Raw genomic sequence first — 144,179 nt, 5'->3', positions numbered from 1 at the left:
TGTTGAGTCAAAACTTTACACCAGTGAGGAAATGTGGAATAAGTTGGAAGCACGTTTTTGGAAATCGATATTACATCTCCCGAATTGCACACCTTTACCAATCTTGCGATTCGAACTAGGCTTGAATCAGTGGCTTGTAGAGTTAAGTGGCGAATGTGTTGATTTTTCTGCAAGTGTTTGTTGGGCTTAGAAAATAACAATATTTTGAGTACCGTTGGACATCAGCTGTCTTCATCAATGCATGATTTCCCTTTGGCATGGCCATCTTGTGTAGTGGACACTATGGCCGAAGCAGATATAAAGGTCACACTTTTGTTAGAAAACCCATTACGTGCTAAAATCTAGTTCTATAGATGGGAATGGATAAAAAATAGAGAATCCTGTTTAAAATACATGGACTTTAATCCGCAGAACTTTGGTAATAAACATCTGGGTCAATTGGCAGGTTACTTATTGAAATGTCCATCTTCCAACATACAGAATACATTTTTATGAGTCAGGTTGAATCTTTACCTAACAAGAGAGGTCCTTGCTAGGCGTAAAATGATTCCAGACAATATGAACTTTTGTCGCTATTGTGAACTTCCACATGAAAGGGAGACACTCCAGCATCTGGTAGTATCCTGTGACAAATTAATGGGACCACAAGTAACATTTTTCGCTAAACTGTTAAACCTGAATTATGAAGCAGATGAGAAGGAGATATGGAGTTTACTAATCTCCAATATGAAGTTTTCTGTCATAAAAGCCATAGTACATTATTTAGACGCAATTCTTCCATCTGATATCAAGTTGTAATGCAAACATATGACTAACTTGTAAAGCTGAAAGATTAATTGATTGTTTAGGATGGAAAAAATTGCTTGTAACCTTGTCCTTTAATTTGATATCTCTTGTTTTAACATGTTGCTACTTTTTTTTTTAACTTTGGTCATTTTAATATGTATATGTGTATGAAATGTTGACAATTTGTTTGAATTTCTTTTTGAAAAGTTGACTTGTTCAGCTCTGCCCTCGCTGCACTGATTTGGTTCACCCACCCCAAATGCTGACATCACTAGACGCTCAGGATAAGCTCCACCTATTTCAATGACATTAGTGGTCAGCACAGCAGAACGTACCCTGTCATCACCAACGTCATAACGTTATCTAACGCAGAACCAGGAACTTAAACACACACATCCACAACAAACGCAAAACATGTGTTTCTTTTTACAAAAATGATAGAAACATTTTATTTTGACGAAAAAAGCAATAGCCCGGAGCGTAACAAGGGGTTTTCATTTTGACACAACGCTGAAAATAGTTAATTAAGTCCACAAAAAACTTGGTTAACTTTTTCGAACACAGCTCATAGCTAGCAAACTTCACATCATTCAAATTTTTGGTGTAAATTCAACACTTTCACATCCGCACATTTCAAGAACCTATTGTCTGCTACGTTGTTCCTTGTTACTACAACTGCGAAAGGACAGATTGCTGTCTGGCAATTGTCCCAGATGACCATTATCACATATGCGTTGTTGATGATTATTGTCCAAATACTGTTGAAGAAGCTGTTGGCTGGTAGGCTATACCGATAACATGTACACATCAGGATCATATAAATATGTAAAATCGGGAATGCAAAAACATTTCACTACCCACATTGTAATTCAAAACACACAGTACATCATTATGTTAGCTATACATTTAAGTTACAATTACCACGTACAATGTCCATTCTTTGCGTCAAATTGAACATTCATCCATCACAATGCACAGCATGTAGCAGACAGCACACTTTCCACCCACACTTGCATACATATTATCTAAAATATTGCTTACATTGTGTTTTGAGATTCAATTCTTCGATATGGCGGAGGACCAACCACTTGAAAAGACAGTTTTCTGAAATAATAAATTACTTTACGCCGAAAGCTTTCAAGGTAGTGAATCTTATCATTTCATTGTGGTTTTGGTCCTTCAAATTCTTAGTGTTGTGTATTGAAGGACACATAATAATGGGACCCTTCATCTAGCATTCATAGTGTGCCCTAGTCAGTTTAGTATTTGGTAACATGCCACAAAAATGTACAGTATTAGTGGAGATCAGTGTACTGAAAAACAACAAAATATTTAAAGTAAACCACCTATTAAAATGTTTACTTCCATGTTAACAGTAACAACGCGCGTGTTCCCACTATATTAACATTTTCTTTCAAAGATGACCTGAGGCACAGTGCGCACAGGCATGGTTTCCCTATACAGCATAGTGATCTGCCCTCAGCTCTCTGCTTGAAGTGTTTGCCCAGTTGGTGCAAGAGGATTGAAGGTATCATGAAGGAGAGCAGTTTATCAGAGAGAGAGCTGCAGGTAGTGTGTTCCCACACCCCAGACTGCCTTGTGGATGATGCAAAGGGTCTTGAATTTGATCCTTGAAGCAACCACACATGCAACAGAGTTTGTCCAGCAGAACGGATTGGTCCTGAAGGAATAATAGTGAGAGAGAGAGAGGTACTGGGATTACGGAAGAGTGTAGAGGCACAAACAATGGGGGTCAAGTTGTATTCTGAAGTGAACAAGGAGTAGTTTGGTGGCAGAAGTCACAGGAGAGGGTGTGCAGTCATCCCATTCAGAAAGGAAGACAGACAGTGGCCTGGTATGCACATAGTGGCAATGATGAGAGAGAGTCAGAGAGACAACCAGCTTGCAGACAAGACTTAAAATGGAGGAATAGCATGGGTATGAGAGAGTTAGGGACCAACACAGGGGAGATCATGGCTACTCCACCACCAGATCGGTTGGCCCAAGGCTTGGAGATGATCTTGTACACATCATTGAGGAGGGAGTCAAAAGCAGTGACAGAGCTGGCATTGAACCACGTCTCGGTGAGAGCCAGGACATCAGGATCAAAGTCTTCAAGAAGGAGGCAGAAGTCCATAGAGAACTGCTCGCTTTTGTGTAGATATATTCCTGCAATCATATGGATTTCTGCATTGATGCAGGTGTGCCTGGTTGTCCTCTAGATGTGGGCCTCCACAAAGATGTAAATGTGCAAAGGCCACAGGTGTATGTTCATAATGCACATTGGCAATATATATAACTTTACCTGTTATTTGATTGCTGGGTAATACTGTGGCACATACACCTTTGTTCTATTGCAATCTACAGCCACTTATCATGGTTAATAATTTCCAGCGTTTACAGACTACATTTACCTTATTGATTTATTTATTGGTTATTTGTGAAGTGCCTACATTAATAAATGGTGTTTCAAGTCACCACAAGACCAACAAAGGGTGGGGGACAGGGAAGAAAACAACAATGATAAGTCATTCATGACGCGCCTGTACACAGATGTATCTAGGCGTAAAAAGACAAGGAAGGGGAAGACAAAGTGGAACAGAACAAACAATCTTACGAGGCCTTGTGTCATTCAGATCATGCAAGTGCCAGTGGGATTGAAGCAAGCTTGAATAAGTGCTGCTGGGGTGGCCGGCTCTAAGTAAGTGCAAGTAGACAGGGACCGTAGGGTTGAAGATACAGTCCACAGTGCGCGGTGTGCCCGGAGGCAGTGCATGGGGTTATGGATCATGAGGGAGCATGGTCCCAATAAGGTTCAGAGGGTGGCCAAGTAATCAGTTAGAGCAGCAGAACTAGAACATCAGCAGGGGGAGAGGGAGAGAAAGCAAAAGCATAAAGGAAGGTGTTCAGTTGCTTCCAGATCCTCAGGTGTTCCTGCTCAAGTTTAAGAGAGGCAGGGAGGCTATTCCAGAGGGAGGCACAAGCCGGAGAGAGAGATCACTCCACCACCCCCAATCCCTGCCTGGAGAAGTTTCTGACTCCCAGAGAGTTGGAGGTGGATGAGCAGATTGCTCGAGAAAGAAAGTGCTTAAGAAGGAGAGTTGGATGTAGTGTGGTCCCCGGCCCCAGAAAGCCTTGTGGACAATGCAGAAGGTCTCAAACTTAATCCTGGCAGCAAACAGGAGCCAGTGGAGAGATTTCATGACTGGAGAGATATGATCCATTGGCTTGGGGCCAAGGACAAGCCTTACAGTCCGCTTCTGGATAAGTTGCAGAGGGTGAAGAGTAGACGGAGGAAGATTTAGAAAGAGGCTTTTGCAATAGTCCAGCCAGAATCAGAAGATGAAGAGGCCAGCATGGTGTGCACAGAAAAACCTGGAGAGGCCAGCATGGCATGCAAAGAAAAACCTGATGGGGGAAATAACTGGATAGGAGAAGTGCTCCCCCCAGATTGGCCTAGGGCAATTGAGGCACTGGAGGCTAGGCTAGAAGCCCTATTCCAACTATGTGCAAAAATGGCAATACATCAAAAAACAGTGAAGGAGGATATGGTAGAAATCTCCCACCTATTAAAAAGCTGGGTCGACCCGATATGGTCGGGAGGGATTAAGCAGGTGCCTGTCCCCCCCCGAAATCTCTACCTCATCTCCCAGACCCCTAGACCTACCCGCAGATCAGGCTTTTGTAATGGCAGAGACGGACAGCGGGATGCTAGAAGCTCTTTGTGCTGAAATATCGATAATGAATGTACCTGACTCTCCTCCAAGAAAATATTGAAGGATCACATCAACAATAGGCCCGGGAAAACAGCTAGCAAAAATACAGAAGAAGATCCTAGAGAAGGGAGACAAAGCCCCCCATTTAAAGCAAAAGAGCCCAATAAAGCCAAACATTAATAAAAAGGCGACAAACATGTCTCAAGACAAAGACCCTAAACAAATACAAACAACGGCCCCACTGTATGATTGGATACACAATCCACAAACTACCCCCGGTGAAATCGCCTATTAGGGTGAACAAGGGGGATGAAAGTCCCACGCAGCAGATGAAGATGCTTGACCTCGGGTTCCAAAATGAAGTAGTTTGCTGCAAATGCAAAAGAAACCAGGCATAACATTGCAAGCTGAGGAAAATGCAAAGCTGATGGAACAGAAATATTCACCAGTTGTTGGGGCAGGCATATCAGAAATTGAACTCCCGGAGTCAAGTGCCACCTGGGAAGGGAGAATAAACCAGCTCAAAGCAAGAACCTCATCTAAAAATAATAAAATAAAAGATCCTCTCTGGTGTAAGGACTTACTACATCTGAAGTTGGTGGAAAGAAATCCTACTGCAAACAGCCCATTCCTGAATGGGAAGTGGTTGCTGGAACTCCTCTATATGGTTCCTGATCTAGAATTGATATCCACCAAAGACATCACAAAAATCGAGCTCCCAGATATAAATTCTACTGAGAACTGGGTGATAATGTCATGTACTTCATCGATGGTGGTGGATACGATATGCCAAAATCAAGAGACACTAAACCAACTGGGATTTGAAACTCTGTTCTTCTTCCCGGCCGAGCGCCAATTAAACACACAGGCGACAAACAAGAAGCACACTGACAAATGGGCAACGGCCATCAAGGACAGAAGACTGGAGGGCAAATAGGAAGAGATCCAGCCCACAGCAGAGTGACAAAAGAAATCACAAGGCCTCTTCCAAGGAATGACCCTAACATCATGGAACTCTAGAGGCCATGGGTCCTTCCTAAGAAATTTTGAGACATTGTCACTATTGAACCAAATGTCCGGCCCCTCTTTGCAAGAAACCTGCCTCTGTGAGCCTTAGGTAATGGATGGATATACGATAATACACAACTTGGCTGCTCGACTGAGCTCAGGACGACCAAAAGGGGGCCTCTGTATAGGAGCCAAAACTTGGCTCGATCTAGAGGAATATCTGGAAGGACCACAAAATCTGAATTTCCTAGCTGCCAACATAATTAATCCTAACAAGAACTCCCCTCCTATCCTGATTACTACCTTATATGACCCTCCTGGAGGAGACAAGACCTCAGAGATAAACGTCACACTGGTCACAACCTTGCGAGCATGTTTAACCACTAATAAAGACGGATTAGTGATAATTACCGGGGACTTTAACGCTGACTGTGGACCCACGGAAAAGGCAATCCCCTGGGGTAAGCAGGAAGGCGCTATTAACCACAGATTGAAGGGCTTTCAGAGAGCTAAAGCTTGGTTATGAACAATGGCCAAATTCGATCTTTCACCTATTCATACAGGAAATAGTGTAAAAGATACGACATGGACTAATGGCATCATTTCTTCCAGGATTGATTTTATATTTGTAAACAAACAAGAGAGTCTGAACTTGGTGAAATTGGATCTGATAGACACTAAGGCCAGTGACCATGTAATGCTAAACTGCAAACTTCATGATTACACCTGCAGTCCCAAAACTCACATGAGAGTGAGCGTGTCCATCAACCCAGGGGGAAATCATGTACATTGATCCCGAAAGACCACACTTAGATAGAATACACTACTATGGTATGACTTGAAGCAATGAGAAGGGGAGAAATGACAAGACATCATTACTGAAATACATGACCGGGTAGAAGCAGAGACTGCAGCACTAAAGAAAGGGGCGTACAATAAAATATGCAGTCCTGGTCAGTATTTTGATCCTGTTATAGCAAAAAAAAGAAAGAAAAGAATTTGGCTATCAGAAAGCTGGGCGGAAAGTTTGGAGCCCACCCTACTGCCCTAAAAGAGCTGATAAAAACTATAAGGAACAACTACAATTCATCGCTTCGTAATCATAGAGAATCCATCAAGGATGGAGGGTGGAAGTACCTGAATAAATTAATAAGAACGAGTGATTCTAAGAAATGTTGGTACTGGATAGGAAAAGCCCAGCAAACCATAGGGGTACAAAAAGAAACGTTAACTGTAACTGAAGCCAACTGGATAGAGTTCATCAAAGGTTCCTTTGATGGCCCAGAAGGTCAGACCTGACACCTCTAAAGCAAAAAAATTCAAAAGTCTGGGAGATGGTGAAAATAACAGACCTAGTGACAAGAATCAAGAAACTAAAATCCTCAAGCGCCACGGGCCCCGACGGGTTAAACAATATGATTCTGAAAAGTGACCCGGAACTATGGGCCAGTATTCTAAGACAACTGTTCAAACAGATCTGTAAATCTGGGGTGATTACGGACACATGTAAAGAGGCCATCCTAATCCCAGTGTTCAAAAAAGGCGACAGGGACAGGCCTGAAAATTATCGCCTTCTAGCTATGCTAGATTGCAGCAGCAAGGTATTTGCCAACATCCTGCTAGAACTACTTACGGCTTGGACCACAGAAAAGGGCATCTTAACATACCATGAAACGGGGTTCAGAAAGTGTTGTTCAACATCTCATCCCATCTGGACCCTGTTGACCCTGATATCCGATCTGGATGTGAAACCTGGGATGGCACTGTATGCATGTTTCGTGGACTACACAGCCACATTTGACAGCGTAAACTGGGACAAACTATGGTCCATGCTCGAAAAGTGGGAAATAGAGCCTTCCTTGCTATATTTCATAAAAGCCCTCTACGGTGACACAACGGTGAGAATTAGGTTGTCCCAGAAAGGGGCCCTCTCAGAAAGTATCCCGACCCAGAGGGGGCTGAAACAAGGATGTGCACTGACCCCTTTGTTCTTCAACCTATACCTTTCCATGTTGGAGAGAAGACTGGGGGCAGTCCACAACACTCCACCTCAATATGGCAACAAGGGATTGAAGTGTATTGCATATGCTGACGACATAGTGATTCTTGATAGAACTAAAGTCGGACTACAAAACTCTCTGGCGACACTAAATTCATTCTCACAAGAATTGTCTCTGAAGCCCAACATCAGTAAAACTAAGATCATGATATTTGGAAATTCCATCACCGCCAGAAAGAACAAAAACTGCTGGTTGGGAGGAGAAAGAATCGATACCACCAGTAGCTATCGATACCTGGGAATTAACATCACAACTAAATCCATGGCAACCTCAATTTTAGAGGCTGCAACCAAAAATGTATGGTGGAAATGGCTAGCTTAAAAGACAACCATTGACAGACAAGGCGGAAGGAACATAGAAGCCACACTCCTAGCCTATAAAACATCAATAATCCCAACAATCATCTAACCTCTATAAGCCTTCCCTTGGAAATGGGTTGCGCCTATCAAGAAGTTAGAAGGCAAGATCTTGCGTTCGATGTTGAGTCTCCCCCACCGGCAACCCCGTGCAGGCCATTAGACTGGAATTGGGCCTTGCCTCTATAGGCATGCGCCTCATGTAACTTCTGGGCCAAGATAAAGTTAGACTTAGCAGGGCCTGACAGTCTACTGGCGCTTAACACCCAGCAAGCAAGGAGATATGAATCCATAAATGGTTTAGTGAGCTTGGGACTTGAAGTACAAGCTATCTGCACAAAATAGACCTAACGCAAATACCAAAGACTTGGTTAGATTATAATCTGGCCAAAATTCCTGAAAAGGCTAGGTCCTAAGACATAGATTCCACATGAACCCACCCTGGAACCCTGAGCAAATTCAGAGAATATGCCAAACAGGCCTTCGACAGAAGCAATCCATGTCTCTACCTAACCAGGAAGCGATATCCAAGAATGACTAGGTTCATCTTGTCATTAAGACTACAAACCATTAAGGTACTGTAAAATACGGGTGCTTGGAGGGGCATACCTTGAGAACAAAGGAGGAGCAGACATCTCGAGATGACTAGACACCTCCTAACCCAATGCGAAGAACTGGAGGCAGAATACAAACTAGTTTATGCTAATCACTGTAACCCCAATCTGGACCAGTTCTGGCGTGAGCTGTTCACTGCCAAGTCGTCAATCTTAAACCACGTGGCGTTCCACGTATGGGAGTTAATTGCCAAAAAATTACCGACAGTAGCGGAAGAAAATACACAGTGACTCTAGGATTGAGGCATTGGGGAAAACCCATGCATTAAGAATTGTATTTTAATATGTATATTTTAAGTTGATTAGATGGAAATGTAAAATGTGATGACAAATTTGATAATTGATTTTTATTTATGTCAGTGTGAAACATATGCTAGTCATCTACTAACACACTATAAAGGAATAAAATAAAAATAGTCAAGGCTAGAGATAACTAGACTTCTTGAGACAGCGATCTTCAAGGTGAAAGTGAGAAAAGGAAGAATACCTCTGAGGACGTGCAACTGGCAGTGGCACTTCTAGAGACATCAGTGATATGAGGAGAGAAGGAGAGGGTGGTGTGGAAGATGACACAAAGGTTTTTTGCCTCACCTGAAGATACGTGTATAGGCCCTAAGGTGGGTGACTGGGTTGAAAGACAGAATGCAGGAGCAGGGGTCCCAATGAGGAGGATCTCAGTCTTATTGTCATTAAGGCAGAGATTGATGAAAACATACCATTCCTGAATCGCAGATAGACAGTCAAGAATAAGCAAGAGAGGAAAATCAACAAAGCTATTACTCGGACTGAAGCTCAGGATAGAAACACTCTCCTACAAGGTCATCAAAAGACGGAAAATAGAAATCTAATACATACGCTTAGATATTCAAGCCAGAGTTTCCAAATAAAAAGAATAATCTACAAAAATTGGGAACTAATCAAATCCAATGAAACTCTTTCACATCTATTTCCAGATCCACCAATGATGGCATATAAACGTGAAAAAAAATTCAGAGATCAACTAATAAGAGCTGAAAGAGTGAAACCGACATCACAGAGGACATTAAGCAAACCAAAAGCTGGCACCTTTGCCTGTCTACACTGTGAACACTGTAACAATCTGATCAAAGGTGACCATATCCGCCATCCACAGACAGGCAAAAAGATCTTTCTAAAGAACTTTGCAACATGTGATACAAAAAATTGTTATCTATGCCATACGCTGCCCCTGTGGTAAATATTATGTTGGAAAGACAAACAAGAGAGCCAAAGATAGATGGACGGAACACAAATCCTGTATCAGGACAAAAAACACTAATTCACCGGTCTTCAGACACTTTCGAGATATGAGACATAACGTCTCCCAAATGAGATTAGCAATACTGGAAGTTATACGCCCACTCAGCCGGGGAGGTAACTTACCCAAACTGCTAGCACAAAGGGAATTGTTTTGGATAAACAAACTTGATGCGATGACCCCTTTGGGTCTAAATGAAGAATATTACTTAGGACCGTTCCTGTAGACATACATCTAAGAGTCATAAGTGCCATTTCTTAACTCCTGTTCGTTTCCTTTATGTTTTTATGATCGAAAATAGTTAGTAATCTAAACCATATGATGGTAGTTGGATACTATTATCAAAAATCTAGACACAATTGTACACCCGACGATCATGGGTTAGATGACTAATATTTTACTTTGCTACTAAAGTATGCCTTGTATTTCATGCTTTTACTGTACATTATGGTGGTTAGATACTTCTATTATGTTGTTAAAATACGCTTTAGACTCCATGCCTTTAACATATATAACAACGCTATTGCTCTATAGCTACCTCGAACATCAGAAGCCGACCTTAATTGCAAAAATGTCCATTCTTGCATTAAGCCAAGTTAGACCATATTAGCCTCTTCTTCACTAACAGGCGCTTTTTATTTTCTTACAAATACATCTATTCCCGGTTTTTCTAAAAATCGAATTTTTTTAAATGAATCTCGGTCTTTTACTTTAAATCCTAAAATACATCATATTACAACCTCAGTATGCCAAGGTCCTCGTTTTTACGCACAGTAACCACGTTGTTATTATGTACGTCACTTATGGTGGCACAGCCATTTACTTGTACAAATGTCAACCCTATGGCCACAGAAACTACAATTTTTCCATCACTCTACATTTTGTATTACTTTCCGTCACTATGCGCGCGCAACCGCGAGTGACGTCATCAACTTTGGCCCCACACGCGCATGCGCGAGTGACATTGCGCATGCGCGAGTGACGTCATGCAGACCACTTTTACATATATAAACACACTTGCGGTAGATGCGGTCGGAAAGCAGCGCTTCCTGACCGCATCTACGCTACTGGACCATTTCAATACTCCTAATTGGTAAGTCTATACAGGGGTTACCTCTTTATGCCCATGTTCTTAACCAGTTCCTCAGATTCTAATATGCACATCCTCCCCTAGGAGACAAGAATCAGCTAATATTCAGTACAGATGTCACTTCAGTAAAGAAACTACTTGGGAACCCCTTTCCCTCACCTGTAAGAGAGCCACTTCTTCAGACCTTTAGAAGAGGTGTGAGTTTCTCCAAGAATGCTTACATCGTGTATATCCACAATGGTCATAGATTAGGCAGTTGCTAAAAACACCACATCTAATTTGAGTATTATGTTACTGGTCACACAGTGTGTTTAAACCGCCATTTTTTAGCACAACCATGCCCATACTAAAACTTCTTCCTGATACCAATAAGTGTCTATTACCAAAATTATTTCACAGTCCAGTATCATCAGACATCCAAGGACACTAGGGACTTGTTGTCTATTTCTTGACTATTCTTGCTAAAAATTCACTTGTTTTTTTTAAAAGAAAAAAACAGAATTTGGATAAAAATCTTTTATTTGAATAAAACATGTCATAACAACATTCTTTTGAATTTAGCATGACACACATGTAATTCCCTTTCTATATATGTTCTTTATAGATGCTTGTGAAAGTTATGTTGAAAGTTTAAGCCCCTGATGAAGAGAATATGAATCTCGAAACGCGTTGGGCCATCACAGAAAAAAATCAATAAAAAGGAGAAGACCCTGGTATTCTCAAAAAGCAAAATGATCTATTGAATTTCTTTTTGAACTGTTGTCAACATTTTGAATCACTAGAGATTTTCAAAACTTTGTTTAACTCAACTAGGCTTTATGCCATCTAGAAAGTGTGCAGGGGACGCAGTTTTCCATAATTTGGATTTCTTTTTGTTCTCTATTGTATTCCGGCCCAGATACCAAGGCTGAGTCCTTCTCCCCTGCACCTTGAATCCTACTAAAACACACCCTATGTATTAGAATATTTACATAGAATTGCTATTTGAATACTGGTGTGCAAGTGTACTTCTGTGTTTTGAGATGGTCAAAACTTACAGCATCATGGCTGGGCTGGCTGAATGCCATACAAATGGTGGTGCTCCCCAAACTTCTCTACCAATACCAAATGCTCCCAATTGCCGTCCCAAGGACTCATTTCACAGAGGTAAAAGCAGCGCTCCTCAGATTTCTATGGGAAGGGAAAAAACAGCGCATAGCATTCAGTGCCTTGATTGAGCCAAAAGTGTAGGGAGGGTTGAGACTACCATATATGTACACATATTACCGGACAGCCCAGTTTAGAGACATAGTGCTGCATCTGAGGAGAGACAGGCAGAACCAGTGGGTGGCCATTGAAATCTACCAAATGAGACCAGCGACACAAGAGAGTGGCTATCGGCCGCTTTGCAATGGGGACCCTCATGAGGTTATGGTGGAACAAGGTGGAAATGAAAGGGCTCACCACCTGGCCGTCTCCCATGAGCTGCATATGGGCGCCCCCGATCAGAGACAGCATCCATGATCTCACGCAATTTCAGGGTTGGTATGAGGCAGGACTGGTGGGACAAATGATAAAACCACATGGATGTGTAGCAATTCAAGACCTGGAGGCAGGCCTACAAATTGGCCCCCTAGAAGTGTTCAAATTTCTACAATTAAAGGGATCACTGACAGCCCCCAAATGGAAAGGGAACCTCAGGAGGGAACTCACCCCCTAGGAAATGATACTAAGTGAATCAGTCCGTACCAAGGGCCTCATCTCAAGGCTTTATGCTACCATCATAGATGCAAGAGGAAAGAAGATGCAGGGGATGAGAACAAGATGGGAGAGAGACATGGGCCCAATGCTCACAGACGGTCTATGGTCGCAAATATGCCTATCAGCACATAAAACCTTGACCTCAGCACAATATAAATTGCATGGAATAAAGCTGCTACACAGGGGGCAATTTAACCCCAAATGGCTTTCTAAAATGTTTGAGCAAACAAGCCCCCTGTGTTGGAGACGATGCAGCGCCCCAGCTGATTGATGGCACATGTGGTGGGCATTCTGGAAGGAGGTCTTAGCCTGGATTAGAAAATTAGATGGAATTCACCATGACTGTGACCCATGACTGTGACCCCAGGCTGGCCTTATTCGGCCTAGAACAACAAGAGGATCATTGGATCATTAGAAAAGGGTACCCCATATGACCCATGTTCTGTTGTTGGCGGTAAGGGCGTGCATCACGATAAACTGGAAAGCCAATACCCTCCCAACGGAATCAACATGGGCCCGGGAATCCAGGGAACTCTATGAAATGGAGAATATAACTGGTGTTCTCCCTGACATCAGCAGGAGCAGGGATATGGAGTGGGCCCCCTTCCTGGAGGCCTACACCGAAGAGAAAAGGAGCCTGTACCACAATCACCGTAATGGAAGAGACTCGAGTCACCCCGCAGACTGACTTTTGTCACCCGTTTGCACCAACAGGGTGGAGAGGAGTTTAAAGGGGGGAATTGGGGTTAGTTTTGTACTTTAATAAAACATTATGAGCTGATGCTAACACTGATGGTTTGTTATACTTTAAGAAGATGCTCAATAAAAACAAATACAAAAAAGGTTGGTATTGACAAAGAAGTCTACATGTTAACATTATACATACAAATAATCAATATGTTTTAGGTGGAACTTGAACAAAGACATATTTTGTGTAGTTGTATCTGAAGGATTATTCTAAAAAATGTACTTGACAGATGAGTGAAGTTGCTGTTGGAATAGTGGTCGATATAGCATCCTGGTCCTATAATCGAAGCAAATAGTCAGAACATTGTAAGTTAGAAAATGTATGTTGGTATTATAAGTTTGTGCAAGTCGCTTGGTCTCACCATTAGGATGTTGGATGTATCTGTGGTTTCCTCCATGGTAATAGTCTGTACTTCCATCTGTGCGGTCTACATAAAGACAGACATGGTAATTTACCAAAAAAGATGACATCGTTTTTAAAAGACACAATGGGAACGTGTGTTTGGTAAGGCTCCCATTGCTCAGAGCTATTTGAGTATCTCACAAAGTAATCAAAAGTTAAAAATGTATAAACCAAAGAAGATTGTGTCAAGAAGGAAAAACATGAAATGAAATATCAATAGAATTATTCCCCACAGACTATTTCCATATGAGTGTTCAATTCAAACACTTATTATACATGCAAACCTTGAAAATGGTAGGATACATTTAAAATGTTTGCATCCACTACTCACCTGGGTCAGTGTGTGCTGAAATTCAATTGGAACTGCATTGTGCAGTAGTTTCTGGAGTACTATGGGGCAATGCCTTTTGGTGCACTATGATTGCACGTACATACCTTCTGAGAAGTGCATTAGCTGACGCAGAATTGATTACCCCTCACATCATTCAAGACATCCTTGGCTCTGCTTTAAATTTCGGGAAATGGAAATTCACAGTTCAAGAGCTGGAATCCAACTGTGGCACAGAAGTGTAGGATGGACCCAAGCTTTACCGGAGTTTGGCAGTTCTGATTGCAATGGCACTCTTGAGATCATCCTCGGTCAGGGTGAACAGATCTGTGATGGTGTCACTAATTGGTTTTCCATCAGTGTCCAAGGGGATGGGCAGACACGTGGTACCCTCTGCCACTCAAATCTCATGGGCCTTTGTGGTGCCTATATCCTTCCCTGCTGGTGGTCTTGCATGCTGCTGTAGCTGGACGAACAATAGCAGGTTGTGGATACCATAATCAATGTCTGCTTGTGGCTGCATGTTGCTTGGATGTGTGTTTGGGTAAGATGTGGGCCTTATACACTCCTCCAAAGTGGATTTGGTGCACCTGTGGCTTGATTTCCATCACCTGTGTACATTTCCCTTCACCTTTTTGGTGAAGGTAACTGCACTGTCTTATTGGCTGAATTACTGTTGATTATCAGTGGTAATTCAGCTGTTTTCCAAATTGTACATCAGTGAAATTACCATTTCTGGTTCTGGTGCTAGCCACAGCACTGATTCCTCTGGATCTCAGTGGTTATTGCACTGGTGGTGATTCCGCCAGTGGTAATTCCACCAGTGGAATTAGGATGGGGTCCGGAATTTGGCTATATGGTAAAAGTGGTAGTAATTCTTTTACTCCACTTTTACCATGTACCGCCAAACTTGTAATGAACCCCAATGTTCTTAAAAGGATATGTTCTTGTGTGCAAAAAGGTAAATTCACCAAACCAGTCTTTACGGCCTTAAAATGGGCCATGGGGTAGATAGCAGTCTATAATACACGTGATTTCATCAATGACCTTTTTGATGTCATCGTTGATGCCCTGTCTTAGCAGTGCATGGTGGTGGCACGAGTTATGGTTGCTTAGCTTACCATAACTGGCAAATTTCTGAGGTTTTTCGGTTTTTCGGTTTTACCTGTAACCATAACGTCCCTGTAACAACGTTTTTCTATTGAATTGCATAGGAAATAGTGCAACTTAACCATAACGTCCCCTTGAATATATATATATATATATATATATCTCTCACTGGCAAAAAATGTTGTTAAAGGAACGTTATGGTTAAGTTGCACTGGCAAAAACCTACGCAATTTAATGGACAAACATTGTTTCAGAGACATTATGGTTACAGGTAAAACCGAAAACCCCCTAAAATCCGCAACAACACCATTGCCAACTTGACCAGGCAACCAGACCAACAGTGCGCATGGGCACTCATTTCGGGGACAGGAGCCAGACTCTCCAACAGCGACAAAGCATAGGGTTGAGCAATGTACACAGTATTTTTTTTGGAAAGGGCAGGCTTACAAACACATCGCTATGTCCCATTGCACATGCATGCATGTTTCCGAACAATGTACGGCTGCTTTCTGGGTGAAAAGTCTCCACAACAATCCGCCCAAAAGGCATATCGTAGAAGTGCCGTGTAATGTGTTTGCCCCTTTTCTGAGCAGCAGAGTGCGGCACATAGGTTTGCCCTGCAAGTAATGGTGCACCACATCCGCTCACCTACAGCGCGTCTGCAACTAGTACCAGCTATTTGACTGTGCCTAGGTAAGCACAGTAGTTGTGAAAATTATGCACGGGCCTTGGTGGCACCCACACCCACAGCTACGATAGTCCCCATTGTCACAAAGTCATTGGTAAATTCCAGAAAAAGGGAGTATATGCATGTGCATGTACCCAAATGAAGCACAAACATTTCTTCTTGCATTTCCAGTTTCTTCTTTGCAGCACGCCGTCATTGCGTACTGTAAAAAGTTCTGCATGCTTCCACCAATGACATTGAAGTGGTCTGCATGTAACAGTATCAGTTGTGTAGAATAGTCCTCTGCGTACACAGCCCGCCTAGATATGTTATTGCACACTCCCTATGGCTCCATAGTCCCATTTCCATCTGCGCCATCCTGAAAATGTCCGGATGTGGCCTTCATGCTGTGTCTAAGCGTGGGGGCATAACATGAAACCAGGGTAGGGAAGTTTGTTATAAGGGGCAGCTCTTAAAAGAGCTTTGCTAGTTTTTGTATTTTAAAGGCTTCTAGAAGAAGACCTTCTTTTCCTTTTTATTTATTTTCTATTTTCTTGTGCGAACATTGTTAAACTAAACTCTTCAACGCATCTTGTAGACTGGCAAACAAAACAGCATTACCAATGGGTGACAAAGAAATGCCATCCGGTTTGAAAAATTCCTCATTTCCACCACTAATGAGGTCATTGTTGCAGAAGAACATCCCATCAGCGGACAAAAAAATATACATACTTCTGTTGATGACACACCTTCTTGCGTCTGGCTCGGAACAACATCCATGATCAGTGGCCCACATTCTTCATGGTGTTATCAATTAGAACAGCACCTTGGCAGTGGGAAAACGCCTCTTCACAAGCTTTAGCAACCTCTTTAGTCGATGGAACAAACCTAAACAAGACATGTAATCCATGTGCATGCCAGCGTAGTGGAGAACGATCACGTTGCCTCTACCAAAACTTGCCAGGTCTTTGCAAAGTGCATCCATGCTGGGGAAACAGCGGTCGCACACACCGTTCCACAATGCGACCACTGCTTACAACCCCAAATTCCAATCAAAGTTTCTTTCCAGGGAATTCTCATGCAGATGTAGTAGAAAGGCATCACCTATAGGCAACACAATAGGTTTCGCCATGTCAACCAGCCCCACTATGCAGAGAATAATGTACAGCAGTTTGAAAATCCCTTCCAGTGAACCACACCCACAGTACCCGATTGGATAATTCCAAAACTCCCATGTTCATTGGACAACAATGTAAAAAGCGCAGATTCTCGCACGTGTGGTTCGAAAAAGTACCGCAAGATCTGCACCCCAGGAAACCAGTACCAGTCCTTCTTCCCTTTCTACTGCCTTTTGTCCAGCACAACCTCATTGGGTACAGGTAAATGGGCACACACGATTCCACCAATTCCGTCGATGACGTTACCATCTAACACTGGCTGTGCTGCACAACACTTCATTGGTACCGTTAGAAAATCAGCCTGCTACTGTACTGTCACTTGCCAGCACGTCCACTACACATTTCGGTAATAGATTGCAAAATGTGTGCATCCACATTCATCCACCTGCGCACCCACTACCACAAATGTAAGGTACCAAAAATGTTTCTGCAATATGCGTATTACTGTGTTATAAGTTCCTCTGCGCTTGGTATCTGCCACTGAGCAGCCATTACGTTCTTTAGAGGCATACTGTTTTTTCCCATCTCCCACCATGAAGTGGCACATTAGTGGTATGTGCTTGCAACGTTCTCATTGACCCATATCATACAGTGTAATATCCACACAGGAATTCCTTGCTTTTCTTCCCACAATGGTACAAAATGTTTTCCCCACTAACCCACCTCCTACATAAAGCATACAAAAATTGCATCAATAGCAGCATTAATTCTATCATACCCAGGGAAAGCAACTTTCCAAAAGATCATTGTCTGTGCAGCTGTACTTCTGGGTAGGCTGCACTATTGCAGGAGGCTCTTTTTAAATGTGCCCCTTTGCACTCTCCGCCCTCTGCAACGCATCCAGAAAATGAGGGTGTGACTTGGGATGGTATCTGTCCTGCGGTGAAATGCCGCCAATAGCTCCCAGTGGCTGCAAGCAGTAAAGGGAGAAGACTATGGCTCACGCGCTTCTATAAAAATGAGATGTGATTTTTCACCTGGGTCTCCCTCTGCAACATGCTCCCTGCCTCCTTGACACTTGAGGGGAACCATCACCGGTTCCAGGAAACATCAAAGTTTTTCTCTGCACGTCTGCTGTTTCTGCTCATCTCCCCAGATAACTGCATGATGTACACTTAATCTGCACTACTTACTTGACGACTCTGTGATGTCGATCCCATGTCACTTCCCTTGCATGTTGGGTCTCTAGTACTGTCTTAGAATTTTTTTTTTTTTAAACTGTTTTTGTCCTGTTTTTGTTATGTACATGCTTGCTTACACATTTTTAGTTTTTTAATGTCTTTTGATGCATTCTTGTTCCCTTCTACTCCTCACACTTGTACGTACTGAACGTCAATACTTCTCTTACAGTTCTACAGGCTTGTTTGCAATGCTGCGTGCAGAGTGGCAAACAAAACAGCATTGCCAATGGAGGGCAGAAAAATTCCATTTCCTTGCACCCAGTAAAAATCTTGCTCCTTAATGCTGTCAAAGTCGATGCTGAACATCCCAACACTGCACATAAAGGCAAACATGATTCTGTTTATAAAACACCTCCTGACCTCTAGCTATGGGCATGTTAGAGCCTAATGTGCAACACGTGCAAAAACATACAGCATGTGCTTGCGAACGCATAGCACCTAACTGTGGTTGTTCCACCAAGAGTGAAATGTTCTGTGCACCCATTATTCGACGGTCACCATCCTCAGAGACAAGCAGAGGCAACTGTACATGGCTGCATTATGGTATGCTGGCTGTCGTCAAGGGATAGGCTCTTGGGTGCATAACCAACGACATACAGCCCTTGGACATGCACCCAATACTGTAGGCCTTACCTATACCCAGCACAACATAATGGCCTCATGAAACAGAACATTTCCCGCATACCACAATCCAGAACCGTAACATATGATGGGTGGTGCAAAAAGCAACTGATATCAACCTCAAGTAGCACCATGTGGCTCCCTAATGTGCAAGGTGGTGGCATAATGGGTACCATATGTTTCCGGAAGCATATCAGGTCACTTGTGCTGTTCAACCACGTCTACAAGGACCTGCACAAACATGTTTTCAATGTCGCCACCAGCGGAGACATGCATACTTAAAAGTGCATGTTGGCGTTATGGTGGCATGCTATTGAGCAAGCCTAGCCTCTTCGGTGACTACAGTCTTTTTGGCATACACCCAACAGTGTTGCCCTTGTCCACATCCAGATCAACACAACAGACTTATGCAGGTGAAAAAGTGGCCAGGTACATCCAGGTCACCCCTAGCCACTGCTAAGCATCCACTACTTCAGCACTTCTCCCACAGGACACACTGGAGGAGTCGGCACTCCATCAGGTCCAAAGTGTAATAATTGCAACCAATCCCCACAACTATAAAAGCAACATCATTTTCTGTGGTAGGGCTGCAGGCATGCAGCCAAGGGGCTACAAACTACCTCACACAGCACACCATAGTACACACTATGTTTACATCGTCATGGGTCATGGAATGCACTCCACTTCAGCAAATGTGCCTGCCTCTGCATACCGCTGTCACACCACATCTTGTATATTGATAGATATCACGTGACGTTCTTCTCACTCCTGCACCCTTTCCATCGCTTCTTCCCACCACGAGACGCCGTACACTATGATTTTCTGATCCTTTGCCACTTCATTGTCTTCCGATACAACATGCCGCCAGCATGGAACACTGTTCACACATCCCGTCACTGCACACTGCAGTGCAAGCAAACTTCTGACCATGCTGTGAACAGGGAAATAGGACGGGGCAGTGGTTCCACATATGACTATTTTGAGTATGCACAGTGTTAAGTACAAAAGGCCCAGCCATGCACAGAGTAGTGTAGACCCTTGCCAAACACACCGCAACACTGTCCTCTGATTTACCATGGCAGCATTTCCCAAAAACTTCGATGCACAGCATGCTTCCCTCCAACCAACCACCGGCCGCGTCCACTGTTCACCGATAGCACGGCGTACCGCAGGCCAATGAGACATCGGTCCACGAAGCGAACGGGGAAATGGGTCGACAGAGAGGACTGAGATAGCACTAATTTTTTGGGATGTACATTTCAGTGTTTTGTAAAATGAATACTGGTCCAATTGAAACCAAACACACAAGAGCACACTTTCTGTCCCAAATTTGGTGAAAATCCGTCCAGCCGTTTGGGCTGTAGCTGTGCAGTTTTTTCCCCATTCAGTCTATGGGAAAAGAAATTGGGACCCCACCTATAACTTTTTACCCCCTGCACGAAACCTCGCCCAACTTTCCTCAAAAATTCAGAGCCGGCCATATACTCTTTTTGCAAAGTTTGGTGAGGATTCACCCAAAGGGGAGAAAAGTTATAAGGCACAGAAAAAGTGTTCTTCCTATGAGTTTAGCAACTTAACCATAACTACACGGCCGCTACAATGGGCCTTGTAATGTCTATATTACAGGGCCTGCAGTAGCGGCCATGTAGTTATGGTTAAGTTGCTAAACCCATAGGAAGAGCACTTTTTGGGCGTCTTATAACTTCGCTCTGCCTGGACGAATCCTCACCAAACTTTGCAAAAATAAGTATAAGGCCCACTCCAAATTATTTTGCAAAGTTTGGTGAGTTTTGGTCGAGGGGGGAAAAGTTATAGTGGGGGTCCCAAAATGTATTTATTCCCATAGACTGAATGGAGAAAATATTTCCGTCACGCCTACTGCCCAAACCACTGGACGGATTTTCACCAAATTTGTGGCAGGAACAGCGGCTTGGTCGCAAAAGCATGCTCTTGTAAATTTGGTGAAAATCTGTCCAGTATTTTTTTTTTTAAATGACCAAAAAGTGGGTCTAAAAAAATTAGTGAAAGCTATGTCCGCTCCGCGGACACACTTCCCTTTTCCCTCCACCGACAGGACACTGATTGGGTAATCAGCTTGCATCATGTCCGTGGACACAAGACGTGTTTGCTGATTGGTTGGGGTAAAGCATGCGGACAGCGCAGCATTGAAGTGAGCATAAATCCAATTTTGGGGAGTGTGTTGGTGTGTGTGTGCTTGGAGAGGGTGGGGGAGTAAGAGATGGGTCAAATGCTGTATTATTTTAGGTGGTAGAAGGCCTTGATGTGCTTGCGGTGTCCGCGGTCACTACGGTTGTCCACGGACATACTAAACACTGGGCGCACTTCTGGCTATTTTACTTTAGTATGATGTTGGTTTTGGGTCGTTAGTAGGGCAATCGGTGAAGAGGGTATATATTGAAGAGTGTATATGTTGGTTGTAATATTTTTTTAGAATGTTAATTGAAGAATTGAAGTGGGTAGGTTTTGTGGTGGATATGTTATGTTTTTGGTTTGTGGTCATTTGGTAGGTATTTGCTTCTATGGGTGCATGGCCGTAGGCCTTCGGCCATGCACCCAAGACTCAAGGCCCTAGCCACAACCACCGCAGCATAACACACCCATTCTACCAAACATTTTGACTGTGGTATGTGGGCTGTCTAGGGGATATGTTTTCAAAAATGTGTGTACTAATTGGCAGTAGTGTAATAGTGTTTATAGGATAGTGAGACAATGTGTGTTCGTTTGTTTGTTGGATTGTGTTCAGAATGTTGGTATTGAATACTCTAGGCATTTTGGGTTGTATTTATTGGCGAGGTGTTCGTTTGCATGGCTGTGTTATGTTGCAGTGTTTGTGAGTCTAATTATTATATACTTACTGTTTCCTTTGTTGAGGCTGTATGTAGAGTTGTGGCCAGGCCATGCAGTCAAGATTGTAGGGTTTGGCAACAAGCACTGCAGCATAAGATACAAAAAAACATTTTGCATTGTGATCTATGGCCAGGTGTTTGCTTGTTATGCTTGTTATGCTGTGAGTCCAATCATTATATACATACTGTTTGACATTTTGTGGTTCTATGCAATTTTTTCATGACATGAGCAATTTTAGTAGACATTCTTTTTCAATCTCTGTGATAAAAGAAAAGATCATATGTTAGTGTAGGTAGTTCATAATGAGTTATTGCATTGCATAATAGACTTTTCTGTATTGTGTCGACCCTCATACTTAGTACTTTAGAAGTACTATAGTTCAAACAAGTATACTGGGCAATGTGCTCAGTTCCTGTGTTTGTTTATTAAATCAATAGGTCTGTGGGAAAAAAATCCATGCTGGATTAAAAAAAAAAAAAACACTTTCTATATTGTGGTACAATATATTTCTTTTATTGTTTTCAGGAGGAGGAAATGAATAGGTGTATGGTTTTTGATTTGGAAGTGGTGGTATTATTGTTGCAATTAGATAGCAGTTGGTGTATTCTATTTATTTATTTCTTTTTCCATTTTAGTGGTATTCATCTATCTGTTGGCTTGTTGCAGATTTGTGGGGCAGTTAGATACCTGTTGGCGTATTCTAACTGTGGGCCTCATCACGACTTTGGCAGTAACCCTTAAAACCGGTGGTAGCGCTATTACTGCCGGATTTAATGGTCCACCAAATCGGGGCTTCGGCAAATTTCGCCCCAGCTCTGAGCTGGGGGGAAATCCGACGAAGATTTGCGCTCATACTGCTGGCGGGAAATCCGCCGGCGGTATGAGCGTGACATTTCCCCATTGAGCCCAATGGGGAATGGGGCATTCCCAATGGGTAATGGGGAATGCCATTACCGCCGAACTCGTGATCCAGCGCTATTAGCGCCGGGGGGTTCGGCGGTAGGGCAGATAGCACCAGCACTAATAGCGCCGGCGTTACCGCCCAAGTCGTGATGAGGCCCTGTGTATTTCTTGTTTCATGGTATTCATCTATATGTTGGCTTGTGGGAAAGTTAGATATGTGTTGGCGTATTCTAACTGTTCATTTGTTGTTTCATTTTAGTGGTATTCATTTATCTGTTTGCTTGTTGCAGAATCGTGGTGCAGTTAGTATACCTGTTGGCATATTCTAACTGTTCATAGTTTTGAAGTTGAAGTTTTGTTTATGTTCATACACAGATTAGTTATTAACTTTTGGTTTTAAGAATGCTAAGTAAGATTTGCTGGTAATCTATGTTTTAGTGTATTGGTAGTATCATTACATTCGAACCATACACAATTCTTTGTTATATATGCAGTGTAGTGACCTGCATTGGTTGTGGCTCCTGCATGGTAGATTATACTTATTTTTGTGAAGGTTTTCTTACCAAGTGATACTTGACCATGTGTGAATCCACTCAGCTTGCAGTTGTTTTTGGTAACATCTGCATTGTAACGTAAAAGCATTACTATTACATATTTACTATGTGTCTGTATTTGTAAGGTGGAATGATTATCGGAATTGCAGGTAGTACATAATCTGCCATGGTTTGCATTTTGTACAAGTTGCTGAAATGGAATGGATTCACAGTTAGGTATGGATACATACACAAAACATTCATTAGGAACTTTCTCTTGTGCGACATGGCTGCAAAGAGTGCATGAATCTTTCCACATGTATGAAATCTGGAAGATTTCATTTATAGGTGTGTTTTTGTTTTCTAGTACATTAGAAATTCTTGTGAATCTTTGTGTGTGTTTATAGTGAATTTGACCATTCCAGCACAGTAGTCCAATTCCCACCTTATTCCAGAAACACTGTAAGTGTTGTCAGGATTGTTTGATGAATTTCTGTGAAGGACTAGCATTTGCAAACACAATTGGTCTGTCCTGTGTAAGTAAATGTTGTCAATAATTGATGGCAATTGGAATATAATGTTGATAGCTACATTTGCGTAGCAATTTACACCAGTTGTATTTGAAAATTTGAATGGACATGACAGTTTTGTGTCCAAGTCATTTGTTTGGAGTGTGCGTTGTTTCTTTGAAGAGGTATTTGAGTTAGTTTGAGCAGTAGATTTTTCTTTGGTTTTGGTCCTTGATGAAGTATCATCTTTTTTAACTTTATTTGAAGGAATTGCTGTGAGATCCTGCATAGTTTGAGTCTGAAGTAGTTTTCTTTTCGAACGTTTTGCTTTTTGCGGAACAGGATATGTTTTTAGATGGGGGTGTAGAGTGAATGCAGTCTATTGTATTCTAGAATGCAAGGAATACCAGCATTTCCTTTACTTGCATCAAAGTTGATCATAAATAGTCCATCAAGTGTACGTAAGCATGATAGTGCTATATAGGACATGCCCACTAAAAAGACTGTGCTACCAATATCTATCAATGCTTTATCTAGGGTAAGACCTATTGAATTGTGAATGGTGACCGCATATGCTAGAGTTAGAGAAATTTGTTCTCTGTGTACATACATATTTTTGAAAAGAAGGAAGCAGGTTGTTGAGCATCCTATCCTTGTAACTTCTGATAGTTTGTCAAAGAGACACACATGGGTATGTTTGAAAGCCATCAACTCTACCAAGTGCTCCATTAACTAGTGCTTGGTCCACGTCAAGGTTACGTTTAAGCATTACTCTGCAGTTTAAAGATAATTAAAATATTTTTTCCAAACCAGCTGTGTTAGAGATAGAGTTTTCCAAGGTGTTTAGCCTTGTTGTGGCTTGGTGACACATGGGTAGTGTCATACCATGTATGTCCAGTTTGTCTGTGGAGCAAATTTGAACTATTGGTTGCATTTCTTTTGTTAACATTGCTTCATTACATTTTGAACAGCTTGCAAGAGTTGTCATCAAGGACATACAATGGACATTTCTGTGTGCTAATTGTTCCATGACATCAGTAGCACATGAGTTATGGCCATAGAGAGCATGGATGTGCCTGATTTTTAATATAGCTTGTGCTTCTTGAGATAGTACACAACTCTAATACTTTTTAAAATGTTGGCGTATGTGAGGTCTGCAGACTGACACATATTTTCAGTTAATTCTCTGTATTGGAAATGTTGGCAAAGGTTGACATTTCCGATGCTGCCAAGAGTTTAACGGCATAGTTTGTGTCCTAAGGTTTTAAAAATAGGTTCACCTTTAACTGGTGTTAATTGAAGAAGATCTCTGGAAACTATAATGTGTTTTCCTCCAAAGAGTTTTTGATTGTCGTTTTCAGTAACTCTTGTAATCTGAGGTGAATGAAGGCTAACATTAGATTGCAAACCATGCTCACCTCATCTATTAACAGCATTTTCATTTTCAAACTCTGCGTAGTTACATTGCAGCTTCTAAGGAAAGTTTGTAATAGTCTAATTTGTGTTGGTGTTCTACTGGAAGGAGTAGTAAGTAATCTGTTTAAAGTGACACTGCCTATGTTGTAGGCAGCTAAACCTGTGGGGGCAGTTACAACAGCTGACAATTTGTTGTTTGACAATTTTTGGAGGATCTTGCTGATGATTTTGAATAAGAACATGTTGCCTGAACCAGCTTGACCACTCACATATAGCAGTATAGGTTTATAGTCTTGGAAGATACAATTTTTACTTTCATGTTGCACACCATGTTGTTACTTCTTGAAAAATGGTACGCTGTTCCTTTTCTAGTTGTGATTTTAGTACAGCAAAGTCTTCTGTAGATTGCTCATACTGACACATGGCGTTTTCTACTTCAGTCATGGCTCATTTTTTGCTATTAGTGACTGTCAAAGTGGTTTAGTTTTTTTTAATTTTATTTATTTGTAAAGCACAGCCAAACCCTCGGGTAACTAGGTGCTAAGAAAGTTTTTCATATCAACAGTGGTTGCATATTGTTGCACAAACAGAATATTTAGCAAAAACCATTATGGTGAATGGTACAATGGACCTTATTACAGAATGGTTCAGGGTAAGGTACAGTGAGTCATAATGTGAACAAGTTACAGTTTGGATGCCATGGTTATGACATATATTAATTCTATTATTGGGTGAAGAGAAGTTCCTTGACTTTGGCTCTAAACAACCAAAATTACGTGTCTGCTCTAATCATCATAGGAAGTGTGTTCGAGTATTTAGCTGCAAATACCGGAAAGCTTGCTCCACCAGCAATGTTCAGGTTAAACTTTGGTATGGTTAGTTGGTGAAGATAGGGTGATCTGGTTGGTCTGATAGAGTGCTGTCTCATAAATTTGTCTGAAAGGTACAGTGGGGCTGTCAAGTATAGGCATTTGTGTGTGATGACTAGTGCACGTAGTTTAATTCTGTCGCAAATGGGGAGCCAGTGAGTTTCCTTTCAGATCGTGGTGATGTGGGCCTTCCAAGGAAGATTGAGAGCGTGTGCGGAGGGCATTGTACTGCAGTATCTGCAGTCTGTTCAGGTTGTGGTTAGAAGAGCTGAGGAAAAGAGTGTTGCAGTAATCTAATTTTGACAATATGAGGGCTCTAGCTAAAGTGAGGAAGCTGTTGGTAGATAGAAAGGGTCTGCAGGCATTTATACGTTTGTTGGTGTAGGCTGTTGCTGAGATGGTGGCATTGATTTGCTTTTTAAGGGAGAGTGTGGAGTCAAGATATACCCCTAGTGTTTTGACTTCCTTCGATACTTTTATGACATTACCGTCGATGGTGAAGGAATGGTACCTAGGGTCCAGTTTGTTGAGGCGGGACTGTGATCCGACAATAAGCAGTTCTGTCTTGTCGTCGTTTAAGCAGAGGCTGTGGGTGGCCATCCATGCTTGTATTTCAAGGTAGATCTCATTCAGTTTAGCAACATCTTCATCATAATTCCCTGTGAGGGCGATGAGGACCTGGGTGTCGTCAGCATAGTTGGTGTATGTGACGCCCAGGTCATCAAAGCAGTTGAAGAGGAGCTTGGTGAATATGTTGTAAAGTGCAGGGGAGATACAAGACTCTTGGGGGACTCCACATTGGATTGGTACAGGGTCTCCAGCAGCGCCGCCCGAAGGGGAACCGACCCTGGTTGTTCTGTCCAATAGGAAAGACCGAATCCAATTGGTAGCATCCTGGGAGAAAGCAGCAGCCGAAGAGAGGTGTTCGGTGAGAATTTGGTGGTCAACTAGGTCGAAGGCTGCAGACAGATCCAACAGGACCAGAATGGCCAACTTGCCCTTGTCTTTGGCTTCGTCCATTTGGATTTTTAGATCCAGGAGGCTGTTTCTGCCCTGTGCCTGGGTCTAAAGCCGGATTGTCGCAGTCCTAGAAGGTTGTTGTCTTCCAAATGTTTTTGGATTTGGAGGTATGCTACTCTCTCTAGTATTTTTAGGAGGAATGGGACAGTGGTGATGGGCCTATAGTTATTGGGAATGTTGGGGTTTAGGTTAGGTTTTTTGAGTAGGGGTAGGATCCAAGCCTCTTTGAGGTTGTTGGGGACTTTTTTGAACGAGGCAATAATCAATGAGGTGATGAAGGGGGCCAGGTCTCTGGCTCTGTCCTTAATGACTGAGGCAAGACATAGGTCACCAAATCAGTTAGAGGATTTTAAACACGCAATTATGTTTATTACTTCATCCTTCATAATAGGAGAGAAGTGGAATAGAAGACAGTCAGGGGGCAGATGGGTATGCTGGTTGTCAGCAAGGTCTTTAGGTGTGGGGCTGGATTTTTTGGATTCTATTTTAGCTTGCAAGAGGGCTATTTTATTTGATAGCGCTTGATAGATATTATTGCACCAGATTTTGTCCTTGATGCAGTCCTCTGTGTGGGGTACGGGCGATTCCAGTTCTCGTAAAATAGAGATGAGCTCTTTGGTACCAGATTTAGCATTGTGTATTCTTGTATTAAAGATTTCTTTTTTGGCATTCATAATAGCAGCTTTATATGGGTCTGCTGATTGGGTGAATTTTTTCTTGGAAGTGATCGATGGTGCTTTTTTGCAGCTGGATTCAGCTGTTCTCTTTAGGTTGCGCAGTGCCTTAAGTTCTGTTGAGAACCATTTGTTCACATGTGCAGTGAGTTTGGGCTTCCTCAATTTGCAAGGCGCTATTAGATTCAGGGCTTGTTCCAGTGTGTTATTGAAAAGTGTGACTAATGTTGTGGGGTTAGTATTGGGAGAGATACCAGTTTTAGATGTAATAGGCTTTATCAAAGGTCTCAGGGTCTCTATGGTAATATGACATTTGTTTCTGGCTAGGGTTTTCGGGCCCTCAATTGTGTGTTCTTGTGTGGTTTTAGGTATAATAAAGGTGATAAGGTGTAGGTCTGACCAGGCACATGGTGTTATGTCGGTAACCAAGATGTTGCAATTAGCTTTGGCGAGTCAGTCTAGTATTCTGCCTTTGGTGTGTGTGGGTTTGTTAATGTGTTGTGTCAACCTAATTGTGTAATAGTTTCACTGATTGATGATGTGTTTGCATCATTCGGGTCCTGTTGGCCGAGATTAAAATCACCTTGTAATGTGATTTGTAAGCTAGGTTTTGTACTGGTTGTTTGTAGATGGGAGATGTCCTCCTCAAAGGAGGTAATAGCCCCTGGTGGTCAGTAGATCATGTGAAAGAGTATACTTTGGGAACTGGGTAGCGGGAGTTTAAACGAGAGTAGTTCCTCAGATGATATGTCTATATTTTTAACTTCTCTGACATTTAAGTTCTTTTTAGCAATGATGGCTAATCCTCTCCCTGTCCCTGTCACTCTGTCTGCTCTGATAATAGTGTAATAGTGTAGTTTCCGAGTACAGCGATAGCGAGAGAGGGTCCAGCAGCAGGGTGTAGCCAAGTTTCAGTTACTGCAAGGAAGTCTATCTTGTTCGATGTGATCGCATCTGATATGTCGGGTGAGTGGGCTACTATGGAATGTGCATTGATGAGGGCTCCATTGATGGTGGTGGTAGCCAGGTCTGCTTATAGCTCAGGCAGTTGTGTGTGTTGTGTAATGGGTCTGAGGTTGTTACATTTGCCCAAGTGGAGGAGTTTGCTTTCCAATTGTTGTGGCACAATGGTTCTTCTGGCTAGTATCTGTTTAGTGCAGATACGCGATCTTAGTCAGAGGTTTCTTGAGTGCAGGGGACAGGCCATGTTGAGATTCAGGATGCTGGGTGGGATTGTGCGGGAACCCAATTTAATGTTTCTCAAGTGTGTGGGGTTGAGTACAAGAGGTGTAGGAGGGGTGGCAAATTTAGCGATCCATTCTCTCGGTGATAGCGGTGCTTAATAGGGGTGGTCGAACCTAAGGTTGGGGTGGGTAGTAAGTTATTCCATGTGTTAGGCGGGAGGTTGGAGGGTGCTATACTATGGAATAGTGGAAGGATAGTGGCCATAGTGAGTGTCACGTGTTTAAGTGAGTCCATGCTGTAAGGATGTACTGGATCAAGTTTTAATAAAGAGGTATAGGCTAATTCGGTAGGCACACAATTTGTAGGGTAGGCTAATTCAATGGGCCCATAATTTGTAGTGGTAGGCTAGTTCAATAGGCACACAGTATGTAGTAGTAGGCTAGTTCGATGAGCACACAAATTGTAATAGTAGGCTAGTTCAATGGGTACACAATTTGTAGTGGTAGGCTAGTTCAATGGGCGCACAATTTGTAGTGGTAGGCTAGTTCAATAGACACACAGTTTGTAGTAGTAGGCTAGTCCAATGGGCACACAATTTGGAGTAGTAGGCTAGTTCAATGGGCACACAATTTGTAGTGGTAGGCTAGTTCAATAGGCACACTGTTTGTAGTAGTAGGCTAGTTCAATAGGCACACAGTTTGTAGTAGTAGGCTAGTTCAATACGCACACAATTTGTAGTGGTAGGCTGGATTCAGGGTGCGCAAATGAGCAGTTATATTAAAACTGAATCTGGGTGGACAGCAAACAATAGTAGTGTACTTCTGAGCGCACAACCTAATATAATCAATACTAGCATATGTCTGGAGTATGTTAAGGCAATAAATATTCTGGTAACAGGAGATTAAGTAAGTGGTAGGAAGTGTACTGCTGAGAGTGTACATCCGGGGCAAGTTGCATGAAGGCGGAACGATCAGCGTGCCCTTGAATGTTTAAATAAATAGTTTGTATGCAAGGTGACTAGGCTATTGTAGATATACAGTAAAGGTAGTACGAATTTCAGAGGCAGCTTGTTTCACAATGACAGCAGAATAACATACCGGCATATTACTGGCGGTGCTGACGGCATTGTTCTAAAGTTTGTACTTCACATACGGATCCATTGTTCTTTCGTCATAAGAGCATCTTAAATGCAATCCATAGATAGAGGGGTAGCAGGCAGGTCTGACAAGGTGGAATGAGTCCTCCAGCACGCAAACAGTCGCAAACAGGGCCTTATCTATCGAGGGCCTTGCCTCGAGAGAGCCGGCGTCCGCCTGCCAGCAGAAATTCTTCGGGAAATAACCGTTACCTAGCAATGGTAAAAACAAGTAGAGTGGCAGCTATCTTATGGGGGTCACACGGTGCGGCTAATGGGTAGGCACCAAAAATATTCGATGGTTGAGGTAGGGAATGCTCACAAGGCATCAGGGATCCTACAGGGTGAATCCAGTGCACGGATGCCCAATTGTGGACACAGCGGCTGCCAGCTGGGGGTTTCAGGCAGCAACCAGTGTCGGGCAATGCTGGGGGGGCTCCTGTCCACTCCTGGCATTCGGGTGCAGTGAGGCCTCCTGGTGCATACAGGGCCTTATCTCTTGAGGGCCTTTCCACGAGAGAGCTGGCTTCCGCCTGCCGGCTGAAATTTTTCAGGAGATAAAGGAACTTGTTGCATAGCAACGGTAACAACAAGTAGAGCGGCAGCCATCTTATCAGGGTCGCACGGTGTAGCTAACGGGTAGGCATGGAAAATATTAGATGGTCGAGTCAGGGAGTGCCCACAACGCAGCAGGGATCCTACAGGGCAAATCCGGTGCACAGATGCCCAATTGTGGACATAGCGGTCTGCTCGGCGTGGATAGTTCTTGGCTTCCTGTTACAGAAGGTTGACAACTTCAGAGTGTCCACATCTAGTTGGACCTGGAGTTCTTCCTCGTGTTTCTCTTCATTTTGCAACATTATTTTGTACTGTGTAATGTTTACCTCTGTAATAGTGCTTCCATTTGCTTAGAAAGCGTCTCCATAGGAGTCATAGGTATCTAGTAAATCTTCTTCTTTTCTCCATGGTTTTTAAAGTTGTAGCAGGGACATGTAATACAGTTCTTTATGGTGAGGAGTTTTTAATGACAATTTGATATGATTAATTAAGCTTCGTTTGGTAAGTTTCACTAAGCTGCCTTCACAATTTTCCACTCTATATCTACCTTTCTTTTCATCTGGTTTAATATTATTGTTGTATGTGAAGTTTTGTGCTATGTGGTATAGACCCATGGTTTCCAGAGTGGTACTCCTGTTTGGGTAGTATGTGTCTAGTAAATTCTTTTGCAAAATGTCTTGGCTGTTGGGATCATTTTTGGCTATTGTTTCTATGTCTTAATATGATTTGAGAACTCTTTTTCTAGATTTAGCTGGACCAAGACTTAGCCACACTATATTTTCAGATTTTCCATACAAGGCAGTACCGGTTAAACAGTCTGCAGCTTCCTAGCAGCCACATTCTCTATGAGAGAGCATTTTTATGCCTATGCTGTACAATTTCTGTGATATTGTTTTGTCAGATGATATATCATGCCTTAGGTCCTGAAGCGCTGTTTTCTGTGCTTTGGTTATTTAGGCTGTGACATATTGTGCAAATGCAGTGGAATTGCCTGCAATGTACTGCATATCTATGTTTGCATTCCAAAGGAAGGACAATGATTGCATTGTAATCATTGATGTATTTTGATTCTTCTGTTCTTTTTATGTAATATGTTTTCTCAGGTGATTTACCTTTGACACTATGGGCCTCATTACAAACCAGGCATTAAGGGTTTAACGGCGCCGTCTGCGCCGTTAACCCTTAACGCCTGATTACCATTTTAACGCCTGCTTTTAGCAGGCGTTAAAATGCAAGGCGCTAACCTGCCTTAGTGCTAATTACGGCACCGTAATTTACGATGCCGTAATTAGCGCCTTCCCCACTCCCATTATGCCCTACGGGGCAAAAATGGGAATGGGGAAGGGTAAATGGGGAATGGGGATTTACCGCCCCACTCACCTTGGAATGGGGCGGTAAATCCACCATCCACCATGGTGTAAACAGAGTTTACACCATGGTGGTAAAGTAGGGAACTTACCGCCTGGGTTGTAATGAGGCGGTATATCTAACTGAAGACATGTAGTTGTTGACTTGACCTGTTGTTGAAACTTGTCTAGGGAAACAAAAGCAGCATTTGGTGTAGTATTTCCCTTTGTTTTTATATTTGCAATGACAATATTTCACACATTTGTGTCTTTGAAATTGTAAAATGTGTGCATCAACGTGATTATGGGGGTCATTACGACCCAGGCGCTAAGTATTTTCAGATTTTAGCAGACAGTATTTAAGCACAGAGTCGGGAAAAAGATTATTTGTGGAGAAATTTGTGTGTGGATTGTTACCTGACATCCAGTCACAAATTATGACTTCTGAGAGCGCAGGACATGCTAAGTCTCAGTCTGAAGTGTTGCATATGGCTCAGTATTATTAAAACCGAGTCAATAATGAGAAGTAAAGGATTGAAAAGAAAAAGGGAGACTTGAAAACTAAGGTGTGTTGCAACAGATTGTTAGAGGACCTAGAGGGGGTAGTACACAGTTTCGGGGAAAGTGTTCCACAAGGTAACGTACCATTGGGTCCTATACACGCGAAACCAATGTGCTTATTGCAGACAAGAGGGTCATTGGCGAGCACAATGCTCGATCCTCCAGCAGAGGTCGAATAATACATATGGTATTATGGGTAGACGATCCAGAGGCCGCCCTGGTGCAGGGGGTCCTGGTAGAAGCCAGTTTTCTCAGGATTCTCAGTCCTTTTCACAAGACAATCGCCCACTGAGTGTGGATAATAGAAATATTTTTGATCATCCTTCTACTGCTTATCTCTCTGAAGATATTCCCTTCGATGATATTTTGTTTCGGTAGGATTGCCCTAAGCAGGGTTTGGAACCTACACCTATTCCCGTTAATCAGAAAGGTCCCTATGTTGAGATGATGGTGGGAAATAGGAAACATCTATTTTTGATAGATACAGGAGCACAGAAGTGTTCCATTGACCATTCACGGGTTCCAGACATTCCACTGTCAGGGCAAACTAATGTTTCTGTAGGGTTTTCTGGTACACCAGTGGTTAGTCCGGTTTCTTTGCTGGTATGAATTTCACTGGGTCCATTCACAGAACATTGTCCATTTCTTTTGACATCAAACTGTGGTGAGAATGTTTTGGGGTTGAATCTGTTGAAGGAATTATATGCGGTAATCATTGTTCTTCGGATGGAGTGCGTTTGACGATTTCACCAGAGCAATTTTCTGTCTCACAGTTTTTGACTAGACCTTTGCCGCCAGAATTTAGTGACGTTCCGGAATGTGTATGGGCAATTGACAACAATGATGTTGGTATTTTACAATATGAGCCTGTTAAAATTGTTTTGAAACCTGGAGTAAAGTTGCCACGTATTCCTCAGTATATGATTTCGATTGATGGTGAGCAAGCTTTGAAGTGTATAGTTTCGGATTTTGTACATCGTGGGGTAATTGAAGTAATTGCAGGTAGTTTGTGCAATAGTCCGATTTTACCGGTGTATAAGAAAGGGGATAATGCAATTCCTTTCTGTTTTATTATCGATTTACGTGCTATCAATAAGATCGTCGCTCCACAATTTCCTATTGTGCCTGATGTGACAACGATATTACCGATGATCCCAGATTCTGCTACTCATTTTAGTGTCGTAGATCTTAAGAATGCCTTCTTCAGCATTCCTATACACAAGGATAGCAGATACCTGTATGCGTTCACCTAGGGGACGCTCGTTTACATTCACCCGTGCGCCACAAGGGTACACGGGAAGTCTGAGCATTTACAGTAGGGCTTTGAAAGAACAGATCGACATACTTGAGTTGCCTACTACTTGTATATTGCTTCAATATGTTGATGGTCTTCTTTTGGCTGCAGATTCAGAAAGTGCTTGTAAAGAAGGCACTGTGTTATTGCTTATTCATCTAGCAAATCATGGATATAAAGCTTCACTGAAAAAGTTTCAATATTGTCGACAGGAGGTCGCCTATTTAGTCTATCTCCTGTCAAAGGAGGGAAGAAGATTGACACCTGAACGAAGTAAAATAATTTCTAGCATGTCTGCCCCAAATATGCAGAAGGAAGTCAGAGCCTTGATAGGAATGGCTTCTTACTGTAGACGTTGAATCCTGAACTTTTCGCTAGTGATCAAACCAATGTTGGCTTTGAGAAAGAAGGGAATTTCTTTGCCATTGCCGTGGAAATTGGAACACCAGAGAGATTTTGATTTGCTCAAGACTTCACTGTGTTCAGCACTGGTTTTGGGCACACCAAATTATGAAAACGCCTTTGAGATGTATGTGCTTGAACGTGATGGATATGCTTTGGCTGTGTTAACACAGGAACATGGGGGGAAGATAGGCTGTGCGGTTACTTTTCCTCCACCCTTGATCCTGTTGCATGCACTTTGCTGAGATGTCTGAGAGCTGTCGCTGCTGCTGCTGCATCTGTAAAACAGAGCGAGGGAATTGTCCTAGGCCATGCTTTAACCTTGTTGGTACCTCACTCTGTAGACGCTCTATTAAACAGAACATAAACACAACATCTCACTTCCACACGATTAACAAGATACAAATTGATCTTGTTAGCATCGCATATCCAAATTAAGAGATGTTGTGTATTGGATCCAGGTGAATTATTAACTCTTCCGCAAGATATCGCTTACAGTGACGAAACGTCACATAACTGCCTTTATACCACAGAACAAGAAACTAAAGGCAGGATTGATTTGAAAGGTACGCCTTTGAACGACCCACAAGTAGAGCTGTTTTGCGATGGCTCTTGTTTCAAACTTCCGGATGGTACATCCACTGCTGCTTATGCCATCACTACACTAAGCACGATTGTGGAAACCAAAAGAATTTCGCATAACTCAGGCCGCAGAGATTATTGCATTGACCCGATCTTGTGAACTTTCCGAACTGATATTCAGTATGCTTTTGGGGCGGTTCACAACTTCGGCAGACTTTGTGCAGAACAAGGTTTCTTGACCGCACATGGAATGAAGATTCAATATGGCACCTTGATAGTTCAGCTATTCTCAGCACATGCACTTCCCACACAGCTAGCAATTCTGAAATGCGCGGCACATCAGAAAATCATAGATGATGTAGGAAAAGGGAACGCTTTTGCTGACCAGATAGCCAAACAGACTGCTACTGATCTGTATTCAGATATGTACACTACAAAGGAAGCCACAAACATCGGTACTATAGATGAGGGAATCGATTCCATAAAGAATATCCAAGCAGATGCCACTCTAGAGGAAACTAAGGAATGGGCTGAGGGCTTGGCGAGGTTGGATGATGATGGGTGTTGGGTGGATAACTTAAAGGGAAAATGGATGTTGCCAGACACGTACATCACTATGATGGTTTCAATGGCTCATGGTCCCACCCACATATGTGCTAGGAAAATTTGCAAAATGTTAGAAACTGTCTGGGTAAATGTTAACATTCCGAAAATTGTGGAGTGTTTGTCCAGAGTTGTATGGTCTGTCTACAACACAATGGGGGGAAGGGTACATCAACATCAAAGGGTAGTTTTGGTCCACCTTCTGTCCCTTTTGAGGTAAGTCACTTTGATTTTATTGAAATGGAGCGTTGCAATAATCTCAAATATGTTCTGGTAGTCATTTGTGCTTTCAGTAAATGGGTTGAAGCCTTCCCTGTAAAAGATGCCACAGCGATGATGACGGCGAAAATCATGCTCAAGGAATATTTTCCTAGGTTTGGTTTGCCGAGGGTCATCTGGTCGGATAATGGTCCACATTTTATCGCTGCTGTTATCCTACAAATATGCGCGGGATTACAGATCGATAAACGGTTCCATTCGGCCAGGGTCATCTGGTCGGATAATGGTCCACATTTTATCGCTGCTGTTATCCTACAAATATGCGCGGGATTACAGATCGATAAACGGTTCCATTCGGCCAGACATTCTCAGAGTGCTGGATTGGTGGAGCGGCACAATGGAATTTTAAAGAACAAACGCGCTAAGACGTGTGCTGGCACCAATTTGAAATGGCTGGACGCCTTACCGCTAGTGTTACTCTATGCGTACCACCCCGCAGACTAGGACTGGGCTCTCCCCATATGAGGTGGTGATGGGGAGGCCAGCTAACATTTGGAATCTTCCTAAAGCTAGTGCTTTGAGGGATATAGAGCATGTACTTCTTTCTGAATATTGTGACCGGTTAACTCAAAATCTGTAATTGATTCATCAACAGGTGCAAGAAGCCCTCCCAGCCAAATACGAGGGGCCAGGTGACAGCATCCGACCTGGTAACTGGGTGCTGACTAAAGCATTTGAGAGAGCATCCTGTCTCGCACCGCGGTGGAGAGGGCCCTATCAGGTCCTATTGGCCACACAGACTGCCGTACGAGTGGAAGGAAAGCGTCATTGGATTCACTCTTCACATGTCAAGAGGATACCTTTCCCTTTGCCACACAACAAAGAAGATAAGGAGAACCTTACTTGCCCTGTTCCCAACGATCAATCAGCATTGAGCAACACCAAGGGTGTTCTGTAGACACTCCCTGAGCCTGTGGGGCCTGGAAATTGCTGCTTTGTCTCCACACTAATCTACAAATCCTTTTGCACCTGAACAGTCTTATTACAAATAAAGTGAGCATAGCAATGAAGCGATGATGGAAATATCTTGAAACATTTACCTTTTGCACCTTTGTCTGGTTCATCTGCAAATTCATCACTTCCATCAGGAAGCAACGACACACTGTTCACAGATCACACTGTACCAGGAATCACAAGGTACAATCTGCGTCCACGGAGCTAGACTTACTGCATGGTTCGGCTGTGCCTACAGGGGAACAACTAAAGGGATTGTCCTTCGCCACATCTTTTGCATCTGAAAGAAAGTAGGTGGCTGGGGATAGGGAAAGACTACAAAAACACGTGATCAGGAGATCACCAGCAAACAGAGTTTTTGCAGAAATCTTTTCGAAAAAGAGAACAGCTTCAAAGGAACAATCCCTGTTATCGCCCCTACTCGTTCGGAACAAACAAGTGACTCTGTGGCCAACAATGACAATGTACGATCAAATACATGCAGTCTCATTGCAGGTCGGGCGGTCCGGCAATAACAGTGGCAGTAAACCCGCCGCCACTGTTAATTCCGGACTGCCCGATCCCGACTCCTGCAGGCGGGAGGTGATGTTCCCGCCAGGTCTGACCTGGTGGGTTTAACACCGCCCGCCTGCAGGCAGACGTGGAAACACCAGCACCATCACGAGATGGTGCCGATGTTTCTACTTCCCCATTTCCATTGAGTCCTATAGGACTCAATGGAAAATGGGATTTACCGAATTCCGCCTCCGGAATTCCCGGGACACCAGGGTCGTAATGCCCTTTTATTTCCAGGAGTCACGGAGGCGGAATGGTAATACGAGTCCGGCGGTAACCAGGCGGTTTTACCGCCGGACTCGTAATGAGGCCCATAGTCTTTTAAAATGTGTTGTTTTCTTGTAATTGCGTTAACCAGTCTCACAGGATTAGCTGCCTTAAGATTTTGGTATATGGAACAAATACGCCCACTTGAAACATTCTTGCCTACTGAGAATGTTCCTAGTGTATCTACACCTTTCGTACACCTGTACACTCTATCTCCTAGAGACTCTCAACATAGACAAAGCTATCATAATAATACATTACTGCTAATAATTAATATAACTCATGCCATTTTGAATAGGACAATCTGATGGGTTTGCTCTCATTTACCGCAAGATGGGGGAAAAGGGTTGGGCTGGTATATTCATCCTTTGCCTTTAACTACTGCATGCTATGCTTCTCCATGGGCATTATTCTTTGGCCGGTGGAATGAAAGTATCTCAGGGAATTTTAATGGGACAAATTTGAACAAATTTGAAAGGCGAATTTTAACGCCTGTGGGATGCTCCCTCTTTGCAAATAGTAGCAAGCTTAATGTTGCTTCTATTAGGCCTTCTGATAGACTGTCCTGACCCATTCAAACTCTGATTTATTTTAAGATGGCTCCTATAGGTAATAGATATGCCACACCACCTTCTTATACTGTTAACCATAGCCTGTTTCTTTCTGCATACAAAGGAATGGTACTCAGTCAATGGGTGATTTCAAGGGTTGCACCAATGTTGCAAACTTGACCAGTGAGGACAGACCTTTGTATGTAGGCGAACATGTCTACTTTGTTTGCGGTAATGAAGCTTTTCCATGGCTACCTAGGGATTGGCAAGGAACTTGTTATTTGGGAATTCTGCTACCAGGGGTGTATGTAGCTAGTACCACTGAAATCTCTAGGGCTCGTCCGAGGCGGGACGAGAGTGGTGATACTCCTCCACAAATTCTGGGTGATGCAGCAAAATCTTTTGTACCATTTTGGGGCAAATTATGAATTCCGAGGACATTAGGAGACTAGTGAGAGTGCTGGAGAAAACCATCAACCGGACCACTGACATACTCTATAACATGACTCTAGAGCAGAAGGCAATCAGATAAGTGGCGCTACAAAACCGGATGGTATTAGACGTCATCTTGGCTGAGCGTGGTGGAGTATGCAAATTAGTGGGGTACGCTTGCTGTGTTTTCGTACCAGATTTCTCCCCGACCATCTTTAAGACAATACAAAATCTGCATGTCCTGAGTTCTGAAGTACACGTTCCCGAGGGAAATTGGGATCTTAGTACTTGGTTCTGGGACTTCTTACGATCTTGGGGATGGAAGCTTCTCTCAGTCTTATTGATAATTCTGGGTATTTTGTTGTTATGCTGTTGCTGTATACAATGTCTTCCTGCCATATGTTCAATGTTAGGGGGATGTTGTGCACAGACTATGGGAACGCCAGGACCAAAGGACCAAAGGTACATGCACCTGGAAGAATAACCAACGAATTTGTGATGAAGGACATTTTCGCCGCAGATCTTATGGCAATTGATATATCTGATGAATGTGATTCATGATGTGATTCATGATGTATTGATATTGAAATGTGGAGTTACTCGTGAACCAACTAATCTGTAGTTTAGCACTTGGCTTAGGCCAAAAGGAGGGTTTGTTAAACGAAAATCATATATTTGCCTCATTTTGATTTATATTGGCCTAAGCCTGGTTGCTCTATGGGGAAAACTGTGTTGCAAAGTTCCGATTTTTGGATCGGCTTCGCCTCCATTTTAGAGTCATCGCCATTTTGATTTCTGTTCATATGATTCTCTGTTCTAAAATGGTGGACTGTGTTTTCAACTTGCAACCAAGCCTCCCGACCTTTGAGTTCTGTTAATGCTGAGGCCGTACGAGAGCCGACTGTTTAGACTGGGTAAAGAGACCTTGTGCTCCGTATGAACTGCCATCTGAGTATTGTCTGCGCACATAAGACTCATCCCTGTGTAAACGTTGGGAAAATACAGAGTAAATCTGAAGCGTGGACACAGGCCAACCTACATTGTAAAGGTATATAGACTAAGGCTTATCGCAGGATCCGAGAATATACATCACAATTGTAACTTGATGGAAATTAAAACTCATGTAATCCTTCTGCATATAATTGTATAAACTGTGAAAACTGCACAAAAGTACGAATGTCTAGATGTCCAGCACTCTCTCTCCTCTCTTTGATGGGCTGGTACTCATTGTAGGGTGTTGAGAGCCAGAGAGCTATCGGTATCTATGTTTCTTTGTAAATTGTGCAGAATAAAAGATCTGTGAATCTTTATAGACCGTGTTTGGTGTATTTCCTTTGTGCTACTCAGCCTCGATATTTCCTTTGCTTTTACACTTCATTAAAATATGGTTCTGTGCTCGTGGTGTGACTCCATTCACCTCCTCAGATGTTTAAGAAGCTATTTTTGTTGATATGCCATTTATTGAGAAGTCTTTTTTGTAATTTAGTAGTTAGTTTTGTAAGTGGTTTCATTCTGTTTAAAACTAAAATAAATAACTTCCTATTGAGAAGGATTTCACCATCCATCTACGAGAGCTTCTAGGATTATTTTTCTATGGTAGGTTTTAAGGGTTGTCCATGATTTCTCTCTTGTTTTTAAAATGTTCTGAAGGACTCTGTGTCAATTATAACAAGGAGGGCACTGATAATAACAGTGTACAGGGTGAAGCCATAACAGGCTAGTGTTGTAACACGGCAGAGGGCAACACACAACTGTATGTGGTTTTCCAAAGAGCAGTGAATAATCCCTCAACCAGAGGTGATCAGTGGTGCACAGTGACCAGGGAAATACAGGGTAGATATAGAATACAGAAGGATAGATGGAAAAACTTACTGTCCCTGCCTGGTCCCTAACGGGAAACGTGTGACGCTTACAAAAATAGGGACATGAGAAGATGGCAAAGAGAAATCATTTTTGAAAAATAGTAACAATTTAAGAATTGTTATACTCCTGTATGTGCCGATTGATTGATTGATTGATTGATTGTTTATTTGTATAGCGCCTATGCACAATGTGCTTCAAAGCATCACTGATATCCTCCTGGTTAAGTATGGGAGAAATAAGTGTTAAAAAGAGTTAAACACCTACTTCTACTTTGGTCCAAGTAGAATTACTTTAATATCCTATAGACTGGTCGAACCATCCTAGGGTAGCTCTGATTTAAGAACTAAAAGCTCAAAAAAAACCTACAGATTGCCAATACAGTGCTATAGCAGGTGTTCCCTATTTGGGGTGAGGTTTTTCAAGACGAAGACAAACAGCCCACAACAACTGTCCAAGAAGTACTATGTATTAGACAGAGTGTGGGACATATAAAAAAAAACATGTATAAGGTTGTTCATGGTATAGGTAGAAATGGTTTTGGCCTCCACCATGTAACAACTACTGTCTACCGGTTTCAGTGGTGTATATTTTAGTGAAACCACTTTCATCAGGACAGTCTTCTTAAAAAAAACAAGGATATTGGCGATTCTCAACATTCAGTCACCAGTTTCTGCCACAGGCTGTATACTTTACCCAGCTTCTCATAGCCATTGCAGGGAAGTTCAAGAGGAGAACCTATGGACAAACAGAAATAATAATCCATACTCACTCCCCAATCACTGCCACAGGCTCAAGTGCTCAGCGACTACAGTATAAGTTAATGTGTCTCTCGGCAGTTCAATGGAATTAAGACCTATCCATTTGTCACACATTTAATAAGAAAGGTTAGCATTTGCAACAGAAACAGAAGTCCGTGTGGCAGACTCTGTGGCAGAACATTTTTTGTAAAACATTTTTTTTGGTATGCTTACTTGCCACTACATCACATTTATAGGTCCAGTGTTAGCAGTAGTGGTAGTTGAAGTCTTGCTAATCACTTTCTGTTGGGCTTTACATTTTGATAGAGGATGTAAAGTTTCTGTACTGGAAGCTTGTTTTGTTTTGCTTAATGACTGTATTAGCTGTTTTGTTTGAACTTTTTGTACACATTCTGCTGGAGATGGATGCTTATTTTGGACACTTTTATTTTGATTTGCTCTACTTCTGTGTTGCTTTCTACAGAGTTGCTGTTTGGTAGGCATTCTTTGGGGTCTGTTGGAGAAAAAAAAAGAAAGTGTGGGTTGGGCTGTTGTGCAGTGTATGTATGCATGCTTTGTGAATGAGTGTCTGAGTATGATGGTAAGTATAATTGTGGAAGTGTGTGATTGTGCAATGGGCAGCTACATCAAGTTTGGAAGGATATTCTTGTATTTGTGTGTTACTATACTGGGCTTTAGATGACAATATAAAGTATGCAACTGGTAAGGGGAAGCACTAATAATACATCTAATGGTAAAGGGTTAATATACTTGTTTCTTCTACAATACTAAAATGCTAGTGTGTTTGAGTAACAGTTAGAACATTATGTTAGTTTTTTACTTACTTTTTTGTATGGAAACAGTAGGTTTCTTCTAAGTCCTTGATCGTACTTCAGACGCTGCTGCTTTTCAGGTGAGTGGTCTTCACTGCAATTGTAAAATAAAGAAGTTATTGAATATGTGTGTTTATAGCACTTTTGTTAATGTAGACATTGTTTTGCACTTTCCTTTGCCATCCTGTATATTTTACTTAGAATCTGTTGGTTGAACATGTTTTACAAATGAGTATAATAGTAAACGTATAGAGCACACCAGGCTTTTTAAGGCTATGTTATTGGATGTTAGGAGATAGAAGAAATAATCATATGCATGTTTTGCTATTTTTAGAGGGTAAATGGCAGATATTGTACAGAAAAGCATGCAATGTATGCATTTGTGAAGGGGTGGGAAATACAGCAGAAGGATTTGATGTAGAGGCAGTGGTGTTGTTTCAGTACGGAGCCTTTCTAATGATATTGTTTGTCTGTGTGCACGAATGAAGATGCATTTACTCATCCTGGCTGTGTGTAATTTTATAACACACTAGAAAGCCTTTTTCCATAATTATATTGTTATTTCTCCCATCTTTTAAAATGAAATGACACTTTTTTAGATAGCTGTGTGTGTAAATAAAATTTGGAGAGCAGACAGGTTTGCAAGTAACACTTCATCATAGCAGATGAGAGAAATTATAGTAAATTCATTTTACATTTTTTACAGGGTAATTGACAGTTACTCTGTTTAAATGCATTAATAGAAGAACTGAACATGTACTGTGTATAAAATATTCATACCTGTAGTCTGCGTTCATGCATGTGGATGTGCATGAATCTGAAAGTAGAAATCTTGGGGAGTTTTAAAGAAGTTGTTGCTGTAGGTCCTTTGACGTCACAGCCCAATTGTACTGAGAGTGATCAATAGTACATGCAAAGTGCTCATCTGTCATGATGGAGTTAGATGTAGAGATCTTGGATGTGATTGTTGGATGGTTGTGTAACTGCTTAACCGTAGCCAATGAGGGAATGGTAAAGAGAGTGAAGTGGAAAGGGTAGAACGGCTGCCCCAGTGTTACACGCTGTGCGGAAACCGAGGCTGTCTGCGGACAGGACATACCACATACGGGACTTCTCAACAGATCTGGCATGGAAATAGGACTGTAGGCATCAGCCAATCAGGTCTTGAGGCTGTGGTTTGTGTTGAACAAGGCTGTGTGTAGTGAAGATGGCAGATTTGCAGAAAGTCAGGGTGTTGGTGGTTGGAGATATGTTTGTACATTCAGGAATGTGGCAAACAATGTTGTGTCACGACCATTACCCCAGACCCCCACTGGAAAGTCCACTTGCCAGGTAGGATCAGTGCTTGGGGCTCCATCAAGGCCTTGAAGGCCTGGCATCCACTCCCAAGACTCTCTTGGGGCCAGTCCTGGCACCTATGGCGACAGGCTAATACACTTTGAAGAACATGTGTAAGGGGACTACTTTTTCATTTGGGCCTGTAGCCAACTTGGGGGCACCCACATAGCTTGGTTCCTGGCAACTAAGCTATGCGGTATAGTGTTTTCGGTGTGGTGACCTAGGGACTACTTTACCTGGACTACTTTGTTGAGGCTATTTAAACCACATCCGAACAAGAAAGCACACTTCGTGTTACTTTGCAGACTGCAATGTGACGCTCACCATGTCCTGTGATACCCACGAGCCTTGGATAAAAAGAACTTGCAGAGGAGACAAAAGGGACATCATTAGCAACATCTTACCTGCAATCTCCATCCTGTTATCCGCTCTCAGCTCCAGTGAACAGCTTCTTCTGGAGTTCGCATACCTTCCGGACTGAAGGCATATTCTGGAAGTGCTAAACCACAAACAGCACAAGAAGCTTACCTGGCTGGTCGCCTCCTGGCCGGCACCGCTCCAGAGTTCTGCACACACTGGAGAAGCACCGCAACCTGTAAGGAAGGAAGAAAATAGGTTAGCAAAAGCAAGACAAGGCAGCGCTGCGCATACTGCTTACTTACCGCATTGTAGCGCACATCACACGCCATCATTACCAGCGAGGCCCAACTAAACCAGTTTGCCACGCTGAAGCTCCACGCACCTTGGGGAGAAAAAGACATTATTAAACAAGAAAGGCATGCACGAATAACAACGGTATACAGAACTACTGCACTAAGACCTACCTGAGAGACATTGAAACGGGCACGCGCCAGTAAAGTAACTTGGCCACACACGCCCACAGAAGACCACGCGCCCCTGCCAAGAAGGCAGGGCAGAGAGCACGCCTAATCCCACAACAAGGTGATGAGAGGGCCCAGAGGGCTGAAGTCACACGGGGTGGTGGGAGGATATTGGCCAATCTTGAACCCAGCCGTCCTGTATTTTCAGGCTGAACATCCTCCATAGACAACACCTGGGTAAACTGGGGAGAAGATACCTGCAACCAACCCGTGCTGAGTGGCGTCCCCGTGGATATCAGGTGAGTGTAAGAGAACATGAAGCCTACAATAACTAATACACCTGGGCGCCATGGAGACATCGGAAATAGACCAATTGTCTAAATTGTTAGGACAATTACGTGCCGAGGTCCATTCTGCCAGGCAAGAGACTAATGCCCTCCACAGGGACTTAGTAGTAACCAAGGATCACACTGAAAAGATCGGCAGGCAGATCTTGCAATCACAGGCAGGACAGACTCCTCTGATCGGAAAAAATCCACCAGCACAAGACCCCACTTTATCATCCGTTTCCCCCACTCCAGTACAAATGATGCTGCCCGGAACCGTTCCCCTGGCACCATCAGAACGGTTCTCAGGCGACCACAGGAAGTATGCAACCTTCATCAATTAATGTTGCCTTCACTTTCTTTGTAGGCCTGGAGCATTTCCAAATGACCAAGCTCGGGTAGCTTTTGTTTTGTTTTACCTGAGTGGTAGCACTGCGGACTGGTCGGTGCCACTGGTAACCCATAATGATCCTTTGTTACATGACTTTGGGGGGTTCCAGAGAGAAATGGAAACACTTTTTGCTCGCCATACCCAAGAACAGGCAGTAGACAACAAACTCTTATCAGTCCGACAGGGGAATCAAGACTTGTTGACATACATTGCCACCTTCAATAGACTGGTTGCTGAAGCTAGGTGGCCTGAAAACAAAAGAACCACGTTATTTCACAGGGGGCCTATGAGGCGAATTAAAGGACGTTCTAGCCCAGGTGGTTGACCCACCCAGAGACTGTACCAAATTAATTAATTTGGTTGTGCATCTAGACCACCGGTTGCAGGATCGAAAAGCAGATCCGTCTAGGGCAGACGCTCGGGCTGTGATGTTCGACCAAGGGACAATGTATTAAGTGTGCCAGAAAACACTGTAGAACCCATGCAAATTGGAGGGATACGACCTCCATTAACAAAACAAGAGCTGGATAAAAGATGACAACAACTTTGTTTGTATTGTGGAAAACCAAGACATTTTCTTAAGGACTTCCCAGTGAAACCCCCAAGGAGAACAGTCGGGGCCACAGAGAAGGATGAGGTTAAGGAGTCAGAAAACTACCAAGCTCGGCAAACGTAGAGGTCAGTTTGTTGAGTGAGAAGAAAGAGCCACTGACTTTGCACTTTGCAATACTAATGATCTTAATTAACCACCAACAGTCGTCTAGGATGCATGCCGTTGAGGCATACATAGACAGTGGAGCGGTTGGGAATTATATTGATCAAGATCTGGCAGCAGAGATGGGGCTTCCTTTATGTTCCAAGTTGACCACGGACAAGGTAAACACTGTGGATGGGACAGAAATTGCTGCTGGACCAGTAACCCAGTGCACAACCGGGGTAACCTTGCTGTGTCAGTATCGATACCGGGAGTCCATTTCGTTTGATCTTATCAAGGCACCTCAGTTCCGGATAATATTAGGGATGCCACTGTTAGTTACTCACAATCCTTCCCTGACAACTGCTGCCCTGCCTGCTATTACCAAGAGCAAAAACCCGACTTCAGTACCCCCATGACTCCCAGAGTGGCAGCATCAACTCTGGGAGTAACTAATACCCTACCAAGTGAATACCACGATTTCCAGGATGTGTTCCAAAAGGACCAAACAAACACATTACCGCCGCACAGGCCCTATGACTGCCAGATTGACCTTGTTCCATGTGCACAAATCCCTTGCGGCAGAATCTATGCACTCTCAGAACGAGAAAACCTCCACCTGCAATCCTATCTAGACCAGTACCTGGCAAACGGATTTATCCGCCTGTCTAAGTCCCCGGCAGCCAGTCCTTTGTTCTTCGTACCAAAGAAAGAAGGGGACTTGGGGACCTGCATCGACTACCGCGCATTAAACCTGATCACCGTGAAGAACCTCTATCCCTTGCTACTCATCCCTGAAATGCTAGATCAAGTCAAAGATGCCCAGATTTATACCAAATTGGACCTTCGAGGAGCGTACCACCTGGTCCGAGTTAGAAGCAGAGATGAGTGGAAAACTGCTTTCGGTACCAAATATGGCTTGTACGAATACCAAGTCATGCCCTTCGGGCTATGCAACGCCCCTGCGGCATTCCAATATTTCATGAATGATGTCTTGAGAGAATGAATTGATGTTTGTGCCTTGGTTTACATAGATTACATCTTAGTGTACTCGGCCTCGAAGCAAGACCTTGTCAAACACGTTTGTTCTGTTCTCGCCAAGCTCAGTCAAAATCACTTATACGCAAAGCTTGAGAAATGCTTCTTTCACGTTACCGAAGCAGAATTCCTTGGTTTTATCCTCACTCCAGGAGGCATCAGAATGGACGTGCACAAGGTAGACGCCATTCTGAAATGACCATCACCGAAGTCTCTCAAAGGGGTTCAAAGCATGCTGGGCTTTGCAAACCTCTACCGCCGTTTCACTCCAGACTTCTCGCAGATTGTACACCCGATCACAGTACTATTACGAAAAAACAACAAAAAGTTTGTTTGGACCGAAGAAGCGGAAAAAGCTTTTCAAGAACTCAAACAAAGGTTCACTTCCGCTCCAATTCTGCGACACCCTCGTCCAGACCTCCCTTATGTCGTAGAAACTGATGTTTCCAGTATGGCAATGGGTGCTGTCCTTTCAAAGAGGGACCCTGAAACTGGCCAGCTACACCCTGTGTCTTTCTGCTCAAAAAGATTCTCACCTCCGGAGATCAATTATGCCATCACCGACAAAGAACTCCTGGCCATTAAATCCACTTTTAAGGCTTGGCAACACTACCTCCTGGGGGCCAGACACACTATTACAGTAATCAAGGACCGCCGAAATCTGCAATATCTAAAAACAGCAAAGGCCCAGTCCTCGTGCCTACTACGGTGGGCCCTTTTCTTCACCAAATATGACTATGTAATCACGTTTCGACCAGGAGTCCATAATGGGAATGCTGATGCCTTATCCCATATGTGCATCGATGAAATGGTGTACACAACTCCAGATCCAGTACCCATTATTCCTGAAGACAAACTCTTGGGTCTCACGGCAGCCTTGACTCAAACAGAACTCCAAAATGAAATTCAACGAGCAATGAATCCTGACACCTTACTTGCATGGCATACTCAGGGAGAACAATACTCCATTAACGACCAATTGCCCTTCTTTAGGGACCGTCTATACGTACCCAAGAAGGAACTACAACAACAAATTATTTCAGGTTATCATGATTCACTGATTGAAGGTCACCCAGGAATCACCAAAACCCTAGCCAAGGTGAAACAGAACTTTTTGGTGGCCTACCTGGCCTAAGAACATCATCCAGTATATTCAGTCCTGCAGAATATGCGCACAAAATAAATCACAAAAACAGAATCCAGCTGGTCTCCTACAACCATTGAACATTCATCCTGCTCCATGGCACACCATTTCCCTTGGCTTCATCACTGACCTGCCTCCCAGTCAAGCATTCAACACCATCCTAGTAGTTGGTGACTTGTTCTCGAAGATGGCACACTACATTCCTCTCAAGGGTCTCCCAGATGCATCCCGGTTAGCGAATGTGTTCCTGGAAGGCATTGTTAAACTACATGGCTTTCCATCAGTTCTTGTCTCCGATCGAGGCAGACAGTTTGTGTCCAACTTCTGGAGGAAGTGTTGTGCAATGGCGCAAATCGCCGTCCGACAATCCACCAGTCACCATCCCCAAACGGATGGCCAAACACAGAGGACCAATCAAACTCTTGAGAAATACTTATGGTGCATGCTGCACCACGAGGAAAGGAATTGGAAGGATTTACTATGGATAGCAGAATATGCGTATAACAATTCCTTGCACTCTAGGACCAGACAAATGCCTTTCTACACCCTTTACGGCAGACACGTACTTTCTCACTAGACCTTCCATACAGCTTGGAAATGCCAGCATTGAAGACTCTTTACACAACCATCTCTCAGGCTTTTAAAAAGGCGAAATAACATCTCACTCACGCCAAGGACAGGCAAAAGAAATTTGCCGATCAACACCGAAGAAGAGCTCCTGACTATCAAGGAGGAGACAATGGATAGCCGCTAGATTTGTACCCATCAAGGGAACCCGGACCTTTCGTCCTCGATATTTGGGACCCTATATCATCAAGGAAATTATCCACCCAGCAGCTGTCAAACCGGAATTAGCACCTAATCTGCAAATCCACCCGGTATTTCATGTCTCACTCTTGAAACCGGTGCAACCCGGTACACGGGTTATGACACCAGCAAAACCCATACGTTTTGATGGAGAACCAGAATTTGAAGTCAAGGAAATCCTGGACTCAAAGTACACTAGGTTATACTATCTTGTCGATTGGATGGGGTATGGACCTCAAGATAGATCCTGGGAGCCCAGCGAGAACATCCATGCATCACGTCTGATCAAGAAGATTCATCAGAACTTTCCAACTAAACCTGGGCCGAGCAGAAGAACTACCATGGGAGGGGCCTTAGGGGGGAGTGCTGTCATGACCCTTATCCCAGACCCCCACTGGCAAGTCCACTTGCCAGGTAGGATCAGGGCTTGGGGCTTCATCAAGGCCTTGAAGGCCTGGCATCCACCCCGAAGACTCTCTTGGGGCCAGTCCTCGCGCCTACGGTGCCATGCTCATACACTTTGAAGAACATGTGTAAGGGGGACTACTTTTTTCATTTGGGCCTGCAGCGAACATGGCACCCACATAGCTTGGTTCCTGGGAACTAATCTATGCGGTATAGTGTTTTGGGTGTGTTGGCCTAGGGACTACTTTTCCTGGACTAGTTTGTTCTTATTTAAACCACACCCGAACAAGAAAGCACGCTTCGCATTACTTTGCAGACTGCAACATGACGCTCACCATGTCCTGTGATACCCACGAGCCTCGGAGAAAAATAACTGCAGAGGAGACAAAAGGGACATCGTTAGCAGCATTTTATCAGCAATCTCCATTCTGTTATCCGCTCTCAGCTCCAGTGAACAGCTTCATCTGGACTCTGCATACCTTCCGGGCAGAAAGACCTGAAAGAGGGAAGGAGAGGACAATATTAGAGAAGGCATATTCTGGCAGTGCTAAACCACAAACAGCACAAGAATCTTACCTGGCTGGTCGCCTCCCGGCAGGCACCGCTCCACAGTTCCGCACACACTGGAGAAGCACCGTGACCTGTAAGGAAGGAAGAAAACACGTTATCGCTTACTTACCGCATTGTAGCGCACATCACGCACCATCATTACCGGCGAGGCCCAACTCAATCAGTTTGGCACGCTGAAGCTCTGCACACCTATGGGAGAAAAAGACATTATTAAACAAGAAAGGCATGCACGAATAACAACACTATACAGAACTGCTGCAATAAGACCTACCTGAGAGAAATTAAAACGGGCACACATTGAAACGGGCCGAGATACTTCACGCAATGAAGTAACTTGGCTGCTCATGCCCACAGAAGACAATGCGCCTCTGCCAAGAAGGCAGGATGGAGAGTACGCCTAATCCCACAACAAGGTGAGGAGAGTGCCCAGAGGGGCTGAAGTCACACGGGGTGGTGGTAGGATATTTACCTCAGTTGGCCAGACTTGAACCCAGCCGTCCTGTATTTTCAGGCTGAACATCCTCCATAGACAGTACCGGGGTAAACTGGGGAGAAGATACCTGCAACCAACCCGGGCTGAGTGGCGTCCCTGTGGATATCAGGTGAGCATAACATTTTGATGTTAAAGGAGTGGAGGTGGTGTGGAGCACTGTGCCTGGTTTCAATGTGCAGGGAATTGTCAAGTTTGTGGAGATATGGGAAGGGTGAACAGTCCACATGTATTTGTTTTGCACTGTGGTGCATTGCACTTGGGCTATGTCAGTGCCCCTACTTTGTTGGAAAATCTGGAAACTTGGTTCAGGCAGTAATGAAAGTATTTCCAAATGCCAAGGTTCTTTTTTCTGGTTTACTACCTAGGGCAATATCAGACAATAGTTCTGTTTTTTGTCCTCAGCAAAATATTGCTAGGTGTGAAATAAACCGAGGCATGTTTGCTTTTATGCTTACATCTGGCATGTTCTTTTGTAATAATGAGAACATTGATTCTGGTACTGTTGTTTATTTTAAAGAAGATGGCATGTCTTTATCTTTTATGGGAAATTCCATGGTCTTTTTTAAGATAAGGGTTGATTTGGAGAAGCTAATGTGAAGAGTTTTGGAGGAAAATATGGAAGAAAAAATTGACAAAGCATCTTAAAGGGGAAATGGGGCACACTATTTAAATTTTCATTCCACATTCTCAAATGTTTCAATTTGTCTGCGGACATTGCGGTTGTCCGTGGACATTGCATATTACATACAGGGATTTTGGGGTTGAGAGGCATGCAAATGAGACTGAGCAGATGAAGCAATTGGTCAATGAGGTTTACTGGGTGTGTTGTGTAAGGAGAGAGTTTGTCAGAAATTCTTTTTCCTGAGAGGCGAGAAGATAGCTATGGCTGTGTGTTTCAGAAACCAGATTGTTTGGATTCATGGATTAATTGGTTGGAGGTGCTTGCAGATCGCTTTGGAGTTGCTGCACATCTTGGATTCCCTCATGCGGAAGTGCACTGGCATGGAGTGCTTGGAATGAAGTTACTGGATTTGGTACCTCTCTTTGCTACTTTGGTGACCCAGTGTCATCCAGACATTATTATTATTCATTGTGGAGGGAACAGTTTAGGCCATGTGTCTGGAATCTCTTTGCAATTTGCAATGAAAGAAAGACTTGGGAAAGTCATGGACATGTATCCAAATTCCCGAGTAATTTTTTCGCGTATTGCGCATAGACAAATGTGGCTGTGTTCTTTTTTGTTTTGGTCCACAAATGGAGAAAGCAGGGCACAATGTTAACAAGGCTGTCTGTGCCTTTTTGAGAGATGTTGGTATGTCCTCTTTTCAGAATGAAAACTCTATGTTTCGTAGTACACACATTTTTCGCAGAGATGGAGCATATTTTACTTATGCCGGCAATCAGATTTTTCTGCAAAATATACAAAATGCATTGCAACCTTTTTTGGAATTACAGCAAACCATTTTGCAGTAGGTATTGACCATTTGAAGTTTTTGAAACAGAAAAAAAACAAAAAGGCACTTTTCAGAGCCACCACTTCCTCCCAGAGAAAAGTGAAATGGTTCTGATAGGGCAGTACCCCAAAAGAATTAAATGTCCACGAACTGTCCGCATATTGTGTGTGGACTTCTAAAAAATGCACAGGGCCCTGCACTATTTATTTGTCACTTCTATTTTTGAACTGTGAAAGGTAGCTTTTTTGGTTTTTGTTGTTTTATATTTTTCTTGGCTTTTTAAACACGGCACACAAGGAAAGGAGGGGAAAGGAGGGTAAGGAAAGGACACCAACCATGGAGATAAGAAAGAGCAGGTGGAGAGAGGAAGATGTAGGGTGGGCCTTTTTAAGATAGTGGGCAGTCCTTCTCGTGCTCCTTGACCGCAGTCTCGAAAGCACTCCGAAGGTTCTCACCCCTGCAGAGTACTGCATCACAGTACATGCACAATATTGTGACCCTCGAAAGGTAAGGGTCAACAGCATCATAAATGGCCTGCGAGGCAGCTGGAGGGATGAGCTGTACCACAGGAGTGTCTCTTGTGGTGGCAGGAGCGGAAGCAAAAGATGCTGCAGAGGAACTCAACCTACTACGTTTATCGTAAGGTACAACCTTACGAAAAGCCCCAACATGGAACAACCTTAGGTGTCGCTTCATTGATGTCGTACCATAGCTATATGAACCAGGCTTGCCATGACTCAGCACCATGCGGCACTGAGTGCAGAGCACCTTGTTCGCATGAGCTTTTAGCAGTCCATCAAGAGTGGTAAATAACCACCACACCCAAGAATCATGATGAGTGCTAATAGTAGGGACTTCCACTACCTCATCCTCTTCATCCTCTTCATCTCTCTCCTCTGCATCCTCACGCCTGTTCCACTCTGCAGGCCCTTGGGGGGGTGGTGGTGGTGGAGGGGGTTGGGGTGGTGCTGAGACAACAGTAGCACCAGTAGCAGACATGGATGCCATCAGGTTAGCTGAAGAAAAAGCAGCAAGAGCAGCAAAAGCAGCAAAAGCAGGTCAATCTGTAGTAGTAGACAGACAGAATGAAAATGAGCTCTGGGTTGTGGCCTATCATAGGGGTGCAGGTGCGCACTTCGTGAACACCTGCGTTGCACACGGACATGTAGAACACCAAGAATGGGCTCAAAAAAGTTCCAAAAAGTAATTAGATCGCCAGGGACATTGTCTGGGACATGTGCAATGGTGACATTTTACTGGAAAATACCTTAGATTGCTCAAAAAAGCACTTTTTAAATGTTCGGGGGATGGACAGTGTCCGCAAATATGGACACACGCTCAGAGTGGGTGCGGTCACATGATGATGTCACGGACACGTTCGCGAATGTGACGGCTGTCAGTAGGACACCAAATGCACGGGGTCGTTGTGCGCATATGTGCGGGTGTTCTACGGACAGTGTTCGGGTTCCCGAACTAATTAAAAGTGCGACACATGTGCGGCGGACAGTTACGGATAGGTGCAATGTTCGTAGGACACAGGGGTGTGGTGCGCATTTGTGCAGTTGTTCTACGAACAGTGTTGAAGTCCCTGAATAAAATAAATGTGCGTCATATTCATTCTGGTTGCGGACATTGCGAACAGGGGGGTGTTCTTAGGACACCTTAAATTGAATAGTTAAGGACATGCGGACGGATTTAGTGTCCTGCGGACACATTTATTTTAACTACGAACAGTGAGAACAGGTAAAGTGTTCTTAGGACACCCCCATTTTGGTTAGTTACGGACAGGTGGACATCGTGTGTGTCCTAAGGACACCTCCATTTCGATTGCGGATAGTACAAACAGGTATAGTGTCCTTAGGACACCCCCATTTTGGTTAATTGCAGACAGGCGCACATTTTTTTGTGTTCTAAGGACACCACCATTTTAATTACGAACAGTACAAACAGTTATAGTGCCCTTAGGACACTCCCATTTTGGTTGTCCAGGACTTTTACAGGACTTTTACAGGGTGGCACACTTCCCCAAAGTGCTGGGTGCCATAGATTGCACCCATGTGGCCCTACGTCCACCTAGGGCCACTGAGCACATCTACCAAAACCGCAAGCACTGGCATTCCATCAATGTGCAGGTGGTATGCGATGCCAAGGGAATCATCACCTCTGTCTATGCAAACTACACTGACTCCACCCATGACAGTTTCATATACAGAATGTCCGCCCTGAGCCGGGCCCTGGAAGCTGGGCAGCATGGTGACACATGGCTCCTAGGTGAGTACAAATGCCTGTGCACATGCATGCATGTCACACACAGACAAATGCACAAACCCCAATAATCACAACCATGATCACCTCTCCAGGAGACAGTTCCTACCCTATGAGCAACCACATGATGATGCCAATCCGGAAACCCACCACATCACCCCAGGTAACATACAACGCTGCCCATATTGCAACCAGGGACATAGTGGAGCGCACATTCGGAGTGCTCAAGTCACGCTTCCGCTCCCTTGACCGCTCTGGCAGGCAGCTACTCTATGCACCCCCAGTAGTGTGCAGGATCATTGTGGCAGCATGTGTCCTGCACAATGTTGCAACACGGTAGAGCGTACCAGTGGACATGGTGGTGCCCCCACATACCAACCACAGGCACAGGCGCTGCCCATGGGAGGGGATAGGGCTTGTGGCGAGGCAGCCCGGATCCAGCTTGTGACCACATTTTTCACCTAAACTCCCACCCCTGCGGAGTGCACACAGGCCTGGCAGATACCAGGTGACAATTGATGATGACAAAGAGACAGTCAACTGTCACAACCTTACCACCCTGAGAATGTTGTCATGGAAGTGCCACATTGTGTGCATCCCTAGCTACTCAAACCTAACCAATCCTGTGTGACCAAAAGGTACACATGCAAGGTGTGTATCACACAGACCTGCAAAACAGGCCATGACAATCACTGGTATGTCACACAAAGCCACCAAAACCACAACATGACATGGCAAACAATAGCAAAACACCAACAATGTAACAATAATGTACACATTGACATGTGAAAAATGCAAAGTGGCATCAGACAATGATGCCTGACATGGAATCAGATGAAACGACTGACCAGGAACCTCCCACACAAAGCAAGTCATACCCAAATGCATACCAACAGTTGTAGCATGAACATAACAATGAATGCCTGCACACATGCACATTTTGCACGGCAAAATCAACACTGCATAATACGCGTGCTGTGTCCATCTCCTGCAACACACTTCTCTGCACACAGCATAGTGACCAGCCATTGTGTGTGACGCACATCCTGAGCATCACATGAAAACAACAAACTAAATAAAAAAAACAAATCACGCATGTACAGGATCCACAAATGGTCATAGATCATGTGCTGCAGGTACACAGTGGGTCCCAGAAGGCAAACTGAGTGCACATGTGGACATGGAAGGGTGGTTGTACATGTTGTGGATCATAATGCAAGTGTGTGTGTCAGTAGGGACATGCACTCAATACATGCACGTGCAATCAAGTGACCATCAGTGTCCTCATCACATGTGAACATTGCCCATGTGTACACCCCAGCATGTCAAACCACAACTAGACCCTCACACCTGAAAGGTAAACACAACACATGAACAGCCATTGATCAGCAGAATACATCATGTACAGAGGATACCACAATTACAATGTCAGGCTGCCCATCACACTGTGGGGCAAGGCAACTGTCCAACAACAAAATACCCCCCTCCCTCACATATAACCATAACCCACTGAACAACTGCGCATGGGGTATGTAGCCTTCATACTTGAAGTTCACCTGGCCACAGGATCACCCTTAACCTTTGTCTCCATCTTCCACCTGGCGTGTAAAAAGTGTACAGCACCCTCAGAGGCCACCTTGACTTGCAAAAACTCCAAATCAAAGATAACTCAATGCAGGCAAACACAGAAGCCAAGCAAAAAGCCTGCAGGCAGCAAAACAAACCAGAAGAGCCTCCAGTAGATGACTTGAAGTAGCAGTACATCACAAAGGCCAAGTATTAGCACAATGATGGAACAACCAAGGTAGCACAGTAAAACAATGTCACAACAGGATGTGTACCATGTGTGGTACATAATATAGAATGATGCACCACAAATTGATGTGTACTGTCACAGCTCCCGTGTACAGGCGCAGGAGTGGCACAAACCAACCACCTCCACCGTGGTCTGGGTGCCTGCAAGGTCAAACTCACACAGGCCTCTGAGACCCTGGTGGGGAAGGAGGGTCAGGGATATGCAGTCGGGACAGGCATTGGTATACTAGATAATGAGGGGCAGGAGAGGTGAGTAGGAGTGACAAGGGAAAGTAGGGAATGTACAAAAACATAAGAATCACATTAACACATACACAATCAGACCAAACGTGTACATCATGCACATAGTACCAAATTACTCGAATTGAAGTCAGAGAAACTTATCTCTGGAGTGAGTGCTGGCCTCCTGCCTGTGCACTCTCAGGTCCGGTAACATGAGCAGTTCAATGCTGAAAAGAGAGCCAGAGTCAATAATCTGTGTGTGCCCATACCACACACACACACACACCACCATGCATGCCCCAAAGTAACAAAATACTGTACAAACAAACTATATGGTGTGGTGCTTCGTACCCATTCGTAAGATTCCCCCTGTGATGGTTCATACACAGTCAATGCAGTAAGTCATGCGCCGGTGGGTGCATGGCAAATGGAATACCAATGTGTCAAGATTCACACAACATCCAATGTTCCCTGGGTAAGCAGCCAGATGCATTTAGCAAGGTACGACTTCAGTACAAGTCGTGTTCCAGCATAACCTAAATAAGGTAGGTAGTGCATGTGGCAATTTCAACCTGAAAATGAAATGAACTGCACACAAGTCTGTCCCTCGCTGTCTGCCCCTGTGAGCTGCTTCTTTCCCTATCTTGGAACGCTGCATGGCTAATACAACTGCCTCAATGGACCATGGTGGACCGGAGGATATGTGCCACTGCCCCAGCATGTGCCCCTGAAAACTTTCCTATCAACTAGCCATTAGTCCACCAACGCATGTTAGCTGTACTGTGCGCTTCAACACCAATATCTGTCCAAGCTCACCGTCAGTGGTGTTACTTAGCATGCATGTGCAACTGGCCTGGTGGACGGTTGGCTGAGGTGTGGCCCCCTTGTGCTGCTCACCTTGCCTGGAGTTCCTTGAAACACGTCAGCTTCTGTAGGATGTATGAGCACAATCCCTGTGGCTCTGCCTGCGCACACATGCGCATGTCTGCACCGCCGAACGTGGCCAGCTTCCAGACGTCCAATGGGCCATGTCTGGTGGGAAAGGTGGTCTGGAGGCTCATCCCCCTGCAGAAAGGGCAGAAAACACATGATTAATGCATGACATTTCCCTGTGTGTGTCTCCTCAGGCATGTCATGACTGGACCATGTCAGAAACGTACATCAGAAATCACTCCATCGGTGCGATTTTCACAGGCAAAGTGTGTTAGCCACTGTCTACAGCATGAATTGCATTAAGCACATGCACATCAAAGATAAGAAACATACTACACAATGTATAGCAATGAATGCACACATGAATCATGAAGCCACCCATCTAGCAAAGGAAGAACGGTGGTCAATATCACCCCTATCATCCCCACTAGGGGTGTCAACACAAGTAGTACAGCAGCAGACATGCCACAGATATGACAGTCCAAAGCCCTTGTGTAATAGGCTGTAACATCGAACCATCCTTGCAAGCCATGGATAAGGGAAGCAGGAGTGGCATACGTGAGTCAAGACCCCAAGCTGCAAACCCATACACGAGACAAGCTTGAAGGGACCAGCTGTAACAGACAGTGGATGCTTTCAAAAGCCACAAAGCACCACACCATCACATGAAAGCAAAATAGACAAGCAATTTTAAACTATATTAACTAATTAGACTATGAAAAACCTGCATTACCTAATTAAACTAACTATCAAATTGAAAGTTAACTAACTAAACTAAAAGAGAAATCAAAAATGGGCACATACGACACAGGGGGGAGGCACCCAGGAGGGGGGGGTACAGGGTGCTGCTCAACACCCACATGCAATGATGTTGAGGAAAAAAAAAAACCTCCATGGGCTCAACACCTGCACAGCCCGACCTATGTGGGAGATACCTCGTCGTCCAAGTCTGGCTCTTCCTGGAAAGGGGGACGTGGCACAGGAGCCTGACCATGCCTAGCCACATCTTACCCCTCGTCGGCAGCAAGCCTGCCGGACGGGTGAGCCTGGTTCTGTGTGGCAATGACATGTAGGTCTGCATGCAGAACCTCCTGTGATACACGTGCTTCCTCTTGCAAGGTAACACATGTAACACTGAGTTCTTCCTGCAAGGCCTGGCTGGACAACTGATGCACCTCCCGGCAAGCATGTAGCTCAGCTGAGATGGTACACTCAAGCTGCTCAAACCTCTCCTCTGACCGTGCCCTCTGGGACAGCAAGGGGACAACCAGAGTGGATCTGAGGGACTCATACTCAGCCATCAGGGCCTCCATGTGTGCCTCTGCGTGAGCAGCAATTGCTTCACGCAGACAACATTTCAGTCTCGAGTGCCCTGTCTGAGGCCGCCATGCCCCCCATGAGCGAGCGGGCCATGGACCGTGCCACCCGCTGCTGGAGAAACAACTGCCTAGCAGGGATGAGCATGGATTGGCCCACACGCTCCATGCTCACAGCGATGTTCACCATTGCTGCCCCCTGGCGTTCAGAATTGGCAGTCATGTCTTGCTACCACTCAGTATACCGCGGTTTCGCGCGACCACCATGTTGCTGGGCTTGACACCTGCGGGACCCAAGGACCGGGTGTCCTCGTTGTGTTGGCACCACCCGCGGCTGCACGACTACATGCCCCCATCGACGTGATGGCCCAGGCACATCAGTGACTGGTGTGGAGGGTGACCCTGAATCCCGATCCACCACAGGTGGAGGTTCCAACACTGTCTGACCCCTCAGTGCAGGTGTCGCGGACAGAGGAGTGCCCACATCAAAATCACTCACCCCTGACATATGGACCTGATGCACATCCAACTCGACATGGACGTCAGAGTGGTCATCAGGGCTGGACTCATTGCGAGCCAAAGACAAGATGGACTGTAGCACATTTGGTTTTTCGTGGCCTACCACCCCACAACCCCCACTTGTGCCCGGTTGCTGTAGTGATAACAACCCTGTACCTGGCATGACAACACCATTCTCTGGCTCCATTGCGTCATCATTTGAAAAATAGAGAGAAAAAAGGTCACTACACATGTTAGAAGCACACAACACACACACACATAGACATCACACAGACACCAAACACATCAAGCAGACATGTCACACACAAACGAGAACCTGTCATGCATGATGGGTCAACTTGACATTGCTTCTGTGATTAGGCATGTAGAAGGGTGTTATATCGCTCAGAAGCGGGTCGATGCAGTGCAGCAAATTTGTACGTTACTCACTATCTACATGTACAAGTACTTCATGATGTGTATCAGAAAATGTGAAGGCAGTGCAATGTCAACTTCAGGCATCACGTGCAATGTGCTTGAAATGGGTAGCATGGCTACAAGCAAACCCTCCCTCCAAGTGCAAATGCAGGGATGCCTTGCATGCTATCAAAAGGATGACCATAGACCTGTGTATTGATAGACAGTGTTGACTAGCATCAATTGCATCATGTGAATCAAGTGACAACACAGCAGATGATGATGGGACAGTAAGCAGGACACATGATGAAACCTCTGGAGTACACCCACGTGTGAAGAAGACACTACACCAGTTGGACAGAGTCATTGGGCATGAAACAGGCTGAAGCCTGTGACCCACACAGACTGTCACACCCTAAACATATGTGCGACGCAGGACTGGGCCACAGTGGCCATGGGAAGGCTGATGAATTGCCATGTAATGTAGGTCACCTTGGACACGTACTACAATGATCATCCAGTCAAGGACACATAGGGGCATGCATGGAATGCACATGGAGCATGAATGGCCACTCATGTCCCTGCGGAGCATCTGACATCTGCATAGTCCAAGTGGGACACCCTGCATCAAGTACAAAGGATGTACCACACAGCATATGTCTGGCAGGTTGGCTGGTGGAATGTCGCATGTAGACAGGACTCATGAACAGGCAAGGGAGCATGCCTACATGGAGTACCCACATGCAGGCAGAGGACACATGCACGTCAGTCATGCTATGACATAGTCCTAGGGCTGAGAGGAAGGTCACCCCAGGCTACATGCAGAAGGGCCAGTGAGCTGGAACATGGACCGGAGGGGCATCCTGGTGACCAGCATGTGAGTAGAGTGCAATAGTGGTGATGCGGACAGTCCCCGTCTGCTCCACATGTCCACCATCCTGCAGAGCAGCCATGCATCAGTGAAGCATTGCATTACTTGCACATCAGGACCATGTACACATGAAATGTAGTGGCAGTCATGCACAACACATCACACAAGTAAAACACACATGCCCTCAACAAACACGCAGCAACACTCACTGGACTGGGCATCAAAGTCCGGCATCTCTCCCACTCCTTCGAGCGATTCAGGTGGTATGAACTCCGCAACGAGTGACTCTTGCGGAGTGAGGTCTTCCTCCTCAGGTGCAGGCCCACTGCCAGTCACCAGAGTCAAGTTGTCATTTGAGGCATGCTTAGCCTTTACGCTGCGTTTGAGGTCATTCCAACGCTTTTTGCACTTTGTGCCATGCGCACCTCATGGCTGAATGCACTCACATGTTCCGCAACTTGCTTCCAGTGGGTATCACGGTGGGCAGCCGTAGTCTGACAATTAGGCCCCTCTAGCATGTCACGGCTGTGGTCCTGCACGTAGTCCACGAGGAAGTCCAGTTCCTGGTTACAGAAAGGCTTCTTCCTCGACATGCAGGAGGTTGTGGCTGTGTGTGGGGTCCCAGCCTGTGCTGCAGGTGCAACCTTCCTCCTCTTGGATTGTGGCGCAGACCCTGGCTGGCAAATGCTGCCCTGATCGGTATGGCCAGTGGCACCAGTGGATTGAGCCAAGGGAGTGGCAGGTGGAGGGACGACCAAAGGCCTGACTTGCTTCAGTGGCAGCTGGGTGCCCTCTAATGGACCCTGTGCAGCAACATTCTCTGTGGCAGGGTCATTGACTGCGACTGTCCTGGTTGATAGACTCACAACTGGGGTGTTGTTGGCTGCATCTGCCCCTGCACTTGCCAACACCCGGCTGGTCGGAGCAGCAGATGACATTACTTCCCCAGGGACACGTGTCTCGGTCAGGGCAGCCCTGCGTGCACCTACGGTTTGCCTACTGCCCTGTTGGAAATCTTCCAAGGACTCTTCAAGTGCCAACGCAGCCTGCACTGGCAGACTCTGAGCCTGGGTGGTGGTGTCCACAGCTACACCTGCAGCTTCCACTACCCCTGGGCCCGTGGCAGTCGGTGAAACGGACTGCTGGGTCACATGGGTGCCAGTGCCAGATGCAGAAGCTGCATCTCCCGGAACCACAGGGGGTGGTGGCATGACTGAACTGACACATGGCACAACATCGTGCACAAGTGGCGCACCCCTGCTTCTTCCCCCTCTGCGGCACCCTGGACACCCTGTAGTCCCCCTACTCCCTGGTCACTCCGGCCACCGCCCTGACCATGCCCACCAGGAGGAGTACGCCCAGCTGAGGCACCCCTCACCTTTGGTCGCCTCCCAACCATGGCACAGATGGAGTAGTGCCGGCACAGATGGAGGAGTGCCAATGGGAGGTGTACATCACAATTGTCCTGGGCAATTGGGGTGAAGGGGGTGGGATGCAAGATGTTAACAGCACCCCTGCACCTGCAAGGCTGTATGTGACCCCGGTAATGAGGTGACGGGTCATGCAATGCTCAGGCACCCCAAAACTGCAGTAAAACCGTGCACACAACCCCTGGGGCCTATGTGCGTGGAATTAACCTCCCGCAGTACACGGTGGCACCCAGGAACACGAAAAACGCGTACGCTTGGGAGACGCAGGCTACTATGACCTTGAAAAAGGGTACGCGATACACAGGGGCACCCGCAGTGGGAAAAATAGCGTGCGCGACTCACCGTCCGACTAGCACGATGATGAAAACACACGTAGCCAATACCCCTGCCAAATGAAGAGATAAGTCCTTGATCCGCTGTGAAGTTGTGATGGCGCGCGAAACAACACGAAGTAGCAACTCACACTTCGGTCTCCACGAAAGGCACGTACAGCGAACTGCTGGCCCTGCTCACCTTTAACCCGTGCTGAGGGAAAAGCCCATGTGCGTCACGTCACTTACCCGCTTAGGCCCTTTCCTCGAATTACACGCATTCCCACATGGACGTGTGGTTTTTCACGTGCTGATCCACTATGCACCCGTGTTGAGGGAAACGCCTGTGCACGATACGTCACAGACGCGCTTACGCGCTAAGGGCCTTTCCTCGAATTACATGCTGACGTGCACTTTTTCCACGTGCCAAATCACTCCGTATCAAGCTTGCCACGCAAAAACACATGGAAGACCACGCTCCTGCCCAAAAGGCCACTTTCCTGCCCCCAAGAGCCCCAAGCACGCTCCCACTTGCCATCTGCTGCTGCCTGCCTGCTGTCCACATGCCCTGCTATTTGGTGCCTGCACCTCAGCCATCTGCAGGGGTCCAGTTGCTGTGTCCACCCCTGCTGGAACAGAAGACTCCCGACTGGGATACCATCGCTCCACAGCCCAGCCCCACGACCCAGTTGCCCACCCACACCGGCCTCAAGGGTCGCCATGTCGGGGCAAACACCATCCGAGACCACTGGTGACCCCCAGCCAGAGAGGCAGAGGGCCACCAACATCAGTGAGAAGGAAGTTGGTGTCCTGGTGGAGCATGTCCTGGGCATTATGATGCCCTCTTCACACCATCGCGCGCCGACAAGGAAGGATGGGAGATGATCTGGGAGGACATTGTGGTTGCCATCAACACAGAGGGGGTGGCAACCAGTGACATCAAGCATGTCCGGTAGCGCTGGGAGGACTTCAGGTCCAGGACCCTCAACAAGGCCGGCGCCTCGTGAAGGCAGATGATGCAGAGGGGTGCCGGGTCCACCTGAGCAACATCCAGATGAGGGTCCTGGATCGCATAAGCCTAGCACTCCACGCCCAGATCCTTCGTAGGAAGACTCGTCCAGAGTCGAGCAGTAAGTGGCCATGCATTGCTGTGTGAAACAGGGCATGTTGCAGTGTGCTGGTAGTCAGCTACTTGCCTGTATGTGTAACATAGGCCATGTATGGATGTGTGCGCGCTGGGACATCATGGTAATGCTTGTGAGACCAGTAATGCATGAACCACATGGATGGTGCATGTGTTCCAATGAGAGATGGGGAGATGCATGCGGAATGCACTCATGAATGCATGCCAGTCCCTGTTCTTGGACATGGATGGGGGTGAGGGATGGGTGCTGCTCTCATGTACATGTATGGTGTGCATCTCTGTGTGTCTGAGAAGTGTGTGTGTGACTTTGAAACGCCATGGATGCATGACACATGTCCGTGACGATGTGTAGATTCACTCATGCAGTGCAGTCACCGTTGTATCCACTGTGTCTGTGGTGTACGAGCTATGATGCATGACCCTCCGGTGATGTGTGTGCATGGGATCAGTATGAGCCATGATGCATGTGAGTTTTAAGGCAACATTTTTGTTAACAGAGGCCCTTGTACATGGATTCTGATGTTGATTGCATGCGCCGTGCCTGTTTCTGCATGTGTGTTGTGTGCATTGACATATGTGTTGTGGTGGGACAGGATGGAAGTGACGTTTGACAGTGCCACTCATATGTTATTGCTTCCTGTCTAGGGGACTATTGTACAGTACCCTGATGCATGTGTTTTATGTCTCACTCTATGCAGCGTCAAGTGAAGAAGAGGGCGGAGACGGCGCTGTGGAGCTAAGCGGCGGGGATGCCTCCACCGGGCGGCGACGCAAGGCCCAGGAACCCTCCCAGGAATTGCCATCATCCGGGAGAGAGGGGACTGGTGCCGCGTCTGCCACTACAGCTGTAGCGGAAGGGCCGGGTGAGCCCCACAGGGGCTTGCAATGGCAGAAGACGGTGCAGAGACATCCAGGTTGGTGGTCTCCACAGAGGAGGAGCCGCACATGGGGTCTGGTGGGGGTAGTACCACTGGTGCGAGTGGTGCAGTCCAGGGCCAGGGTCAGGAGGCAGCACAGGTCGCCGCAGAGGGGCCTGTGCATGTGCTGTCCCTGACCCTGTGACTGCACCACCATGCACCAGCAGGGATGCCCTGTTCCAGGCCCGTCCGCAGGTAGGGGGGAGGCCCACGTCATCTGCCTCTCCACTACCTGCGGACGAGGAGGTCCATGACCGTATGGGCTCTGTCCTGATTGGTGTCGCATTGCACACGCGTATCATTCGTGATGACGTGCGTGCTTCCTGGGCAGAGCACGCACGCCATCACGAAGAGCTTTGTGGCAACGTGGCACTGTTGGGAGGGGCCATGGTCGGTGGGTTCCTACATGTGTCGCGCACTCTGCCGGACCTCTCCTCCTCTGTGGAGACTATGTGCCAGTCGTTCTCCCTGCCGTCTTCTGGCCCAGATTCCACCAGGGCCCCCTGCAGACCTGGCCTGACCGACACAGCCAGCTTGGTGGAGATCCCATCCCTGCCACAGTAGGGAGTCAGTGGTCCAGCTGGAGACCAGCAGATGGAGGATGTGCAGGCATCATCGGACAGGGCACATGGACAGCAGCAGCAGCAGGCTCTAGGTGGGAGCAATGATGGCTTGGGGCCATCAACATAAGAGGGGCAGGCATCGGCCAGAGGGCAGGAGGCCCCTGGAATGGGAGTGTCTTCTGTGTGGCTGCGGTTGGGCCGGCGGATAGATGCGGAGCGGCGGCGGGCGGAAGAGGCGCGGCTCACCATGGTCAGCATGGAGTTCTCTACGCGTGGGGCGTTGAGGCCGGCTGAGTACCTCGAGACAACTCGCTGGGAGTTGGAACAGGCCATGATTGCAGCCCTGCGAGACCTCGGGGCCAGGGCAGAGGCCCGCCTCCAGGAGATGGACATGGAGTTTGATGATGCCCTGGCCCACAACATCACAGAGTGAGCCGCAGGACTTGCCAGCCGCCATTGTATATAGTTAGTTAGTGATAGATTTCCTTTATTTTTTTTTTTCTTTTGGGACGCTTGGACAATGCCCCACGTTTTTGTATATAGTTGTAAATTAGGTAGGGTTTTTTTTATATAGGTTTCATTTCATTTGTTGGACTCATGGACCCTTGTTGCAATATTTGTACATAGTTGGGCAGTAGATTTTTTTTAAAACATCATTTACCCTCACCATGGATCAATGGATTTTTGAATTAATTTTGATTTCCTTTGGATTTACTTTGTTGGACAAGGATTTTTGACAAACTTTATTTTGGATTCATTTGGATTGTGTCATCATTAATATTATTTTTTTTGGGGATCTTAGGCAGAATCATGTGCAGTTCCCTTGGGGAACACTGCAAAAAGATTAAGAATACAGGAGTAAGCAGTAAACCCAATTGGTTGCAGTCTGCACCACCCAGATTTACCTGGTAGCTGTGGCTGAGCAGTCAGACTTCTCTCAAGAAGAGTAGGGCAGTATGCAGAGTATACACAATAGGGCCAAAACACAGTAGCGCAAACAAACACTGACCAGAGCTTTGTATAAAAAGTATATAATTATTTATTTAAAACACACTTTATGGCATATACTAGCACTCTCAATCTAAAGCAAGTTTAAACACAGGCAGGTAAAGTATACCCACCCCCCTCAATAGTTATCAGACAAGTCAGGGTTAAAACACTACTATTTGTTAGAACAGAGGTGAGCGCTTAACCAAGATGGCACTCTGATAATGTAGTTAAACGGAGAGAAAAAGGCAGAGCATAAGAATAAAACAGTTCCCAACACTTTTAAGAGTTCAGAGCAAGGGGAGAAAGGCAGGTTATACTGTAGAGCCAAAGTTCATAGGCCTGGCCCACTTTAAATGGAGCAAAGCGAAATGTGCCCAGGATCACACGGTTTAAAGTGCACTGAAAGTCTTTGCCGAGTGTTCAAAAGAGTTTGGGGTGATTCAAAAGAAATAGTTAGAAGGCCTGGAGCCAACCCAGTTTAGAAGCCAAGGATTTAAGGCTCACCTTTATCAATCTGTAGAAAGGGAGGCCAGGCAGGACACAGTACATTAAAGAGAAAGGAAGCTCCAGCGGGGGTAGTTGTTCCTGGCAGTGGTTGAAGTTCACGGTTCCAACAAGGGGAAGAGAAGATCATGTCGAGGAGGGAACGTGGAGTCGTTGCACTGCACAGGGATGAAACCAGCCGCCGAGTTCCCGATTAATAGGTGCGGTCCTTTTATTCGTGGTCAAAAGTGGTGCGCTTGGCTGTCCGTCCGCCGGGGTGCTTGGCATGGGTGATTCGACCAAGAGACGTCTTTGGAAGGCGAAAAGGGTGAACTGGTTGATCCCACCAGCTCACGGGAAGAAGACTCGTCCAGTAGAAGATCTTCTCTTGTCGTTGGGAAAGTGGTGAGGTGGCTGCAGCAGGGCTTCACCGGTAGTGTCATCGTTGCAGATGGCTCAGCGGCTTCCCTCTTCAGATTCTTAGATCTGGTGGCGACTTCTGAAGTTCCAGTCACAAAGGCCCCTCTTCACCCTTCCTGTGGAACCCAGACAGAGTGGCACCATTTGGAGGGCTTCTGTGGAGAAGCCCGCCAAAATAGTGGAACAAAGGGCTCGACCTTGGTCAGAGTTACAGAGACGGACAAAAACACCATTTTAGAATCGAGTTCTGGCAAAAAGACCAAACCAGTGATTTAATATTAAATAAATAAACCATCGGTATCTTTAACATTGCACCAAAATGTGGTGCGTTTAAAATCAATGAGAAAATCCCATAGAGAATATTCCAGTGGAATATTTTGCGTGTTAACCACTGCCACCAGCCAGAAACTCGACGAGGGGGGACGGGACAGTGCCCCCTCGAGAACAGACCCAGGAGCAATCGAATTACCCCTTACCAGTACTTCCACAATATGATGGTTTGTACTGGTTCTGTTCACAATTTTGGACCAGTAAAGCCAATGGTGACTTTACATGCCCTGAGAGACAGTAGTCAGTCCCAGGGTATGGAGTCTATGTTTGGGGGTCACTGTGACACCCCTGTGGTACTGCACTGAGGGTGCTGTGTACCACACATACAGAAAAGCAGATGATACCCTATGGAGTAAAACGAAACCCCATAGAAACCCCATAGCCCATAGCCCATAAGCAAATAACAAGCCAAATACATTCCTCAAATCATGTCTAAGAGTGGGAGTAAAAGAGTCTCACGCTTAGCAGGAGAAAAAAACAAACCCCAAAAATCCAGCAAAGCTGCTGGGGGACTCACTAGGTTTGGGAAATTAGCCTTATAAGAGAACTCTTCCTAACATTGGACATGCCTTTTTTTCTTGTTTCTGATTATTTACATGCTTTGAAACTGTTTTGATATTTTTGTGCACAAATGTGGGTTTACACAATCACTCGTACCCAGTGTGTGTGTGTGACGGACATGTGTTGATGTGCATATTTGACTTAGTGACAAGTAATAGGCCTTTCATTGTGGGGTGGATGGGAAACCTGGTTGTGTCTGAAGACTGGGGTGGCATGCAGTGGGATTTTTTTGGACATGAGGCCCATGAATGTGCATCTTTATGACATCTTGGGTGGGGACCTGAGTCGGGGCCTGCTGGCAGGTGCCCGGCAATGCTGGTTGGGTGGGGGTGCTGGGGGACATGAGTCGGGGCCTGACCCTCAATGCTGGGTGGGTGGGGATGCTGGGGGACATGAGTCAGGGCATGGTGGCAGGCGCCCGGTAATCCTGTGTGGATGGGGTCCTGGGGGACATGAGTCGGGGCCTGACCCTCAATGCTGGGTGGGTGGGGGTGCTGGAGGACATGAGTCGGGGCCTGTTGGCAGGTGCCCGGCAATGCTGGGTGGATGGGCGTGCTGGGGGACATGAGTCGGGGCCTGACCCTCAATGCTGGGTGGGTGGGGATGCTGGGGGACATGAGTCAGGGCATGGTGGCAGGCGCCCGGTAATCCTGTGTGGATGGGGGTCCTGGGGGACATGAGTCGGGGCCTGACCCTCAATGCTGGGTGGGTGGGGGTGCTGGAGGACATGAGTCGGGGCCTGTTGGCAGGTGCCCGGCAATGCTGGGTGGATGGGGGTGCTGGGGGACATGAGTTGGGGCCTGCTTGCAGATGTCTGGCAATGTGGGGGATGGGGGTGCAGGGGGACATGTGTCAGTGCCCACTTGTGCATGGTGACATGTGGGCTGGCTGGGGGGCTTCGACAGGGTGGATGGGCTGCCCGTGGGGCATGGACAGGGGTGCAGTGTGTTCCCCTGTGTTGTGGTCTGCCTGCAGGCCCTGGGGAGGGGGGAGAGGGCTCACCTGGGAGGACACACACTGGCAATTTGTTGGGGCACCCCTGAAATACACGTACCACGCTCGCACATGGCCAATCGCGTGTGAAACTTCCCGCCCACCTCCGGAATACACGTACCGCGCTCGCACAAGGCCAATCGCGTGTGAAAATTCCTGCGCACCCCCGAAATACCTGTACCCCTCTCGCACAGGGCCAATCGTGTGTGAAACTTCCCATGCACCCCCGGAATACACGTACCCTGCTCGCACAAGGCCAATCGCGTGAGAAACTTCCCGCGCACTCCCGAAAATACCCGTACCCCACTCGCACAAGGCCAATCGCGTGTAGAACTTCCCGCGCACCCCCGAAATACACATACCCCGATCGCACAAGGCCAATCGCGTGTAGAACTTCCCGCGTACCCCCGAAATACATGTACCCCGCTCGCACAAGGCCAATCGCATGTAGAACTACCCGCGCACCCCCGAAAATACACGTACCTCGCTCGCACAGGGCCAATCGCGTGTGAAACTTCCTGCAAACCCCCGAAATACACGTAGGCCACTCGCACAGGCCCTATCATGTGTGATTCTCCCCACGCACCCCCGTAATACACGTACCCCACTTGCACTTTGCCTATCGCGTGTGGTTCTCCCCGCAAACCCCCGAAATGCACGTACCCCGCACGCAAAGGGCCAATCACGTGTATAACTTCCCGCTCACCCCTGAAATACACGTAGCCCGCTCGCACAAGGCAAATCGCGTGTGAACCTTCCCGAGCACCGCCGAAATACACGTACCCCACTTGCACAAGGCCAATCGCGTGTAGAACTTCACGTACACCCCCGAAATACACGTAGCCCGCTTGCACTGGGCCTATCGCGTGTGATTCTCCACGTACAGTGGGGTACATGTATTCGGAAGGGTGCGCAGGGAGTTTTACACACGTTTTCGTGGTTGGGAGGCTGTATGCTGGTCCACTGGCCTGTGCGCCATGTACGGGATTTGTGCATTGTTCATGGTGCACGGGGAGGGGTTGGGGGCGTACCTGGCGCCGCTGCAGGGTCGCTGCGCCACTCTGCGTCCTGGCTGGTTATGGATGTTAAAATCCATGAATATGCTGTGCGCAAAAATGGATTTTGGCACACGTGGCTGGCTCAGACTGCCGCACGTGTGCCAGCCGCGTGCGCCACTTGTGCGCTGAATTCTCTGAATTACCCCCTTAATGTTTTCTTTTATGTGGTCCTCCACAAAGTGGTTCATAAGAATGACATTTTTCATTAACATATCCATTTTTAGTAACATTCTCTGGAGAGTATTTTCTAATGTCTCTTTTGGTATATTATTTTTAGTTTCTGAATAGTATGTTAAAAAATGTGTTAAGTACACATAAAGTAATGGTTATTAATTGGCTTAAATAGAGAAATTTTGTGTCTACCATTAGTATCACTGTCTTCACTCCTTTCATCCCGTGGGAAATTTTCTTTCAGCCATTTCAAAGTACTGGACATTTCTGTCCAGTACATTTCTGTTCCGTATTAGTTTTAGTGTACCTAATACAGAACATTTATAAATATATGAAATAAATGCAGTGTACTTACTAGTTTCTTACAAACTTTTGGTGTTACTGCTGTGTAGGTGTGCTCTTGCTTTTTGCTGTGCAGTTTCTGTGAGGTAATTCTGTTGGAGGCAAATTTATTTTGTTTTGGTATATTCCATTATATTGCAAATGCTACTTCAGTGGATGGTTGGTGTCTTACTTATACAGTTTCCACTTCTCATTTATTATTAAATGGAATGTATTTATCTGCTGCTTTTTGAACATGTTTGGTGTTTTTATTGTATGATAAAGAAAGTGGATAGTGTTGATGGTGACCGCGTCCGTCTGCGCAGATGCACACGGTTCGCAGACATCAAAATCACTAGCGGGGGCAGGGGGCAGTATTTTCTATTTTATGTGTATGTAAATCAAGGGAATCCTAGTAAAAATGTATCAAATTTATGTTATCTATATCTATATTCAGTGAGAAAACTTTGTTAAAGGGGTGTTATGGTTAGGTTGAGCTACCAAAAACCTATGGAATTCTGTAAAAATGACATTTGTGATGTCATTTTTGATGTCTTGAGTGTTCGTTTTAGCAGGGCATAGTTGGGGCGCCAGTTATGGTTGCTTAGATTACAATAACGGGCGAATTTCAAAGGTTTTTCGGTTTTACTTTGAACCATAACGTCCCTTTAACATAATTTTTTTTCACTGAATTTCATAGGTTTTTAGTAGCGCAACTTAACAATAACATCCCTTTACCAAAGTTTTTTTTCACTGAATTTCATAGGTTTTTAGTAGGGGAATTTAACCATAACGTCCATTTAACATTTTTTTTTTTACTGAATATATATATATATATTATATAGATTACACAGCCGCGGTAGTGGCTGTGTAGTTATGGTTAAGTTGCTAATCCCATAGGAAGAGCACTTTTTGGGTGGCTTATAAAATCGCTCTCCCTGGACGAATCCTCACCAAACTTTGCAAAATGTATTTGCAAAGTTTGGTGAGGTTTGGATCGGGGGGGGATCAAAGTTATATGGGGAGTCCCAAAATGTATTTTGTTCCCATAGACTGAATGGGGAAAAAACTTTGCGCACGCCTACAGCCCAAACCGCTGAATGGATTTTAACCAAATCTGCGGCAGGAGCAGCGGCTTGGTCCCAAAAGCGTGCTTTTGTAAATTTGGTGAAAATCCATCCAGTTGTTTTTTTAAAATGATCAAAAAGTAGGTCTAAAAAAATTAGTGATATCTATGTCCGCTCCGTGGACACACTTCCCTGTTCACTCCGCGGCCAGGACACCAATTGACTAATCGGCTTGCGTCATGTCCGCGGACATGTGACGCGTTCGCTGATTGGATGGTGAAGAGCGTGAAGTATGTCAGATTGTTCCGATGCGCCTGCCATCTTGGATCCGCCAACAGCTCGGTGGCGAACAGAGGTTAAATGTTGTTTTGGGGAGTGTTTTGGTGTGCAAGAGTGCTTGGGGAGAGATGGGTCGAATACTGTATTTGTTTAGGTGGCAGGTGCTACTGATGTATTTGCCATGCCCGCGCTGCCCAAGATGTCCATAATTATTGAAAATGAGGGGTGTCCTACTGACAGTATTCCCATCCGTGCTGTCCACAGGCAAGTTGAAACTGTTCTAAGGACACGCACGGTGTACGCGGACATAAAAATTGCACATATGCCACCGTTAAAATGTTTTATTCTATGGGTGTGATCTGTGGGTGTGATATGCTGCGGTGGTTGTGGCCAGGGCCTAGAGTCTTGGGTGCATGGCCAAAGGCCATGCACCCAAGACCAAAGTCATATGCTCTGAAGATATAAGCCACCATGGGTGGCTTATAATTTTGCTCTCCCTGGATGAATTTTCAACAAACTTTGCAAAAAGTGTGATATGGGAGGGCCCATATAGACAGTTAACATGTTGATTCTATGGGTGTGATCTATGGGTGTGATATGCTGCAGTGGTTTTGGCCAGGGCCTAGAGTCTTGGGTGCATGTCCGCAGACCGTAGGCCATACACCCAAGACTCTAGGCCCTGGCCACAACCATCGCAGCATATCACACCCATAGATCACACCCATAGAATCAAATATCTATCAAATATTTGCAAATCTACAGTTTGTGTACTGTTTGATTTGTATAGTTTGTATGTGAAGTTTTGGCTACATCATGTCATTAAGATTGTAGAGTTTGGTAACAAGCACTGCAGTATAACATATCCATGGAAGTATACGTTTTGTATTGTTGTGTATGGTTAGATGTTTGCTTCAATGGTTCTGTTATGCAGCAGTATTTATGTGTTGTATTAGAATATACTTGCTGTTTGATTTTTTGAGATTGGATATATTTTTTTCATAAGTTGGGTAACTGGAGCACATATTGTTTTTCAATTTCTGTGATAAAAGAAAAGAACATTTTAGTGTATATATTTTATAAAGACTTACTACATTGCATAATAGACATTCCAGATTTTTTGACCCTCATATTTAGTAGTTTACAAACCAGTGTTGTGTGCAATTTGCTCATTTTCTGTGTTTGTTTTTCAAATCATTGGGTCTGTGGGAAAAGAAATCCATGTCGGATTAAAAAAAAAACTTTTTTTGTTATGCTACAGTGTATTTGTTTGCTTGTTTTCAGTGCTCACTTGTTGTTTCACGCTAATGGTCTATCTGTTGGTTTGTTGCAGATTTTTGGAGCAGTTAGATACCTGTTGGCGTATTCAAACTGTTTTGTTTTTGTTATAATTTAGTGGTATTGATTTATCTGTTTGGTTGTTGCAAAATCTTGGGTCAGTTAGATACCTGTTGGCGTATTGTAACTGGTTATAGTTTTTTAATTGAAATTTTGTTAATGTTTAAGTACAGATTAGTTATTACATTTTGGTTTTAAGAAGATTAAATAAGCGTTTGTAAGATTTGCTGGTAATCTCTGCTTTGCATTAATGGAACTATCATTACATTCGAACCATCCACATTTCCTTTTTATATATGCAGTGTAGTGACCTGCATTGGTTGTGACTCCTGCGTTGTAGATTATACCTATTGTTGTGAAGGTTTTTTTACCAAGTGATACTTGACCATGTGTGAAGCCAGTCAGCTTGCAGTTGTTTTTGGTACTATCTGCATTGTAACATAGAAGCATTAGTATTACGTATTTACTATGTGTTTGTATTAGTAAGGTGGAGCGATTATCTGAATTGCAGGTAGTACATAATCTACCATGGTTTGCATTTTGTACAAGTTGCTGAAATGGAACGGAATCACAATTAGATATGGATACATACACAAAGCGCTCTTCAGGGATTTGTTCCTGTGCCACATTGTTGCAAAGAGTGCATGTATGTTTCCAGATGTATGAAATCTAGAATATTTAATTTCTAGGTATGTTTTTGTTTTCCAGTACTTGTAGTAAGTACATTAGACATTATTGTGTATCTTCTTGTGAGTTTATAGGGAATTTCACCATTCCAGCACAGTAGTCCACTTCTTGTCTTATTCCATGAACACTATACGTGTTGTCAGGATTGTTTGTTGCGTTTCCATGAAGGACTAACATTTGCAAACAAAATTGGTCTGTTCTGTGTAAGTAAATATTATCAACAATTGGTGGCAATTGAAATAGAATATTCATTACTACATTTGCGTAACAACTTACACCAGTTAGATTTGAAAATTTGAATGGACCAGATAGTCCTGTGTCTAAGTCATTTTTTCGGGGGTGTGTGTTGCTTCTTTGAAGAAGTCCCTGAGTTACTTTGAGTAATAGGTTCTTCATTGGTTGTGGCAATTGATGAAGTATTAGCTTCTTTTACACTCTTTGGAGGATTTGCAGTGAGATCCTGTTGCATTTCTGTTTGAATTAGTTTTCTTTTACAACATTTTCCTTTTTGTGGAACAGGATCTGTTTTTAGATGGGGGTGTATAATGAACGTAGTCTATTGTATTCTAAAATGCAAGGAATATCAGCGTTTACTTTATTTGCATCAAAGTTGATTAGAAATAGACCGTTGAGTGTATGTAAGCATGATAGTGCTATGTAGCTCACGCCTTCTTTAAAGACTGTGTTCCCAATATCCAACAATGCTTTGTCTAGGGTAAGAACTTGTGATTTGTGAATGGTGACTGCGTATGCTAGAGTCAGAGAAAATGTTTCTCTGTGTACAAAAATGTCTTTGACGAGAAGGAATCGAGCTGTTGAGTGCCCTATCCTTTTTACTTCTGAAAGTTTGTCAAAGAAAATATTGACAAACTGAATGTTGTTGTCATGTGGGTCTGTTTGAAAGCCAACAACTGTGCTCCATTAACTAGTGCTTGCTCCATGTCAAGGTTACCTTTAAGCATTACTCTACAGTTTAAGGATAATTTTAATATTTTCTCCAAACCAGCTGTGTTTGTTTTAAGTACTTCTTGCAATCTGAGGTGAATCAAAGCTAACATTAGGTTGGCGACCATGCTCACTTCATCTATTAGTAGCATTTTCATTTGTTTTCACACTCTGCGTAGTTCCATTGCAGCTTCTGTAGAAGGTTTGTAATATTCTAATTTGTTTTGGTGTTCTACTGGAAGGAGTAGTAATCGGTGTAAAGTGACACTGTCTATGCTGTAGGCAGCTAAACCTGTGGGGGCAGTTACAACATCTGACAGTTTGTTGTTTGTCAATTGTTGAAGAAACTTGCTGATGATTTTGATTAAGAATGTTTTGCCTGAACCAGCTTCACCATTGACGGATAGTAGTATAGGTTTGTAATTTTGGCAGGTACATTCTTTATTTTCATGTTGTACACCATGTGTAATTTCTTTTGTTACTTCTTGATAAATGGTACGCTGGTCTTTGTTCAGTTTTGATTGTAGTACAGTTAAGTCTTATGTATCTTCTTCATAGTGACACATGGTGTTCTCTAGCTAATTCTGCCTCATTTGCTATTAGTGGCTGTCCCAGTGGATCTTGACTTCCTGTCACAGAAGGTTGACTACTGTTGGAAGTGTCCTTAACTAGTTGGGCCTGGAGTTCTTCTTCGTGTTGCTCTTCATTGTGCAAGATTGTTTTGTACTGCCTAAAGTTTACATCGGTGATAGTGCTTTCATTTGCTTTGAAACCGTCGTCATAGGAGTCATAGTTTTCTAGTATCTCTTCTTCTTTTCTCCATGGTTTAAAACGTTGTAGCAGGGACATGTAATATAGTTCTTTTTGTTGAGGAGTTTTTAATGACAATGTGATATGATTAATTAAGTTTGGTTTGGTAAGTTTCACTCAGCTGCCTTCACAATCTGTCACTCTATATCTACCTTTTTTTCATCAGGTTTTATATTATTGTTGTATGTGAAGTTTTGGGCTATTTGGTATAGACACATGGTTTCCAAAATGGTACTCCTGTTTGGGTAGTATGTGTCTAGTAAATTGTTTTTCAAAATGTCGTGGCTGTTGGGATCATTTTTAGCTATTGTTTCTATTTCGGCATATAATTTGAGAACTCTTTTTCTAGATTTAGCAGGACGAAGACTTAGCCATACTATATTTTCAGATTTTCCATACAAAGCAGTACCGGTTAAATGATCTGCAGCTTCATAGGAGCCACATTCTCTATGAGAGAGCATTTTTATGCCTAAGCTGTACAATTTCTGAGACCGTGTTTTGTCCGATGATATGTCATTCCAGAGGTGTTGAAGCTTTGTTTTTTCTGCTTTTGTTAAGTAAGCTGTAACATATCGTGCAACTGCAGTGGAATTGTCTGCAATGCACTGCACATCTATGTTTTCATTCCATAAGAGGGCAACGATTGCATTGTAATCATTGATATATTTTGATTCTTCTGTTCTTTTTATGTAATACATATTCTTAGGTGATTTACTTGTCTAACTGAAGACATGAAGTTGTTCACTTCACATGTTTCTGTAACTGGTCTAGGGAAACCAAAGCGGCATTTGGTGTAGTATTTCCCTTTATTTTTGTATTTGCAACAACAATATTTGCCACATTTGTGTCTTTGAAATTGTAAAATTTTTGCATGCAGATCACTATTTGTTGCTTCCGATGGAATTTCACAAGTGACATATTTTTCAATAAACTGTAAAACAGTGGCATCACTGTCTTGACCAAATTTAGGAGCATTTTTAATCCATGAAAGCATGTGGATATGTGGTGCACCTATGGCTTGGTATTCTCTTCTCCAAAAGAAGGGTTGCACTTCTCCGAGGGGAGGAACAGTTTTATTACAAATAAAGTATAGCATAGCAATGAAACAACAATGGAAATATCTTAAAACATTAACAGGATGTAGAGAGCAAAGTTCTCCAGGTGTATATCTATGCTTGTTTTGTTTTTGTTTGATATGCGTAGGAAATCATGTAAATCTTCCCATGCATATTCTGCACAACTTAATGTAACAAACCAAGTGGGTGGGCCAAGGTTTCTTATCATACAACACACATCTCTGTGATGTCGGAACCAGTACCTTTTCGTACCATGTATGTTTGCTAACCGATTTGTAATGCTTGATTGTAAAACCTCATCTTTTTCTTGCACTTTTTGTATTAATTGCATAGCTGACATTTTGAAAGTGGGTTCCTGATTTCAATATATGTGCAACTCAGTAATATAGAGTTGCTAGTTCACTTTCAAAGAGTAGGTGGAATATGTATTCCACATTTTGTCTAAATCTGGGATCTTCAGAATACATTTGTAACAAGCGGTATTCTGATGCTGTTATCTGAATGTGTCTATCATTGTACCTTCCTCCTTTGCCAGTAGGAAAGAGTAGAGGAAAAGCACGTGCTTCTATACTTTTTTCCCATATGCTGATTGGTGATGCTTTGGTTTGTCGGATTTGGTACGTTTTCTCGTGCATCATCTATGGTGTCATTAGTGTGTAATGGATGAATTGTATAATGGTCTAAAATAATCTATAATGTAGCAGGATCTAGAAGTACAAATTGACCAGTTTCTGGTGACTCTTGAATTATTTCAGTTGTTTTCCTTATGTTTTCTTCAATATTTGTTTCTTTATAGTATTCATTATAGTCTTTTAGATATTGCAAGGCTTGTCTAATTTTATGTAAGTCTATGGGCCTCATTACACGGTAGGCGGAGGACCAAGGTGCTATTAGCACCTTGGTCCATGCTGGTAAAATACCGGCACCGCCTTGTTGGGAAGGGGAATTACCGCCCTATTCCAAGGTTGGTGGGGAGGTAATTCCCCTTTCCCCCATTGCCCTACCCCATCCCATTTTTGCCCCATAGGGCTCTATGGGAATGGGGAAGGCGCTAATTACGGTGCCGCAAATTGCGGTACCGTAATTAGCACCCTGGTCCCTTTGCGGGTTGGTTTTTAACTCCTGCAAAAAGCAGGCGTTAAAGTCTCCAACCCGCAAAGGGACCTCGTAGTAAGGTGGTAAGGGTTAACGGTCACCGGTACCATTAACAGTGACCGTCAACCCTTACCGCCGTCCGTGTAATGAGGCCCTATGAGTTGTTGCCAAATTTGTTTGTCTTTTGTTGGTACTCCATTTACTAAGACAATTAAATATTGCTCTATTGGACGTTGCACTCCCAGAGTGTGCACATTTTCTTTTAGATCTAATGGTAAATAAACTACTTTTCCACGAATGCCTTTTACCAATTCAGAAGGAGGTAATTTTGCTGTTTTTGGTTGAAGGCGTATTATTGCTTGAAATGGGTGTACTGTTTGAATTATGATGCTCTCATATAAATTAAGTTGTTTTAGGGGTTTTTGGTACTGGGTATAATTCCAAATTATTTGTGATAGCATGTGAAGGAGTTTGGTTGCTGTCAAGTTTTTTAGTGCAGTAACTGCAAAGTATTAAGGGCTCAGTTATTTCGTATTTGTTTTCTGCTACAAGGTAGAGAGCTAATTCAAACCATTTAGAATATTCATTGTCTTCTATTTTGTATGATAGGTCTACAGTTTTTGTGTTACTTTTATAAAAAGTTTTCCGTTAAACACACACACACACACATGGTTTGGTACTTCAGCTGATGTACTTTGAAATTTTAGTATTTCTTTCTTGTATGTGTTTAGCAAAAAGTTGCCATGTGTAGAATTGCTGCTTAATTGGTTTAAAGCTATTTCATTCTGTAAATGGCTTTCACTTCCAAAATATTTTTTCTGGATATAGTGAATTCAAGTAGGTCTTTTGCTGTACCATGTAGAAGAATGTTATTTAACTTTGCTAGTGCTAAAGCAGGACTTTTAGCATAGTACAGTTTATAGACTAGATTTCTTATAGTTGAATGATGTGTTGATATCCTTTTGATATCATGGAAAGTGGTTTTATAAGTAGGTCCTGTAATTTAGGCCAATGAATGTCCTTGTAGTCCTGTGTACTTGCGCACTGGACAGGTATCCACATTTTGCAGTAATTTAATTTTCATTTTGTCTTTGCTTTTTACATATTTATTGAGGAATTGGCGTAAATATTTGAAACATTGTTTGGGAATGTTACACATTGACGTGCATGGCCATTTGTACACTAGACGTTCTGATTCAGTTGAATGGAGGGGTAACTCTAAGTTTTCAGGGCATATTTTTGTAAGGAGTACTTCTTGTTCCATTATGGTATTATTCACTTTTTCATAACCTCGACCACCTCTATGTATGGCAATTGTATTTGTTTGCTTTTGTTTGTACGCTTCTTCATTAAAATATGGTTCTCTGCTCGTAGTGTGATTCCATTCACCTCCGCAGATACTTAAGAAGTTCTTTGTGTTGACATTTCGCTTATTGAGAAGTCTTTTTTGTAATTTAGTTATTAGTTTTGTTAGTGGTTTCATTTTGTTTAACAGTAAAATAAATAACTTTCTTTTCAGAAGAATTGCACTGTCCATCAACGCTTCTAAGATTAATTTCCTACGATAGGTTTTAAGCATTGAACCTGATTTCTCTCCTGTTTTTATAAGATTTTGAAGGACTTTGTGATGGTACATTTCGGCTAAAATACTGTTTTTGGTATACTTACTTAGCACTATATTAAAATTTGAAGAAGTAGTTTTATCTGTAGTGATAGCTGATTTTCTGTTAATTGTTTTTTGGTTTGTTTTACATTTTGATAGAGCAGGCAAAGTTTTTGTACTTGAAACTTCTTGTGTTTCACTAAATGACTGTATTAGCTGTTTTGTTTCAACTTTTTTTTACAAATTCTGCTAGAGATGAATGCTTATGTTGGACACTTTTATTTTCATTTGCTCTACTTTTGCGTTGCTTTCTACAGACTTGACTTTTCGTAGGCATTCTTTAGGGTCTGTTGAAAAAAATAAAGAAGATATGGGTTGGGGTGTTCTGGAATGTATGTGTGCTGTGTGCATGAGTGTTTGAGTAAGATGATAAAGATGTATGTAATGGTGTGTGATTGTGCACTGGGAACTACAACTAGTAGGGATAGGTATTCTTGAATGTATGTGTTACTAAACTGGGGTTCAGATGACAAAAAAAAGTAAGCTAGTGGTGTGGTAAAATCCATCTAAAACAATTTTTCGCAGTTAAAAACTATGATGGCGAGGTTAACAACAGCGGATTAAAGAATCCTTCTGATTTCCATCCATCCTTTGCAAGTTTGACACATGAAGCAATAGTTTTTGAAAAACGGGTGTTATCTGAACTCAAATTGCTTGAAGAGAAAAACATGAATACTCATTTTTTTCAAAACCTGGCACGAGACGAACGGTTGGCGTTGCAACAATTGAAAAACAATGATCAAATTGTGATAAGAAAGGCAGATAAAGGAGGAGCGATTGTGTTACTCAATCGCAATTTCTTTATTTCAGAGTGTACTAGACAGTTAGCCGACGTAACATTCTATAAAAGAATTGATGAAGATCCTACACCGTGCCTGAAAGCGCAGATCGAAGAGAAAACTAGAAAAGCTCTGGAAAGAGGATGGATTTGCTGTCAAGAATATGATTACCTTCATGCTAAAAAACATCAATACCCAAATTTTATATCTTGCCAAAGATCCACAAATCATTAACAAATCCTCCAGGCCGACCAATCGTTTCTGGGTCAGGTTCATTGTTAGAACCATTGTCAAAAAGGGCAGATAAGTATTTGAAACCGTTCGTGTTGGAGATGTATTCATACATACAGGATATCACCGAAGTTATTATCTTATTCGAAGACTATCCCTTTGACAATAAGCGTCAGATGTTGGTTAGCCTTGATATAGTATCTTTGTATACTTGTATTCCTCAAAATACCACACTTGAAGTCCTAGAAGAGGTACTCATGACTAAAAGAACAGATGGTGATTGTCTCAACAGCTTCATACTTTGGTGTGTTGCTATGTCTCTTAAAGAAAACTATTTCAGTTTTAACCATCTACTTTTCCAACAAGTGCACGGCACGGTAATGGGGTCATCTGCGGCCCCCTCCGCAGCAAACTTGTTTGTAGAATTTTTTGAAAAAAGTGTCGTCTATAACCCCTCCAATCCATTTTTGAGTCACCTACAGATTTGAAGGTGTTTTATAGACGACATTCTGATCATCTGGGATGGTGATAAAGTCTCTTTTGACGAATTCAAGGTATGGCTGAATGAACAAAATCAATTTCTCAAATTTACAGCCACTACTAGTACCGTCGAAATTAATTTTTTGGACATCACTATATGGGTTGATAGTACTAGCAACTCGTTGAAGGTCAAACCTTACCATAAACCGACGGATCGGAATTCTTTGCTACCATTTAACAGCTGCCACCCTAGCCACATTAGAAACAACTTACCAGTTGGCCAATATCTTTGTTTGAAAAGAAACAGTTCTAGTACAACTATTTTCGAAGAAGAAGCAGCAAATTTAAGTTCTAAGTTATTGTCAAGAGAGTATCCCCATAAGATCGTGAGGAGAGCTCACAAACGAGCTAAGAATAACAACAGAGAAGCTCTTCTTGAATACCGGAATAAAGTGAAAAACACTGATCAAATAGTATTTGTAAGTACATTCAACACCCTTTCGAATAAAGTGAATGCCATCATCAGACGCAATTGGCATATTCTCGAGTCGGGAGAATGTCCTGTGGCTAGACCAATATGTGCATTCAAGAGAGGTCAGAACATAAGACATGGTAACTAGAAATGATATTTCAATACGTTCACCACAGTTGACTCTTACGGAGTCCTGGGGTTTGCCTAAACCTATTGGACATACACCATGTGGACATTGCAGCTGTTGTTCTAGCACCAAACGCACGAAAGAAGCCGATTTGGGTCTAAAGAAACCATGGCAACAGAGACAGTTCACTAATTGTAATTCACAGATGGTAGTCTATGTGATCTGGTGCCCTTGCCACAAAATATACATCGGCATGACGGAAAGGAAAATAAAAACAAGGATTACGGAACATAAAAGCTGTATTAGAATTAAGAACATGACAGCTCCCCTTGTGGGACATTTTTCAGCCATGGATCACACACCGGAATCCTTAATTTGGAGTGTCCTGTTACAAGTTGATAGAAAAGAAAATACAGCTGCAATCAAGAAAAGACTTTTCGAGAAAGAACAAAGATTAATTTACCTTTGTAACTCAGTAGAGACAGGTCTCAATGAGCAGATCAACTGGACCAATGTGTGAGCTACATTTGAGCAGTTAATCAATTACAATCCTGCTGCTTTTTTGGTAACATTTGTTTTATTTTATAGAACAGAACACACGGTTGAAAAAAAAATCAGTAGACCTAGTCGTGCTGTGCAGCATACTAAAACTCTGTCTGTCTATGAGAAATTTTGAATTAATACCTCGCAAGAACAGTATAATGTTTACTAGGTAACAATATGTTCAGTTGCGAGTATTGCCACCCTGCAATCAGGAATTCTGAGCGTACCTAGATTAGGTGGCCCAGACTTCAACACACAAGGTGGTCAGTATGGTTATGCAGTAACTTTGGCCTTGTTAAAATGGCCCCCACTGTTTCCATCTATACCTTACCTTCTCCACCGTCTTTTGTTTCTATATCCATCCAGTACACAGCCGCTTTAGCATTTAGTTACGTCGCAATGGTTAGCGAGGTAACGTTACCAGTGCAGTAGGATGTGGGAGAGGAGATTGCTCAGTGCGAGCGCACGCAGAGTGAAGGCATAACAAAGTAAGTGCAGAAATAAACCTCACGAGCGCATGTTGCCATTTATCAACGTTGTTGATATTGCGATTGCCAACCCGCTCATTGGTGCCTTTTGCACACATGAGTAGTGACGGTTGCTTTTTCATTTTTTGTTAGATACAGTGCTCCTTAAGGCTACTGGTGTGAGAACGTTTGAAGCCGTGTCTTCTTTTGAAGTTTTGGGCCGGATGAAGATTTCTAAGTCTTGCCGCCATTGATATTACAATACCCTGTGCCTAAGGTCAGTCATTATCCAGGCAACGATACAAGACTGTTGTAGCTATTTTTTGAGTAGTAGTGGTTATTCATACAGTTCTTTTAATGAATGGAGGGTTTCCATTACGAATGGCACTTTAGAACACTGGCATGCTATTAGTTCATGCAATATAGAAGGGCATACTCTGTTGATAGTGTGCAATAATTGTTTGTATTAAACAAAGTTTTTTCTGCCACATGCCTTAAGATTGATATAGTACTTGAATCTCTTTGTGACATTTCAAGTGTTTGTCATCTGATATATGTAGCGTGTTTTGTTACACCACTGACAAGGTGTTGCATTCCCATTTTTTTGTAGAGGGCGGAACCTCCTCACGCAAAGACTCTCCTTTTACCCCTGCTCCTAAAAATAAGTTGGCAGTGAGGTAAGCCTCTACATTTTTGATACTCCAAAAAAAAGGGCTATAGACTACTTGTTTTGAGGGTTTGTATTTGGTATATTCAACTGATTTGTACGTTTGTCTTTCTCTTTTTCTCTTCCTCTCCCTTCCCATTTAGGCTGACACCATACAGTGTTCAGAGCCTTTCATCAAAGAGCTGCCCCCGCTTGCTTGCATCAGGTCGCACTGTTAATACTGTGAATTGTTCCAGTTATTGTAATTCCGATTGTTGTCTACAGTACATCCCCCCTGAAGAATTTCCCGTTAATAATTCTCTCGAAGAACTATGGGAATGAAACATGTCGGGTTTCTCTGGCTGTGAGATAACTGTCACGGTTTTAACAAGGCATTAAGAGCTGCTATCTACTTAGAATTAATAATAGGATCTCAATATTAATTTAATAGATTCATAATTAGACATCAGATTTGTATTTGGACCTCAGATGCTAATGTTTCATATTGTGTATTTTTTATGTGTTGTTTAGTATACAATTGGATGTGTGTGTTTGTAATATTAATAACAACCACTAATGAGTAACATTTGCTACATTAATTGTGTTGCTGTTTTTCTGCTTATTAAAGGTGCAGGTGTTTCTTTTCACGTTAAACACAGAACTCCTTTAGTTCTATCTTTGGTTTTCTGTTTTCTTTCTTTACTTGTTTTCTACTTTTTCATTTAAGTGTTGTTTTGTTGCTCCACACATATGAATTATTGTGGTTGAAATGCCGTTTTTATAAAAAAAATGTTTTAATATGGAGTGAATTTTGTAATAAAGCATAGCAATATATATATATTTTTTCAATGATGTTTGTGAGTGCTATTTGTTGCAACTAAAGAGGGCAGGTCGTTAGGTATCCGAACAATTTATTTTGGATCCTTAAGGGCGAGGACTTGAGAGGAGCTAGGACCTATTTTCTGTAATAATACGAGTTCCATTGGGCACCGTCCTAGGCCTCTCTCTATATATAAAAAAAACAGCCCTTTGTCAGTTCTTTGGTCTCCTGTTGCCCCCCACCCCCCCGCTCATGCCCTGTGTCTGTATCCTGTTGCCCCCCACCCCCCGCTCATGCCCCGTGTCTGTCTCCTGTTGCCCCCCACCCCCCGCTCATGCCCCGTGTCTGTCTCCTGTTGCCTCCCACCCCCCCGCTCATGCCCCGTGTCTGTCTCCTGTTGCCCCCCACCCCCCGCTCATGCCCCGTGTCTGTCTCTGTTGTTCCCCCCACCCCCTGCTCATGTCCTGTGTCTGTCTCCTGTTCCCCCCACCCCCGCTCATGCCCCGTGTCTCTCTCCTGTTGCCCCCCACCTGCTCATGCCCCGTGTCGCTCTCCTGTTGCCCCCAGCCCCCGCTCATGCCCTATGTCTGTCTCCTGTTCCCCCCACCCGCTCATGCCCCGTGTCTGTCTCCTGTTCCCCCCACCCGCTCATGCCCCGTGTCGCTCTCCTGTTGCCCCCCAGCCCCCGCTCATGCCCCATGTCTGTCTCCTGTACCCCCCCACCCCCCCGCTCATGCCCCGTGTTTCTCTCCTGTGCCCCCCACCCCCTGCTCATGCCCTGTGTCTGTCTCCTGTACCCCCACCCCCGCTCATGCCCTGTGTCTCTCTCCTGTTGCCCCCCACCCCCTGCTCATGCCCGTGTCTGTCTTCTGTTCCCCCCACCCCCCGCTCATGGCCCATGTCTGTCTCCTGTTCCCCCGAAACCCCGCTCATGCCCCGTGTCTGTCTCCTGTTGCCCCCACCCTTGCCCCGTGTCTGTCTCCTGTACCCCACCACTCCGCGCTCATGCCCCGTGTCTCTCTCCTGTTGCTCCCCACCCCCCGCTCATGCCCCGTGTCTGTCTCCTGTTGCCCCCACCCCCCCGCTCATGCCCCATGTCTGTCTCCTGTTCTCCCCACCCCCGCTCATGCCCTGTATCTGTCCCCTGTTCCCCCATCCCCTGCTCATGCCTGTGTCTGTCTCCTGTTCTCCCCACCCCCCCGCTCATGCCCCGTGTCTGTCTCCTGTTGGCCCCACCCCCCGCTCATGCCCCGTGTCGGTCTCCTGTTGCCCCCACCCCCTGCTCATTCTCCGTGTCTCCCTCGTGCTCCCCCACCCCCCGCTCATGCCCCGTGTTTCCCTCGTGTTACCCCCCAACCCCCCGCTCATGCCCTGTGTCTCCCTCGTGTTCCCCCCGCCCCCGCTCATGCCCCATGTGTGCCCTGTACCCCCCGCTCATGCCCTGTGTCTCCCTCGTGTTCCTCCCCACCCCCCGCTCATACCCCGTGTCTCCCTCATGTTCCTCCACACCCGCTGCTCATGCCCTGTGTCTCTCTCCTGTTGCCCCCCACCCCCTGCTCATGTCCCGTGTCTGTCTTCTGTTCCCCCCACCCCCGCTCATGCCCCATGTCTGTCTCCTGTTCCCCCGAATCCCCGCTCATGCCCGTGTCTGTCTCCTGTTACCCCAACCCTTGCCCCGTGTCTGTCTCCTGTACCCCACCACTCCGCGCTCATGCCCCGTGTCTCTCTCCTATTGCTCCCCACCCCCCGCTCATGCCCCGTGTCTGTCTCTTGTTGCCCCCACCCCCAGCTCATGCCCCGTGTCTGTTTCCTGTTTTCCCCACCCCCGCTCATGCCCCGTGTCTCTCTCCTGTTGGCCCCACCCCGCGCTCATGCCCCGTGTCAGTCTCCTGTTGCCCCCACCCCCTGCTCATGCTCCGTGTCTCCCTCGTGCTCCCCCACCCCCTGCTCATGCTCCGTGTCTCCCTCGTGTTACCCCCCAACCTCCCGCTCATGCCCCTTGTCTCTCTCCTTTCCCCCCACCCCCGCTCATGCCCCATGTGTGCCCTGTACCCCCCCGCTCATGCCCTGTGTCTCCCTCGTGTTCCTCCCCACCCCCCGCTCATACCCCGTGTCTCCCTCATGTTCCTCCCCACCCGCTGCTCATGCCCCGTGTCTCTCTCGTGTTCCCCCCACTGCCGCTCATGCCCCATGTTTCCTTCCTTCCCCCGCCCCCTGCTCATGCCCCGTTTGTACCCTGTTCCCTCTCACCCCCGCTCATGCCCATGTGTCTCCCCTGTTCCCCCCAACCCCCGCTCATGCCCTGTTGTGTTCTTTATACACCCCGCCTTCCCTTTCCATGGTGGTCATCTTGGTAAAAGATTTTTCTTCCTACATCGGGACGCCCAAGGCGTCCTGGTGTAGGAAGGAAAATCTTTTTGTTTTTTTTACCACCCGGCGTTCCCACTTTGAGGACATAAGATGTTAGTGGTCTTCATCTATTGAAAAGGATGTTATGGTGACGTTGCACTAATAAAAACCTTTCAAATTTAGTAAAAAAAAATGTTACAGGGACGTTATGGTTAAGTTACACTAATAAAAACCTATGAAATTCAATGAAAAAACTTTGTTAAAGGGACGTTATGGTTAAGTTGCGCTACTAAAAACCTATGAAATTCAGTGAAAAAACTTTGTTAAAGGGACGTTATGGTTAAGTTGCTCTACTAAAAACCTATGAAATTCAGTGAAAAAACTTTGTCAACGGGACGTTATAGTTCCAAGTAAAACCAAAAAACCCTTGAAATTCGCCAGTTATGGTAAGCTAACTCGCGCCACCACCGTGCACTGCTAAGACTAACACCCAGGACATCAAAGATGACATCACAAATGTCATTGATTGCATCAATGACACACAAATCATAGAACGCTTCAATACAACCACCCACGGGAAACTGAGGATTGAATTTGGACTTGTTCTTGAGCCTGGTGTGTATGTCCCAATTGGGATTAATGTCAAAGTCCATAAAGTCAACATTGGTGGGATCAAATTGGGTGTCTTCCAGACAAGCTAAATCCATGAGCGATGGAATGTCTGAAATAAGGTCAGTGCGACCAGTACGAGGTACGGAGGGCTTAATGACCATCGGATTTGTGCTGAAGAATTTCTTAAGCTTTATCTTACGGAAAAACGTATCTAAGTTGAGATGTGCCTGTACATAATCAAAAGCCTTGGTGGGGCAGAAGTTGAGACCAAGGGAAAGAACCGAGGATTGAGGCTTGGTAAGCACATGGGAGGACAGGTTAATGATTTGGCAAAGCTTCATGGTATCAATAGTTATTTTTTGGCTCCAGAGCGCATTGATCTGCTCTCCTGATTTACGCCTGATCCGTTTCCCACGCCAGCCTCGGCGAGTCCTTTTTGTGATTTCTGTCCTTTTCATCTTCCTCTTGGCTTGCCTTGACCTCTGCCACGTTTTTGATTTTTCCCGTCTTGACAAAGTAGACGCATCTCGTCTAAAAAAATCAGCTTAACAGCTGGCTCCTCATTTTCAGAGGCTGAAATATCTGATTAAGACAACATGCTGCCACGATCACCAGACATAACAGATGCAGGCAGAATGACAGGATTTTTTCGCAAAGAGTTAAATCGCTTGGCAAAGGTGAATATCCTTCCTGTCTCATAGTCCAGTTTATCCCTTAAAAACTTGCAATGTTTACGCTGTTTAATATCTTCTTCGTATGCGGTCAAAGCCTCATTTATTTTTTACACTTAATTGCTTGCCCTCCTCTGTACTGGGAACCTTTTTTAGTTCAATTTCTTTCTTGTCCAGTTCTTCAAGAGCCAAAACTCGATCAGATTTGGCATATTTGACTAGAATGGTGAGAAAATGAGCAGAGCAGCCCTTGCTGGCTTCGCCCCATTAATGGAGCATGAGCGGATCTTGATCCTCAAAGGATGGCATTGTCATAATGCAAAATCTTTGAGGTACATGACCAATGTCCAGATAATTCTGTGGTGAGTGTTCCTCCCACCATTTTGAGATCTCCTTTTTGCGCAGCTTCTCAATATCCTTAAGTAAGGTGATCTCCGTACTACAATTCAAGTTAGTCTTTTTTGCCCCAATTGTGGGCAAAGAGATGGGCATCTCCTGCTGTTCACTGAACAGATCCTTGGCCTGAATGAGCCGAGCTGCTTCCCAGGCGCCCTGCATGTTTTAAACCACTGCGAGCCAAAGCGTAAAAAAATTATATATAAAGCCAAAAATTGGATTGAAAGACCTAACGTGTGTGAGCTGGCTTGTGTTGAATTCAGGGACACAGCAGCGGCATGCCAGACTATTGCCAAAAGGCAGTATAGGGTGGCAACAAGAAAAGCTGGTGTAGGATGGAAAGAAGTACAATACCATTCAAGTGAAAAACAAGAGAGAAACACAAGCAAACGAGGAAGACACCTACTACATGGATTCTTGACTTCAAACCCAATGTTGTGCTGTTGTAACTTTTCAGCTGGTGTAGGGCCGAAATGTGGATGTGTTTTGCAGTTCTTCAGATTGAAAATTCAACTTTGGGAACTAAAATGGTTTAACAGTGTTTTTGCATGTCTAATAGTGAAGCAGGTCTCTGGGAATGTGAGATCAATGCAAATTCCGAAAAATGTCCATCTCAGAACATTTTACACTCCACATAGATGACTTAAAATGGCCTCTCTGGTGTTCCCGAGATGTCAACCTGGAAAGGCAGACTAATCCCACTTAATTTGGGTTTGCCCTATTGTTGCACAGCTATGAACAGAAGTGGTTGGGGAATTGGAGAGAAAATCCAATACAGAATTTAACAATCCAGCTGGATGTCAGATGCACTCTGAGATCAGAACAAGATATATGAATATATAAGTATATCAAGATGGGAATTATATCTGTGAATTGTTGTATGGTTAGGCATTGGCTCTTGAGGTAGATACCATGACTCCACATTTGGAAGAATGGGATGGTGGAATGGACCACTACTGATACTGAACCTCAAGTAATGTAGACACATAGAAAAGAGCACCATGATAGCATGTGGATAAAGGTTTAGGGGTACCTGATTAATGATGAATAATTAGCTAATTGTGCCAGACACACATCCCTCCTATGAAGTAATAAAGTTATCTGCACAACTTGGTAATTGTTTCTTTCATATGGTATACTACTACTGTTAAGGTCTTGTGATGATATTTTAACTCCAATTATGGAACTCCACTGCTATCCCCAATATGCTCAAGATATGAATGAATTGGAGATAAGTGCTTATTGTTGCTATAGGCGAAGGTTAATATTATGCAAAACAAGGGGGGGTCTGGGAATCTCTCTACCAGTACGAACACAGCCCAATGACCTGTTCTTGGGTGATTAACCCCTGGGAGAAATCATATAGTGCCTCCTTTTGATTTATATTGGCCTAAGCCTAGTTGCTCTATGGGGAAAACTGTGTTGCAAAGTTCCAATTTTGAATCGACTTTGCCGCCATTTTAGAGTCATCCGCTATTTTGATTTCTGTTCGTATGATTCTCTCTTCTGAAATGGTGGACTGTGTTTTCAACTTGCAACCAAGCCCCCCAACCTTTGAGTTCTGTTAATGTTTAGACTGTACGAGAGCTGACTGTTTAGACTGGGTAAAGAGACCTTGTGCTCCGAATGAACTGCCATCTGAGTATTGTTTGCGCACATAAGACTCAACCCTGTGTAAACGTTGGGACAATACAGAGTAAATCTCAAGCGTGGACACAGGCCAAACTACATTGTGAAGGGAAATAGACTAAGGCTTATCGCAGGATCCGAGAATATACATCACCATTGTAACTTAATGGAAATGCAAACTCATGTAATCCTTCTGCATATCATTGTATAAGCTGTATATGAACTAGGCACAAACTCTACACCACAAATTATTAACATGTAGAGGGACTGGACAATATTTCTGAAAACTGCATAAAAGTTTGAATGTCTAGATGTCCAGCACTCTCTCCTCTCTTTGACGGGCTGGTACTCATTGTGTGGTGGTGAGAGCCAGGTAGCTATCGGTATCTATGTTTCTTTGTAAATTGCGCAGAATAAAAGATCTGTGAATCTTTATAGCCCGTGTTTGGTGTATTTCCTTTGTGGAACTCAGCCTCGATATTTCCTTTGCTTTTACACTTCATTAAAATATGGTTCTGTGCTCGTGGTGTGACTCCATTCACCTCCTCAGATGTTTAAGAAGCTATTTTTGTTGATATTCTATTTATTGAGAAGTCTTTTTTGTAATTTAGTAGTTAGTTTTATAAGTGGTTTAATTCTGTTTAAAACTAAAATAAATAACTTCTTATTGAGAAAGAAGGATTGCACTGTCTACGAGAGCTTCTAGGATTCATTTTCTACGGTAGGTTTTAAGGGTTGTCCATGATTTCTCTCCTGTTTTTAAAAGGTTCTGAAGGACCCTGTGGCAGTTATAACAAGGGGGACACTGATAATAACAGTGTACAGGGTGAAGCCATAACAGGCTAGTGTTGTAACACGACAGAGGGCAACACACAACTGTATGTGGTTTTCCAAGGAGAAGTGAATAATCCCTCAACCAGAGGTGATCAGCGGTGCACAGTGACCAGGGAAATACAGGGTAGATATAGAAGACAGAAGGATCGATGGAAAAACTTAATGTCCCTCCCTCGTCCCTAATGGGAAACCTTCCTTAGATAGCACTGGTGTGACGCTTTGAAAAATAGGGACAAGAGAAGATGGCAAAGAGAAATCATTTTTGAAAAATAGTAACAATTTAATAATTGTTATACTCCTGTATGTCCCAAGTGACTGATTGATTGATTGTTTATTTGTATAGCGCCTATGCACAATGTGCTTCAAAGCATCACTGATATCCTCCTGGTTAAGTATGGGCAAAAGAAGGGTTAAAAAGAGTTAAACACCTAGGGCTAAAGGACAAGGAAAAGGGGTTGAACTTCTACTTTGGGTCCAAATTACTTTAATATCCTGTAGACTGGTCCAACTGTCCTAGGGTAGTAGCTCTGATTTAAGAACTAAAAGCTCAAAAAAACCTACAGATTGCCAATACAGTGCTATAGCACGTGTTCCCTATTTGGAGTGAGGTTTTTCAAGACGAAGACAAACAGCCCACAACAACCGTCCAAGAAGTAGTATGTATTAGACAGAGTGTGGGACAGATAAAAAAACATGTATAAGGTTGTTCATGGTCTAGGTAGAAATGATTTTGGCCTCCACCATGTAACAACCACTGTCTACCGGTTTCAGTGGTGTATATTTTAGTGAAACCACTTTCATCAGGACAGTCTTCTTAAAAAAACAAAGATATTGGTGATTCACAACATTCAGTCATCAGTTTTTGACACAGGGTGTATACTTTACCCTGCTTCTCATCGCCATTGTAGGGAAGTTCAAGAGGAGAACCTATGGACAAACAGAAATAATAATCCATAGTCACTCCCCAATCACTGCCACAGGCTCAAGTGTTCAGAGACTACAGTATAAGTTAATTTGTCTCTCTACAGTTCAATGGAATTAAGACCTATCCATTTGTCACACATTTAATAAGAAAGGTTAGCATTTGCATCAGAGACAGAAGTCCCTGTGGCAGACTCTGTGGCAGAACATTTTTTGTAAAACATTTTTTTTTTGGAATGCTTGCTTGCCACTACATCAAATGTATAGATCCAGTGTTAGCAGTAGTGGTAGTTGAAGTCTTGCTAATCACTTTCTGTTTGGCTTTACATTTTGATGGAGGATGGAAAGTACCTGTACTGGAAGCTTATTTTGTTTTGCTTAATGACTGTATTAGCTGTTTTGTTTGAACTTTTTGTACAAAATCTGCTGGAGATGGATGCTTATTTTGGACACTTTTAATTTGATTTGCTCTGCTTCTGTGTTGCTTTCTACAGAGTTGATGTTTGGTAGGCATTCTTTGGGGTCTGTTGGAGAAAAAAAAGAAAGTGTGGGTTGGGCTGTTGTGCAGTGTACATAGGCATACTTTGTGAATGAGTGTCTGAGTATGATGGTAAGTATGATTGTGAAGGTGTGTGATTGTGCAATGGGCAGCTACATCAACTTGGAAGGCTATTCTTGTATTTGTGTGTTAATATACTGGGCTTTAGATGGCAATATAAAGTATGCAACTGGTAAGGGGAAGCACTAACAATACATCTAATGGTAAAGGGTTAATATACTTGTTTCTTCTACAATACTATAATGCTAGTGTGTTTGAGTAACAGTTAGAACATTATGTTAGTTTTGTACTTACTTTTTTGTATGGAAAGGGTAGGTTTCTTCTAAGTCCTTGTTCGTACTTCAGACGCTGCTGCTTTTCAGGTGAGTGGTCTTCACTGCAATTGTAAAAGAAAGAAGTTAGTGAATATGTGTGTTTATAGCACTTTTGTTAATGTAGACATTGTTTTGCACTTTCCTTTGCCATCCTGTATATTTTACTTAGAATCTGTTGGTTGAACATATTTTACCAATGAGTATACTAGTAAACTGCACTTTCCTTTGCCATCTTGTATATTTTACTTAGAATCTGTTGGTTGAACATGTTTTACAAATGAGTATAATAGTAAACGTATAGAGCACACCAGGCCTTTTAAGGCTATGTTTTGGATGTTAGGAGATAGAAGAAATAATCATATGCAAGTTTTTCTATTTTAAGAGGGTAAATGGCAGATATTGTACAGAAAAGCATGCAATGTATGCATTTGTGAAGGTGTGGGAAATAAAGCAGAAGGATTTGATGTAGAGGCAGTGGGGTTGTTTCAGTACAGAGCCTTTCTAATTATATTGTCTGTCTGTGTGCATGAATGAAGATGCATTTTCTCATCCTGGCTGTGTGTAATTTTATAACACACTAGAAAGCCTTTTTCCATAATTATAATGTTATTTCTCCCATCTTTTAATATGAAATGACACTTTTTAGATAGCTGTGTGTGTAAATAAAATTTGGAGAGCCGACAGGTTTGCAAATCATACTTCATCATAGCAGATGGGAGAAATGATAGTAAGTTCATTTTACATTTTTTACAGGGTAAGTGGCAGTTACTCTGTTTGTATGCATTAATAGAAGAGCTGTACATGTACTGTGTAGAAAATATTCATACCTGTAGTCTGTGTTCATGCATGTGGATGTGCATGAATCTGAAAGTAGAATTCTTGGGGCGTTTTATAGTAGTTGTTGCTGTAGGTCCTTTGAAGTCACAGCCCAATTGTACTGAGAGTGATCTATAGTATATCTAAAGTGCTCATCTGTCGTGATGGAGTTAGATGTAGAGATCTTGGATGTGATTGGTATGTGGTTGTGTGACTGCTTAACAGTAGCCAATGAGGGAATGGTGCAGAGAGTGAAGTGGAAAGGGTAGAAGGGCTGTCCAAGTGTTACGCGCTCAGCGGACACTGAGGCTGTCCGCGGAAAGGGCATACCACATATGGGACTTCTCAACAGATCTGGCATGGAAATAGGACTGTAGGCATCAGCCAATCAGGTCTTGAGGCTGTGGTTTGTGTTGAAAGAGGCTGTGTGTAGTGAAGGTTGCAGATGTGCAGAAAGTCAGGGTGTTGGTGGCTGGAGATTTGTTTTTACATGGTTTGGAGCAGTATGCTAAATGCAGGAATGTGGCAAACAATGTTGTGTCACGACCCTTACCCCAGACCCCCACTGGCAAGTCCACTTGCCAGGTAGGATCAGGGCTTGGGGCTCCATCAAGGCCTTGACGGCCTGGCATCCACTCCCAAAACTCTATTGGGGCCAGTCCTGGCACCTATGGCGCCAGGCTCATTCACTTTGAAGAACATGTGTAAGCGGGACTACTTTTTCATTTGGGCCTGCAGCCAACATGGAGGCACCCACATAGCTTGGTTCCTGAGAACTAAGCTATGCGGTATAGTGTTTTGGGTGTGGTGGCCTAAGGACTACTTTACCTGGACTATTTTGTTGAGGCTATTTAAACCACACCCGAACAAGAAAGCACACTTTGCGTTACTTTGCAGACTGCAACATGACACTCACCGTGTCCTGTGATACCCACGAGCCTCGGAGCAAAAGAACCTGCAGAGGAGACAAAAGGGACATAGTTAGCAGCATCTTACCTGCAATCTCCATCCTGTTATCCGCTCTCAGCTCCAGTGAACAGCTTCTTTTGGACTCTGCATATCTTACGGACTAAAGGCATATTCTGGCAGTGCTAAACCACAAACAGCACAAGAAGCTTACCTGGGGTGGTGGGAGGATATTTACCTCAGTTGGCCAGTCTTGAACCCAGCCGTCTTGTATTTTCAGGCCGAACATCCTCCATAGACAACAACTGGGTAAACTGGGGAGAAGATACCTGCAACCAACCCGGGCAGAGTGGCGTCCCTGTGGATATCAGGTGAGCGTAACATTTTGATGTAAAGGGGTGGAGGTGGTGTGGAGCACTGTGCCTGGTTTCAATGTGCAGGGAATTTTCAAGTTTTTGGAGATATGGCAACGATTGTGAGTAGGAGTGTATAAATAAGATGGAAGCAACTGTGTAACAGCATGAAAAAGAAGGTGGAATAAAAAGAATTTTGGAAAGCAAAAAGGACTGCGCAAAGATGGTAAAAAAAACATAATAAAGAGACATAAAGGACTCTGTCCTTGATCACTATATTCGACCCCTTATCGGCCTGCTTGATGAAAATGTTGGGCAGATTTTGTAGTTCGCCTTTTGCCTGGAGTTGTATGGCAGTGAGATTATGACACTGACATTGCTGGTCCGTAATTTTCTTAGATCATTGTCCTTTATGTAGTTGTTTTGCACTGTGGTGTGTTGAATTTGGGCTATGTCAGTGCCCCTACTTTGTTGGAAGATCTGGAACACTTGGTTCAGACAGTAATGAAAGTATTTCCAAATGCCAAGATTCTTTTTTCTGGTTTAGTACCTAGGGCAATATGGGACAATAGTTCTGTTTTTTGTCCTCAGCGAAATATTGCTAGGTGTGAAATCAACCGGGGCATGTTTGCTTTCATGCTTACAGCTGGCATGTTCTTTTGTAATAATGAGAACATTGATTCTGGTACTGTTGTTTATTTTAAAGAAGATGGCATGTCTTTATCTTTTATGGGAAATGCCATGCTCTTTTGGAACATAAGGGAAAATATGGAAGAAAAAAAAGTGCAAAGAATTAAAAAAAAAAGGCTCTTTTCAGAGCCAACCTCAAAGGGGAAATGGGGCACACTATTTAAATGTTCATTCCACATTCTCAAATGTTTCGATTTGGCCGCGTACATCGCGGTTGTCCGTGGACATTGCATATTACATACAGGGATTTTGGGGTTGAGAGGCAGGCAAATGAGACTGAGCAGAGGAAGCGATTGGTCAATAAGGTTTACTGGGTTTGTTGTTTAAGGAGAGAGTTTGTCAGACATTATTTTTCCTTAGAGGGGAGCAGATAGCTATGCCTTTGTGTTTTTTAACGCAGATTGTTTGAATTTTGGGAGATTCATGGATTAATTGGTTGGAGGTGCTTGCAGATCGCTGTGGAGTGGCTGCACATCTTGGATTCCCTCACGTGGAAGTGCACTGGCATGGAGTGCATGGAATGAAGTGGCTGGATTTGTTACCTCTCTGTGCTACTTGGGTGACCCCGTGTCATCCAGACATTATTATTATTCATTGAGAAGGGAACAGTTTAGGACATGCGTCTGCAATCTCTTTGCAATTTGCAATGAATGTAGGACTTGGGAAAGTCATGGACATGTATCCAAATTCCAGAGTAATTTTTTCCCGTATTGCGCATAGACAAATGTGGCTGCATTCTTTTTTGTTTTGGTCCACAAATGGAGAAAGCAAGGCACAATGTTTAAAAGGCTGTCTGTGCCTTTTTTAGAGATGTTGGTATGTCCTCTTTTCAGAATGAAAACTTTATGTTTCGTAGTACACACATTTTTCGCAGAGATGGAGCATATCTTACTTATGCCGGCAATCAGATTTTTCTGCAAAATATACAAAATGCATTGTAACCTTTTTTGGAATAACAGCAATCCATTTTGCAATATGTATTGGCCATTTGAAGTTTTGAAAAAAAAAGGCTCTTTTCAGATCCACCACTTCCTCCCAGAGAAAAGTGCAATGGTTCTGATAGGGCAGTACCCCAGAAGAATTAAATATCCGCGGACTGTCCGCGCTCTGTCTGTGGACTTCTAAAAAATGCCCAGGGCCCTGCACTATTTATTTGTCACTTCTATTTTTGAACTGTGCAAGGTGGCTTTTTGGTTTTTGTTGTTTTATATTTTTCTTGGTTTTTTAAACATGACACACAAGTAGAGGAGGGGAAAGGAGGGTAAGGAAAGGACACCAACCACGGGGATAAGAAAGGGCAGGTGGAGAGAGGAAGTTGTAGGGTGGGCCTTATTAAGGTAGTGGGCAGTCCTTCTCGTGCTCCTTGACCGCAGTCTCGAAAGCACTCCGAAGGGTTTCACCCCTGCAGAGTACAGCATCACAGTACATGCACAATATTGTGACCCTCGAAAGGTAAGGGTCAACAGCATCATAAATGGCCTGCGAGGCAGCTGGAGGGATGAGCTGTCCCACAAGAGTGTCTCTTGTGGTGGCAAGAGCAGAAGCGTAAGGTACAACCTTACGAATAGCCCCAACATGGAACAACCTTAGGTGTTGCTTCATTGATGTCGTACATAGCTATATGAACCAGGCTTGCCATGACTCAGCACCATGCAGCACTGAGTGCAGATCACCTTGTTCACACAAGCTTTTAGCAGTCCATCAAGAGTGGTAAATTACCACCACACCCAAGACTCACAATGAGTGCTAGTAGTAGGGACTTCCACTACCTCATCCTCCTCATCCTCTTCATCTCTCTCCTCTGCATCCTCACGCCTGTTCCACTCTGCAGGCCCTTGGGGAGGTGGTGGTGGTGGAGGGGGTGGGGGTGGTGCTGAGACAGCAGTAGCACCAGCAGCAGTCATGGATGCCATCAGTTTAGCTGAAGAAAAAGCAGCAAGAGCAGCAAAAGCAGCAAAAGCAGGCCAATCTGTAGTAGTAGAAAGACAGAATGAGAATGTTGTGGCCTATTAGAGGGTTGTAGGTGCGCCCTTCATGAACACCTGCGTTGCACGCGGACATGTCGAACACCAAGAATTGGCTCAAAAAGTTCCAAAAAGTAAGTAGATCACCAGGGACATTGTCTGGAACATGTGCAATGGTGAACTTTTACTGGAAAATACCTTAGGTCGCTCAAAAAATCACTTTTTAAATGTTCGGGGGACGGACAGTGTCCACAAATATGGACACACGCTCAGCGTGGGTGCGGTCACATGATGGGATGGCTGTCAGAAGGGCACCAAATGCGCGGGGTTGGTCGTGCGCATACGTGCGGGTGTTCTACGGACAGTGTTCGGGTCCCCGAACTAATTAAAAGTGTGACACATGTGCAGTGGACAGTTACGGACAGGTGAAATGTTCGTAGGGCCCAAGGGTGTGGTGCGCATTTGTGTGCGGTTGTTCTACGAACAGTGTTGAAGTCCCTGAATAAAATAAATGTGTGTCATATTAATTCTGGTTGCGGACATTGCGAACAGGGGGGGTGTTCTTAGGACACCTTAATTTGAATAGTTACGGACATGCGGAAGGATTTTGTGTCCTGTGGACACCTTCATTTTAACTACGAACAGTGAGAACAGGTAAAGTGTTCTTAGGACACCCCTATTTTGGTTAGTTACAGACAGGCAGACATTGTGTGTGTCCTAAGGACACCTCCATTTTGATTGCGGATAGTATGAACAGGTATAGCGTCCTTAGGACACCCCCTTTTTGGTTATTTGCGGACAGGCAGACATTTTGTGTGTTCTAATGACATCTTTTTTTGATTGTGGATAGTTCGAACAGGTATAGTGTCCTTAGGACACCCCCATTTTGGTTAATTGCGGACAGGTGGACATATTGTGTGTTCTAAGGACACCACCATTTTAATTACAAACAGTACGAACAGTTATAGTGCCCTTAGGAAACTCCCATTTTGGTTAGTTCCAGACACCCCGGACACCTGCGCTGTCCGCGGACTCCCTAACTGCCTTTTAAAAAAAAAATAAGACACAGCATATACTAAGAACACACTTAAAATGGTATTATTGTATAATATAAAAATTACGAAAGAGAGGTGGAAGCAGAAAATGAAACAAATACAGGGGAATTAGGGGTTTGGACATTATGTATGGGAGGGGAGGAAGGGATGGAAGTCTCATTGTAATGTTTTTCTTTCTGGGGAAGGTTTGGGGATAGTTGGCTGAAACATGGAGAGGGGGAATAGGTACATGTGGGTCAGTGATATTTAATGTTTTCGTTTATGTGGTCCTCCACAAAGTGTTTCATAAGAATGACATGTTTCATTAACATATCCATTTTTAGTAACATTCGCTGCAGAGTATGTTCTAATGTCTCTCTTGGTATATTATTTTTAGTTTCTGAATAGTCTTTTAGACAAATGTGTTAAGTACACATAAAGTAATGGTTAGTAATTGGTTTATAGAGAGAAATTTTGTGTCTACCATTAGTATCACTGTCTTCACTCATTTCATCCTATGGGAAATTTTCTACCAGCCATTTCAAAGTACTGGACATTTCTGTGTAAAAAAAAATATATATTAGTTTTAGTGTACCTAATACAGAACATTTATAAATATATGAAATAAATGTAGTGTACTTACCAGTTTCTTACAAACCTTTAGGTGTTACTGCTGTGTAGGTGTGCTCTTGCTTTTTTGCTGTGCATTTTCTTTGAGGTAATTCTGTTGGAGGCACATTTATTTTGTTTTGGTATATTCCATTATATTGCAAATGCTATTTCAGTGGATGGTTGGTGTCTTACATATACAGTTTCCACTTCTTATTTATTATTAAATGTAATGTATTTATGTGCTGCTTTGTGAACATGTTCAGTGTTTTTATTGTATGATAAAGAATGTGGATAATGTTGATGGTGACTGCGTCCATCCACGCACATGCGCACGGTGCGCGGACATCAAAATGACGAGCGGGGGCAGGGGTTCAGTATTTTCTATGTTATATGTATGGAAACTAAGGGAATCCTAGTAAAAATGTATCAAATTTATGTTATCTATATCTATATTCAGTAAAAAAACTTTGTTAAAGGGACGTTATGGTTAAGTTTTGCTACTAAAAACCTATGAAACTCAGTAAATAAACTTTGTTAAAGGGACGTTATGGTTAAGTTGCGCTACTAAAAACCTATGAAATTCAGTGAAAAAACGTTGTTAAAGTTACGTTATGGTTCAAAGTAAAACCGAAAAAACCCTGAAATTCGGCAGTTATGGTAAGATAAGCAACCATGACTCGCGCCACCGTGCACTGCTAACACTAACACCCACGACATCAAAGATGACATCACAAATGTCATTGATGACATCACTGATGATATCACATGTCTGGCTCTCCTTTTTTTCCCTTCCCATGCTGGATTTGCTGGAAAAACCCAGATGTATCACGCCCTGTCAACGGACAGCCGCGGTGTCCGCGGACCGCGTAACTCTTGGACAGCCATTCTACCATTTCCACTTCACTCTCTGTGCCATTCCCTCATTGCATACAGCTAAGCAGTCACACAATACGGAGAATGTCCTCAGAACGCCCCCATTTTGTTTATTTTCGAACATTTCAGGACCCCACGAGTGTTCTTATAACACATGCAACTTGCCAGCGAACAATACGGACAACGTCCTCAGAACACCCCCATTTTCTTTATGTACGAACATTTCAGGACACCGCGAGTGTTCTTCTGGCTCACTCGTTTTTCTTTAGCTGACATATCTAGGCCACATGGTTTTCTTCAGTAACAGTCAGAAACTAAAAATTGTATTTTATTTGTAGACGTATCCTACAAGTAGGTTCTAATAGTAATTCCCTTAGAGTCCAGTCACATCATATGAAGCATATACATAGTGGAAGACACAATCTTTAAAGACAGCATTATTTTCAAGCAAATAAATGATGATTTCTCTGTTTCAAAGCTGCTATTTACCCTATGTATATGTATATTGGTATGTGTTATTGTCTCTTTCTGTTTTCTCTATAGTAATGCAATTAAGTAATACATGGGTTTTATTAGCTACTTATTACATATTTCACAGTACACAAAAATCTGTTAAGAAAACAATTATCATTTCATTATTCAACATATTAACATTACAAATATTATACCTTCATCTTGTAAGCTGCACACAATGCTATGTTTCTGCATTAGTAGCTTAGTATACTAGATATAGATAGAACCCCATAATAGAATGCTATTTATATCAATGCATCGTTCAAAGCACTAATTAGGGTATGATATTTATTGCAATGATCCTTGACACTTTTTTCACAACATTATAATAAGAATCCCTTGTACACATATTTCATGAAAAGTACATACACATGTGATGTCATCAGTGATGTCATCAATGACATTTGTGATGTCATCTTTGATGTCCTGGGTGTTAGTCTTAGTAGTGCACGGTGGTGGTGCGAGTTATGGTTGCTTAGCTTACCATGACTGGCGAATTTCCGGGGATTTTCGGTTTTACTTGGAACCATAACGTCCCTTTATTAGCACACAAACAATATACAAAGATGGAGTGAAAAAAGCAATTTCTCAGAGATGGTTGTACACACAATGTTGCAAACTAAGAATTTATGGTCGTTTACAGTCAAGGTCAGCTGCTTCCATTTTTTGCTTGCGTGCCGGAGAGGCCCACGACTCGCACTATAAGGTTCTATTGTTTTTTGACCTTGACAGACAGGGATCGTGCTAAAAGACTTCTTTTGAAGGAGTGTTGCAAAAACGTAAGACACGATAAGGATGAAATTTCTGAAACGAAACCACTTTTATATATTATATCACTATGAGAAAAATCGTTGGCACAGACGGAGTCGTATTTTGGGACTGCACTACGCTTAGACAATGGAAAATGCCAATATAATGTAAGTAACCCTTTAGATTATTTTATACCGGAATATAATAACAATAGCGTGGCGTTAAACCCCGGTTAAGTTTCACTTGTTCATTCAATGTGGCATAGTGTTTTCTACCGAGCACTATCACCGCCAAATTGGTTCCCTGTCGCTTAGAGGGCTCTGAAAAAGGCAGAGGACGGAGGGTGGGTTAATGGGAATAAGTTAACATACTCTGTTGCACTATCCTCGCTAGCAAATAGTTTCACGCCCTAATAAATAAAATGAATATTTTTAATGAAGATCGGCTGGTGAGACTAATTTATGTTTTTTTAAAACAGGTATATCCTTCCGTACTGTCAATGCCACGATTTTCAAACCCCGGCCGACTGATCTTTTAACTGCCAGGTGCAGCTACTTCTAAACAACTTCATGACCCTCACCATTTTATGGGACAATCGCCAAGGACCAATATGACCTTACGCGGTACTAGTGGCTAGAAGCAACATACCAACCATTATGGTGGTCTAATGCCTCGTTGTTGGAACAGCCTTGCGATTATTAGTGCAACCATAGTGCTTCTTTTATCATAAACCAACACCCTGTGTACCACAAAGGAACAGCGCGTGACTCAAGATGAACTTTTGCGGATCGACAGCAAAGACAAATGCAAATCGCTGAATATTCTCTAAACATGTGATGTCAAATAAAAGTACTTTACGAAATGTACAATCTTGCTGTTTGCTTTTAAATCACAGTTTCATATTCCGAATTGTGGCATGTTGTGTTGTGAGATGATCTGTGTTGTTTTCCGGGTTCTGTGTAAAGTCACGTAGGACTGGAGACAACTGGGCCTTACACGATACTAGCGGTTAGAAGCAACATACCAACCATTATGGTGGTCTAATGCCTCGTTGTTGGAACAGCCTTCCGACTATCAGTGCGACCACAGTGCTTCTTTTATCATAAACCAACACCCTGTGTACCGCAAAGGAACAGCGCGTGACTCAAGATGAACTTTTGCGGATCGACAGCAAAGACAAATGCAAATCGCTGAATATTCTCTAAACATTTGATGTCAAATAAAAGTACTTTACGAAATGTACAATCTTGCTGTTTGCTTTTAAATCACAGTTTCATATTCCGAATTGTGGCATGTTGTGTTGTGAGATGATCTGTGTTGTTTTCTGGGTTCTGTGTAAAGTCACGTAGGACTGGAGACAACTGGGCCTTACACGATACTAGCGGTTAGAAGCAACATACCAACCATTATGGTGGTCTAATGCCTCGTTGTTGGAACAGCCTTCCGACTATCAGTGCGACCACAGTGCTTCTTTTATCATAAACCAACACCCTGTGTACCGCAAAGGAACAGCGCGTGACTCAAGATGAACTTTTGCGGATCGACAGCAAAGACAAATGCAAATCGCTGAATATTCTCTAAACATTTGATGTCAAATAAAAGTACTTTACGAAATGTACAATCTTGCTGTTTGCTTTTAAATCACAGTTTCATATTCCGAATTGTAGCACATTGTGTTGTGAGATGATCTGTGTTGTTTTCCGGGCTCTGTGTAAGGTCGCGTAGGTCTGGAGACGACTGGGCACGTTTGGCTAAGAAAAGAGCATGTTAGTGTATGTATTTTATAAAGACTTATTAAATTGCATAATAGTAATTTCAGTTTTTTTTTGTTTACCCTCATATTTAGTAGTTTCCAAACCAGTGTCCTGTGCAATTTGCCTAGTTTCTGTGTTTGTTTTTCAAATCATTGGGTCTGTGGGAAAAAAAAAATCCATGTCGGATTAAAAAGAACATTTTTTGTTATGCTACAGTCTATTTGTTTGTTTGTTTTCAGTGTTCACTTGTTGTTTCTGGCTAATGTTCTATCTGTTGGCTTGTTGTAGATTATTGGAGCAGTTAGATACCTGTTGGCGTATTCTAACTGTCTATGTTTTGTTATAATTTAGTCGTATTGATTTATCTGTTTGGTTGTTGAAAAATCTTGGGGCAGTTAGATACCTGTTAGCGTATTCTAATTGGTTATAGCTTTTTAATTGAAGTTGTGTTAATGTTTAAGTACAGATTAGTTATAAAATGTTGGTTTTAAGAAGATTAAATAAGTGTTTGTAAGATTTCCTGGTAATCTCTGCTTTACAGTAATGGTACTATCATTACATTCGAACCATCCACATTTCTTTTTTATATATCCAGTGTAGCGACCTGCATTGGTTGTGACTCCTGCGTGGTAGATTATACCTATTTTTGTGAAGGTTTTCTTACCAAGTGATACTTGACCATGTGTGAATCCAGTCAGCTTGCAGTTGTTTTTGGTACTACCTGCATCGTAACATAGAAACATGAGTATTACATATTTACTATGTGTTTGTATTAGTAAGGTGGAGCGATAATCTGAATTGCAGATAGTACATAATCTACCATGGTTTGCATTTTGTACAAATTGCTGAAATGGAATGGATTCACAATTAGGTATGGATATATACATGAAGCGCTCATTAGGGATTTGTTACTGTGCCACATTGTTGCAGAGTGTGCATGTATGTTTCCCCATGTATGAAATCTGGAAGATTTCATTTATATGTATGTTTTTGTTTTCCAGTACTTGTAGTAAGTACATTAGACATTCTTGTGTATCTTCTTGTGAGTTTATAGTGAATTTCACCATTCCAGCACAGTAGTCCAATTCTTGTCTTATTCCATGAACACTATACGTGCTGTCAGGATTGTTTGTTGCGTTTCTATGAAGGACTAACATTTGCAAACAAAATTGGTCTGTACTGTGTAAGTAAATGTTGTCAACAATTGGTGGCAATTGAAATAGAATATTCATTGCTACATTTGCATAGCAACTTGCACCAGTTAGATTTAAAAATTTGAATGGAACAGATAGTTCTGTGTCTAAGTCATTTTTTCGGGGTGTGTGTTGCTTCTTTGAAGAAGTCTCTGAGTTACTTTGAGTAATAGGTTATTCTTTGGCTGCGGTAATTGATGAAGTATTAGCTTCTTTTACTCTCTTTGGAGGATTTGCAGTGAGATGCTGTTGCATTTCTGTTTGAATTAGTTTTCTTTTACAACGTTTTCCTTTTTGTGGAACAGGATCTGTTTTTAGATGGGGTGTATAGTGAACTTAGTCTATTGTATTCTAAAATGCAAGGAATATCAGTGTTTACTTTACTTGCATCAAAGTTGATTAGAAATAGACCGTGGAGTGTACGTAAGCGTGATAGTGCTATGTAGCTCATGCCTTCTTTAAAGACTGTGTTCCCATGATCTATCAATGCTTTGTCTAGGGTAAGACCTTGTGATTTGTGAATGGTGACTGCGTATGCTAGCGTCAGAGAAAATTGTTTTCTGCTTACATACATGTCTTTGAAGAGAAGGAATCGAGCTGTTGAGCGCCCTATCCTTTTTACTTCTGAAAGTTTGTCAAAGAAAATATTGACAACTGAATGTTGTTGTCACGTGGGTATGTTTCAAAGCCAACAACTGTACCCAGTGCTCCATTAACTAGTCTTTGCTCCACGTCAAGGTTACGTTTACGCATTACTCTATAGTTTAAGGATAATTTTTATATTTTCTCCAAACCAGCTGTGTTAGTTTTAAGTACTTCTTGCAATCTGAGGTGAATCAAAGCTAACATTAGGTTGGAGACCATGCTCATTTCATCTATTAGTAGTATTTTCATTTGTTTTAACACTCTGCGTAGTTCCATTGCAGCTTCTGTAGAAAGTTTGTAATATTCTAATTTGTTTTGGTGTTCTACTGGAAGGAGTAGTAATCAGTGTAAAGTGACACTGCCTATGTTGTAGGCAGCTAAACTTGTGGGGGCAGTTACAACAGCTGAAAGTTTGTTGTTTGTCAATTCTTGAAGGAACTTGCTGATGATTTTGATTAAGAATGTTTTGCCTGAACCAGCTTCACCACTTACGTAAAGTAGTATAGGTTTGTAATTTTGACAGATACATTCTTTATTTTCATGTTGTACACCATGTGCAATTTCTTTTGTTACTTCTTGATAAATAGTATGCTGCTCTTTGTTCAGTTTTGATTGTAGTACAGTTAAGTCTTCTGTATCTTCTTCATAGGGACACATGGTGTTCTCTACTTCTGTCATAGCTAATTCTGCCTCATTTGCTATTATTGGCTGTCCCAGTGGTTCTTGACTTCATGGCACAGAAGGTTGACTACTGTCGGGAGTTTCCTTATCTAGTTGGGCCTGGAGTTCTTCTTTGTGTTGCTTTTCATTGTGCAAGATTGTTTTGTACTGCGTAAAGTTTACATCAGTGGTAGTGCTTTCATTTGCTTTGAAAGCGTCTTCATAGGAGACATAGTTTTCTAGTATCTCTTCTTCTTTTCTTCATGGTTTAAAAAGTTGCAGCAGGGACATGTAATATTGTTCTTTTTGTTGAGGTGTTTTTAATGACAATATGATATGATTAATTAAGCTTCATTTTTTGTAAGTTTCACTTAACTGGCTTCACAATCTGTCACTCTATATCTACCTTTTTTTCATCGGGTTTTATATTATTTTTGTATGTGAAGTTTTGGGCTATGTGGTATAGACACATGGTTTCCAAAGTATTACTCCTGTTCGGGTAGTATGTGTGTAGTGAATTGTTTTTCAAAATGTCTTGGCTGTTGGGATCATTTTTGGCTATTGTTTCTATTTCATCGTATAATTTGAGAACTCTTTTTCTAGATTTAGCAGGACCAAGACTTAGCCATACTATATTTTCAGATGTTCCATACAAAGCAGTACCGGTTAAACGATCTGCTGCTTCATAGGAGCCACATTCCCTATGAGAGAGCATTTTTATGCCATAGCTGCACAATTTCTGAGAAAGTGTTTTGTCCGATGATAGGTCATTCCAGAGGTCTTGAAGCTCTGTTTTTTCTGCGTTTGGTAAATAGTAGGCTGTAACACATCATGCAACTGCAGTGGAATTGTCTGCAATGTACTGCACATCTATCTTTTCCATAAGAGGGCAATGATTGTATTGTAATCATTGAAATATTTTGATTATTCTTTTCTTTTTATGTAATACGTGTTCTTAGGTGATTTACCTTTAACACTATGTCTAACTGAAGACATGGAGTTGTTCACTTCACATGTTACTGTAACTGGTCTAGGCAGCATTGGGTGTAGTAGTTCTTTTTGTTTTTGTATTTGCAACAACAATATTTGCCACATTCGCGTCTTTGAAATTGCACAATTTGTGCATGAAGATCACTATTTGTTGCTTCCGATGGATTTTCACAAGTTAACTATTTTTCGATAAACTGTAAAACAGTGGCATCACTGTCTTGACCAAATTTAGGAGCATCTTTAATCCATGAAAGCATGTGGATATGTGGTGCTCCTCTGGCTTGGTATTCTCTTCTCCAAAAGAAAGGTTGCACTTCTCCGAGGGGAGGAACAGTTTTATTACAAATAAAGTGTAGCATAGCAATGAAACAGTGAGGGAAATATCTTGAAACATTAAAAGGATCTAGAGAGCAAAGTTCTCCAGGTGTTAGTATATCTATGTCTGTTTAGTTTTTGTTTGAAATGCGTAGGAAATCATGTAAATCTTCCCATGCATATTCTGCACAATTTAATGTAACAAACCAAGTGGGTGGGCCGAGGTTTCTTATCATGCAACGCACATCTCTGTGATGTCGGAACCAGTACTCTTTCATACAATGCATGTTTGCTAACCAATTTGTAATGCTTGATTGTAAAACCTCATCTTTTTCTTGCACTTTTTGTATGAATTGCATAGCTGACATATTTTGAAAGTGGGTTCCTGATTTCAATATGTGTGCAACTCCATAAAATAGAGTTGCTAGTTCACTTTCAAATAGTAGGTGGAATATTTATTCCACATTTTGTTTAAATCTGGGATCTTCAGAATACATTCGTAATGAGCGGCATTCTGATGCTGTTATTTGAGTGAGTCTATCATTTTACCTTCCTCCTTTGCCAGTAGGAAAGAGTAGAGGAAAAGCATGTGCTTCTACACTTTTTTCCCATGTGCTGATTGGTGATCCATTGGTTTGTCACATTTGGTAGGTTTCTCATGCATCATCTATGGTGTCATTAGAGTGTAATGGATGAGTTGTATAATGGACTAAAATAATGGATACTGTAGCAGGATCTAGAAGTTCAAATTGACCAGTTTCTGGTGACTCTTGAATTATTTCAGTTGTTTCCCTTACGTTTTCTTCAATATTTGTTTATTTGTAGTATTCATTATTGTCTTTTAGATATTGCAAGGCTTGTCACACTTTATGTAAGTCTATGAGTTGTTGCCAAATTCTTTTGTCTTTTGTTGGTACACCATTTACTGAGAAAATTAAAGATTGCTCTATTGGACGTTGCACTCCCAGAGTGTGCACATTTTCTTTCAGATCTAATGGTAAATTAACTACTTTGCCACACATGCCTTTCACCAATTCAGAGTGAGGCAATTTTGCTGTTTTTGGTTGAACGTGTATTATTGCTTGAAATGGGTGCACTGTTTGAATTATGATGCTCTCATATAAATTGAGTTGTTTTAGGGGTTTTGGTAGTGGGAATAATTCCAAGTTATTTGTGATAGTATGTGAAGGAGTTTGGTTGCTGTCAAGTTTTGTAGTGCAGTAACTACAAAGTATTAAGGGGTCAGTTACTTTGTATTTGTTTTCTGCTATAAGGTAGAGAGCTAATTCAAAACATTTGGAATCTTCATTGTCTTCTATTTTGAATGTTACATCTATAGATTTTGTGTTACTTTTATAAAAAGTTCTCCGTCAAACACACACACACACACACATGGTTTTGTACTTCAGTGGATGGACTTTGAAATTTTAGTATTTCTTTTTTGTATCTGTGTAGTAAAAGGTTACCATGTGCAGAATTGTTGCTAGTCTGTTGTAAAGCTACTGTATTTTGTAAGTGGCTTTCACTTCCAAAATATTTTCACTGGACATGGTTGATTTGTTCGAGTAGGTCTTTGGGTGTACCATGTAGAAGAGTGTTATTTAAATTGGCTGGTGCTAAAGCAGAACTTTTAGCATAGTACAGTTTATAGACTAGATTTCTTATAGTTGAATGATGTGTTGATATCATTTTGATATGATGGAAGGTGCTTTTGCAAATAGGTCCTGAAATGCCGGCAAATGAATGTCCTTGTATTCTTATGTATTTGCGCACTGGACAGGTATCCATATTTTGCAGCACTTTCATTTTAATTTGTCTTTGCCTTTCACATACTGATTGAGGAACTGGCGTAAAGATTTGAAAGATTTTTTGTGAATGTTACACTTTGACGTCATGGCCATTTGTATACTGGACGTTCTGGTTCAGTCGAATGGAGAGGTCATTCTGAGTTTTCTGGGGATATTTTTGTAAGCAGTATTTCTTGTTCCATTATGATATTATTATTTTTTTTATAACCTCGTCCACTGCTCTGGAAGGCAATTGTGTTTGTTTGGTTTTGTTTGTAAGCTTCTTCATTAAAATATGGTTCAGTGTTCGTGGTGTGACTCCATTCACCTCCACAGATATTTCAGAAGTTATTTTTGTTGACATTCCATTTATTGAGAAGTTTTTTTTGTAATGTTGTAGTTAGTTTTGTTAGTGCTTTCATTCTGTTTAACACTACAATGAATAACTTTCTTTGGGAAGGATTGCACTGTCTAACAAAGCTTCTAAGATTATTTTTCTACGGTAGGTTTGAAGGGTTGTGCATGATTTGTCTCCTGTTTTAATAAGATTCTGAAGGACTCTGTGGCGGAACATTTTTGCTTAAATACTTTTTTTGGTATGGTTACTTGCTAGTATATCAAGATTTATAGGAGCAGTTTTAGCAGTAGTAGTAGCCGAATCTTTGTTAATCATTTTCTGTTTCATTTTACATTTTGATGGGGGAGGCAAAGTTTCTGTACTGGAAGCTTGTTTTGTTTCGCTAAATGACTGTATTAGCTGTTTTGTTTGAACTTTTAGTACAAACTCTGGTATAGATGGATGCATATTTTGGACACTTTTATTTTCATTTGCTCTATTTCTGCGTTGCTTTCTATGGACTTGCTTTTTGGTAGGCATTCTTTGGGGTCTGTTGGAAAAAAAAAGAAGGCATCGGTTGGGCTGTTCTGCAATGTATGTGTGCTGTGTGAATGAGTGCCTGAGTATGATGGGAAAGATGTATGTGGTGGTGTTTGATTGTGCATTGGGCAGCTATAATTAGTTGGGAAGGTTATTCTTCTATTTGTGTGTTTTTAATCTGCGGTTCAGATGAGAGTAGAAAGTGAGCTAGTGGTGACGAGAAGCATTAATAGTAAACCTAATGGTAAACAATTAAAACAGTTCTTTGTTTAGTTCTATCTTTGGTTTTCTGTTTTCTTTCTTTACTTGTTTTCTACTTTTTCATTTAAGTGTTGTTTTGTTGCTCCACACATATGAATTATTGTGGTTGAAATGCCGTTTTTATAAAAAAAAATGTTTTAATATGGAGTGAATTTTGTAATAAAGCATAGCAATATACATATAGTTTTTCAATGATGTTTGTGAGTGCTATTTGTTGCAACTAAAGAGGGCAGGTCGTTAGGTATCCGAACAATTTATTTTGGATCCTTAAGGGCGAGGACTTGAGAGGAGCTAGGACCTATTATCTGTAATAATACGAGTTCCATTGGGCACCGTCCTAGGCCTCTCTCTATATATAAAAAAACAGTCCTTTGTCAGTTCTTTGGTCTCCTGTTGCCCCCCACCCCCCGCTCATGCCCTGTGTCTGTATCCTGTTGCCCCCACCCCTCGCTCATGCCCCGTGTCTGTCTCCTGTTGCCTCCCACCCCCCCGCTCATGCCCCGTGTCTGTCTCCTGTTGCCCCCACCCCCTGCTCATGTCCTGTGTCTGTCTCCTGTTCCCCCCACCCCCTGCTCATGCCCCGTGTCTCTCTCCTGTTGCCCCCCCTACCTGCTCATGCCCTCTGTCGCTCTCCTGTTGCCCCCAGCCCCCGCTCATGCCCTGTGTCTGTCTCCTGTTCCCCCCACCCGCTCATGCCCCGTGTCTGTCTCCTGTTCCCCCCACCCGCTCATGCCCCGTGTCGCTCTCCTGTTGCCCCCCAGCCCCCTCTCATGCCCCATGTCTGTCTCCTGTACCCCCCACCCCCCTGCTCATGCCCCGTGTCTCTCTCCTGTGCCCCCACCCCCTGCTCATGCCCTGTGTCTGTCTCCTGTACCACCCACCCCCGCTCATGCCCTGTGTCTCTCTCCTGTTGCCCCCCACCCCCTGCTCATGCCCCGTGTCTGTCTTCTGTTCCCCCCACCCCCTGCTCATGCCCCATGTCTGTCTCCTGTTCCCCCGAATCCCCGCTCATGCCCCGTGTCTGTCTCCTGTTGCCCCCACCCTTGCCCCATGTCTGTCTCCTGTACCTCACCACTCCGCGCTCATGCCCCGTGTCTCTCTCCTGTTGCTCCCCACCCCCCGCTCATGCCCCGTGTCTGTCTCCTGTTGCCCCCACCCCCCCGCTCATGCCCCGTGTCTGTCTCCTGTTCTCCCCACCCCCGCTCATGCCCTGTATCTGTCTCCTGTTCCCCCCCATCCCCCGCTCATGCCCGTGTCTGTCTCCTGTTCTCCCCACCCCCCCCGCTCATGCCCCGTGTCTGTCTCCTGTTGGCCCCACCCCCCGCTCATGCCCCGTGTCGGTCTCCTGTTGCCCCCACCCCCTGCTCATGCTCCGTGTCTCCCTCGTGCTCCCCCACCCCCCGCTCATGCCCCGTGTTTCCCTCGTGTTACCCCCAACCCCCCGCTCATGCCCCGTGTCTCCCTCATGTTCCCCCCACCCCCGCTCATGCCCCGTGTGTGCCCTGTACCCCCCCGCTCATGCCCTGTGTCTCCCCCGTGTTCCTCCCCACCCCCCGCTCATACCCCGCGTCTCCCTCATGTTCCTCCACACCCGCTGCTCATGCCCTGTGTCTCTCTCCTGTTGCCCCCCACCCCCTGCTCATGCCCCGTGTCTGTCTTCTGTTCCCCCCACCCCCGCTCATGCCCCATGTCTGTCTCCTGTTCCCCCGAATCCCCGCTCATGCCCCGTGTCTGTCTCCTGTTGCCCCCACCCTTGCCCCGTGTCTGTCTCCTGTACCCCACTACTCCGCGCTCATGCCCCGTGTCTCTCTCCTATTGCTCCCCACCCCCCCTCATGCCCCGTGTCTGTCTCCTGTTGCCCCCACCCCCCGCTCATGCCCCATGTCTGTTTCCTGTTCTCCCCACCCCCGCTCATGCCCTGTATCTGTCTCCTGTTCCCCCCATCCCCCGCTCATGCCCGTGTCTGTCTCCTGTTCTCCCCACCCCCCCGCTCATGCCCCGTGTCTGTCTCCTGTTCTCCCCACCCCCCGCTCATGCCCTGTGTCTCTCTCCTGTTGGCCCCACCCCCCGCTCATGCCCCGTGTCGGTCTCCTGTTGCCCCCACCCCCTGCTCATGCTCCGTGTCTCCCTTGTGCTCCCCCCACCCTCTGCTCATGCCCCGTGTTTCCCTCATGTTACCCCCCACCTCCCGCTCATGCCCCGTGTCTCCCTCGTGTTCCCCCCACCACCCGCTCATGCCCCTTGTCTCTCTCCTTTCCCCCCACCCCCGCTCATGCCCCGTGTGTGCCCTGTACCCCCCCGCTCATGCCCTGTGTCTCCCTCGTGTTCCTCCCCACCCCCAGCTCATACCCCGTGTCTCCCTCATGTTCCTCCCCACCCGCTGCTCATGCCCCGTGTCTCTCTCATGTTCCCCCCACTGCCGCTCATGCCCCATGTTTCCTTCCTTCCCCCGGCCCCCTGCTCATGCCCTGTTTGTACCCTGTTCCCTCTCACCCCCGCTCATGCCCATGTGTCTCCCCTGTTCCCCCCAACCCCCGCTCATGCCCTGTTGTGTTCTTTATACACCCCGCCTTCCCTTTCCATGGTGGTCATCTTGGTAAAAGATTTTCCTTCCTACATCGGGACGCCAAAGGCGTCCCGGTGTAGGAAGGAAAATCTTTTTGTTTTTTTTACCACCCGGCGTTCCCACTTTGAGGACATAAGATGTTAGTGGTCTTCATCTATTGAAAAGGATGTTATGGTGACGTTGCACTAATAAAAACCTTTCAAATTTAGTAAAAAAAAATGTTACAGGGACGTTATGGTTAAGTTACACTAATAAAAACCTATGAAATTCAATGAAAAAACTTTGTTAAAGGGACGTTATGGTTAAGTTGCGCTACTAAAAACCTGTGAAATTCAGTGAAAAAACTTTGTTAAAGGGACGTTATGGTTAAGTTGCTCTACTAAAAACCTATGAAATTCAGTGAAAAAACTTTGTCAAAGGGACGTTATAGTTCCAAGTAAAACCAAAAAACCCTTGAAATTCGCCAGTTATGGTAAGCTAAGCAACTATAACTCGCGCCACCACCGTGCACTGCTAAGACTAACACCCAGGACATCAAAGATGACATCACAAATGTCATTGATGACATCAATGACACACAAATCATAGAACACTTCAATACAACCACCCACGGGAAACTGAGGATTGAATTTGGACTTGTTCTTGAGCCTGGTGTGTATGTCCCAATTGGGATTAATGTCAAAGTCCATAAAGTCAACATTGGTGGGATCAAATTGGGTGTCTTCCAGACAAGCGAGCGATGGAATGTCTGAAATAAGAAGGTCAGTGCGACCAGTACGAGGTACGGAGGGCTTAATGACCATCGGATTTGTGCTGAAGAATTTCTTAAGCTTTATCTTACGGAAAAACGTATCTAAGTTGAGATGTGCCTGTACATAATCAAAAGCCTTGGTGGGGCAGAAGTTGAGACCAAGGGAAAGAACCGAGGATTGAGGCTTGGTAAGCACATGGGAGGACAGGTTAATGATTTGGCAAAGCTTCATGGTATCAATAGTTATTTTTTGGCTCCAGAGCGCATTGATCTGCTCTCCTGATTTACGCCTGATCCGTTTCCCACGCCAGCCTCGGCGAGTCCTTTTTGTGATTTCTGTCCTTTTCATCTTCCTCTTGGCTTGCCTTGACCTCTGCCACGTTTTTGATTTTTCCCGTCTTGACAAAGTAGACGCATCTCGTCTAAAAAAATCAGCTTAACAGCTGGCTCCTCATTTTCAGAGGCTGAAACATCTGATTAAGACAACATGGTGCCACGATCACCAGACATAACAGATGCAGGCAGAATGACGGGATTTTTTCGCAAAGAGTTAAATCGCTTGGCAAAGGTGAATATCCTTCCTGTCTCATAGTCCAGTTTATCCCTTAAAAACTTGCAATGTTTACGCTGTTTAATATCTTCTTCGTATGCGGTCAAAGCCTCATTAATTTTTACACGTAATTGCTTGCCCTCCTCTGTACTGGGAACCTTTTTTAGTTCAATTTCTTTCTTGTCCAGTTCTTCAAGAGCCAAAACTCGATCAGATTTGGCATATTTGACTAGAATGGTGAGAAAATGAGCAGAGCAGCCCTTGCTGGCTTCGCCCCATTCCTGGAGCATGAACGGATCTTGATCCTCAAAGGATGGCATTGTCATAATGCAAAATCTTTGAGGTACATGACCAATGTCCAGATAATTCTGTGATGAGTGTTCCTCCCACCATTTTGAGATCTCCTTTTTGCGCAGCTTCTCAATATCCTTAAGTAAGGTGATCTCCGTACTACAATTCAAGTTAGTCTTTTTTGCCCCAATTGTGGGCAAAGAGATGGGCATCTCCTGCTGTTCACTGAACAGATCCTTGGCCTGAATGAGCCGAGCTGCTGCCCAGGCGCCCTGCATGTTTTAAACCACTGCGAGCCAAAGCATAAAAAAATTATATATAAAGCCAAAAATTGGATTGAAAGACCTAACGTGTGTGAGCTGGCTTGTGTTGAATTCAGGGACACAGCAGTGGCATGCCAGACTATTGCCAAAAGGCAGTATAGGGTGGCAACAAGAAAAGCTGGTGTAGGATGGAAAGAAGTACAATACCATTCAAGTGAAAAACAAGAGAGAAACACAAGCAAACGAGGAAGACACCTACTACATGGATTCTTGACTTCAAACCCAATGTTGTGCTGTTGTAACTTTTCAGCTGGTGTAGGGCCGAAATGTGGATGTGTTTTGCAGTTCTTCAGATTGAAAATTCAACTTTGGGAACTAAAATGGTTTAACAGTGTTTTTGCATGTCTAATAGTGAAGCAGGTCTCTGGGAATGTGAGATCAATGCAAATTCCGAAAAATGTCTATCTCAGAACATTTTACACTCCACATAGATGACTTAAAATGGCCTCTCTGGTGTTCCCGAGATGTCAACCTGGAAAGGCAGACTAATCCCACTTAATTTGGGTTTGCCCTATTGTTGCACAGCTATGAACAGAAGTGGTTGGGGAATTGGAGAGAAAATCCAATACAGAATTTAACAATCCAGCTGGATGTCAGATGCACTCTGAGATCAGAACAAGATATATGAATATATAAGTATATCAAGATGGAAATTATATCTGTGAATTGTTGTATGGTTAGGCATTGGCTCTTGAGGTAGATACCATGACTCCACGTTTGGAAGAATGGGATGGTGGAATGGACCACTACTGAACCTCAAGTAATGTAGACACATAGAAAAGAGCACCATGATAGCATGTGGATAAAGGTTTAGGGGTACCTGATTAATGATGAATAATTAGCTAATTGTGCCAGACACACATCCCTCCCATGAAGTAATAAAGTTATCTACACAACTTGGTAATTGTTTCTTTCATATGGTATACTACTACTGTTAAGGTCTTGTGATGATATTTTAACTCCAATTATGGAACTCCACTGCTATCCCCAATATGCTCAAGATATGAATGAATTGGAGATAAGTGCTTATTGTTGCTATAGGCAAAGGTTAATATTATGCAAAACAAGGGGGGGTCTGGGAATCTCTCTACCAGTACGAACACAGCCCAATGACCTGTTCTTGGGTGATTAACCCCTGGGAGAAATCATATAGTGCCTCCTTTTGATTTATATTGGCCTAAGCCTAGTTGCTCTATGGGGAAAACTGTGTTGCAAAGTTCCAATTTCTGTTCGTATGATTCTCTCTTTTGAAATGGTGGACTGTGTTTTCAACTTGCAACCAATCCCCCCGACCTTTGAGTTCTGTTAATGTTTAGACTGTACGAGAGCTGACTGTTTAGACTGGGTAAAGAGACCTTGTGCTCCGTATGAACTGCCATCTGAGTATTGTTTGCGCACATAAGACTCAACCCTGTGTAAAAGTTGGGACAATACAGAGTAAATCTCAAGCGTGGACACAGGCCAAACTACATTGTGAAGGGAAATAGACTAAGGCTTATCGCAGGATCCGAGAATATACATCACCATTGTAACTTAATGGAAATGCAAACTCATGTAATCCTTCTGCATATCATTGTATAAGCTGTATATGAACTAGGCACAAACTCTACACCACAAATTATTAACATGTAGAGGGACTGGACAATATTTCTGAAAACTGCATAAAAGTTTGAATGTCTAGATGTCCAGCACTCTCTCCTCTCTTTGACGGGCTGGTACTCATTGTGTGGTGGTGAGAGCCAGGTAGCTATCGGTATCTATGTTTCTTTGTAAATTGCGCAAAATAAAAGATCTGTGAATCCTTATAGCCCGTGTTTGGTGTATTTCCTTTGTGGAACTCAACCTCGATATTTCCTTTGCTTTTACACTTCATTAAAATATGGTTCTGTGCTCGTGGTGTGACTCCATTCACCTCCTCAGATGTTTAAGAAGCTATTTTTGTTGATATTCTATTTATTGAGAAGTCTTTTTTGTAATTTAGTAGTTAGTTTTATAAGTGGTTTCATTCTGTTTAAAACTAAAATAAATAACTTCCTATTGAGAAAGAAGGATTGCACTGTCTACGAGAGCTTCTAGGATTCATTTTCTACGGTAGGTTTTAAGGGTTGTCCATGATTTCTCTCCTGTTTTTAAAAGGTTCTGAAGGACCCTGTGGCAGTTATAACAAGGGGGACACTGATAATAACAGTGTACAGGGTGAAGCCATAACAGGCTAGTGTTGTAACACGACAGAGGGCAACACACAACTGTATGTGGTTTTCCAAGGAGAAGTGAATAATCCCTCAACCAGAGGTGATCAGCGGTGCACAGTGACCAGGGAAATACAGGGTAGATATAGAAGACAGAAGGATCGATGGAAAAACTTAATGTCCCTCCCTCGTCCCTAATGGGAAACCTTCCTTAGATAGCACTGGTGTGACGCTTTGAAAAATAGGGACAAGAGAAGATGGCAAAGAGAAATCATTTTTGAAAAATAGTAACAATTTAATAATTGTTATACTCCTGTATGTCCCAAGTGACTGATTGATTGATTGTTTATTTGTATAGCGCCTATGCACAATGTGCTTCAAAGCATCACTGATATCCTCCTGGTTAAGTATGGGCAAAAGAAGGGTTAAAAAGAGTTAAACACCTAGGGCTAAAGGACAAGGAAAAGGGGTTGAACTTCTACTTTGGGTCCAAATTACTTTAATATCCTGTAGACTGGTCCAACCATCCTAGGGTAGTAGCTCTGATTTAAGAACTAAAAGCTCAAAAAAACCTACAGATTGCCAATACAGTGCTATAGCAGGTGTTCCCTATTTGGAGTGAGGTTTTTCAAGACGAAGACAAACAGCCCACACCAACCGTCCAAGAAGTAGTATGTATTAGACAGAGTGTGGGACAGATAAAAAAACATTTATAAGGTTGTTCATGGTCTAGGTAGAAATGATTTTGGCCTCCACCATGTAACAACCACTGTCTACCGGTTTCAGTGGTGTATATTTTAGTGAAACCACTTTCATCAGGACAGTCCTCTTAAAAAAACAAAGATATTGGTGATTCTCAACATTCAGTCATCAGTTTTTGCCACAGGGTGTATACTTTACCCTGCTTCTCATCGCCATTGTAGGGAAGTTCAAGAGGAGAACCTATGGACAAACAGAAATAATAATCCATAGTCACTCCCCAATCACTGCCACAGGCTCAAGTGTTCAGAGACTACAGTATAAGTTAATTTGTCTCTCTACAGTTCAATGGAATTAAGACCTATCCATTTGTCACACATTTAATAAGAAAGGTTAGCATTTGCATCAGAGACAGAAGTCCCTGTGGCAGACTCTGTGGCAGAACATTTTTTGTAAAACATTTTTTTTTGGAATGCTTGCTTGCCACTACATCAAATGTATAGATCCAGTGTTCGCAGTAGTGGTAGTTGAAGTCTTGCTAATCACTTTCTGTTTGGCTTTACATTTTGATGGAGGATGGAAAGTACCTGTACTGGAAGCTTATTTTGTTTTGCTTAATGACTGTATTAGCTGTTTTGTTTGAACTTTTTGTACAAAATCTGCTGGAGATGGATGCTTATTTTGGACACTTTTAATTTGATTTGCTCTGCTTCTGTGTTGCTTTCTACAGAGTTGATGTTTGGTAGGCATTCTTTGGGGTCTGTTGGAGAAAAAAAAGAAAGTGTGGGTTGGGCTGTTGTGCAGTGTACGTAGGCATACTTTGTGAATGAGTGTCTGAGTATGATGGTAAGTATGATTGTGAAGGTGTGTGATTGTGCAATGGGCAGCTACATCAACTTGGAAGGCTATTCTTGTATTTGTGTGTTACTATACTGGGCTTTAGATGACAATATAAAGTATGCAACTGGTAAGGGGAAGCACTAACAATACATCTAATGGTAAAGGGTTAATATACTTGTTTCTTCTACAATACTATAATGCTAGTGTGTTTGAGTAACAGTTAGAACATTATGTTAGTTTTGTACTTACTTTTTTGTATGGAAAGGGTAGGTTTCTTCTAAATCCTTGTTCGTACTTCAGACGCTGCTGCTTTTCAGGTGAGTGGTCTTCACTGCAATTGTAAAAGAAAGAAGTTAGTGAATATGTGTGTTTATAGCACTTTTGTTAATGTAGACATTGTTTTGCACTTTCCTTTGCCATCCTGTATATTTTACTTAGAATCTGTTGGTTGAACATGTTTTACAAATGAGTATACTAGTAAACTGCACTTTCCTTTGCCATCCTGTATATTTTACTTAGAATCTGTTGGTTGAACATGTTTTACAAATGAGTATAATAGTAAACGTATAGAGCACACCAGGCCTTTTAAGGCTATGTTATTGGATGTTAGGAGATAGAAGAAATAATCATATGCATGTTTTTCTATTTTAAGAGGGTAAATGGCAGATATTGTACAGAAAAGCATGCAATGTATGCATTTGTGAAGGTGTGGGAAATAAAGCAGAAGGATTTGATGTAGAGGCAGTGGGGTTGTTTCAGTACAGAGCCTTTCTAATTATATTGTTTGTCTGTGTGCATGAATGAAGATGCATTTTCTCATCCTGGCTGTGTGTAATTTTATAACACACTAGAAAGCCTTTTTCCATAATTATAATGTTATTTCTCCCATCTTTTAATATGAAATGACACTTTTTAGATAGCTGTGTGTGTAAATAAAATTTGGAGAGCAGACAGGTTTGCAAATCATACTTCATCATAGCAGATGGGAGAAATGATAGTAAGTTCATTTTACATTTTTTACAGGGTAAGTGGCAGTTACTCTGTTTGTATGCATTAATAGAAGAGCTGTACATGTACTGTGTAGAAAATATTCATACCTGTAGTCTGTGTTCATGCATGTGGATGTGCATGAATCTGAAAGTAGAATTCTTGGGGCGTTTTATAGTAGTTGTTGCTGTAGGTCCTTTGAAGTCACAGCCCAATTGTACTGAGAGTGATCTATAGTATATCTAAAGTGCTCATCTGTCATGATGGAGTTAGATTTAGAGATCTTGGATGTGATTGGTGTGTGGTTGTGTGACTGCTTAACAGTAGCCAATGAGGGAATGGTGCAGAGAGTGAAGTGGAAAGGGTAGAAGGGCTGTCCAAGTGTTACGCGCTCAGCGAACACTGAGGCTGTCCATGGAAAGGGCATACCACATATGGGACTTCTCAACAGATCTGGCATGGAAATAGGACTGTAGGCATCAGCCAATCAGGTCTTGAGGCTGTGGTTTGTGTTGAAAGAGGCTGTGTGTAGTGAAGGTGGCAGATGTGCAGAACGTCAGGGTGTTGGTGGCTGGAGATTTGTTTTTACATGGTTTGGAGCAGTATGCTAAATGCAGGAATGTGGCATACAATGTTGTGTCACGACCCTTACCCCAGACCCCCACTGGCAAGTCCACTTGCCAGGTAGGATCAGGGCTTGGGGCTCCATCAAGGCCTTGACGGCCTGGCATCCACTCCCAAAACTCTATTGGGGCCAGTCCTGTCACCTATGGCGCCAGGCTCATTCACTTTGAAGAACATGTGTAAGGGGGACTACTTTTTCATTTGGGCCTGCAGCCAACATGGAGGCACCCACATAGCTTGGTTCCTGAGAACTAAGCTATGCGGTATAGTGTTTTGGGTGTGGTGGCCTAAGGACTACTTTACCTGGACTATTTTGTTGAGGCTATTTAAACCACACCCGAACAAGAAAGCACACTTTGCGTTACTTTGCAGACTGCAACATGACACTCACCGTGTCCTGTGATACCCACGAGCCTCGGAGCAAAAGAACCTGCAGAGGAGACAAAAGGGACATAGTTAGCAGCATCTTACCTGCAATCTCCATCCTGTTATCCGCTCTCAGCTCCAGTGAACAGCTTCTTTTGGACTCTGCATATCTTACGGACTAAAGGCATATTCTGGCAGCACTGCGCATAGCACTTATTTACCGCATTGTAGCGCACATCACTAGCCATCATTACCGGCAAGGCCTAACTCAACCAGTTTGCCACGCTGAAGCTCTGCACACCTAGGGGAGAAAAATACATTAATAAACAAGATAGGCATGCACGAATAACAACGCTATACAGAACTGCTGCAATAAGACCTACCTGAGAGACATTGAACCGGTCATGCGCCAGTGAAGTAACTTGGCCGCACATGCCCACAGAAGACAACGCGCCCCGCCAAAAAGGCAGGATGCAGAGCATGCCTAATCCCACAACAAGGTGAGGAAAGGGCCCAGAGGGGCTGAAGTCACATGGGGTGGTGGGAGGATATTTACCTCAGTTGGCCATTCTTTTTTGTTTTGGTCCACAAATGGAGAAAGCAAGGCACAATGTTTAAAAGGCTGTCTGTGCCTTTTTTAGAGATGTTGGTATGTCCTCTTTTCAGAATGAAAACTTTATGTTTCGTAGTACACACATTTTTCGCAGAGATGGAGCATATCTTACTTATGCCGGCAATCAGATTTTTCTGCAAAATATACAAAATGCATTGTAACCTTTTTTGGAATAACAGCAATCCATTTTGCAATATGTATTGACCATTTGAAGTTTTGAAAAAAAAAAGGCTCTTTTCAGATCCACCACTTCCTCCCAGAGAAAAGGGCAATGGTTCTGATAGGGCAGTACCCCAGAAGAATTAAATATCCGCGCACTGTCTGTGGACTTCTAAAAAATGCCCAGGGCCCTGCACTATTTATTTGTCACTTCTATTTTTGAACTGTGAAAGGTGGCTTTTTGGTTTTTGTTGTTTTATATTTTTCTTGGTTTTTTAAACATGACACACAAGTAGAGGAGGGGAAAGGAGGGTAAGGAAAGGACACCAACCACGGGGATAAGAAAGGGCAGGTGGAGAGAGGAAGTTGTAGGGTGGGCCTTATTAAGGTAGTGGGCAGTCCTTCTCGTGCTCCTTGACCGCAGTCTCGAAAGCACTCCGAAGGGTCTCACCCCTGCAGAGTACTGCATCACATTACATGCACAATATTGTGACCCTCGAAAGGTAAGGGTCAACAGCATCATAAATGGCCTGCGAGGCAGCTGGAGGGATGAGCTGTCCCACAAGAGTGTCTCTTGTGGTGGCAAGAGCAGAAGCGTAAGGTACAACCTTACGAATAGCCCCAACATGGAACAACCTTAGGTGTCGCTTCATTGATGTCGTACCATAGCTATATGAACCAGGCTTGCCATGGCTCAGCACCATGCAGCACTGAGTGCAGATCACCTTGTTCACACAAGCTTTTAGCAGTCCATCAAGAGTGGTAAATTACCACCACACCCAAGACTCACAATGAGTGCTAGTAGTAGGGACTTCCACTACCTCATCCTCCTCATCCTCTTCATCTCTCTCCTCTGCATCCTCACGCCTGTTCCACTCTGCAGGCCCTTGGGGAGGTGGTGGTGGTGGAGGGGGTGGGGGTGGTGCTGAGACAGCAGTAGCACCAGCAGCAGTCATGGATGCCATCAGTTGAGCTGAAGAAAAAGCAGCAAGAGCAGCAAAAGCAGCAAAAGCAGGCCAATCTGTAGTAGTAGAAAGACAGAATGAGAATGTTGTGGCCTATTAGAGGGTTGTAGGTGCGCCCTTCATGAACACCTGCGTTGCACGCGGACATGTCGAACACCAAGAATTGGCTCAAAAAGTTCCAAAAAGTAAGTAGATCACCAGGGACATTGTCTGGAACATGTGCAATGGTGAACTTTTACTGGAAAATACCTTAGGTCGCTCAAAAAATCACTTTTTAAATGTTCGGGGGATGGACAGTGTCCACAAATATGGACACACGCTCAGCGTGGGTGCGGTCACATGATGGGATGGCTGTCAGAAGGACACCAAATGCGCGGGGTTGGTCGTGCGCATACGTGCGGGTGTTCTACGGACATTGCGAACAGGGGGGGTGTTCTTAGGACACCTTAATTTGAATAGTTACGGACATGCGGAAGGATTTTGTGTCCTGTGGACACCTTCATTTTAACTACGAACAGTGAGAACAGGTAAAGTGTTCTTAGGACACCCCTATTTTGGTTAATTACAGACAGGCAGACATTGTGTGTGTCCTAAGGACACCTCCATTTTGATTGCGGATAGTATGAACAGGTATAGCGTCCTTAGGACACCCCCTTTTTGGTTATTTGCGGACAGGCAGACATTTTGTGTGTTCTAATGACATCTTTTTTTGATTGTGGATAGTTCAAACAGGTATAGTGTCCTTAGGACACCCCCATTTTGGTTAATTGCGGACAGGTGGACTTATTGTGTGTTCTAAGGACACCACCATTTTAATTACAAACAGTACGAACAGTTATAGTGCCCTTAGGAAACTCCCATTTTGGTTAGTTCCAGACACCCCGGACACCTGCGCTGTCCACGGACGCCCTAACTGCCTTTTAAAAAAAAAATAAGACACAGCATATACTAAGAACACACTTAAAATGGTATTATTGTATAATATAAAAATTACGAAAGAGAGGTGGAAGCAGAAAATGAAACAAATACAGGGGAATTAGGGGTTTGGACATTATGTATGGGAGGGGAGGAAGGGATGGAAGTCTCATTGTAATGTTTTTCTTGCTGGGGAAGGTTTGGGGATAGTTGGCTGAAACATGGAGAGGGGGAATAGGTACATGTGGGTCAGTGATATTTAATGTTTTCTTTTATGTGGTCCTCCACAATGTGTTTCATAAGAATGACATGTTTCATTAACATATCCATTTTTTTAACATTCGCTGCAGAGTATTTTCTAATGTCTCTCTTGATATATTATTTTTAGTTTCTGAATAGTCTGTTAGACAAATGTGTTAAGTATACATAAAGTAATGGTTAGTAATTGGTTTATAGAGAGAAATTTTGTGTCTACCATTAGTATCACTGTCTTCACTCATTTCATCCTATGGGAAATTTTCTACCAGCCATTTCAAAGTACTGGACATTTCTGTGTAAAAAAAAAAATATATATTAGTTTTAGTGTACCTAATACAGAACATTTATAAATATATGAAATAAATGTAGTGTACTTACCAGTTTCTTACAAACCTTTAGGTGTTACTGCTGTGTAGGTGTGCTCTTGCTTTTTTGCTGTGCATTTTCTTTGAGGTAATTCTGTTGGAGGCACATTTATTTTGTTTTGGTATATTCCATTATATTGCAAATGCTATTTCAGTGGATGGTTGGTGTCTTACATATACAGTTTCCACTTCTTATTTATTATTAAATGTAATGTATTTATGTGCTGCTTTTTGAACATGTTCAGTGTTTTTATTGTATGATAAAGAATGTGGATAGTGTTGATGGTGACCGCGTCCATCCACGCACATGCGCACGGTGCGCGGACATCAAAATGACGAGCGGGGCCTGGGGGTTCAGTATTTTCTATGTAATATGTATGGAAACTAAGGGAATCCTAGTAAAAATGTATCCAATTTATGTTATCTATATCTATATTCAGTAAAAAAACTTTGTTAAAGGGACGTTATGGTTAAGTTTTGCTACTAAAAACCTATGAAACTCAGTAAATAAACTTTGTTAAAGGGACGTTATGGTTAAGTTGCGCTACTAAAAACCTATGAAATTCAGTGAAAAAACATTGTTAAAGTTACGTTATGGTTCAAAGTAAAACCGAAAAAACCCTGAAATTCGGCAGTTATGGTAAGATAAGCAACCATGACTCGCGCCACCGTGCACTGCTAACACTAACACCCACGACATCAAAGATGACATCACAAATGTCATTGATGACATCACTGATGACATCACATGTCTGGCTCCCCTTTTTTTCCCTTCCCATGCTGGATTTGCTGGAAAAACCCAGATGTAGCACGCCCTGTCAACGGACAGCCGTGGTGTCCGCGGACCGCGTAACTCTTGGACAGCCATTCTACCATTTCCACTTCACTCTCTGTGCCATTCCCTCATTGCATACAGCTAAGCAGTCACACAATACGGAGAATGTCCTCAGAACGCCCCCATTTTGTTTATTTTCGAACATTTCAGGACCCCACGAGTGTTCTTATAACACATGCAACTTGCCAGCGAACAATACGGACAACGTCCTCAGAACACCCCCATTTTCTTTATGTACGAACATTTCAGGACACCGCGAGTGTTCTTCTGGCTCACTCGTTTTTCTTTAGCTGACATATCTAGGCCACATGGTTTTCTTCAGTAACAGTCAGAAACTAAAAATTGTAGTTTATTTGTAGACGTATCCTACAAGTAGGTTCTAATAGTAATTCCCTTAGAGTCCAGTCACATCATATGAAGCATATACATAGTGGAAGACACAAGCTTTAAAGACAGCATTATTTTCAAGCAAATAAATGATGATTTCTATGTTTCAAAGCTGCTATTTACCCTATGTATATGTATATTGGTATGTGTTATTGTCTCTTTCTGTTTTCTCTATAGTAATGCAATTAAGTAATACATGGGTTTTATTAGCTACTTATTACATATTTCAGAGTACACAAAAATCTGTTAAGAAAACAATTATCATTTCATTATTCAACATATTAACATTACAAATATTATACCTTCATCTTGTAAGCTGCACACAATGCTATGTTTCTGCATTAGTAGCTTAGTATACTAGATATAGATAGAACCCCATAACAGAATGCTATTTATATCAATGCATCGTTCAAAGCACTAATTAGGGTATGATATTTATTGCAATGATCCTTGACACTTTTTTCACAACATTATAATAAGAATCCCTTGTACACATATTTCATGAAAAGTACATACACATGTGATGTCATCAGTGATGTCATCAATGACATTTGTGATGTCATCTTTGATGTCCTGGGTGTTAGTCTTAGTAGTGCACGGTGGTGGTGCGAGTTATGGTTGCTTAGCTTACCATGACTGGCGAATTTCCGGGGATTTTCGGTTTTACTTGGAACCATAACGTCCCTTTATTAGCACACAAACAATATACAAAGATGGAGTGAAAAAAGCAATTTCTCAGAGATGGTTGTACACACAATGTTGCAAACTAAGAATTTATGGTTGTTTACAGTCAAGGTCAGCTGCTTCGATTTTTTGCTTGCGTGCCGGAGAGGCCCACGACTCGCACTATAATGTTCTATTGTTTTTTGACCTTGACACACAGGGATCGTGCTAAAAGACTTCTTTTGAAGGAGTGTTGCAAAAACGTAAGACACGATAAGGATGAAATTTCTGAAACAAAACCACTTTTATATATTATATCACTATGAGAAAAATCGTTGGCACAGACGGAGTCGTATTTTGGGACTGCACTACGCTTAGACAATGGAAAATGCCAATATAATGTAAGTAACCCTTTAGATTATTTTATACCGGAATATAATAACAATAGCGTGGCGTTAAAGCCCGTTTAAGTTTCACTTGTTCATTCAATGTGGCATAGTGTTTTCTACCGAGCACTATCACCGCCAAATTGGTCCCCTGTCGCTTAGAGGGCTCTGAAAAAGGCAGAGGACAGAGGGTGGGTTAATGGGAATAAGTTAACATACTCTGTTGCACTATCCTCGCTAGCAAATAGTTTCACGCCCTAATAAATAAAATGAATATTTTTAATGAAGATCGGCTGGTGAGACTAATTTATGTTTTTTTAAAACAGGTATATCCTTCCGTACTGTCAATGCCATGATTTTCAAACCCCGGCCGACTGATCTTTTAACTGACAGGTGCAGCTACTTCTAAACAACTTCATGACCCTCACCATTTTATGGGACAATCGCCAAGGACCAATATGACCTTACGCGGTACTAGTGGCTAGAAGCAATATACCAACCATTATGGTGGTCTAATGCCTCGTTGTTGGAACAGCCTTGCGATTATTAGTGCAACCATAGTGCTTCTTTTATCATAAACCAACACCCTGTGTACCACAAAGGAACAGCGCGTGACTCAAGATGAACTTTTGCGGATCGACAGCAAAGACAAATGCAAATCGCTGAATATTCTCTAAACATTTGATGTCAAATAAAAGTACTTTACGAAATGTACAATCTTGCTGTTTGCTTTTAAATCAACGTTTCATATTCCGAATTGTGGCATGTTGTGTTGTGAGATGATCTGTGTTGTTTTCCGGGTTCTGTGTAAAGTCGCGTAGGACTGGAGACAACTGGGCCTTACACGATACTAGCGGTTAGAAGCAACATACCAACCATTATGGTGGTCTAATGCCTCGTTGTTGGAACAGCCTTCCGACTATCAGTGCGACCACAGTGCTTCTTTTATCATAAACCAACACCCTGTGTACCGCAAAGGAACAGCGCGTGACTCAAGATGAACTTTTGCGGATCGACAGCAAAGACAAATGCAAATCGCTGAATATTCTCTAAACATTTGATGTCAAATAAAAGTACTTTACGAAATGTACAATCTTGCTGTTTGCTTTTAAATCACAGTTTCATATTCCGAATTGTGGCACGTTGTGTTGTGAGATGATCTGTGTTGTTTTCCGGGTTCTGTGTAAAGTCGCGTAGGTCTGGAGACGACTGGGCACGTTTGGCTAAGAAAAGAGCATGTTAGTGTATGTATTTTATAAAGACTTATTAAATTGCATAATAGTCATTTCAGTTTTTTTTTTTACCCTCATATTTAGTAGTTTACAAACCAGTGTCATGTGCAATTTGCCTAGTTTCTGTGTTTGTTTTTCAAATCATTGGGTCTGTGGGAAAAAAAAAATCCATGTCGGATTAAAAAGAACATTTTTTGTCATGCTACAGTCTATTTGTTTGTTTGTTTTCAGTGTTCACTTGTTGTTTCTGGCTAATGTTCTATCTGTTGGCTTGTTGTAGATTATTGGAGCAGTTAGATACCTGTTGGCGTATTCTAACTGTCTATTTTTTGTTATAATTTAGTCGTATTGATTTATCTGTTTGGTTGTTGCAAAATCTTGGGGCAGTTAGATACCTGTTAGCGTATTCTAACTGGTTATAGCTTTTTAATTGAAGTTGTGTTAATGTTTAAGTACAGATAAGTTATAAAATGTTGGTTTTAAGAAGATTAAATAAGTTTTTGTAAGATTTCCTGGTAATCTCTGTTTACAGTAATGGTACTATCATTACATTCGAACCATCCACATTTCTTTTTTATATATCCAGTGTAGCGACCTGCATTGGTTGTGACTCCTGTGTGGTAGATTATACCTATTTTTGTGAAGGTTTTCTTACCAAGTGATACTTGACCATGTGTGAATCCAGTCAGCTTGCAGTTGTTTTTGGTACTATCTGCATTGTAACATAGAAACATTAGTATTACATATTTACTATGTGTTTGTATTAGTAAGGTGGAGCGATAATCTGAATTGCAGACAGTACATAATCTACCATGGTTTGCATTTTGTACAAATTGCTGAAATTAATGGATTCACAATTAGGTATGGATATATACATGAAGCGCTCATTAGGGATTTGTTACTGTGCCACATTGTTGCAGAGTGTGCATGTATGTTTCCCCATGTATGAAATCTGGAAGATTTCATTTATATGTATGTTTTTGTTTTCCAGTACTTGTAGTAAGTACATTAGACATTCTTGTGTATCTTCTTGTGAGTTTATAGTGAATTTCACCATTCCAGCACAGTAGTCCAATTCTTGACTTATTCCATGAACACTATACGTGCTGTCAGGGTTGTTTGTTGCGTTTCTATGAAGGACTAACATTTGCAAACAAAATTGGTCTGTACTGTGTAAGTAAATGTTGTCAACAATTGGTGGCAATTGAAATAGAATATTCATTGCTACATTTGCATAGCAACTTACACCAGTTAGATTTGAAAATTTTAATGGAACAGATAGTTCTGTGTCTAAGTCATTTTTTCGGGGTGTGTGTTGCTTCTTTGAAGAAGTCCCTGAGTTACTTTGAGTAATAGGTTATTCTTTGGCTGCGGTAATTGATGAAGTATTAGCTTCTTTTACTCTCTTTGGAGGATTTGCAGTGAGATACTGTTGCATTTCTGTTTGAATTAGTTTTCTTTTACAACGTTTTCCTTTTTGTGGAACAGGATCTGTTTTTAGATGGGGTGTATAGTGAACTTAGTCTATTGTATTCTAAAATGCAAGGAATATCAGTGTTTACTTTACTTGCATCAAAGTTGATTAGAAATAGACTGTGGAGTGTACGTAAGCGTGATAGTGCTATGTAGCTCATGCCTTCTTTAAAGACTGTGTTCCCATGATCTATCAATGCTTTGTCTAGGGTAAGACCTTGTGATTTGTGAATGGTGACTGCGTATGCTAGCGTCAGAGAAAATTGTTTTCTGCTTACATACGTGTCTTTGAAGAGAAGGAATCGAGCTGTTGAGCGCCCTATCCTTTTTACTTCTGAAAGTTTGTCAAAGAAAATATTGACAACTGAATGTTGTTGTCACGTGGGTATGTTTCAAAGCCAACAACTGTACCCAGTGCTCCATTAACTAGTCTTTGCTCCACGTCAAGGTTACGTTTACGCATTACTCTATAGTTTAAGGATAATTTTTATATTTTCTCCAAACCAGCTGTGTTAGTTTTAAGTACTTCTTGCAATCTGAGGTGAATCAAAGCTAACATTAGGTTGGAGACCATGCTCATTTCATCTATTAGTAGTATTTTCATTTGTTTTAACACTCTGCGTAGTTCCATTGCAGCTTCTGTAGAAAGTTTGTAATATTCTAATTTGTTTTGGTGTTCTACTGGAAGGAGTAGTAATCAGTGTAAAGTGACACTGCCTATGTTTTAGGCAGCTAAACTTGTGGGGGCAGTTACAACAGCTGACAGTTTGTTGTTTGTCAATTCTTGAAGGAACTTGCTGATGATTTTGATTAAAATGTTTTGCCTGAACCAGCTTCACCACTTACGTAAAGTAGTATAGGTTTGTAATTTTGGCAGATACATTCTTTATTTTCATGTTGTACACCATGTGCAATTTCTTTTGTTACTTCTTGATAAATAGTATGCTGCTCTTTGTTCAGTTTTGATTGTAGTACAGTTAAGTCTTCTGTATCTTCTTCATAGGGACACATGGTGTTCTCTACTTCTGTCATAGCTAATTCTGCCTCATTTGCTATTATTGGCTGTCCCAGTGGTTCTTGACTTCATGGCACAGAAGGTTGACTACTGTCGGGAGTTTCCTTATCTAGTTGGGCCTGGAGTTCTTCTTTGTGTTGCTTTTCATTGTGCAAGATTGTTTTGTACTGCGTAAAGTTTACATCAGTGGTAGTGCTTTCATTTGCTTTGAAAGCGTCTTCATAGGAGACATAGTTTTCTAGTATCTCTTCTTCTTTTCTCCATGGTTTAAAAAGTTGTAGCAGGGACATGTAATATTGTTCTTTTTGTTGAGGTGTTTTTAATGACAATATGATATGATTAATTAAGCTACATTTTTTGTAAGTTTCACTTAACTGGCTTCACAATCTGTCACTCTATATCTACCTTTTTTTCATTGGGTTTTATATTATTTTTGTATGTGAAGTTTTGGGCTATGTGGTATAGACACATGGTTTCCAAAGTATTACTCCTGTTCGGGTAGTATGTGTGTAGTGAATTGTTTTTCAAAATGTCTTGGCTGTTGGGATCATTTTTGGCTATTGTTTCTATTTCATCGTATAATTTGAGAACTCTTTTTCTAGATTTAGCAGGACCAAGACTTAGCCATACTATATTTTCAGATGTTCCATACAAAGCAGTACCGGTTAAACGATCTGCTGCTTCATAGGAGCCACATTCCCTATGAGAGAGCATTTTTATGCCATAGCTGCACAATTTCTGAGACAGTGTTTTGTCCGATGATAGGTCATTCCAGAGGTCTTGAAGCTCTGTTTTTTCTGCGTTTGGTAAATAGTAGGCTGTAACATATAATGCAACTGCAGTGGAATTGTCTGCAATGTACTGCACATCTATCTTTTCCATAAGAGGGCAATGATTGTATTGTAAACATTGAAATATTTTGATTCTTCTTTTCTTTTTATGTAATACGTGTTCTTAGGTGATTTACCTTTAACACTATGTCTAACTGAAGACATGGAGTTGTTCACTTCACATGTCACTGTAACTGGTCTAGGCAGCATTGGGTGTAGTAGTTCTTTTTGTTTTTGTATTTGCAACAACAATATTTGCCACATTCGCGTCTTTGATATTGCTCAATTTGTGCATGAAGATCACTATTTGTTGCTTCCGATGGATTTTCACAAGTTAACTATTTTTCGATAAACTGTAAAACAGTGGCATCACTGTCTTGACCAAATTTAGGAGCATCTTTAATCCATGAAAGCATGTGGATATGTGGTGCTCCTCTGGCTTGGTATTCTCTTCTCCAAAAGAAAGGTTGCACTTCTCCGAGGGGAGGAACAGTTTTATTACAAATAAAGTGTAGCATAGCAATGAAACAGTGATGGAAATATCTTGAAACATTAAAAGGATCTAGAGAGCAAAGTTCTCCAGGTGTTAGTATATCTATATTTGTTTAGTTTTTTTGCGTAGGAAATCATGTAAATCTTCCCATGCATATTCTGCACAATTTAATGTAACAAACCAAGTGGGTGGGCAGATGTTTCTTATCATACAACGCACATCTCTGTGATGTCGGAACCAGTACTCTTTCATACAATGCATGTTTGCTAACCAATTTGTAATGCTTGATTGTAAAACCTCATCTTTTTCTTGCACTTTTTGTATGAATTGCATAGCTGACATATTTTGAAAGTGGGTTCCTGATTTCAATATGTGTGCAACTCCATAAAATAGAGTTGCTAGTTCACTTTCAAATAGTAGGTGGAATATTTATTCCTCATTTTGTTTAAATCTGGGATCTTCAGAATACATTCGTAATGAGCGGCATTCTGATGCTGTTATCTGAGTGAGTCTATCATTGTACCTTCCTCCTTTGCCAGTAGGAAAGAGTAGAGGAAAAGCATGTGCTTCTATACTTTTTTCCCATGTGCTGATTGGTGATCCATTGGTTTGTCACATTTGGTAGGTTTCTCATGCATCATCTATGGTGTCATTAGAGTGTAATGGATGAGTTGTATAATGGGCTAAAATAATGGATACTGTAGCAGGATCTAGAAGTTCAAATTGACCAGTTTCTGGTGACTCTTGAATTATTTCAGTTGTTTCCCTTACGTTTTCTTCAATATTTGTTTCTTTGTAGTATTCATTATTGTCTTTTAGATATTGCAAGGCTTGTCACACTTTATGTAAGTCTATGAGTTGTTGCAAATTCTTTTGTCTTTTGTTGGTACACGATTTACTAAGAAAATTAAAGATTGCTCTATTGGACGTTGCACTCCCAGAGTGTGCACATTTTCTTTCAGATCTAATGGTAAATTAACTACTTTGCCACACATGCCTTTCACCAATTCAGAGCGAGGCAATTTTGCTGTTTTTGGTTGAAGGTGTATTATTGCTTGAAATGGGTGCACTGTTTGAATTATGATGCTCTCATATAAATTGAGTTGTTTTAGGGGTTTTGGTAGTGGGAATAATTCCAAGTTATTTGTGATAGCATGTGAAGGAGTTTGGTTGCTGTCAAGTTTTGTAGTGCAGTAACTACAAAGTATTAAGGGGTCAGTTACTTTGTATTTGTTTTCTGCTATAAGGTATAGAGCTAATTCAAACCATTTGGAATCTTCATTGTCTTCTATTTTGAATGTTACATCTATAGTTTTTGTGTTACTTTTATAAAAAGTTCTCCGTCAAACACACACACACACACACACACACATGGTTTTGTACTTCAGTGGATGGACTTTGAAATTTTAGTATTTCTTTTTTGTATCTGTGTAGTAAAAGGTTACCATGTGCAGAATTGTTGCTAGTCTGTTGTAAAGCTACTGTATTTTGTAAGTGGCTTTCACTTCCAAAATATTTTCTCTGGACATGGTTGATTTGTTCGAGTAGGTCTTTGGGTGTACCATGTAGAAGAGTGTTATTTAAATTGGCTGGTGCTAAAGCAGAACTTTTAGCATAGTACAGTTTATAGACTAGATTTCTTATAGTTGAATGATGTGTTGATATCATTTTGATATGATGGAAGGTGCTTTTGCAAATAGGTCCTGAAATGCCGGCAAATGAATGTCCTTGTATTCTTGTGTATTTGCGCACTGGACAGGTATCCATATTTTGCAGCACTTTCATTTTGAATTTGTCTTTGCCTTTCACATACTGATTGAGGAACTGGCGTAAAGATTTGAAAGATTTTTTGTGAATGTTACACATTGACGTCATGGCCATTTGTATACTGGACGTTCTGGTTCAGTCGAATGGAGAGGTCATTCTGAGTTTTCTGGGGATATTTTTGTAAGCAGTATTTCTTGTTCCATTATGATATTATTTTTTTTATAACCTCGTCCACTGCTCTGGAAGGCAATTGTGTTTTTTTGGTTTTGTTTGTAAGCTTCTTCATTAAAATATGGTTCAGTGTTCGTGGTGTGACTCCATTCACCTCCACAGATATTTCAGAAGTTATTTTTGTTGACATTCCATTTATTGAGAAGTTTTTTTTGTAATGTTGTAGTTAGTTTTGTTAGTGCTTTCATTCTGTTTAACACTACAATGAATAACTTTCTTTGGGAAGGATTGCACTGTCTAACAAAGCTTCTAAGATTATCTTTCTACGGTAGGTTTGAAGGGTTGTGCATGATTTGTCTCCTGTTTTAATAAGATTCTGAAGGACTCTGTGGCGGAACATTTTTGCTTAAATAATTTTTTTGGTATGGTTACTTGCTAGTATATCAAGATTTATAGGAGCAGTTTTAGCAGTAGTAGTAGCCGAATTTTTGTTAATAACTTTCTGTTTCATTTTACATTTTGATGGGGGAGGCAAAGTTTCTGTACTGGAAGCTTGTATTGTTTCGCTAAATGACTGTATTAGCTGTTTTGTTTGAACTTTTAGTACAAACTCTGGTATAGATGGATGCATATTTTGGACACTTTTATTTTCATTTGCTCTATTTCTGCGTTGCTTTCTATGGACTTGCTTTTTGGTAGGCATTCTTTGGGGTCTGTTGGAAAAAAAAAGAAGGCATGGGTTGGGCTGTTCTGCAATGTATGTGTGCTGTGTGAATGAGTGCCTGAGTATGATGGGAAAGATGTATGTGGTGGTGTTTGATTGTGCATTGGGCAGCTACAATTAGTTGGGAAGGTTATTCTTCTATCTGTGTGTTTTTAATCTGCGGTTCAGATGAGAGTAGAAAGTGAGCTAGTGGTGAGGAGAAGCATTAATAGTAAACCTAATGGTAAACAATTAAAACAGTTCTTTGTTTTGTAGTATTAACATTCTAAGGGTTGAGTATGTTATTTGTGTTCCAAATAAAAACAGGGATTTGAGTGCCATTCTGCCTGCTAATCCCTGTTTAATAAATGGGGATTTGTGGGCAGAATGGTTCTGAAATCGATCTTTTTTTTGGTGAGCAAATTACATCAATGAACCGCACAGTGTGTTTGAGGAACAGTAAGAATATTAAGGTAGTATTGTACTTACTTTTTTTGTGGAATGAGCAGGTTTCTTCGGATATGTTGTTTGTAGTTAATTTGCTGCTGATTTTCAGGAGAGTGGTCTTCACTGCAATTGTAAAAGAAAGACGTTAGTAATTTTATGTGTTTATAGCACTGATGTTAATGTAGACGTTGATTTTTATGTTTTTTTGGTAGTATTCTTGTTTGATATCTGAACATAGTGTTTGCATGCATTTCATTTGTCTATGTGCAGCCTTAATATTGTATTTACAATATGTTAGTTCATTATGCTTTGCAAATGAGTAGAATTTTAAGTGCAAGAAATTCACTTGGTTTTTTAAAGGTGTGTTGTAGATAGCAGACGGGTTTGGAAGTGACAGTTAATTATAGTAGATGGGAACAATTTCTAACCTCTCTGCCTGGCTGTTGAACCAGTATCTGGCACTTCTCGCCCACCGCATCGCTGCTCTCTGCCCCAACTTTCAGTGCTATGCAGATGATACCCAGCTCATTTTCAGGCTACCCTCGGCCTCCTCTTCTCCTTCCCTTATCTCTGACTGTCTTTCTGCTATCCAGGAATGGTGTGCCGCCAACAACCTCTGCCTTAATGCCAGTAAGACCGAGATTCTACTCATCGGCACACCCACTCCCTCCTTCCCTGCAGCTCTCTGGCCGGCCTCTCTTGGCCCTTTTCCTGCTCCTACCTGCAAGGCAAAAAATCTCGGGGTCATCTTCGACTCCACACTCTCCTTCTCTCCTCACATTTCTGACGTTTCTAAGAAGTCACACTACCAGCTGCACCTCCTCAGAGGTATCCTTCCTTTCCTCTCCTTCCCTCAGAAGCTCACTGTCTCCAGAGCCCTGGTTCTCTCGAAGCTGGACTACTCTAACAGCCTCTATCTAAATCTGCCTGTCTCTACTCTCTGCCCTCTGCAACTCACCCAGAACAGGACTGTGAGACTTGTCCTTGGCCTCAAGCCCAGGGACCGTATCTCCACAGGACTGAAATCGCTTCACTGGCTCCCTGTGGCTGCGAGGATTAAGTTCAAAACGCTCTGCATTGTCCACAAGGCCTTCTGGGGCCTGGGGCCAAATTACCTTCAACTCTCCCTTCAAAAATATCTTCCTTCTCGAGCACTTCGCTCTTCCGCCTCCAACTCCCTCAGGGTCAGCCGCTGCTCCAAGCAACGAGTTGGGGGGAGATCTCTCTCCGCAGCAGGGGCCTCCCTCTGGAACAGCCTTCCTGCCTCCCTGAAACTTGCGGAGAACCATCTCCGGTTCTGGAAGCACCTCAAAACCTTCCTCTTTGCTTCTGCTTTCTCTCTCCCTCTCCCCTGCTAAATCACTGAAACTGTACTGAATCAGTAACTGGGCCACTCACCAATCTCGGTCCTTGGCCCAGCCTCTCTCCCCTGCACTGCCTTCCTGGCAACCCCTGCACTGCAGGACTGTCTCTGTACCCCTACAGCCCCCCTTCCCAGCACTTGTCTGCACTTATCTTGCACGTGCCACCAGCTGGCCCTTATTATTTATCCTGTTCATTACTAACCCTGTACTGCACTTTCCCCTCTCCCTTTCCCCCTTGCACTTTTCCCGTCCCCCCTACCCATGCACTTGCGTGATCTGAATGACACCTGGCCTAGTAGGATCGTTGTCTGTCTCCCCTTGTTCCCCCAACCCTGCCTCGTCGCACCTTGAAACACTTGTGTATAGGCGCGTTATAAATGCCATATCATATCATATCATATCATATCATATCAATAAGTTCATTTTATAGGTAGACATGCAAACAATTGGGAGCCTCTGAGAGGGAGATTTCACCACAGCAATCGGGAACATTTATTTTTCCAAGAGGATTGCATTGGGATTAGCATGAATTTAGGTGGGCGACAGTAAAAAATAGTGCGATTTTTCAATGAAAAATCAGGAGTCTCGCACTTATATCGGGAGGGTTGGCATGTATGTATAGGCTGTGCAGGTTTAGTGGCATTACTCGGTTTATATGGATTGATAAGAGTTGTACATGTACTGTGAATAAAATATGCATACCTGTAGTTTGTATTCATGCATGGGGATATGAATGAAGCTGTAAGTAGAAATCTTGGAGACTTGTAGAGTAGTTTTTGTAGTAGGCGCTTTCCAATGATATGAGACTTGTACTCAGAGTGATCAACAGTACATTTAAAGTGCGGAACTCTGATGATGGAGTTAGATGTAGAGGTCTTGGATGTGATTGGTGGATGGTTGTGTGACTGCTTAGCTGTATCCAATGAGGGAATGCCACCGAGAGTGATGTGGGAAGGGTAGAAGGTCTGGCTAAGAGTTACGTGCCACACAGACACCGTGGCTGTCCACGGATAGGGCGTGCCACATCCGGGGTTTTCCAGCAAATCCAGTATGGAAAGGGGACTGTAGGGATCAGCCAATCAAATGTTGACGTTGTGGATTTGTGTAGAAAGAGAGTGTGTGTAGTGAAGATGGCAGAGGTGGAGAAAGTTAGGGTGTTGGTGCTCAGAGATATGTTTGTGCATGGTTTACAGCAGTATGCTCAACGCAGGCATGTGGCAAACAATTTCGATGTTGAAGGAGTGGAGGTGGTGTGGAGTGCTGTGCCTGATTGCAATGTAGAGTGAATTCTACAAGTTTGTGAAGATATGTGCAGGATGAACAGTCCCCATCTGGTAGTTTTGCACTATGGTGCTTTCCATTTGGGCTACGTCAGTGCCCAATACAGAGGAATTAGGGGATTGGAGAGGATGGATGGGAGGGGAATAAGGGATGGAAGTCTCATAAAAACGTTTTTTCTTGGTGTTGAGGGTTTCGGGATAGTTGACTGGGACATGGAGAGGGTGAACAGGTACATGTGGGACAATGGTATTTAATTTTCTGGATTTTTATGTGGTCCTCCACAAACTGTTTCAGGAGCGGCAGGAGCGGCGGTCTGGTCCCAAAAGCGTGCTTTTGTAAATTTGGTGTAAATCTGTCCAGTAGTTTTTTTTAAAATGACCAAAATGTAAGGCAAAAAAATTAGTGATATCTGTGTTCGCTTCGCGGATGGACTTCCCTGTTCGCTCCGCGGACAGAACCCTGATTGGCCCATGGCCTTGTGTCATGTCCGCGGACATGCGACGTGTTCGCTGATTGGACGGCGAGGGGCGTGGAGCGCGTCAGATTTTCTGTGGCGCCCGCCATCTTGTATTCGCAGTCGACCGCGTACAGCGCAGTGAAACATGTATAAAAAATTGTATTTAGTGCCGTGTGTTGGTGTGTAAGAGTGTTTGGGGAGGGTGGGGGAGTATGAGATGGGTTCAATGTTTTGTTTTTTTATGTGCTAGACGTTTTTGTTGCGTTCCATTTGTCCGCGGAGAACATGGCTGTTCTGACATTTTGTAAATAAACTAAATGGTGGGGTGTTTAGAGGACGGAGTATGTGTCATTTTTGTTCGCAAGGGAGGTAAAAATGAGCTATGAACACTTGCGGTGTACTTAATTGTTCGTAAATACACAAACTGAGGGTGTCCTCAGGACGCTGTCCGTATTGTAATCTGTCTAGTTGAATGTGTTCTAAGAACACTCGCAGTGTCCCGAAATGGTTGCAATTACACAAAATGGGGGTGTTCTGAGAACGTTGTTTGTATTGTTCGTTGTTAGGGTAAAAGTGTTTTAAGACCACTCCTTTTGTCCGCTAATAGTACAATTTCCTAGGGGCGTCAACCGACTTTTTGTCCACTAAAGAAACGATAAATCCGGCTGGTGTGCGCCGACATTATGTGATAATCCTATGACTGGCGCTATTGACCTGGCTGACTTGCTTTTGCGACACTAAATCTTATCTCCCGCCCCTAAGCCTGTTATTATCAAAGCATTTATATTCCCCGCCTCTCTCCGTGACGTTACAGGGTGCGTGATGAAACGCGCCCAGTCGTCTCCAGTCCTACGCGACTTTACACAGAACCCGGAAGACAACACACATTATGTCACAACACAGCGCGCCACAATTCGGAATATGAAACAGTGATTTAAAAGCAAACAGCAAGATTGTAAATGTTGTAAAGTACATTTATTTGACATCAAATGTTTAGAGAATATTCAGCAATTTTCATTTGTCTTTGTTGTCGATCCGCAAAAGTTCATGTTGAGGCACGCGATGTTCCTGTGCGGTACAGAGGGTGTTAGATCAGCTTACAACTCAGTGTGCCACAATTCGGAATATGAAACTGTGGTTTAAAAGTAAACAGCAGGATTGTACATTTGGTAAAGTACATTTATTTCACATGAAATGTTTAGTGAATATTCAGCGATTTGCTATTGTCTCTGCTGTCGATCAGCAAAAGTTTATTTGGAGCCACGCGTTGTTCCTTTGCAGTAGATAGGCTGTTGATTTATGATAAAAGCAGTAAATCGTCGCTCAGATAATCGGAAGGTCGCTCCAACAACGAGCCATTAGACCACACTATTGGTTGGTATGTTGTTTGTAGCCGCTAGTACTGCGTAAGGGCATATTGGTCCTTGGCGATTGTCCCATAAAATGGTGAGGGTCATGAAGTTGCATATTTGGACCTGCACCTGGCAGTTGAAGACCCCATCCGCTGGAGTCTGTAAATCGTGACATAGGCAAAATGGAGCCACATATCTGTTTTAAAAAACATAAATTAGTCTCGCCAGCCGATCTTCATTAAAAATCATCATTTTATTTATTAGGGCGTGAAACTATTTGCTATCGAAGATAGGGCAACAGAGTATGTTAATAATAAAATAATAATATTTTCCCATTCATATAGCGCTAAGAACCGTGAGGTATCTAAGCGGTGCTTATTATTAACCATGGTGTGTGGTGCTCATTTATCGACCACAGAATGATGAAAGGCTGAGTTTGGCCTTGCCGGGATTCAAACTTGCGTTAGCAAGCTGTGCACGGATGTCAAAGCGAGCGCTGTACACGCTGTGCCACTTGACAGGCTACAGTGAAGTGCACAGCGAGTAGAGCGCTTGACCGCCTATAGACCGGTTAAATTATTTCTATTAACCCACCCTGTGTCGTCTGCCTTTTTCAGAGCCCTCTAAACGACAGGGGATCAATTTGGCGGTGATAGTGCGCGGTAGAAAACATTATGCCACTTTCAACGAACAAGTTCCACTTGAGCGGTCTTTAATGCTACGCTATTGTAATTATATTTGGTATACAATAATCTAAAGGGTTACTTACAGTACAATTGCAATTTCCATTGTCTACGAGTGGTGCAGTCCCAAAATACGACTCTGCGTGTGCCAACAATCTTTCGCATAGTGATATAATATATAAAAGTGGTTTCGTTTCAGAAATTTCATCTTTATCTTCTCTTACGTTTTAGCAACACTCCTTCAAGAGAAGTCTTTCATCACAATATCTGTCTGTCAAGGTCAAAACACAATACAACCTTATAGTCCGCTTTGTGAGCCTCTCCGGGGCCCGAGAAAGAAATGGAAGCAGCTGACCACTGTGAACGAGCATAAATTCTTATTTTGCAACATTCTGGGTAAAGCCATCTGTAGAAGTTGTGGAAGCAGCTGACCTTCACTGTGAACGAGCATAAATTCTTACTTTGCAACATTCTGTGTAAAGCCATCTGTAGAAGTTGTTTTTTGCACGCCATGTTTGTATATTGTTTGCGTGATATTAAAAAAAGTTTGTTTAAAGGACGTTATGGTTCTAAGTACAGCCGAAAGACCCCTGAAAATCGCAAGTTATGGTAAGCTTTGAAAAATAACTGGCGCCACCACTGTGCACTGCTAAGACTAACACCCAGGACATCAAAGATGACATCGCAAATGTCATTGATGAAATCACTGATGACATCACGTGTGTATGTACTTTTCATGGAATTTGTGTACTAGGGATTTTTATTATAATGTTGCGCAAAAAGTGTCAAGGATATTGCAATAAATATCATACCGTTATTAGTGCTTTGAACGATGCATTGATATAAATAGCATTGTATTATGGGATTCTATCTAGTATACTGAGCTACTAATGGAGAAACATAGCATTGTGCGCAGAGTACAAGATGAAAGTATAATATTTGTAATGTTAATATGTTGAATAATGAAATAATAATTGTCCTGAAATGTTCAAAAATTCACAAAATGGAGTTGTTCTGAGGACGTTATTCGTATTTTGTGATTGCTTAGCTGTATGCAATGAGGGAATGGCACAGAGAGTAAAGTGGACGCCGTCCGTGGACACCGCAGCTGTTCGTGGACAGGGCGTGCTACTTCCGGGTTTTTCCAGGAAATCCAACATGGAAAGAAGACTGTACGGATCAGCCAGATCAGATGTCGAGGTTGTGGATTTGTGTTGAAAGAGACTGTATGTGGTGAAGATGGCAGAAGTGGAGAAAGTCAGGGTGTTGGTGCTCGGAGATATGTTTGTGCATGGTTTACAGCAGAACGCTGAATGCAGGCATGTTGCAAAGAACTTTGATGTGAAAGGAGTGGAGGTGGTGTGGAGCAGTGTGCCTGATTGCAATGTACAGGGAATTGTACAAGTTTGTGAGGATATGGCCACGATGAACAGTCCGCATGTGGTAGTTTTGCACTATGGTGCTTTCCATTTGGGCAACGTCAGTGCCCCTACTTTGTTGGCTGATTTGGAACGCTTGGTTCAAGCAGTAATGAAGATCCTTCCAAATGCAAAAGTATTTTTTTCTGGATTACTACCTAGGGCAATATGGGACAATAGTTCAGTTTGTTGTCCTCAGCAAAATATTGCTAGGTGTGTCATCAACCGAGGCATGTGTGCCTTCATGCTTAGAGCTGGTATGTTCTTCTGTAACAATGAGAATATTAATGCCAGTAATGCTGTTAATTTTAAAGAAGATGGCATTTCTTTATCTTTTACGGGAAATGCCTTTCTATTTTGGAATGTAAGGGTTGCTTTGGAGAAGGTTATGTGAAGATTTTAGGAGTAAAGTAAGAAAAAAAAACAAGAAAAAAAATACAAAATAACAGGTGTCTGTCAAGCATCTGTAAAAAAAAAAAAACGGCTCTTTTCAGAGCCAACTTCAAAGGGGAAATGGGGCACACTATTTAAATTTATATTCACCACGCTCAGATTTTCGATGTGTCCGCGGACATGGCGGTAGTCCGCGGACATGAAAATCACTACGAGGGGGTTAGTATGTTCTATGTTATATGTATATGAAGTCAGGGATATTATGGTTAAGGTGTGCTACTAAAAACCTATGAAATTCAGTGAAAAAACTTTGTTAAAGGGACGTTATGGTTAAGGTTCGCTAGTAAAAACCTATGAAATTCAGTGAAAAAACTTTGTTAAAGGGACGTTATGGCTCAAAGTAAAACCGAAAAACCCCTGAAATTCGGCAGTTATGGTAACATAAGCAACCATAACTCGCGCCACCGTGCACTGCTAACACTAACACCCAGGACATCAAAGATGACATCACAAATGTCATTGATGACATCACTGATGACATCCCATGGCTGGCTCTCCCTTTTTATCCTTTACTGACATATCAAAGCCACATAGTTTTCTTCACTAACAGTCAGGAAGTAAAAATTGAAAAGGTACTATATTTGTAGACTTAGGGTCCAGTCACATCATATGAAACATATACATAGCGGAAGATACAGGCTTGAAAGAGAGCAATCCTTTCTGTGCATGAAGATAATCATTATGGTTATTAGCACTTTCTCATAGTTTTATTTGTATTACTCTACCTTCCCTCTATATGCTCATATTTGTATACATTATACTCACTCTCCATAGAGTGAATGGGGAAAAAATTTTGCTCGCGTCTACAGCCCAAACCGCTGGACGGATTTCCACCAAATTTGGGCCAGGAGCAGCGGCTTGGCCCCGAAAGCGTGCTTTTGCAAATTTGGTGAAAATCCGTCCAGTAGTTTTTTTTAAAATGACCAAAAAGTAGGTAAAAAAAATTAGTGATATCTGTGTTCGGTTCGCGGACACACTTCCCTGTTCGCTCCGTGGACAGTGTCCTGATTCGCCAATCGTCTTGCGTGATGTTCGCGGACATGCAACGTGTTCGCTGATTGGACGGCGTGGAGCGTGAAGCGCGTCAGATTTTTCGGTAGCACCCGCCATCTTGGATTCACAGACGTCCCCGGACAGCGTGGTGAAACTTTGTTCAAAATGTGTATTTTGTAGAGTGTGTTGGTGTGTAGGAGTGTTTGGGGAGGGTGGGAGTGTATGAGATAGGATGAAAGTTGTGTTTTTTATGTGTTAGACGTTCTTTTTGTGTTCGATTTGTTTGCAGCCATCACGGGTGTTCTGAAATGTTCTAAATAAACTGACTAGGTGGTGTTCTAAGGAGTCAATATGTGTCCGTTTTGTTCGCAAGCAAAGTGAAACTGTTCTAAGAACACTTGCTGTGTCCGGGGAGTGTTCGTAGGGGGTGTCCTGAGGACGCTGTCCGTATTGTTCTCTGTCAAGTTGAATGTGTCCTAAGAACACTCGCAGTGTACTGAAATGTTGGCAAATAAACAAGATGGTGGTGTTCTGAAGACGCTTCTAAGAACCCTTGCGGTGTCCGGGGAGTGTTCGTAGGAGGTGTCCTGAGGACGCTGTCCGTATTGTTCTCTGTCAAGTTGATTGTGTCCTAAGAACACTCGCGGTGTCCTGAAATGTTCGCAAATAAACAAAATTGGGGTGGTCTGAAGACGCTTCTAAGAAAACATGCGGTGTCCGGGGATTGTTCGTAGGGGGTGTCCTGAGGACGCTGTCCGTATTGTTCTTTGTCAAGTTGAATGTGTCCTAAGAACACTCGCGGTGTCCTGAAATGTTCGCAAATAAACAAGATGGTGGTGTTCTGAAGACGCTTCTAAGAACACTCCCAGTGTCCGGGGAGTGTTCGTAGGGGGTGTCCTGAGGACGCTGTCCGTATTGTTCTTTGTCATGTTGAATGTGTCCTAAGAACACTCGCGGTGTCCTGAAATGTTCGCAAATAAACAAGATGGTGGTGTTCTGAAGACGCTTCTAAGAACACTCCCGGTGTCCTGGAATGTTCGTAGGGGGTGTCCTTAGGACGCTGTCCGTATTGTTCGTTGTTAAGTTGAAAGTGTTCTAAAAACTATCGCGTTGTTCTGAAATGTTCGTAGGGGGTGTCCTGAAAACGATGTCCGTATTGTTCGCTGGCAAGTTCAAAGTGTTCTAAGAACACTCACATTGTTCGCGGACATTAAAAGTTTCCCATAGATCATAGTTGAAATGTTTGACTCTATGGATGTGATATGCTGCGGTGGTTGTTGCCAGGACATTTGGCCTTGCACCCAAGAATTATGCCCTGGCAACAACCACTGCAGCATATCACATTCATATTTGCTTATAAATTTGGGTGAAAAACAAATGTATAAGGAACAAAGGTATTAGATACTATGGATGTGATATGCTGCTATGGTTGTCCTTATTATTGTATACTTACTGTTTGGTCTAGTAATGGGAGTCCATGTTTTTCTTCTTTATTTCTGTGATAAAAGAAAATAGCATGTTAGTATTAGTATTTTGTAATGACTTATTACATTGTATAAGCAATATACTTTTATTTTTTTTTCGACCCTCATATTTAGTAGAGTAAAAATAAGAGTACTGTGCATTTTGCTCAGTTTCTGTATTTGTTGCTAACATCATTAGGTCTGTGGGAGAAAAAAAAATCCATGTTGGATTAAAAAAAAAACCTTTTTCTGTTATGCTACAGTTTATTTGTTTGTTTGTTTTCAGTGTTCACTTGTTGTTTCTGGCTAATGCTTTATACTTTGCTTGTTGTATTTTTCTTGATTTGTTTTGATATTATAAAATTTTGGAGCAGTTAGATACCAATTGGCGTATTCTAACTGTCTATTTTTTTAATATATTTTAGTGGTTTTGATTTATCTATTTGGATATTGTTAAATTTTGGGACAGTTAGATACCAATTGGCGTATTCTAACTGTGTATTTTTGGGCCTAAATTAGTGGTATTCATTTATCTGATTAGTTGTTGTAGAATCTCTGAATTGTTAGATAGCTTTTGGAGTATTTTAACAGTTTATATTATTTTAACACAAATTTATAATTTTGGGACAGTTAGATACCAATTGGCATATTCTAACTGTGTATTTTTTGGTCTAATTTAGTGGTATTCATTTATCTGATTAGTTGTTGTAGAATCTTTGAGCAGTTAGATAGCTTTTGGAGTATTCTAACAGTTTATATTTTTTTAACACAAATTTATTTAAAGGTTTAAATACAGTTTATTTATCAAATTTTGGTTTTAAGAACATCAAATACGCGTTTGTAAGATTTGCTGGTAATCTCTGCTTTAGAGTAATGGTACTACATTCAAACCATCCACATTTCTTTTTTATATATGCAGTGTAGTGCCCTGAATTGGTTGTGGCTCCTGCGTGGTAGATTATACCTATTGTTGTGAAGGTTTTCTTACCAAGTGATATTTGACCATGTGTGAATCCAGTCAGCTTGCAGTTGTTTTTGGTACCAATTGCATTGTAACGTAGAAGCATTAGTATTACGTATTTACTATGTGTTTGTATTACTAACGTGGAGCGATTATCTGAATTGCAGGTAGAGCATAATGTACCATGGTTTGCATTTTGTACAGGTTGCTGAAATGGAATGGAATGGATTCACAATTTGGTATTGATATATATATGAAGCGTTCATTGGGGATTTCTTCTTGTGTCACATTGTTGCAGAGAGTGCATGTATGTTTCCACATGTATGAAATCTGAAAGATTTCATTTATAGGTATGTTTTTATTTTCCAGTACTTGTAGTAAGTACATTAGAAATTCTTGTGGATCTTCCTGTGAGTTTATAGTGAATTTCACCATTCCAGCACAGTAGTCCAATTGTCGTCTTATTCCAAAAACACTATATGTGTTGTCAGGATTGTTTGCTGCATTTCTGTGAAGTACTAACATTTGCAAACACAATGGGTCTGTACTGTGTAAGTAAATGTTGTCAACAATTGGTGGTTATTGAAATAGAATATTCATTGCTACATTTGCCTAGCAACTTACACCAACTATATTTGAGAATTTAAATGGTCCAGGTAGTTCTGTATCTAACTGCTTTTTTTTGAGTTTGTCTTCCTTCTTTAAAGAAGTACCTGGTTTACTTTCTCTAATTGATTCTTTTTTGTTTGTGGTACTTGATGAAGTATTAGTTTCTTTTACTCCCTTTGGAGGATTTGCAGTGACGTCCTGTTGCATTTCTGTTTGATTTAGTTTTCTTTTACAACATTTTAGTTTTTGTGGAACAGAATATGTGTTTAGATGGGGAGTGTATAGTGAGCGAAGTCTATTATATTCTAAAATGCAAGGAATATCAGCGTTTACTTTACTTGCATCAAAGTTGATTAGAAATAGACCGTCAAGTGTACGTAAGCGTGATAGTGCTACGTAGCTCATGCCTTCTTTAAAGACTGTGTTACCGATATCTATCATTGCTTTGTCTAGGGTAAGACCTTGTGATTTATGAATCGTGACTGCGTATGCAAGAGTTAGAGAAAATTGTTCTCTGCGTACATACATATCTTTGAAGAGAAGGAATATAGCTGTTGAGCGTCCTATCCGTTTTACTTCTGAAAGTTTGTCAAAGAGTATATTGACAAACTGAATTTTGTTGTCACGTGGGTATGTTTGAAAGCCAACAACTGTATCCAGTGCTCCATTAACTAGTCCTTGGTCCATGTCAAGGTTACGTTTAAGCATTACTCTGCAATTTAAGGATAATTTTAACATCTTTTCTAAGCCTGCTGTGTTTGAGATTGATTTTTCTAAATTATTTAGTCGTGTTGTGGCTTGGTCACACATGGGTAGTGTCATACCATGTACATCTACTTTGTCTCTGGCACTAATTTCCATTATTGGTTGCATTTCATTACTTAACATTATTTCATTGAATTTGAGACAGCTTGCAAGAGTTGGCATTAAGGCCATACAATTGACATTTTTGTGGGCTAATTGTTCCATAACATCTGTAGCACATGCATTATCGCCATAAAGTGCATTAATGTGCCGGGTTTTCAATGTTGCTTCTGCTTCTTTAGAAAATATACCAACTCTCAAACTTTTTAAAATGTTGGCATAAGTGAGATCTGCAGATTGGTGCATGTTTTCTGTTAATTCTCTGTATTGGAAATGTTGCCAAAGGTTGACATTTCCA

The sequence above is a fragment of the Ambystoma mexicanum genome, chromosome 11 (assembly GCF_040938575.1).
Source record: "Ambystoma mexicanum isolate Mex_15411 chromosome 11, UKY_AmexF1_1, whole genome shotgun sequence".
In the NCBI taxonomy this organism is placed as follows: Eukaryota; Metazoa; Chordata; class Amphibia; order Caudata; family Ambystomatidae; genus Ambystoma; species Ambystoma mexicanum.
This window is presented reverse-complemented; position numbering follows the sequence as displayed.